Source organism: Hemitrygon akajei, chromosome 12 (assembly GCF_048418815.1).
Source record: "Hemitrygon akajei chromosome 12, sHemAka1.3, whole genome shotgun sequence".
Classification (NCBI taxonomy): Eukaryota; Metazoa; Chordata; class Chondrichthyes; order Myliobatiformes; family Dasyatidae; genus Hemitrygon; species Hemitrygon akajei.
The window spans coordinates 26,541,934-26,686,112 of NC_133135.1; the positions used below are offsets into that span (position 1 = coordinate 26,541,934).

At 40.2% G+C, this 144,179-nt stretch overlaps 1 protein-coding gene across 4 annotated transcripts; it reads left to right on the forward strand.

The window, feature by feature from the left end:
• Positions 1-39,010: 39,010 nt before the first annotated feature.
• plppr4a (phospholipid phosphatase related 4a) lies at positions 39,011-119,344 on the forward strand. Of its 4 annotated transcripts, none has more exons than XM_073062746.1 (8): positions 39,011-39,027; positions 40,516-40,762; positions 80,136-80,321; positions 90,641-90,770; positions 98,007-98,202; positions 107,971-108,028; positions 111,625-111,798; positions 116,179-119,344. In XM_073062746.1, the coding sequence occupies exons 2-8, from the start codon at positions 40,685-40,687 to the stop codon at positions 117,517-117,519; spliced, it is 2,163 nt and encodes a 720-aa protein (XP_072918847.1). In that variant the 5' UTR covers positions 39,011-39,027; positions 40,516-40,684; the 3' UTR covers positions 117,520-119,344. The 4 variants fall into 4 exon arrangements, with proteins under 4 accessions (XP_072918847.1, XP_072918846.1, XP_072918845.1 ...); XM_073062745.1 differs by lacking the exon at positions 39,011-39,027 and adding an exon at positions 39,948-40,061; XM_073062744.1 differs by lacking the exon at positions 39,011-39,027 and adding an exon at positions 40,123-40,239.
• The last annotated feature ends 24,835 nt before the right edge of the window (positions 119,345-144,179 follow it).

The window sequence follows — 144,179 nt, forward strand, 5'->3', positions numbered from 1 at the left end:
GTTGAGCATCTAGTGATAATACTACTGTATCTTTAGTGTCAAATTTTGCATCAATTATGTTAAGAACTCTTCTAATATTATGGAATCCTTGGCGTTTTTGCACAAAACCATTCTGATCATTATGAACTAGATGTAGGATATAAGGATCTAACCTTCTTGCTAAGGCTTTACAAAGTATTTTTGTGTCTGATCCAATTAAGACTTATCGGTCTAAATGAGGAACGTTCTGTAGACGGTTTGCCTGGTTTCAAGATCAGCGTTATCATTGCCAGCCTTAAAGAGGGTGGGAGAGTTCCATTCCGATAAGATTTGTCATACATATTTAAGAGTGGGACTAGTAATTTTCTTTGAAATGTTTTGTAGAATTCAACTGGTAGGCTGTCAGGCCCTGGCGCTTTACCACTGTTAATATTTTGGATAGCCTGTGACATCTCTTCAATCGTTATACCTCTATCTAACTCCTTTTTTGCATCTTCTGTCTGTGTCTGGAATTGAAACTGATCAAGAAATGTGTCCTGTTCTTCTGAGGCTTCAGGACATTCTGATCTATATAAATGCTCATAAAATTCTCTAAAACTGTTATTAATTTCCAATGGGTCTACTGTTAGGCTTCCTGAAGAGGTTATTATACTGTTAATTGCTCCATCAGACTGTATTTTTTTAATTCTCCATGCCAAGAGTTTCCCAGCTTTTTCTCCTTGATTGTAATAAGATTGCTTCAGCCACTCTAAACTTTTTGCAGCTTTATCAGCAGATAATTTATTACATTTGGCTCTCAAAATTAGTAGATCTTTTTGTTTTGTTGGATGATCCCTTTCATTTAGTTCTATCTCTAAAGATTTAATTTATTTTTCCAAAGTTTCCATCTCTATTTTTTGCTGTTTGGCCTTGGAGCTTGTATAACTAATGATTTCTGCTCTAATATATGCCTTGTGCTGGCACTAGTTTGAGCTGTATTTAACTCAAAATAACTATCTATTTTAGTTTCCACAAGTTTAACAAAGTCTGGGTTTTGTTGCCATCTCACCTGAAATTGCCAGTTAGGGGGACTGTGAATAAATTTCTCTATATGAACACCGAATGAAATAGCAGCATGGTGGCTTATTACCATGCTATCATATCAGCAACTTTTAATCTTTGATAAGAGCTCCCTTGAGACAAGAAAACAATCAGTACGAGAACAAGAGTACTTGAATGAGAAGAGTATTCTATTTTGCCAGGTTTTGTTCTCTCCATACTTCAACCAAATTTATGTCCACAATGTATTGTTCTAGTAATTTTCTAGTTTGTGCCTTATAGGTATCACAGCCTGTACAGCGATCCATTGCTGGGTTTAAAGTGCAACTGAAGTCTCCTCCAATGATATAAAAGCCTCATAAAGTGAAGCTTCACTGCATCCAGCAGCGCCTATGCAATGGCACCGATAGCTTTAGTTGATGCATCACGAAAGATGCAGACTTCTCGCTTTTGAACTGAAGAAAGTGGAATTGCTATGTAGGCTCTTGGAATCTTCAAATATTTAAGATCCTGAAGGGTAGAACACCACTGCTCAAGGTTTTCTTTAGGGCGTGGGACATCTCAACTCTCTGAACATGAAGCATCCCTAGTTACTGACTGGAGCAGCACACACAGGAGTGTCAAATAGGCTGCTGGTAGTCAATAGCACACCATGACATGTAAAGGGTCTTTTGTTATCAGTGGCTTGGGAAGGTAAGGATGTCCGTAACAAGGCCCCATCCAAGGCCCAGACTGACCAGCGTTGAAGGGAGTTCCTGTCTAATATCAAGACTTCACCGGCCCCCAGCCAGATTTTCAGATGGGAAACATTACATGACCTCAGCACTGTTGGATGTGATCTTTTGCAATTTGACAACAGACTGTGCCAAATGCTTTCAGTTCACTGACTGCTTCTGCTGCGCTAGAAAATGATTTGAGACAATAAACAACACAGAATTGCCTTTCTGTGTACCTCTGCCCTTCAGTCCCAATTTCCTTCTCCCATAAGAACATAAGAAATAAGAGCAGAAGTAAGCCATCCAACCCATCGAGCCTGCCCCGTCATTCAGTAAGATCATGGCTGATCTGTCTGTAAACTCAGCTCCATCTGCCTGCCTTTTCCCCATAACCCTTAATTCCCTTACTATGTAAAAACCTATCTAACTGTTTCTTAAATATACTTAGTGAAAAAGCCTCAACTGCTTCCCTGGGCAGAGAATTTCACAGATTCACCACTCTCTGGGAAAAACAGTTTCTCCTTATCTCCATCCTAAATCTTCTTCCCTGAATCTTGAGGCAATGTCCCCTAGTTCTAGTCTCCCCTACCAATGGAAACAACTTTCCTACTTCTATCTTATCTACCCTTTTCAAAATTTTGTATGTTTCTATAAGATCCCCTCTCATTCTTCTGAATTCCAGAGAGTTTAGTCCCAGGCGACAATCTCTCCTCATATGTTAACCCCTTCATCCCTGGAATCAACCTGGTGAACCTCATCTGCACTGCCTCCAAAGCCAGTATATCCTTCCTCAAGTATGGAGACCAGAACTGCACACAGCACTCCAGGTGCAGCCTCACCGGTACCCTGTATAGTTTCAGCATGACCTCCCTGCTCTTGAATTCAATCCCCTAGCAATGAAGGCCAACATTCCATTTGCCTTAATAACCTGTTGTACCTGCAAGCCAACTTTTGCAATTTATGAACAAGCACTCCCAAGTCCCTCTGCACAACAGCATGCTGCAATCTTTCACCATTTAAATAATAATCTGCTCTTCTATTATTCCTTCCAAAGTAGATGATCTCGCATCTACCAATGTTGTATTCCATCTGCCAGACCTTGGCCCACTCACTTAACCTATCTATATTCCTCTGCAGGCTCTCCACATCCTCTGTACAGTTTGCTTTTCCACTTAGTTTAGTGTCATCAGAAAATTTTGCTACACTACACTCAGTCCCCTCTTCCAAATTGTCAATGTAAATGGTAAACAGCTGCGGGCCCAGCACCGACCCCTGTGGCACCCCACTCACCACTAACTGCCAACTGGAGAAACTCCCATTTATACCAACTCTCTGCCTTCTATCGGTTAATCAAACCACTATCCATGCCAATACACTTCCTCAGACACCATGCATCTGTATCTTATTTATAAGTCTCTTGTGTGGCACCTTATCGAACGCCTTCTGGAAATCCAAGTATACAACATTCACCTGTTCCCCTCTATCCACTGCACTCATTATGCCCTCATTAGATGAACTCTTAAGGCGATAGTTTGCTACAACTATTGAGGGATAGTTACCAAATACATGAACTATCATACAGTACTCCAGAATTTCATTGTCCATTTAGTGGTCATGAAACTACTAGAATCCTCTCTCACAAGCTGTGAAACATTTTTCCTTCTCTTTTTAAATCTGCTCCTAGGAAAGTAGAGATGTCAGGCAAGATAGTGCAATGCTCCTTGTGCAAGATCTGGGAAGGAAGGGAGACCTCCCATATCCCTGACGACTACAACTGTGAGAAGTGCATCCAACAGCAGCTCCTAACAAACCACGGTAAGGTGTTGGAGCTGGAACTGGATGAACTCCAGATCATTCGGGAGATTGAAGGGGTGATCAATAGGGTATATAGAGACGTCACAAAGTGCAGGACACAGGAAAGTGGGTAACAGTCAGGAAGGGGAAAGGAAGTAAAGAGCCAGTGCAGAGTAACCCCGTGTCCATTACACTCATCAAGAGGTATATCACTTTGGATACTGCCGGGGGGTGGGGTGGGGGGGGGGGGGGGATGACCTAATAGAGGATAGTCACAATGGTTGGGTCTCTGACGTTAAGTCTGCCTCTGTGATTCAGAAGCGAAAGGGGAAGAAGAGGCATACTATGGCAATTGGGGATTCAATACTTAGGGGAACAGACAGGAGGTTCTGTGGGTGAGAACAAGATTCCCGGGTGGTATGTTGCCTCCTGGGTGCCAGGGTCCAGGATATCTCGGATCGAGTCCTCAGCTTTCTTAATTGAGAGGGTGAACAGCCAGAGGTTGTGTTCCATGTAGATACTTCTGACATGGGTAGGATGAGTGAAGAGGTTCTGCACAGGGAGTTCAGGGAGTTAAGTGCTAAGTTACAGGGGAGGACCTCCAGGGGTATGATCTAAAGACCGCTACCTGTGCCATATGCTAGTGAGGCTAGAACTAGGCAGATCATACAGGTTAATATGTGACTAAGGAGTTAGTGTGGGAGGGAGGGCATAAGATTTTTCAATCATTGGGTTCTCTTCCAGGGACAGTGGGATCTGTAGAGAAAGGATAGTTTTCACCTGAACTGGTTGGGGACTAATATCCTAGTGGGAAGGTTTGTTAATGCTGCATAGTAGGGTTTAAACTAGAGTTGCAGGGGGATGGGAACCAGAGAGCCAGAACATTTAGTGGTGAGATTGTGGAAGCAGATGTTGGTAAGACCTCAGACAAAGTTAGCTATCAAAAGGTTGAGCTTGTTGCGACAAAATCGAAAAGGGTCAATACAGGACTGAAAGTTATGTATCTGAATGCATGCAGTATACAGAACAACATAGATGACTTAAGGTAGATGAACTTGCAGCACAGTTGCAGATTGCCAGGTATGATCTTGCAGGCATCACTGAATCACGACTGAAAAATTACAGCCGGGAGCTTAATGTCCAAGGATACACATTGTATTGAAAGGATAGGCAGGGAGGCAGAAGGGGCAGCGTTACTCGGTTGGTAAAAAGTGAAATCAAATAATTAGAAAGAGGTGACATAAGGTCGGAAGGTATTGAATCATTGGGGATAAAGCTGAAGGACTGCAAGGTTAAAAAGACCCTGATGGGAATTGTAAACAGAGCTCCAAACAGTAGTCAGGATGTAACCAAATACTTACAACAGGAGACAGAAAATGCATGCCAAAACGACAATGTTACAATAGTCACGGGGGACTTCAATATGCAGGTAGATCGAGAAAATCATGTTGGTGCTGGATTACAGGAAGGGAAATTTCTAGAGTACCTATTTGATGGCTTTTTTAGATCAGCTCATGACTGAGCCCATGAGAGGATCAACTATTCTGGATTAGGTATTGTGCAATTTAGCAGAATTGATTAGACAGTTTAAGGCAAAAGAACCTTTAGGGGTAAATAATCATAATATGATCAAATTCACCATGAAATTTGAGAAGGAGAAGCTAATGTCAGATGTATCAGTATTACAATAGAGTAAATGGAATTACAGAGACGTGGGAGAAGAGTTGGACAGAATTGATTGGAAAAGAACACTGGCAAGGATGATGGCAGGGCAGCAATGTCTGGAATTTCTGGTAGTAATTTGGAAGGCACAGGATATATACATCCCAAAGAGAAGGAAGTATTTAATGGAAAGATGGCACAACCGTGGCTAACAAGAGAAGTCAAAGCCAACATAAAAGCCAAAGAGAGGGCATATAATAGAGCAAAAATTAGTTTGAGTGGATTATACTGTTTTTAAAAACTAGCAGAAGGCTACTGAAAAGTCATTATAAAGTCATCCCTGGACTGTGTGAAAGGGCAATAAACAATTTTCACTAATTACGGGTTATAGAGAGATAGATGGATATGTTATTGATCCCAAAGGAAATTACAATGTCACAGTAGTATTACAAGAGCACAGATAAACAAACATACTAATAGTGAAGAGAGGTAAGAAAAAATAAAAAAATAAGTCAACTCAAACAGTCTAACAGTAGGGAGTCAGCTCACTTCCCTGGCTATAGGCTGTCTCATTGTAGAGCCTAATGGCCGAGGGTAAGAATGACCTCATATTGCATTTTTTGGAGCAGCACAGTTGTCTTAGTCTATTACTAAAAGTGCTCCTCTGTTCAGCCAAGGTGGCATGCAGAGGGTGAGAAACATTGTTCAGAATTGCCGGATTTTCCTTAGGGTCCTTTGTTCTACCACGGCCTCCAGTATGTCCATTTTGACTCCTATAACAGAATCTGTTTACAGTAATCTGTTAATTGAGCCTGTTGACATCACTCGTGGTGATTCCGTTGCTCCATCACACTACTACATAGAAGATTGTACTGGTAAAACATGTGAAGGAGAGGCCTGTATACTCAAAAGGCCTGTATACCTCCTCGGGAAGTAGAGGCAACTCTAGCATTCTTGTACACAGCCTCTCTCTCAGCGCTCCACTCAAGTCTGTCATCCAGGCACACCCTCAGGTACTTGTAGGTCCTCACCACATCCACGTCCTCACCATCAATAGTAACAGGGGACAATGCAGGCTTAACCTTCCTAAAGTCCATCACCATCTCCTTTGTCTTACTGATGTTGAGCCACAGATGATTCAGCTTGCGCCATTTGACAAAGTTCTCCACCAGGGCCCTGTGTTGATCCTCTTGATCTCCCTTTATACAGCCAACTATTGCTGAGTCATCAGAGAATTTCTGCAGATGACATGATGCAGTGTTGTATCTAAAGTCAGCGGTATACAGGGTAAACAGGAAGGGAGCCAATACAGTCCCTTGTGGGGCCCCAGTTCTGCTTATAGCCATGTCTGACACACAGCTCTGAAGCCACACAAACTGTTGTCTGCCAGTCAGGTAGTCCATTATTCAGGATACAACGGAAGTGCCAACTTGCATTGAATGGAGCTTTTCCACCAGCATTGAGTGCTGCATGGTACTGAAGGACACTTGAGAAATCAAAAAACGTGATCCTCACAGTGCTGCCCAGCTTATTCAAATGGGAGTAGGCTCTGTTCGGCAGGTAGATGACAACATCGTCGACTCCAATCTGCTCCTGTAGGCAAACTGCAGGGGATCAAGGGCTGATCTGACCAGGGGTCAGAGGTGAGACAGGACCAGCCTCCCTAGGGTCTTCATAACGTGTGAGGTCAGGGCCACTGGACGGCAGTCATTCGAGACTTTCGGCTGGCCCTTCTTGAGTACTGGGACTACACATGATGATTTCCACACTGTCGGGACCCTTTCCAGGCTGAGACTCAGATTGAAAATGCACTGGAGAACTCCACACAGCTCCTCAACACACTCCTTCAGGACCTTGGAGTTCAACCATCTGGTCCCAATGCTTTGCCATGTCTGAGTTTCCCCAGAGCCCTTCCCACCTGCTGAGTAAGTTATAACCAGCACAGTAGAGTACCAGTTAGCATAATGCTATTCTGGTGCCAGTGACCTGCGTTTAGTTCACACTGCTGTCTGTGAGGAGTTTGTACAGGTTTCTTGTGGCTTCCTCACACATTCCAAAGACAAACGGGTTACTAAGTTAATTGGTCACATGGGTGTAACTGGGTGGCACCAGCTCATGGGATAGAAGGGCCTGTTACCAAGCTGTACGTCTTCTGAATTGTCAAAGGCTAAAGATCTGCTGTGGAGAGAGTGGAGAGCACAAAGTTGCTTGGTGCGCACATAACCTGGACCCATCACACCTCCTCATTCGTCAAGAAGACACAGCAGCATCTATAGTTTTTGAGGAGATTGAGATGTAGAATTCTCTCTGCCCCTATTCTAACAACTTTCTACACGAGCACTATCGAGAGCAGCCTGTCTGGCTCCATCGTCATGCGGTATGGAAGCTGCAAGACACTGGACCACAAAACCCTACAGAGGATATGAAGAACCACCAAGAGGGTCCCAGGGCTCTCTCTCTCCCCTTATTTGTGGAACATGAACCTAAAAAAAAAGCAGTGGCAGGACAAGAGGGAGTGCAGGAAACAGTATCCACATCAGTAGCAAGAATGAAGGAAGGAGAAGTCTACGACAGGGTGGAAATCAGGAGAGATTAACCAATAAAAAGATATAATGGTGCAAAGTCAGAAGGGGTGATAATGGAAAGACAATTTAGAATTGGGCCCAGAGGAGAAGTGAATTCATCTGTGAGATTGTTCACCTTCATCGCTGGTCACTATGATCAAATTCGCAAGGCCAAGTGAGCGGCAAGATGGAGGAAATGGCATGGAGTGAGTTATTCTGGAATGAAAGGAAAGCAATAACCAGAGAGCTAGAAATCACAAAAGAAGTGAGAAGTACAGAGGTAAAACAGTTCAGGAAAGAAGTAATCCAGTCTGATCTCTGGAAGGCAATAGAAATTACTTTTTGCAAACTACTTCCTGCAAACTGACAGGCTGATCAACACCTCCACCATTCCCCCCACCATCTCTCCATTCACATCAGGCACTCCTCTCCACAGCCCTTCAGCACCCTTCATTCCCACTCCCCATGCACTGCAACTTTATGCATATACTCAACACCTTATATCTACACTGACACACTACTGTGTTTTCATATAGCCTGCTGCTACCAAGAAGAGTTCCTCTTGCCAAGAGTCATCTTGTCACTTCATCATTTCCTGTCAGAGTCACCTTATGCTCAGATATTCCTCCAGCTAGAGTCACTTCATGTGCATGCAATCAGTCTATGTATATAAGCTGGTCATATTCAACGGTAACTTGTACGTGTGTCATATAGGTTTGTTTTCATATCAATATTTATCGTGTTATATGATGCTATATTGGAACCAGGGTAACAAATATTTTGCTCTCCTTTACAGTTGTGTACTTAAGAATGGCAATAAACAATCTTGAATCTTGTATATAGCACCTTTGCTATTTTGGTTGACAGTAAAACTGAATTTTATTTGAGAGACTTGAGAGGCAGGACAAGATGATGCTTCAAAGAGGATATGTTGACAGAAGAGGAGTGCTCAACCAAGGTGTGATTCCCACGTGAGAGCTACACTTCCAGCCTGCAGTTTGATGAAGATAAATGGTAAAACAAGTAATGAGACCGGAGGATTGATTAAGGTATCTTCACTCATTGACCATGGGGGGGCTCTTTAATGGTCAGGGTCGACCATGGATGTTGTGTCCTAGCTGTCTACATGTGGTTACACAGGCCAGGGCAGTACAATATGGAGAACAAGCTGTTGCCCTTGCAGCAGGCTCCCCCTCTCCAAGCAGCTAACAAACCTAAAGGAACGGCAGAGACCAATACAATTTCACACTAGTGACATTGCAGGAATTGCTAGTCTGCATTGAACTCAATGAGGAACTGCCTTAGGGACTTTGGCTGTAGATTTTTTCTTGAGGTTTACTCCCAAAGCTTTCTCCGTGATTAGGTATAGCAGCATAACAGCGGAGGTTTGAGATCAGAGTTTTTTTTCTCCTAGATTAGCTGGCAACTATGGCTAACACTATGGCAACTACGGTTCCTAACTGCTCCCCAGGGCTGTGTGCTCAGTCCACTGCTGTTCACTCTGCTGACCCACGACGGGTGCTGCAACACACAGCTCGAGCCACGTCATCAAGTTCGCCGATGACACGACCGTGGTGGGTCTCATCAGCAAGAACGACGAGTCAGCATACAGAGAGAAGGTGCAGCAACTAACAGACTGGTGCAGAGCCAACAACCTGTCTCTGAATGAGAACAAAACAAAAGAGATGGTTGTTGACTTCAGGAGGGCACAGAGTGACCACTCTCCGCTGAACATCGATGGATCCTCGGTAGAGATCATTAAGAGCACCAAATTTCCTGGTGTTCACCTGGTGGAGAATCTCACCTAATCCCTCAACACCAGCTCCATAGCAAAGAAAGCCCAGCAGCGTCTCTATTTTCTGCGAAGGCTGAGCAAAGTCCATCTCCCACCCCCCATCCTCATCACATTCTACAGGGGTTGTATTGAGGGCATCCTGAGCAGCTGCATCACCGCCTGGTTCGGAAATTGCACCATCCATTGTAACAGTTTATTCCCCCAAGCCATCAGACTCCTCAATACCCTGAGTCTGAACGTACACCAACCTACTGCCCTCTACTGTGCCTGTTGTCTTGTTTATTATTTATTGTAATGCCTGCACTGTTTTGCGCACTTTAAGCAGTCCTGGGTAGGTCTGTAGTCTAGTGTAGTTGTTGTGTTGTTTTACATAGTTCAGTGTAGTTTTTGTATCGTTTCATGTAGCACCATGGTCCTGAAGAACGTTGTCTCATTTTTACCGTGTACTGTACCAGCAGTTATGGTCGAAATGACAATAAAAAGAGACTTGAATTGAGTTGACTTAACGTGAATTTCCAAACCTTTGTGCCGCCTGAATGCTGGTGCATCCTTTGTATTATTTAATGCCACAATTCTATTATCAACTTTGAGTTCAATCTAACTGTCCACCCTCCTGCGAACTTTCACTACCTCCTACTCAATTAAAGCAACTCACAGTCCAAATGAACGTGTCATTTGATGTAACAAACAACACACCTGTGGGTGTACTGGCAGGCAGTCCCAGCATAACCTTTGGTGTGTTGGTTGTTAATGCAAATTACGCATTTCATTGTGATAAATAAATCTACCTACAACCTGCACCTCTCCCCACTAAAGCCTCAATTTCCCACTCTAACACTGACTCACTCATGCAATGGCTGCTCTGCTTAACCCTAACTTGTTTTTATTCGATATTTCCAAGTGCCTAATCATATGCAATGTCTCCTCAAGATTGTGGAACGTAAAAAGTTCTGACTGTCCTTGCTTGCTTCTTTTAAACTCTGGCTTAAACTGATATGTCCTTGGGAGCTGTGGCATGCACAATGTAGCAACTATCATAGAAACATAGAAAACCTACAGCACAATACAAGCCCTTCGGCCCACAAAGTTGTGCCGAACATGTCCCTACCTTAGAAATTACCTAAGGTTACCCATAGCCCTCTGTTTTTTAAGCTCCATGTACCTATCCAAAAGTCTCTTAAAAGACCCTATCGTATCCGCCTCCACCACTGTTGCCAGTAGCCCATTCCACGCACTCACCACTCTCTGACCCCAATGGTCAGCTGAGAAGATCATCAGGGTCTCTCTTCCCACCATTACAGACATTTACACTCCATGCTGCATCCGCAAAGCAAACAGCTCTATGAAGGAACCCACGCACCCCTCATACAAACTCTTCTCCCTCCTGCCATCTGGGAATAGGCACCAAAGCATTCCAGCTCTTACGACCAGACTATGTAACAGTTTCTTCCCCCAAGCCATCAGATTCCCCAATACCCAGAGACTATGCCCTCTATTGCACCTATTGTCTTGTTTATTATTTATTGTAATCCCTGCACTGTTTTGTGCACTTTGTGAAGTCCTGGGTAGGTCTGTAGTCTAGCGTAGTTTTTTATGTGTTGTTTTTATGTAGTTCGATGTAGTTTTTGTACTGTTTCATGTAGCACCATGGTCCTGAAAAATGTCTAATTTTTACTGTGTACTGCACCAGCAGTTATGGTCGAAATGACAATAAAAATTGACTTGAGTTGACTTAACAAGCCCCGTCCGCCCAAAGCTCATAGTTTTAAGGCACCAGTAACCTGCCTTTGTCCCCTCTTTTGTCAGTAGAAATGGTTCCACCTGACTTAGTAGCTAAGCCACATGTGAAGGTCTGGAGCTGGACTTGGTTGCCGGAGCTTATTTGAAACATATGCCATTGGGAGCATTTAATATGTAGTGGGAGCTTGTCCCCATTACCCTCCTCCCTTGACCCATGATTATGACAACCTTAAGAAAACATGACTTCATCCAGAACAAGGGTAAAATCTGTCTCATCATCCATTACACCTTCTTGGAAAGATCTTTGTTGACAGGAAATTTATATTCTGAAGTGGGAGGGTGAGGAGCCAGAGGTTGTGGTACATATAGATACCAATGACATAGGTAGGAAAAGGGAAGAGGTCCTGAAAGGAGAATATAGGGAGTTAGGAAGGCAGTTGAGAAGAAGGACCGCAAAGGTAGTAATCTCAGGATTACTGCCTGTGCCACGTGACAGTGAGAGTAGGAATGGAAGGAGGTGGAGGATAAATGCGTGGCTGAAGGATTGGAGCAGGGGGCAGGGATTCAAGTTTCTGGATCATTGGGACCTCTTTTGGGGCAGGTGTGACCTGTACAAAAAGGATGGGTTACACTTGAATCCCAGGGGGACCAATATCCTGGTGGGAAGGTTTAATAGAGCTGTTAGGGAGGTTTTAAACTAATTTGGCAGGGGGAAGGGAACCGGAATGATGGAGCGGAGGAGAGGGAAAACAGAAATAGATCTAAGGTAGTGAGCAGTAAGGATGTAAGGAAGGACAGGCAGGTGATGGAGCAAATTTGCAGCCATTGAGATGAGTTGCAGTGCAATCAGTGCAAAAAGTACCAAATACTGGACTTAAGGTGTTATACTTAAATGCACACAGCATAAGGAATAAGGTGGATGATCTTGTTGTACAGTTACAGATTGGCAGGTATGTTATTGTGGCCATCACTGAGACGTGGCTAAAGGATCCATGTGTCTAGGAGCTGAATGTCCAAGGATACACAGTGTATTGGAAGGATAGGCAGGTAGGTAGAGGGAGTGGCATGGCTTTAATAGTAGGAAATGATATTAAATCATTAGAAAGAGTTGACATAGGATTGGAAGGTACAGAATCTTGATGGGTTGAGCTAAGAAATCGCAGGGGTAAAAGAACCCTGCTGGTAGTTATCTACAGGCCTCCAAACAGCTGCAGTGAGGTGGACTACAGACTACAACAGGAAATAGAAAAGGCTTGCCAGAAGGGCAGTGTTATGATAATTGTAGGGGATTTTAACATGCGAGTTGATTGGTAAGATCGGGTTGGCACTGGATCTCAAGAGACAGACTTCGTACAATGTCTATGAGGTGGCTTTTTAGAACAGCTTGTTGTTGAGCCCACTAGGGGATCGGCTGTACTGGATTGAATATTATGTAATGAACCAGAGGTGATTAGAGAGATGGAAGTGAAGGAACCCTTAGGAGGCAGTGATCATAACAAGATTGAGTTCACTGTGAAATTTGAGAAAGAGAAGCCGAAATCCGATGTGTCGGTATTTCAGTGGAGTAAAGGAAATTACAGTGGCATGAGAGAGGAACTGGCCAAGGTTGACTGGAAAGGGACACTAGCCGGAAAGATGGCAGAGCAGCAATGGCTGGAGTTTATGCGAGAAGTGAGGAAGGTACAAGACAGATATATTCCAAAGAAGAAGAAATTTTTGAATGGAAAAAGGATGCAACCGTGGCTGATAAGAGAAGTCAAAGCCAAAGTAAAAGCAAAGCAGAGGGCATACAAGGAAGCAAAAATTAGTGGGAAGACAGAGGATTGGGAAGTTTTTAAAAGCTTACAAAAGGACACTAGAAGGTCATTAAGAGGGAAAAGATTAACTATGAAAGGAAGCTAGCAAATAATATGAAAGAGGATACTAAAAGCTTTTTCAAGTATATAAAGAGTAAAAGACAGGTGAGAGTAGATATAGGACCAATAAAAAATGATGCTGGAGAAATTGTAATTGGAGATAAGGAGATGGCGAAGGAACTGAACAAGTATTTTGCATCAGTCTTCACTGAGGAAGACATCAGCAATATACCAGACATTCAAGGGTGTCAGGGAAGAGAAATATGCACAGTCACAATTACAACTGAGAAAGTACTCAGGAAGCTGAATAGTCTAAGGGTAGATAAATCTCCTGGACCAGATGGAATGCACCCTCGTGTTCTGAAGGAAGTAGCAGTGGAGGCTGCAGAGGCATTAGCAATGATCTTTCAAAAGTCGATAGATTCTGGCCTGGTTCCGGAGGACTGGAAGATCGCAAATGTCACTCCGCTATTTAAGACGGGGGCAAGGAAGCAAAAAGGAAATTATAGACCTGTTAGCTTGACATCGGTGGTTGGGAAGTTGTTGGAGTCGATTGTCAAGGATGAGGTTACGGAGTACCTGGAGGCATATGACAAGATAGGCAGAATTCAGCATGGTTTCCTTAAAGGAAAATCCTGCCTGACAAACCTAGTGCAATAGAGCATTGGCAGGAAACAGAGAGTGGGAATAAAGGGATCCCATTCTGGTTGGCTGCCGGTTACCAGTGGTGTTCCACAGGGTCCATGTTGGGGCTGCTTCTTTTTATGTTGTATATCAACGATTTGGATTATGGAATAGATAGCTTTGTGGCTAAGTTTGCTGATGATACAAAGATAGGTGGAGGGGCCGGTAGTGCTGAGGAAACAGAGAGTCTGCAGAGAGTCTTGGATAGATTGAGGGAATGGGCAAAGAAGTGGCAAATGAATTACAATGTCGGAAAGTGTACGGTCATGCACTTTGGTAGAAGAAATAAACGGGCATACTATTATTTAAATAGGGAGAGAATTCAAAGTTCTGCGATGCAATGGGACTTGGGAGTCCTCGTGCAGGATACCCTTAAGGTTAACCTCCAGGTTGAGTCGGTGGTGAAGGCGAATGCAATGTTGGCATTCATTTCTAGAGGAATAGAGTATAGGAGCAGAGATGTGATGTTGAGGCTCTGTAAGGCACTGGTAAGACCTCACTTGGAATACTGTGTGCCGTTTTGGGCTCCTTATTTAAGAAAGGATGCGCTGACGTTGGAGAGGGTTCAGAGAAGATTCACTAGAATGATTCTATGAATGAGAGGGTTAACATATGAGGAATGTTTGACTGCTCTTGGACTGTACTCCTTGGAGTTTAGAAGAATGAGGGGGACCTCATAGAAACGTTTCGAATGTTGAAAGGCATGGACAGAGTGGATGTGACAAAGTTGTTTCCCATGGTGGGGGAGTCTAGTACGAGAGGACATGACGTGAGGATTGCAGGGCGCCCATTCAGAGGAGAGATGCGAAAAGATTTTTTTAGCCAGAGGGTGGTGAATCTGTGGAATTTGTTGCCACAGGTGGCAGTGGAGGCCAAGTCATTGGGTGTATTTAAGGCAGAGATTGATAGGTATCTGAGTAGTCAGGGCATCAAAGGTTATAGTGAGAAGGTTGGGGAATGAACTAAAGGGTAGATTAGATCAGCTCATGATGAAATGGCAGAGCAGACTCGATGGGCCGAATGACCGACTTCTGCTCCTTTGTCTTATGGCTTTATTCTAGAGTCAGGCCAACTATAAAACCAAAACAATGAGTGAAACACTTTGTAAGATTTGGCCCTGGGAAGAATTAGTGAGGTAATGGGATAAGGGTCTGAGGTTATTTTGCACTAAAATGCAGTCATGAGTGCTGTGGGAGCTTTTAGGACCAAGCAAAGGAAACTACAAGATATGACAAAAGGGGGTTAATGCTGGCTTAACAGCAAAATGGAAGACACTGTGCTGTGTGCTGGATAATTTTGGCTTGTCATAGAACATAGAACATAGAAAATCTATAGCACATTACAGGTCCTTCAGCCCACAATGCTGTGCTGACCATGTAACCTACTCTAGAAGCTGCTTAGAATTTGCCTACCGCATAGCCCTCTATTTTCCTAAGCTCCATGTACCTATCTAAGAGTCTCTTAAAAGACCCTATTGTATCTGCCTCTACCACCTCTGCTGGCAGTGCATTCCACGTACCCACCACTCTCTGTGTGGAAAACCTACCTCTAACATCCCCCTAGTATTTGCATCCAAGCACCTTAAAACTATGCCCCCTCGTGTTAGCCATTTCAGCCTTGGGGAAAAGCCACACGATCAATGCCTCTCATCATCATGACACATCAACAGAGGGCAGGCGACAAAAAGCTGCAAGATTGTGAGGAAGAGGGTGAGGTAAAGAGATGAGAGAAAAGGGGGGAAATAAGGAGGAAAAAGCAGAAGTTATGGTCTCAGGTCTGGAACAGGAGCCAATATTTGCACAGGAATAGACACTGAGGCAAGTCTGATTATATGACAGAAATATAGATAGGCCATGAAGTGAACAGCCTGTATAGAGAAGGTTTAACTGCAGAATAAGATGAGATTGGAAGCAAAAGGTCAAAGTTGACACAGATCACTGATTCCATGGATTATCAGAGGCTAAGGAGCTTGAGCAGGTGAATATTTCTCTTCAATGCCTCAATAACTGATCATTAATCCTACTACCAAAGAGAGAGTCAAAAGTCATTTAAGTAGAACAAACCTGTTAGATAATTATAATAATTGATTATTTAATTGATAATGTGTGTAATGCAGAGCAAAGAGAATAACTAGAGTAACTTAGTTTTGTCAGCGAAATGAACATTCACATAATGACACTAATTAACAAATCTGTGGCCCTGCTCCAATTCTAATGGGTCATTTTACAATATTTACGCAGAATAATCTCTCCACATTTACTTTCTCCAAACCTTTGTGCTGCCTGAATGCTGGTGTGTCCTTTGTATTATTTAATGGCATGATTCTATTATCAACTTTGAGTTCAATCTAACTGTCCACCCTGCCTGCGAATTTACATTACCTCCTACTCAATTAAAGCAACTCACAGTCCAAATGAACGTGTCATTTGATGTAACAAACAACATGCCTGTGGGTGTACTGGCAGGCAGCCCTAGCATAACCTTTGGTGTGTTGGTTGTTAACGCAAATTACGCATTTCATTGTGATAAATAAACTTGAATCTTCAAAGTTCAAGGTTATCAAATTACATATATGTTATCATATACATCTTGAATTTTGAATCTTGAATGAATGAAAGCAATGCCAGTCCATATGAAGGGTTTCAACCTGAAATACTGACTGTCCATTATTCAACAGATAAATCTCCTGGACCTGATGGAATGAACCCTTGGGCTCTGAAGGAAGTATCTGGAGAGATTGCGGAGGCATTGACAATGATCTTTCAAGAATCGATAGATTCTGGCATTGTACCGCATGACTGGAAAATTGCAAATGTTACTCCGTTATTTAAGAAGGGTGGGAGGCAGCAGAAAGGAAACTATAGAACTGTTGGCCTGACATCAGCAGTTGGAAGTTGTGGGAATCGATCGCTAGCGATGAGATTATGGATACCTGGAGGCACATGACAAGATAGGCCAAAGCCAACATGGCTTCCTGAAAGGAAAATCCTGCCTGACTAACCTACTGCAGTTTTTTGAGGAAGTTACAAGCAGGGTAGACAAAGGAGATACAGTAGATGTGGTGTACTTGGACTTCCAGAAGGCCTTTGACAAGGTGCCACACATAAGGCTGTTTAGCAAGATAAGAGCCCATGGAATTACAGAGGAGTTACTAGCATGAGTGGAGCATTGGCTGGTAGGCAGAAAATAGAGAGTGGGAATAAAGAGATCCTATTCTGGCTGGTTGTCGGTTACCATCGGAGTTCCACAGGGGTCAGTGTTGGGACAGCTGCTTTTTACGGTGTATGTCATTGGTTTGGACAATGGGATTAATGGATTTGTGGCTAAATTTGTCAAATGTACAAAGATAGGTGGAGGAGCGGGTAGTGTTGAGGAAACAGACACCTTGCAGAGAGACTTAGATAGTTTAGGGAAATGGGCAAAAAAGTTGCAAATGAAATACATTGTTGGACTTTGGTGGAAGAAATAAATGGGCAAACTATTATTTAGATGAGGAGAGAATTCAAAATGCAAATATGCAAAGGGAGTTGTGCAGGATACCCTAAGGGTTAACCTCCAGGTTGAGTCGGTGGTGAAGAAGGCGAATCTGATGTTGGCATTCATTCTAGAGGTATAGAATATAAGAGCAGAGATGTGATGTTGAGGCTCTATAAGGTACTTGTGAGAACACACTTGGAGTATTGTGTGCAGTTTTGGGTTCCTTATTTTAGAAAGGATATACTCAGATTGAAGAGGGTTCAGAGAATATTCACAAGAATGATTCCAGGAATGAAAGGGTTACCATATGAGGAACATCGGGCAGCTCCTGGGCTGTATTCCCTGGAGTTCAGGCGAATGAGGGGGGATCTCATAGAAAGATTTCAAACGTTAAAAGGCCTGAATGGATTAGATATGGAAAATTTATTTCCCATGGTAGTGGAGTCTAGGACAAGAGGGCACAATTTCAGGATTGAAGGACGTCCATTTAGAAAAGAGATGTGGAGAAATGACTTTAGTCAGAGGGTGGTAAATCTGTGGAATTTGTTGCCATGAGCGACTGTGGAGACCAAGTCATTGGATGCATTTAAGGCAGAGATAGATAGGTTCATGATTAGCCAGGGCATCAAAGGGTATGGGGAGAAGGCAGGAGAGTGGAGATGACTGGAAGAATTGGATCAGCTCATGATTGAATGGCAGAGCAGACTCGATAAGCCAAATGATCTACTTCTGCTCCTATATCTTATGGTCTTATAGATGCTGCTTGACCAGCTGAGTTCCTCCAATATCTTGCTAATGGCTCCAGATTCCTGCATATGCAGTCTCATGTGTTTCCACAAGCATAATGGTCCAGTCATACTTACTTAATTATTGCCATTATGCCACTGCAGCTTAGGGCAGAAATAAAGCTCCCCCATCTCTGGTGATGTTCAGGGTTCCTTCATTGTTGTCAGTAGCTTCCTCTTGGTTTTCATCACAGTCAGCAATACAAGTCCCCGGTGGAGACTCAGGAATACAGTCACACGGACAAGGAATCTTCATTGCTGTTTTCATAACAATTTTGTTACTGGTCAGGGTTGTTAGCCCTGAGCTGAACCACTGAGGTCCGATGTACCACTCTTAGCCTGGCCTCCATCTTGGACCAGGGCATAAAACCCTGACTCCAGACAACATAGCTCTCTGGGTCATTGAGGCACGCAAGCCTCCAATCCCTACAAGGTTTCTCCAATCATGTAGTATTTAAAAATAAGGAGCCCAAAGCTGAAGTAATGATCCAGAGGAATAATTAAAATAGTGTTCAGGCTAGCAAATAACATGAATACATTTTTACTTAGTCCAGGTAATAGAATGCCCATTAATCAAGGATCTAAGTTGCCTGAACTTCTGCACTCAATCCATGCCCTCAACCACCCCCACTGTATCCTCTATGATGGAAAATGCATCCCCAAAAACAGTACCTTGAAAAAGTACAGTCTCGTTTTATAATTTAAAATACATTGAAGTTCAACTTAATCTACAAAACATTGTCCCTCATGTCAAATCAAAATAAAAATGTCAAAGCCTGTCAACAATTCACTTAAAATTAAAAACCAAAACGGTGAAAAAGTATTCACTCCCATTGGAATTACTGCACTAACTTTCCTCAGGTGCTATACCATAGTTACCTTTCCAACTTACTCAATTTGTTAGAAAATTAGAGGATTGCCTGTAAGGTCCAACAGCATGGTAGATTTTCAACAGACCAATCAAAGCTGAAGACAATCAAGCATTTAAGGTACAGTGGTATGCAAAGGTTTGGGCATCCCAGTCAAAATTTCTGTTACTGTGAATAGCTAAGTGAGTAGGAGATGAACAGATCTTCAAAAGTCATAATGTTAAAGATGAAACATTCTTTTCAACATGTTAAGCAAGATTAGTGTATTATTTTTGTTTTGTACAATTTTAGAGTCAAAAAAAGGAAAGGAGCACCATGCAAAAGATTGGGCACCCCAAGAGATTTGAGGTCTCAGATACTTTTCAGACCTTGATTAGCTTGTTAGGGTTATGGCTTGTTCACAGTCATTGTTAGGAAAAGCTAGGTGATGCAAATTTCAAATCTTTATAAACTCCTTAAACCTTGTCCCAACAATCAGCAGCCATGGGGTCCTCTAAGCAGCTGCCTAGCACTCTGAAAATTAAAATAAATGAGGCCCACAAAGTAGGAGAAGGCTATAAGAAGATAGCAAAGCATTTTCAGGTAGCCATTTTCTCAGTCCGTAATGTAATTAAGAAATGGCAGTTAACAGGAATGGTAGAGGTCAAGTTGAGGTCTGGAAGACCAAGAAAACTTTCCGAGAGAACTGAGAGAAAGGCAAATCAAACACCTGTTTGACTGCAAAAGATCTTCAGGGAGATTTAGCAGACTCTGGGGTGGTGGTGCATTGTTCTACTGTGCAGTGACACCTGCACAAATATGACCTTCATGGAAGAGTCGTCAGAAGAAAACCTTTCCTGTGTTCTCACAACAAAATTCAGTGTCAGAAGTTTGCAAAGGAACATCTAAACAAGGCTGATGCATTTTGGAAACAAGTCCTGTGGACTGATGAAGTTAAAATAGAACATTTTGGCCGCAATGAGGAAAGATATGTTTGGAGAAAAAAGGATGCAGAATTTCATGAAAAGAACACCTCTCCAACTGTTAAGCACGGGGGTGGATCAATCATGCTTTGGGCTTGTGTTGTAGACAATGGCACAGGAAACATTTCACTGGTAGAGGGAAGAATGAATTCAATTAAATACCAGCAAATTCTGGAAGCAAACATCACACCACCTGTAAAAAAAGCTGAAGATGAAAAGAGGATGGCTTCTACACCAGGATAATGATCCTAAACACACCTCAAAATCCCCAATGGACTATCTCAAGAGGCGCAAGCTGAAGGATTTGCCATAGCCCTCACAGTCCCCGACCTAAACATCATTGAAAATCTGCGGATAGACCTCAAAAGAGCAGTGCATGCAAGACGGCCCAAGAATCTCACAGAACTAGAAGCCTTTTGCAAGAACGAGTGGGCAAAAATCCCCCAAGCGAGTATTGAAAGACTCTTAGCTGGCTACAGAAAGCATTTACAAGCTATGATACTTGCCAAAAGGGGTTTTACTAAGTACAGACCATGCAGGGTACCCAAACTTTTGCTTCGGGCCCTTTTCCTTTTTTGTTATTCTGAAACTGTAAAAGATGGAAATAAAAAAGTAATATTGCTTAAAATATTAAAGAAATGTGTCATCTTTAACTTTATGCCTTTTGGAAATCAGGTCATCTTTTACTCGTTTAGCTATTCACAGTAACAGAAATTTTGACCGGGGTGCTCAAACTTTTGCATGCCACTGTAAATCAGGGAAATGATAATAGAGAAAGCACAGATCTGGGGAAGGGTACAAGACCATCTTAAAGGCACTGAACATACTTTGGAGCTCATGCAGTTGATAGAGAAAAAATGGAAAGAAAATCAAACTACAGCCACACTGCCTAGGTCAGGCAGTCCTTCTAAACTTATTTGCGGAGAGCAATGGCACAAACTATGCAAGTACAAAAAAGAAACAAAAAAGAACTAATACTAATAATAAATAAATAAGCAATAAATAAGGGGAAATGAGATGAAGAGTAACTGAAAGTGATTACATAGGTTGTGGGAACTGTTTAGTGATGGGGCGAGTGAAATTGAGTGAAATTATCCCATCAGGTTCAAGAGACTGACAGTTGAGGGGTAATAACTGTTCCTGAACCTGATGATGTGAATCCTGAGGCTCCTGTGCCTTCTTCCTGATGGCAACAGCAAGAGCAGGACCTGGGTGCTGGTGGTCCCTGATGATGGATGCTGCTTTCCTGTGACAATGCTCTGTGTAGATGTGCTCAGTGATGGGGAGGGCTTCACCAGTGAAGGACTGAGCCATATCAACTACTTTTTTGAACAATTTTCTGTTCAAGGATATTGGTGTTTCCATACAAAGCCATGATGCATCCAGTCATCATACTCTCCACAACACATCTACAGAAGCTTGTCAATGTTTTTAGATGTCATGCTGAATCTTCACAAACTCGTAAGGAAGTAGAGGTGCTGCTGTGGTTTCTTTATAATTGCATTCAAGTGCTGGGCCCAGGGCAAGTCTTCTGAAATAATAACACCATGAATTTAAATTTGCTGACCCTCTCCACCTCTGGCCCTCCAATGTGGACTGGTTCATGGACCTCTAGTTTCATTCTTCTGAAGTCAATAATTAGCTCTTTGGTCTTGCGGACATTGAGTAAGAGCTTGTTGTTGGGGCATCACTCAGCCAGATTTTCAAGCTCCTTCCTAAATGTTGATTTATTGCTGTCTTTTAATTCAGCCTATGACAGTGATGTCATCAGCAAACTCCTTCCTCTCCAACGGTGATGTCTTCAAAACTTCTGTTGGCATTTCTGTAGCTCTGTTTTTTTTTGATGTGATGGGGTTATTAGCCCCATGCCCAACCCTCCTCCTTTCACAGCTGGGCTTGGGACCATCCATGGTGGAGTAATGACAAACTTGAAGTCTCAATAAATCATAGTTTGACTCTGAAAAGAAAATCACCTTTACAAATGTGCATTTAATAAATGTGGAAAATACATTATAATAAATAAATTATACCTTGTCCTTTCAAGCCACTAACTAATATTACAAAGCTTCTCTTTATAGATAATGCAGAGGTTAGAGGCAGTACTGAAACATGAGGATAATTAAACTGAACAAAAAAGCAAGAAAGTATTGCACACCTCTGGCTGTTTATAGAAAAATGTACTATTTCAGTAACAAAAGACAACTTATACAGTCAGATTAATTGCTAATATAGTATAAAATCCTAAAATAATGCAGTGACATGTGTTAGATTATTTAATAATCTTGCATATAGCAAATTATTTTAAGTCTCAAGGGAGCTCAAGAATGATGATTCACATGAGTTATGGAATCTTTAAATTTTAGAATAACAAAAGCTGTCTGAGGACATACCTTTCATAGCAATTGCTTCCTTCTGAGGGATCTTGCTTTCTTAGACTTCAGCAGGAAGGAGAAATTAAACCAAGGGTGTTTGCAATTCCCAGATGTCAAGTTTAAGTTCAAGCTTATTGTCATTTAACCAAATGCATGTATACTGCCAAATGAAACAATGTTTCCCAGACCAGGATGCAAAATACAGGACAAATAAATCACACACACACACACAACTCATAAAGTAATACCACAAATGAACTCACGAATAATAAAATATATTCCAAAAGACTGACATTTAACATAAGGTGCATTTACAACACAAGTTAAAAAGTAAACAATATAACACAACTGGCGCTTCCCACTTGATGAGACCTGGGTGGTGGTGGTGGCAGGGAGTTCAGTACTCGCTCGGGTTGGGGAAGAAGCCGTTTCCCATCCTAACAGTCCTTGTCCTGTTGCTATTGTACTTCCTGCCTGATGGCAGGGGGTCAAAGAGATCGTTGGATGGATGGGAAGGATTGATGACAATGCTAAGAACTCTGTTCATGATAATTATTTTGGATGATCCTTTTAGCAGTCCTTGCAGTCAGATGCCTGTACCAGATGGTGATGCTGCTGGTCAAGACATCCTCAAAGGTGCTTCTACAAAAATTGGTTAGAATGAGGGAATGGAGCCTCGCTTGTTGCCTCAATCTCTTCAGGAAGTAGAGGCGATGCTGTACTTTCTTGGCTAAAGAGGAGAGATCGTCTGTTATGTGCTCTCCCAGAGACGTTGGACTCTCTCTATGGAGGAGCCGCTTATGTGCAGAATGGAGAGGTCAGCCTGCACCTTTCTAAAGTCCACAATCATCCCTTTAGTCTTGGTTACATTGAGACTCAAGTTGTTGTCTTGCACCATTATATCAGCTGCATTACATCCTCTATATGTGCCATCTTTCCGTTGTAGCTGATGAGACCAACCACTGTTGTGTCATCAGCAAACTTGATGATTCAGTTGCATTGGAAATAGCAGTCAAGCGTCAACAGTGGGCTGAGCACACACCCCTGGGGGGCACCAGTGCTCAGCATGATGGAGCTAGAGATATTGCTGCCAACAAGAACTGTTTAGTCATTTGGTCAAGAAATCCAAGATCAAGTTACAGAGAGAAGTGTTGAGACCCGACGAGGACAATTTTCTCACCAGGTTCTGAGGAATGATCATACTAAACACTGAGCTGAGTTGATAAATGGCAGCATGGTTTATGAGGCACCGTTTTCCAGATGGGACAGGACGGAGTGGAGGGCAGAAGCTATGGCATCGCCAGTGAGCACTAAGTTGCATTGATTCACCAAATGGAGAGGCAACATGGTGTTGGGAGGCAGTACTGAGGACAAATGACAAGCTTAACCTAGATTTTTTACACTTGCACAACTTTATTTCGATCAGAGATGAGATTTTTTTTAACTTTATTGAACAAACACATATCTACAAATAAACATCGGCTATCAGTCCACAGTCCACTGCATAATTGTAAATACTTGTATTAACAATACCAGGGGTGGAAGAGAGTAGGAGCAAGAGAAAGAAGAAACAAAGAGCACATACATACAATTACACACAAACATACACATGATCCACATACTTTACATCACCCCTCAATGTAGATTTACATCTATTTTAAATAAAATCACAGTCCTCAGTAAATCAACTCAAGTCCCACATTTTACCAGGCCCCTGTATGGGCCTCTCACTGTGCGAGGTACATTATAACAGAGTTCTGTCTTTCCAAGTAAGAGTCCATTTTCAGTTGTAAACTTGCAGTGATATTTTCCATACAGTTCACTTCTTTCAGTCACTGTATCCATTGTTCCAAAGTGAGTGGATGAGATTTAAGCCAGTTGACAGTTATCAATTTATGAGCAATCAGAATCAAGACTCTTAATGTGTACAGTTTATTCTTCTCTAATGCAGATTGCAGGAGACTGCCTAAAACTAAATGACTAGGTTCAAAGGGTACACTTATATCTAAAATCCTTCTTATTTCCTCAGTGACCTTGTACCAAAATTCTCTTAATTTGGGACAGTCACAGAACATATGTGCAAAATCTACCACTAAGCCACAGCAGCAAAGTCTGCTGTTTTTTTCTACGTATAATGATATTACTCAAGTCAAGTCAAGTCATTTTTATTGTCATTTCGACTGTAACTGCTGGTACAGTACATAGTAAAGATGAGACAATGTTTTTCAGGACCATGGTGTTACATGACACAGTACAAAAACTAGACTGAACTACGTAAAAAACAACACAGAGAAAAAAACAACTACATTAGACTACAGACCTACCCAGGACTGCACAAAGTGCACAAAACAGTGCAGGCACTACAATAAATAATAAACAGGAAATAGGGCAGTAAGGTGTCAGTCCAGGCTCTAGGTATTGAGCAGTCTGATAGCTTGGGGGAAGAAACTGTTACATAGTCTGGTCGTGAGAGGCCGAATGCTTCAGTGCCTTTTCCCAGATGGCAGGAGGGAGAAGAGTTTGTATGAGGGGCGCGTGGGGTCCTTCATAATGCTGTTTGCTTTGTGGATGCAGCGTGTAATGTAAATGCCTGTGATGGCAGGAAGAGAGACCCTGATGATCTTCTCGGCTGACCTCACTATCACTAATGGGGTTTTAAAGTACCTCATCCTTATTTTCCAAGCAAATTCCCTCCAATTGGGACTATTCAAGTGTTTATGCCATGACTCCCAAGACCTGTCCTACTCTTCCTCTTCTATTATGGTATTTACCTCCAATTTCCACTTATCTTTAACATCTAACATGTTATCCATTTTATCCAGGTGTATTTTTTTATATTATATTATATATATGAGATACAATTTTCTGGGTTTGCGTCCTACCCATGATAATCACTATTCAAATTTTTTCCAAGTTTTTTGGCTGTATTTTAAGATTGTTCCATTCTTTGTGTGATGTAAGGTAATGTCTAATTTGGAGGAATCTATAAAAGTCATTTGATACAAGGTCAAATTCAGTTTGGAGTTGAGAGAAAGATTTGAGCGCCTCACCATCAATCATTTGGTCCACAAGAACCAGGACTCTTTGCGCCCACCTGTTAAAACCAGAATCCAGTCTTGCTGGAGTAAAATCTGGAATGAATGCAATTCTGGTTGCCCTTGATATAGTCCTTGGAAGATCTAATTTTTTCCTAATTCTATCCCATACTTTCAATCTATAGTTAACCCATTCATTCTGAGTCTCAACATTCTTCCACACGTTTGGATTTAAAAAGGGAAGACTGCTAAAAATAATTGAATTTTGCTCTATGTGAACCCATCAGAGATGGTTTACTTCTGGATGCGTACTTCGAACTTGATCCATTTCCTTTTGTGAGTTTACCAAATACCCAGGAGACTTTACCTAGACTTGCTACTTTAGCAGCCTGCTTTTGACCATAGACCTTTTGCTTCTTATCACACTCTGGTCACACTGATTACTTGGAATTCAAAGGTAACAATTCAGGTAGTCCATATCATTTTACATTTTTACACTACTCTCATAATAACAGTTTACTGCTCACTGCAACTCCATGCGGGCAGGAATACTGAGGTACCAGGGGTGTGCGCAGTAACAAGTGAGAGAAGACCAGAAAGTAAGAGTGCATAGAGTGTCAGAGCTGGATGCTGAGCAGGGAGATGACTTTACCTGGAGGAGCAAGCTTATAATGAGCAACTGGATGCAGAATAAGGGCAAGTTAGGGAGGATCACACAAAATGCTGGAGGAACTCAGCAGATCAGTCAGTGGAGAGGAATAGAGAGCTGATGCTTTGGGCAGAGATCCTTCATCAGGACTGAAAAGGAAGAGGAAAGAAGCCAGAATAAGTAGGAGGAGGTGGAAGGGGAAGGAATACAAGCTGGAAGGTGATTGGTGAAGCCAAATGAGGAGGAAGGTAGGTGGGTGGGGAGAGGGTTGAAGAAAGAAGCTGGGATGTGGCAGACAGAAGAAATAGAAGACTGAAAAGAAGGAATCTGTGCTAATGTTCGGAAGAACAGTGTCAAAGTGTTTACACTACTGGATTACTATTCTATAGCCTTACATTAAAAATCTGGAGCCATGAATTTGAATGCTATAATAATATTTGGGAATATGAATTTAAATTCTACTAGTTAAGTAACAGGCCATTTTTAAATGGCTTGAACCTGTAAAGCTGCTAATGATATTGCTGGATTACTGTAAACAATGCATCTGGTTCAACCAAAAACCCTGATTAAGAGGATTTCCAGGTTTATTTGGTCTAAATGTGACATTGAATACACAAGTATGTGGTTAATTATTTTCTTACTGCTGGTATGGACTAGCAAGCCTCTCACGTGAAGCTACTTTTACTTTGGACTACACTTTTAAGGATCAATTTTTATAGTCGGTGACTGAGAAATCATGTATTATTACTTCAGATCACAATCATGTAGAGAAGAGTCAGAGTGACAGAGTCAAACAGAATTGACACAAGCTCTTCAGCCCACTGACTCATGCTCATGACATCAAGCACCCATTCATATAAATTTTAAACTTGTCCTATTTTATTCTTTCTACATCCCATTAACTCTACTATTTGCCTATCAGAATCTGATTATTTTTCTTAACGCTGACATACGTTGTGAAATTTGATGTTTTGCAGCATCAAGACGGTGCAAGACAAAAAAATTGTAAGTTAGAAAAATAAATAAATAGTGCAAAAGACATATAATGAGGTAGTGTTCATGGGTTCATGGACTGTTCTGAAATTTGATGGCAGAGGGTAAGGAGTTCTTCTTAAAACATTCAGTGTGGGTTTATACACAAGAAGCAATTTAGTTTTAAAATTGAAAATTCAAGATTCCAGATAGTTTAATGTCATGTCTGGTACACAAATGTAAAGAGAAGTAAATAATTGTTACTTGGATCTGATGCACCATCAATAACTCACTCTGAGACGTAAAGGCGAGATATCGGCTTTTATTGACTGGAAGAAGGAACAAGCAGTGGTTGACCACCATACTACATCCTGGAGACAGAGGGCTCAGACCTCAATCGCCTTTATACAGGGGTCTGTTGGATTAGCCACAGGAGCAGTCAGCAGGGGGCGTGTCCAGACAGGTATATGTAGTTCACCACAGGATCCAATGCAGCACTAAAGAAATACAATGAGACAACAAACACAATAATTTAAAAATCTTATAAATACAGAAGATAATTTACTGTACATACATAGGTTGATCGATGTCCATAAAGTGACATTAGGCAAAGGAGTGTCTGTACATAAGGTGACTCTGACAGGAAATGATAAAACAGTGGTGTTGGGGGTGTGGGGGGATGGGATAGTGAGTGGAGGTGTTAATCAACCTTACTACTTGGGAAAAATAACTGTTTTTGAGACCGGTGGTCCTGGCGTGGATACTTCGTAGCCTCCTCCCGGACAGGAGTGGAACAGATTAACCTAATAAATTTAGCTAACAGTAAATTTACTGAAAAACCTACATCTTTGGGATGCGAGAGGAAATCTGAGGAGCTGAGGAAGCCAGCGTGTTTACAGGGAGAATGCATAAAATTCTACCAGTCAGTATTGGAGGCTTCCTCTTACATTGTGAGAGTAACTTTGACTCAAAAGCAGCAACAGGTCAAGGACTAACCGAAAGGAAAGATAGTAAGAGATTTGAAAGTAGTTGTGGTGAACTACATATACCTGTCTGGACACGCCCCCTGCTGACTGCTCCTGTGGCTCCTCCCACAGACCCCTGTATAAAGGCGATTGGAGCCACAGACCATTCCTCAGTCTCCAGGATGTAGTATGGTGGTCAACCACTGCTTGTTCCTTCTTCCAGTCAATAAAAGCCGATATCTCGCCTTACGTCTCAGAGTGAGTTATTGATAGTGCATCAGTAGTGGGGGGAGGGGGAAATGCGAAATGATAGGAGAAGACCGGAGGGGGTGGGATGAAGTTAAGAGCTGGAAAGGTGATTGGTGAAAGTGATACAGAGCTGGAGAAGGGAAAGGATCATGGGACGGGAGGCCTCAGGAGAAAGAAAGGGGGGGGGGGAGCACCAGAGAGAGATGGAGAACAGACAAACAACTAAATATGTCAAGGATGGGGTAAGAAGGGGAGGAGGGGCATTAACGGAAGTTAGAGAAGTCAATGTTCATGCCATCAGGTTGGAGGCTACCCAGCCGGTATATAAGGTGTTGTTCCTCCAACCTGAGTTTGGATTCATTTTGACAATAGAGGAGGCCATGGATAGACATATCAGAATGGGAATGGGACGTGGAATTAAAATGTGTGGCCACTGGGAGATCCTGCTTTTTCTGGCGGACCGTGCGTAGGTGTTCAGCGAAACGGTCTCCCAGTCTGCATCGGGTCTCACCAATATATAAAAGGCCACACCGGGAGCACCGGACGCAGTATACCACACCAGCCGATTCACAGGTGAAGTGTCACCTCACCTGGAAGGACTGTCTGGGGCCCTGAATGGTGGTGAGGGAGAAAGTGTAAGGGCAGGTGTAGCACTTGTTTTGTTTACAAGGGTAAGTGCCAGGGGTGCTTCTCCCTATCGATGCTGCCTGGCCTGCTGTGTTCTACCAGCATTTTGTGGGTGTTGTTGTTTGAATTTCCAGCATCTGAAGATTTCCTCGTGTTTGCTCTTTAAACAGGTCAAGGGTAAGCTTTCTCCAAGAACAATCAGCAACGGGCAATACATACCTACTATTCTGGTGGTTCCTGTATTTGAAAATGAATAATGCAAAATAATTCTATACATTTTCTATTTGGAGTAAGTACCGTAGATTCCGGATTTTAAGCCGCTACTTTTTTCCCACATTTTGAACAGCTTTGAACTTTGTGGCCAATAATCCGAAGCGGCTAATGCATGATTTTTTTCATACCGCCTCGTAAACATTTTGCCTCGTAACAGTAGACCAATAAAATTGATGAGTAGTTCACAGAGGTCCAATGAAATTGTACGATAAATCAAGCGCACTTTCACAATTAAATTATTGTAAATCAGTCATTTATACTCACCCTCATCAACATGGAAAACACTCGAAGCATTGTGCTGCCTACTTAGTTTAAACTATATTTGTTTTCTGTACTACATCGCGGGATGCTATGACGTCACACCCGGTTTCGCGGTGTCTTGTGGGAAAATGCCGGTTTGCGATGAAACGGGACGGAGGGAGGGAGCGCATTACGCGAGCGGCTTTGGATCCGAGCGAACGCTGCTTTTAAATGCCGTTTGCGATAAACGGAAAGGAGGGGGGAGCGCATTACGCGAGCGGCTTTGGATCTGAGCGAACTCTGCTTTTAAATGCCGTTTGCGATGAAACGGAAAGGAGGGGGGGAGCGCATTACGCGAGCGGCTTTGGATCTGAGCGAACTCTGCTTTTAAATGCCGTTTGCGATGAAACGGAAAGGAGGGGGGGAGCGCATTACGCGAGCGGCTTTGGATCCGAGCGAACGCTGCTTTTAAGTTAAAGGTATCAATAACTTTTCCTGGTAGGCTGCAATATATATATTTTTTTACCAGTCGTTAGGAGATATTGGAATGTTGTTCAGTAAAGAAGTATACGCAACGTATATTTAAAAGTAGCCGCGTACGGGCACGGTTCGAAAAAAAGCATTTGCAATATGTATTTGTTTTTGTTACCATATGGATTTAATTAAAAGTTAAAAAAATCCTCACGTGTAATATCTTTCTGTGTAAATATCTCATATTACAACGTGGGACACCTGCGGCCGAAAATCCGGTGCGGCCTAAAATCCGATGCGGCCTGTACAATTAAAAAAATGATTTTATTTCTAAAATTAGAGCCAGCGGCTTAAAATCAGGTGCGCTCTGTAGTCCGGAATCTACGGTATTTATGTCTCTCAACTGAGATGAAGTATTTTGACTCTTGCATACTTTACACTCACCTAAAATAAAAGCAATAATAACAACATTAATGGCACAGTGTTTTGTGCAGAAGATGCATGGAGGTCAAGATAAATGTATTTTAAAGAAAATTTATTCTGATATTAGACTTCTGCATTAATTTCAGATCCAGACTGTAAAACCTGGTTGTTGTAGTTGGAAGGTGTGACGCATTAATGTGTGGGAAATATTTCCAAGTGTTGTACAAAGGAGCAGGATCTGAGCACTTATTTGTTGCCACAACGACCCTGGCTAATTCTGATGAGTCCTGAAGAAGACACAGTAATCTTTGATCTTTTCATTTGGAGAATGCTGTTAGTTCAGGGAATATTCCTGAGATGAGGATGAGGGTGGACAAGGGGGCTTAAGAAATGAAGTTATCTGAATCCAATGGTGAGCATTTTAAATTTTAGGCATTGGGGATGGCAATAGGATGGAGTAAAATAAGAGTTGGATATAGGTTGGTAGGGGAGAAAGAAAGAAGACAAGAATTTTGAGAAAAAATCCGTAAAATTCTATTAACTTGGCACACTGAGGACTTCGATAGTGCTGGAATGATCAGGTAAGCACCTCCAATATCCACACAACTAACAGGAATCACCTGCCACCCGTTTCTAACTCATTATTTGCAGCCTATTTAAACCCAGCTTTCATCCACAGCTCTCATTCACTCATTGAACCAACCAGCCACTCCCAGCCTTCAGTTATCTTGCTTGCTGTGGTGTTTCGTTTTCTCTTGTTTCATGGCCCTTCATGGCTTTTTATCTTGCTGTTTATTATTAAAGTTATCGCTTACAGCTACGTCGTTTCCACTGCTCTGCCTCCTCTAAATGTCCTGACAGGACTAGCAAATATTCTGGACTATTGGATGTTAAACATACTTTTGATTCATTTATTTTTATGTATAGCAATGTAGAATAATAAAAATTATGGGAAGTGCAGGAAGCAAGTCCCTGTGAAGTTTCAATGGGATGAGTTTCAAAGAAGTGCAGGAGCATAGTAACTGGGATGCTGTTATAATAAAGGGGGCACATAAATCAGCTCAAACAATAAGATTTTCAAATGGTTGGATGGAAGATCAGGATTATGTATGTAAGTTAGACATAGGGTTACTACAACTATGTTATTACTGTTCAAGTAATAATTTTAAATACCAATCTATAAATTAGACTAAACATTTTGAAAATGTGTATCATTAAATTTCATTTACTGTAATTTATTTATTTTCATCTTCTGTTGAAAGATCATTGAATTAATGTGTTAAATTTGTTTCTCACTTCATAGATGCTGACTGGCATAATGAGTATGTCTAATACTTTTGCCTTCTATTTTCTTGTCATTCTGGTTTATCAGCATCTATGATCATTGACTAATAGGAAAGCACATAAGTGGAGGCAATGTCAAATTGGTGCTAAATTGTGATTCCTTCCTGCTTATCTACGAAAACACCTTAATTTCTACCTTTGATGTCTGTCCATTTCCTTTTCAGGGTGGATGGGGTTCTGTTGAAGACCCTGACCTGAAGATACACTCAAACTTTGGTTCTTTGCGGTGATGGGACCCACTCCCGGGGGCACACATCTGGCCGCTTTTCGATATCCCAAGGACACAGCTTAGAAGATGAGCGTGCCTTCAGGGTTCCGAGGTTTTGCAGCCCTGTGGATGGGCTGATTCTAAGTCAGTGCTGCCAACTTGTCACATTAGTGTGTTCAATTCTGGTCACCTCATTATAGGAAGGATGTGGAAGCTATGGAGTGGGTGCAGAGGAGATTTACCAGGATGTTACCTGGATTGGAGAACAAGTCATATGAAGCAAGGTTAGCAGAGCTGGGACTTTTCTCTTTGGAGCGTAGAAGAATGAGAGAGGACTTGATAGAGGTCTACAAGATTATGAGAGGCATAGATAGGGTGGATAGCCACTACCTGTTTCCCAGGGCACCAATAGCAAACACCAGAGGGCATATGAACAAAATTAAGGGAGGGAAGTTTGGGGGAGACATCAGGGGTAGGTTTTTCACACAGAGGGTTGTGAGTGCCTGGAATGGCTTGCCAGGGATGGTGGTGGAGGCTAAAACATTAGGGGTATTTAAGAGCCTCTTGGATAGGCACATGGATGAAAGAACAATGGAGGGTTATCTCATGGAGAGAGAGAAACTGTGGCATGTCAAATTGTCGGGTGAATGAATACTTTTTATTGTACTGCAGATCATGGTCTTTTTGGGGGGCTTTGCTATTGCTTGCTTGGTGGGCGGAGGGTGCTGATTCACTTTCACAGAAGTGAGTGGGGGTGGGGGAGGGTCATACCTTACTGCTGCTTGTGAATGGGAGGTGTCAGTAGGGGGGCTCTGGGGGGTCTAAAGTTTTTACTATGACTCATTCTTTGGGGCACTCTTCTGTTTTCATGGATGTTTGCGAAGAAAAAAAGAATTTCAGGAGGTATATACATTTCTCTGATATTAAATGGAACTATTTAATTCCATTAATTGGATCCATCTAGACATATCTGCTAAGGATAGAAAACCAATCCTGAATTTTATGGACATTAGTTTGCATCAAAGCTACAACTTGAAATAGAGTTTAAGCTTGTGGTCAAATTCCACGGTCCATCTAGAGCATCCCACATGCAAGGAATTTGTTACAATAGGGCTACATGCTGAGTTTAATCCCACAATTAAACTAAAATTTTCAGTATGGCCTCTGAAATACAATCCAACGAAAGAAGTAGAAAAGTTGACCAAAGAAATAACAACTTTCAAAACTGGAAATTGAGATTTAATATGGGCATAGAGAAAATATTTAAAGATAAAAAGGTCAAGATTACTCTTGTGATTGTGGCAGAGAAATAATTTTTTGTAACATGATCTTTAACTACTTTGAAAGCTTTATTCCATGTAAATTGGTTAACATCTAATTTATAAAAGCAATTGTCCTACCAGGTGTAAAATATCTGAGTGCTTTTACTTCTGCAAGGCTAACTTGAATAAATACTTTGTCTTCATGGGATTGATTTCACCATTGAGAATGAATAAGTCTTAATAATATTTCTGTGTTATAAATTAATGCCCCATGCCCTTCTGCTCAGTCTATCTTCAGTGCATTTACCTTAAGAAGCCAACGAGGATTCTACTCCAAATCTGAGAAGTCCTTGACTGAGTCCCAAGTTGCTTATCCATAATAATTCTGGTATCAGAGAGTAAAGAAGACATAGAACCTCCAGTAATGGGACTTTGAATATGTTCAAATATCTCCAATAGTTGAGCTGCACCATATGCATGACCAACAACTAAGTCCCAATGCATGAGCTCTACTCCAAGCTCTAACAAGGAAAACATTTCCAGGAAGATTAAGAAAATATTTCAAGACCTCTTTGAAAAAAGTGTAGCATCTTCACTGGTACATGGGCATCCATAGCCTATGATCTTTCAACAGGTGAAGAAACACTTTCTCCAGAATCAAGCACAAACAGTGGAAGATAGTGTTTGACAAACCAAAAAACTCACTCCCATTTCTCCACCAAGATCCCTCTATTCCACCTGTGGCAGATTTTCCAGTTCACATATTAGTCTCAATAATTCCTTTAGGAACCATAGAACAACAATGAAAGTAAATCATCCTTAACCCCAAGGCACTGTTTAATAAAGAGAAGAATAAAGTTTATCACTAACAACGCACACTAAATACTGGAAAAACTCTGCAGGTCAGGCAGCATCTAGAAGTGAACAGACAGTTGACATTTTGGGCTGAGACCCTTCATCAGGACTGGAAAGGAAGGGGGATGATGCTCGAATAAGAAGATGGGGGTGTGGGGAAGGAAGATGAGCTAGAAGGTTATAGGAAAATCCAGGTGGATGGCGGAGGGGCGTGAAGTAAGAAGCTGGGAGGTGGTAGGTGGAAAAGGTAAAGAGATGGAGAAGAAGAAGTCTAATAGGAAAAGAAAATAGATGATGGGAGAACGGGAAGGAGGAGGGGTACCAGGGAGAGGTGACAGGCAAGTCAGGGGAAGAGGTAAGAGACCAGAGTGGAGAATTGAAGAAGAGGGAAGGGTAAGGGGGTAAAAATTATTGGAAGTTGGAGACTTCAGCCATCAGGTTGAAGGCTACCTAGACAGAATATGAGATGGTGCTCCTCCAACCTGAGTGTGGCCTCATTGTGTCGGAAAAGGAGATTACGGGAATGGGGATCAGAATTTACATAGTTGGCCACCAAGAAATCCTGCTTAATGCAAGTGGAGCAGAGGTGCTGGACAAACCAGTCCCCGACTTATGTTGGGTCTCACCAATGTAAAGAAGACTGCACTGGGAGCACCGGATATAGTGCGCAGCCCCAACAGAATCACAGGTGAAGTGTTGCCTCACGCAGAAGGACTGTTTGGGGCTCTGACTGGAGCAAGGAGATGAATAGGCAAGTGTATCACTTCTTGCCACTTACAGGGATAAGTGCCAGGAGGGAGATTATGGGACAAGTGGACAATGGAATCATGGAGAGGTTCCTGCTGAAAGCAGAGAAAGAGGGAGTGTAATAATGTGTTTGTTGGTAGGGTCCCATTGAAAATGGCAGAAGTTTGGGGGAAATTCCTCATTTGTTTACTGTGACATTTATCATTAAAGTTAAGCACTTATCATTTGTTGTATTGAATGTGTATGTATAAACATACTGCAGTTTGTTTTTTACAGATTTATGGAGAATATATTAAAAATTCAGTAGCCATTCTATGTAGAACTTTTCTGAACATATGCTTTGACCAAGCATCTAAAGAAAAGATAGATTACCTTGGTCCATGGTTCAGTGGAATATAGTTTCATTTGGCAGTATACAAGTAAACGGTTGGATGAAAGTAAACTTGAACTTCCGCTAATTTACACTTACCAATCAGCAACCATGATAGAAAACACAGTAGCTATCCAGAGCATTCTTACAGTAATACTACCAATATACCAAAGAAGCATGGGTTATTTTCTATTGTTTGTACAGCTTTGAAATATACAATATCAGAATGATAGGAAAAGAAAGCGAATTGTTTAGAATCACTTAAGAATAAGTTAATAATCAAGATCAATCAAATGAAAGTGGTGAATGTGGTAACTAGTACTATACTGCTGGGGAGCAGAAATCCTGCAAGGCGCTAAAGCAATATTAGTAGATGTACACATAAATGGAGCCTAGTAGGTGTCTTAGCTACTGCATCATTTTTTTGATTAATTGCATCTTTCAGAGGAACCTCATGCTTTATTCCAGTATCTGTGGGATACCACAGGTCCAGTCTTCTTAAAAGTTGGAAATTATTTTCAGACCTATTCATTTACTTTACTGGTGGAATTTGAGGATCCCAAATTAGACTGAAGTTTAGCTGCTTTCACAACTAAGCACCATCCTAGGAGTAAATGAATTATACCATTGGACTCTTCCTGATGCCCAACAAGAATGTTTCGATCACCTCAGATAACCCAATACAAAGAGTTAGTGAATCTTTATTTTTTCACATTCATTCTTTAGGATGGAGACAACATCACCAAAGCCAACATTTGTTCATCCTTCAGAAGAAGATGGTGAGCCTCTTTCATCAATTACCAGTGCCTTTGGTGGGAAGGGAGTTTCAGGATTTAAACTCAATAGCCCTGAGGTAATGCGGTTTAAATTTGGGTCAGAATGAGGTGCAATTTGGACAAGAAACTGCAGAGACTGATGTTCCTTTGTGTCGAGTCTCTTGTTCTTCCTGGTGGCAGAGATTGTGGCCTGTTGGAGTCACTGTGGTATATTTTGTAGATGGTGCATACTGCAGTCATGATGCATTATTAGTAGCAGGGATATTTAGGATGGTGGATAGGGTAATAATCATTGGGTTATCTTACATGGCATTGAACTTCTTCACAATTGTTGAAATTTCACCTATTCAGCGTAATGAATAGGTGCACCCCTGACTTAGAACATAGAACATGACAGTACATTACAGGCCCTTTAGCCTACAATGTTGAACTGACCTTTTAACCTACTCAAAGATCAATCTAATTCTTCTCTCCTACATAGCCCTCCATTTTTCTATTATCCATATGCTTCCCTAAGAGTTTCTTAAATGTCCCAAATGTATCTGCCTCTTGGTTTGACTTTTGGCTTGTAGATGATGGAAAGGTGTTAGGATGTGAGAAATAAATTGCTCACCATACGAGACTCAATCTCAAATCTTTTTTTTTACGGATCAGTATTTATAGTAATATTTATTGTCCCCAGATTCCCAACAAACCTTTCTAGATTCCATCAGTCACTCACACCCCGCAGGCAATTTACAATTGTCAATTACCCTACCAGCACATACATTGTTTACATGTGAAAGGAAAACACACCCAGTGGAAACTTGTGCAGTCATTATAATGCGCATTTGCTTCCTGGGTCATGGGGGCTTCATGTTTTTGCCAAGCTTTCTAAACAGGGCAGCTACCGTTTGTAAGATCAGTTGTAAGTAAACTTCCAACTAATATCATTTAGCTTCTGTGCTTTTTAATAACCTTTTTGCAGAGTTGCTTGGAGTATTCTTTTGTCTTTATGGTGCAATTTTACTAGTTATGACTTGGATGTATATTGCTGATCTTTCATTGTCACTGGCTTTAAACCTGGGAATTCCCTAACCCAATAGCACCATGGAAGTACAGAATCAGGTTTAATAGCACTGACATATGCTGTGAAATTTGTTGATCTGTTGCAGCAGTAAGGTGTAATACTTAAAAATACTGTAAATTACATATATGTATGACAAGTAGTACAAGAATAGTGAGGTAGTGTTCATGGGTTGATTCATTGTCCAGTTAGAAATCTGATGGTGGAGCTGTTCCAAAAATATTCAGTGGCTTCTGCACGAGGATAACTCGCCATCACCAATAGGGTCTTTTAGGTATACACTAGGGTCTTTTAAGAAACTCTTAGATAGGTACATGGAGCTTAGAAAAATAGAGGGCTATACACTAGGGAAACTCTAGGCAGTTTCTAGAGTAGATTAAATGGTCAGCACAACATTATGGGCTGAAGGGCCTGTAATGTGCCATAGATTTCTATGTTTCCATGTTTCTTAAGAGCAATCGGCAATGGATAATAATTGGGGCATGCTTAATAACAAAATGAATAAAGACACTAATGCCAATGACAGCACAGAAAATTTAAAAAAGCTGCAGAGGGTTGTAACCTCAGCCCTCTCCTCAAGGGAACTTGCCTCCCCATCATCCAGGATATCTTCAAAAGGCAATGCCTCAGGAAGGCAGCATCCATCATTAAGGATCCCATCACCCAGGACATGTCCTCTTTTCATTGCTGCCATTAGCGTGTATATACAGGTGCCTGAAGATAAACGCTGAGTGTTTTACGAATAGCTTCCTCTCCTCCATCAGATTTCTTAATGAGTTACCAACGCATGAACACTCCTCACTATTTTGCTTTTTTGCGTTACTTATTTTTATATATTTCTGATAGTAATATTTTATGTATTACTTCGTATCGCTGCTGCGACTTTCACCGCATATGTCAGTGATAAATAAAATCTGATTTTGATTCCGAATTAACACACTATGCTGGAGATGCTGCCTGGCCTGCTGAGTTCCTCCAGCATTTTGTATGTATTACTCCGGATTTCCAGCACCTGCAGGATCTCTGGTGTTTCTGAACTAACGGTATGGTTGGTAGCATTTAAGAAGTGGTAGAATGGAAAATGTAGAAGGACCATGTTGCAAGTTCTGAAATTGTGCTTTAATGCCGCCTGGATGCACCATTTCGAATGTATCGAAAAATAGATCACGACAGTAACAGATCAGGTCAGGTGCTCTGCAAATGTTTTTTTTCCCGGAGAACAAAACACAGCAGGCAACTTTCCCTTATAGATAGTGGAACGCAACGTTGATAGAAGATGCTGTACTTGGGAGTTTCGATTAGCTTCGTTTGGCATTGACAGAAGTAAATAAAGCGAGTGTGAAGTTAAGGGACATAAACACCAGCTGGTACTGTGGGTAGTATCAGCACGAATATGTAAGACGTTACAACAACGTCTTATCTGTTTCACAGCGAAGTGCACCGCCAGAAGGATTCACATACAGTATCACTGTAGAAACGCCAAATTAATCTACTTCAGTCATGTAGAGGTTCACACTGAGAAGGTAAAATCATGCTCCTGTTAAGGCGCCAAGACAAAATATTAAATCTTCCCGGACCCCATTAACCCTGCCGGAGGAGAGTGGAGCATGCTGGTACTTCAGATTTCGCGGTAATGTCAAAAAAAAATTCTTGAAAGTCTTCACAATGCTCACCCAATCAGAACTAGCCAAAAAAGGACAACGATAAGAGTTATTTTTATGACCATCTTTCCAATACTGACTTCCTTTTCGCAAGACCTTTTTAGTGCTTTGTATTTTATATTGTTACTTGTAATGATGATATCCAATGCCTCGAACTGCCCTGTGGCTATGAGTAGTTTAAAGACCAAACTAGAGGAAACGTTATTTAGTTATCAAATAGGTACGCTTACGTTTAATTCTGGAAAAAACATTAGCAACGCGCAAGTTGAAAACTCAAGAAAACTAACCTTTAATAATCTTTTAGGTCCCGCCAGCCGGAACCAATCGTACAACCTTATATCAGAAATGATTCAAAAAATAGTACAAGTTCTATTTGCAGACTCTGACACGTGAAAATGGGGGGCATGTGGTTTTCAAAGCACATTGGGACTTTAAAAAGACAATCTCCCGATACTAACTCGACTCATCCTATTTGAGAGTCGAATCTAAGAAGATTTATGATATACAGACGTAAAGAATGTTCTGCATTGTTCTAGCACATGTAAGTCATTTTTATCAATGAATTCCTATACAGTTTGACTTTCTTGTATTTTATTAAGTATTTTTGTTTTCGTTATTGTTAATGGGGCAACAAAGTTCGACGTGTCCTTCCAGATGCACAAATGAGGGCGGATTATTAGTTTCAGTAAGTCTATTCCTACTTTGGGTAAAGTAGGAACAAGCTTCCTGAACTTATGTTGTGGTCAGTTTGGTTAAGAATCCACTGGACATGCCAATGTAAAAAAAGAACAATCCTTTAATGTTTCATTGGAGAAACCTTAAAAAAGGATGATCATACACTCTTAACATTGCGTCCAGGAGACCTTATTCCTGGCTGTAACAATCTCTGATACCTTATCAGCAATAAATGTTTAGTTTGTCTTCAAAGCATCGAACCCTCAGACGGACGCAGCGCATTGCTGAAGTGAGGGATGTTTTAAACTTCTTGTCCAAACAGGTAAGTGTTAGCGACTGAGTTTCGAGTTTAAACAGTTCGACTCGCCACCAGTGAAATATCAAGAATGGAGTTCTGCTCTGTAGTTAGAATGGATGCAAACCGATATCAAATACGTTCTATGAATTCACATCCCTTGCCATTGTATAGGCGTCAGTTATGTTATATAGAAATAACTCCCGGAGCTAAGGGGAGGAGAGAGAATAGCGGCGAGCTGGATTGCTCCTACATACATCTAGTACAGACTGGACAGGCCAAACAAGAAGAAAAAAACATTTCTATGATTTCCCCTTATTCACTGAAATAATAAAATTTCTCGTTTTATCGGAGTCCGCGACCGTTAACGAATGTGATGGCAGTAAATGTACGATAAAATTACGTCGGCAGACCGAAAAACTTAATTTTGATTGGGTCACATCTACTCCAAAGTTGCTTTGGGAAAGGATTGAACACTTGGAGGTTAGAACATTGGAAGTGCGGATGTAAAGGCATAACACGCGGGAGCGAACTATTTGCAGGATTATGTCGCTCGCTTGCTGAAGCCGTGTGCCTTTACCTGAATCCATGTCGAAATGCAGAGGGCAAGTGAAAATGTTCACACCTTGTTTGAGAACGCTGGCGTGAAGCGTCTCGGGATACTGTAGCCGCAGATTTGTATTTCCTTGGCACTGAGAAGGCGGGCGATACAGCCCTGTCTCATTTATATCTATTGATTTCTGTGTGATGCGATGTTTCGTGCCTTTAAAATCTGTCACGGTGGTAATGAGCAATTATTATGGAACCGTTTAGTGACGCGTCGGTGGTGTGTGTGCCCAAACCTGCGATTTAATATGCACGTTTAAATTACTGGAGCAGATTAACGCTGCAGGGGAGAAACACGCGCGCACACACATACACACACACACACGCGCGCTCACACCTATTAGGCAGAAATGGGGCAAACCGGAGAAACGTAGCGTTGTGCGGAAAGCCTCATTTGATTGTGTGTGGCCACCTACAATTTATTGCTTTGTGTTTGCGCCTCTTTCCGCACAGCCTGAATATACGGGCACTTGGTTTACGGAGAAATAGCGAGGTTTGTTGAGCTACGGACGGCGCTGGGGATTGTAAGCAGCGAGCAGCCGTGTGGAGCGAAGATCGACAAGTCGGACCAATCGATTGCACTAATCGGCGGCGGCGTGTGACACAGATCTGAGGACCGGACATGTCTTCTAAAGAAAGGCAGAAAGCCAAGCTGACCAAGGAGAGCGTTACCCTGTTGCCTTGCTTCTATTTCGTGGAGGTAAGTCGGCAATGGCTAGGCAGCCGCAGGTAAGAGACGTTGGACCTAACGGTTCATGGATGCCAAAACTACGAACTTACAAGTAGTAGAATTCCCAGCTTCTCATTTCAGGGATACATGTTCTCAGCTTTCCTCGTCCCAAAATCCCCTGCACCGTTAGTAAAACAGGAGACGACCATTGGTACTTCACATGAGACCCATCGTGCATGGAACTCGCGTCCGCAGTGACAGCAATGTAATTATTCATCAAACGGGCATCGATCCAAAGTGGCCGAGCCTCCAGTGAAGATAACATCTGGTGCAATATTTCCAGCGCTCCCTTTCCAGTTGTTAACATTAAGTGATTTGATTAATGCATAAGAAAAATGGGAGCATTTGAATGTGGGCGCGGGATTTGGTCACTGAACGACTTGATTAATAAAAGCTGCAAGAGCGAGCTATTTCCCTTTATATAATTTACATAAATTGAAATAGCAGCATTTCGGGGTGGCTTTTATAAACATTTCACCCCGTGTGTCCTGCTGTAATACATAGTGTATATATATATATATATATATATAATATATTTTAAAAACCGGTTCTCGCAATCGTGCAATTAAGAACATACTGGAAGCCAACCTGAAGCCTTGTAGGGTGTGAAAGGACGCGTGGGCAAGGATGCTGTAGAATTGGCGAATTATTCTAATGTATAGAAAGAACATATCCTATACAAAAATTCCAAAAATAGTTAATAATGTAAGTCATTATTAGGTATAATCTTAACATTTTGTGGTGAAAATGAGCTCGAATTCATCATAAATTGTCGGATGTTTTTGGATCTTCATATGGTTAGTTTTACTAAAACCAAATAAAATGTTGCCTTCCCATCTCCATGTTCAGACATGGAATTGTTGGATTTTCCCCAGTAAAAGGACTGAATAAATACATGTTTTACGGCCCTGACATGCCATTGGACATTGGACCACTCAGAAAAGAAAGCATTGAAACTGTGAAGTGTCACTCCTGTCCATAGAAACTTGCTCCTAGTTATTTTGATAAAAGTTTCAGAATGAAAATAAATTATATGAAGATAGTGGAAATTGGAATGAAAACAGAAACTGCTGGAAATACTCAGAAGGTCAGGCAGCATCAGAGAAAAGAGTAAAAAGCGGTAATATTTCATCCATCAAAAATCCAAACCATTGCCAAAACAACCTTGAATTTAAACATCAAATCCCTCTGACTTTCCTTTGCACAGATACTACCTGACCTCTTGAGTGTTACCAGCAGATTCTATATGTATCTTTGGATGCTCTTTTTCCTATTTCTCTCTTTCTCAATGCATAAAAATGGTGGAGGAACTCAGGACGTCAGACAGCAACTGTGAAAGGGAGTGGACAGTCCATGTTTTGTTCCATAACTCTTCATTGAGACCCAATGAAGGGTCTTGGCCTGAAACATCGATTGTTTATTATTTTCCATTGATGCTGACTGACCTGTGGAGTTCCTCCAGTAAATAGTGTGTATTACTCTGGATTTCAAGCATCTGCAGAGTCTCTTGTGTCTATAATTTGCTCTCTCTTAATGTAGTTTATTTCTCCTCATTTCAATTTCAATAGCTCATTTGGTTATATTCACACACTTGTATCTGTTACTCTCTATGTTTTGAAATCTCATTGGTTATGGTGATGGATCATTGGACAGACTTGGACACATAATGCTTATTGATCTTGTAATTCATTTATCACTACCCATTTATGGTCATTTGAGATGCAAACATAAATTTTCATTAATGGCAGAAGAAAAGCAAAAATGTTATACCTTCTCCAAATCAATATCACAAGAGATGTTGGTCCAACAAATTGGTGGCTATTTTTGTACTCAGTGAGTGTGGATTTTACGCAAGAATTTAACAGGCATCAAGAGGAGTACTTACTGTAGTAATCTAATTCCAATTAGAAGAACGTGCTTATCTTTGTCATCTATTCAAATATAAATTTCTTCCCTCCCTCCTTACAATTGCACTGTAGATTAATACCTGATACAGGACAAAAAAAGCCAAATCTTGTTTGTAGGACATTGTTCCAAAAGGGTTGAACCAGCCATAGTGGTGCTGGTGTATAAAGATGCCAGCAGTAAATGATGTGTTCAATATTGTACATCAATATTCAATCTATGGTAACAGAAAAGTATCCTGGTATATAAAGGCCATCTCTCCTTATTCCGCCTACAGTTATAAATTATAAATTCAATAGATTTTATCTGTGGAATCCACCTAACACTTTCCATAAATGCAAAATTTTCCATTGCATATCGGGTGCAAAAACTTCTGTATGAACTTCAGTAACTCTCTCTGGGAATTACTAGTGCTTTGTACATGTAATGGATTTGACATCTTTGGAGACTTTTTAGTATGTTCCACAGCCTGGCTGAAATATACAGTACCTTGAATTGCTTGTACAATTGGTAGAGAATGATTACTGTAATGATTTTATTTGTAGTTGATAGAAGCAAAACTACCCATGTTTATTTATTTTTTATTTACTTATTGAGCTGCGCCCCCTCCCCAGTAATCCCCTAAATTAAACCTAGCCTAATCATGGGACAATTTACATGACCAATTAACCTACCAAACGGTACATCTTTGCACTGTGGAAGGAAACTGGAGCACTCGGAGGAAATCCATGTGGTCATGGGGAGAATGTACAAACTCCTTTTAGGCAGCGACGGGAATTGAATCTGGGTCACTGGTACCATAAAGCGTTATGCTAATCACTACGCTAATGTTCCCCTAATGTAAGTTATCACATTTAATTCTAAATAGAAATGCACAATGTTGAAGTCATCGGAAAAGCTTCAAACACTTCACCATCTACAACATACATACCTTATTTCCCGCTTAGGTAGCCTCCTTCCTGCCGGCATGAACATCCAACTCACTGACCTCTGTTGATACCCCTGCCCCCCACCCTTACCCCCATCCCTATCTATTATTTTAGTCTGGTTCTATTTCTCTCTCTTTTTTACCCCCTCACTATAATCTCTCCCCCCAGCCCTACCTTTCTTTCTTTTTTTCCCCATAATTCTCCACCTTCCCCCTAACCCATTTCCTTCCAGCCTATCACTTCCCAGCTCTCTACTTTATCCCTCCCCCCACTTCTTATCCCCCCTCGACCATCCCATGTTACTTCACTCCTGATGAAGGGTTTCGGCCCGAAACATCGTTATTACCTCCTCCCATAGATGCCGTCTGGCCTGCTGAGTTCTGCCAGCATTTTGTGTTTTTTATACATACCAGGTCAATTTAAATAATGTCCAACTTAGCTTCTGATATTTTGGCACACAGTGGAAACTTGTATGCTTATCACCTTAAGCTCCCTGTAAGGTATTTAGCAGTATAAGAAATAAGATTTTTGTTTTGATATCTGCACTTGCATTCACAATAAATCAGAAGCATCTACGATGTAACCAGGAGACTCCTTTGCTGGAGTTAATAGTCCCATTCTGAATTGAACTGATGCTGCAAACCTTATTTTGCTAAACAATCAATGGGCATCCTGGATCCACAACAGTCCCACACAGCTGTAATGTTTTGGAAGTTCTAACATCCTTTACATTGATAAATTCTTGCATTTATATGTGTAAAGGGATCTGGCCCTTTTTTGCACACAAGAAAATATGCAGTTATCTCCTAAATAAGACGATTACTATTCCTATGAAGTACTAAGACTTTGAGATAAATGTATTTCTGTCACGATGAACAGAAGTAACTGCAGCTTCAGGGAAGGGATACTATACTCCGCAACAGGTAGATTTTCCAGTGAACATACTTCAATTCAATAACAGGAAGTGCTCTGGTCCTAGTTCCACACAATTAAATGAAATGAATATGCACTGAGTTTTTTTTTAACTCAACCCCTGTTGGAGCAACAGAATTAGCATTTGCTTTCCATTTCCCTTTCCTTGTGCCCTTGTAGTCCTATAACTTTCTGAAGTACCTTCAACTCCCCTTTGAGTTTTTTTTTGCATTTACCTACAATAAGGGATAGTTAAAATTATGGGCTTTCTTTAAGATGTTGGAAATTAGGCACCCAAGTTGTCACAGGAAGAAAATGGATGCTCCTATTAGACAGCACCACTGTCCTTGTCCTTGCCACTCTTGCGTGAAGTAACTTGAGAGAGTAATTACCTGAAGTTCATTTGTGATTTGGGGACCTAGAATGTGAAGATCACCTGGAAATTGTCTTTAATAGGGATAGATTTTTCTGTGATGCATGTCCTTGAGGTTCTCAATACAACTGTGAATGCTTCTTCTCCAATTTGAGCAGTTGTGGGTTAGAGGTTATAATGGATGAATGGAGATGTTCCATTACTTTAGAGGACGTTCCGGGATCTTTACCTATCTCCTCCTACAGCAGAGCTCACAATAGATTTCAGTCTGGTGTCCACTATACAAATAGCATAGCCTGCCAAATGTAGCTACCTAAAAGTAACTGGGGCCTTAATACTGAGAAGATATTGGTTCACTTATTTATCCAGTGAAACAGCTGTGAGGTGTCTGTTGCAGCTAGAACAAGTCTCAGAAGAAAATAAGAGGACAGGTGTCACTGCTACCCTGTGGACCATTAGTTTCAAGAATACAAGAAGAGGAGCAGGAATAGGTCATCTGGACAATTAGATCATGTCTGATCTGACCGTGGACTCAACTCCTACCTGCCTTTAATCCATAACCCATAATTTCCCCTGCTGTACAAAAATCTACCTAACTCTGCCATAAATACATTTATTGAGGTGGTTTCCACTGCCTCTTTAGGCAGAGAATTCCGCAGTTTCACTACTCTCTATGAAAACGTTTTTCCTTATCTCTGTCCCAGATTTACTCCCCTAAATCTTGGGGCTAGGTCTCTAGCTCTAGTCTCACCTACCAGTGGAAAAAACTTTCCTGCCTTTATGTTATTATAAGATGTCTTCTCATTCTTCTGAATCCCAGTGACTATCATCCCAGGTGACTCAATCTTTCTTTGGAATGCTCTGCCACTGACTGTGATGGACTCCAAGTCCGTGGGTAAATTTAAGGTAGCAGTTGATAGTTTCCTGATCGGTCAGGGCATCAAAGAATATGGCAAGAAGGCAGGTGTATGGGGTTGAGTGGGATCTGGGATCAGTCATGATAGAATGGCGGTGGAGACTTGTTTGGATGTTGGCCTAATTCTTCTCCTATGTCTTAAGGTTTTACGGCCTAATCGTAACCTCATAGGCTAACCCCTCATCTCCAGAATCAAAGGTTTTGTGTCAAATCTGAATCTTCACCTTCAAATACACTTCTCCCTAATTGATTGCAGGCTATGGAAGCACATTTAAGGTGATCATCAATTTTATTAGTGATGTCTGCTTTCACTAAGAAAAACCTTGTGGGGTATGGTAAACATAAGAGATTCTTCAGAAACTAGAAGCTTGATCAACACAGACGAAATGCTGGAGGAACTCGGCAAGTCAGACAGTATGGATGTTTCAGGCAAAGACCCTTCAGCAGGACTGTAAAGGAAGGAGTCAGAATGCCAAGCTCAGGTTGTAGAAGTCTGGGTAACCTCCAACCTGATGGCATCAACATACAACTTACGATAATTTCTCCCCTTCCTTCCTTCTCTCTTTTTCCGTTCCTGAACTGGTTACCTACTCACCCCTCTCTTCTCCTCACCTATCCATCACCTCCCTCTGGTTCCCCTCCTCCTTTGTTTTTCTCCATGGTCCATTGTCCTCCCCTATCAGATTCCTCCTTCTTCTTGCAAATCCCCTCCCAGCTTCTTACTTCATATCGTCTTCCCCACTCACCCACCTACCCCCCTCACCTAGTCTCGGTATCGTCTGCACTCTTTCTCCACCTCCCCCCAGCTCTTATTGTTGCTTCTGCCCACTTCCTTTCCAATGTTGGTGAAGGGTCTTGGCTCGAAACCTCAAATGTTTATTCCTTTACATGGATGCTGCCTGACTTACTGAGGTCCGCCAGTATTTTGTATGTTGCTTATGAGGTATGAGAATTGTTTCATATTTTCCAAGTATTATCATGGACCTTTTTTGTCAGATAGCAGATTGGTAGATGATCTTAGCCTCGAGGATATGGAACAGTTTCTCATTTGTTCAGAAGATCAGCTCTACTCACAGGGAAGTAAGGAGGAAGTGAGCTGCAACGTCATGGTAAGAAAGATTAAGAACAGGGTTAGGGGCCAAGATGTGGCCTTGCTTGACACTGAGACTGGTTCTGCTTGCTGTAGGCCCATTTTCAGGATGATGGATTGCATACTGTCATGCAGCAAGATAAAGTGGAAGCAGCAGTTCAGTGGGTAGCTGAAGATGTGAGGGGCTATCCACAATTTCTCATGCTTTTTGTTGTGGTCGATGAAAGCTGGTGTCCCCTTCTAGGAGTTGCAAGCAGTAAACTCAAAAATATTGCACTTTGAAAACTGTACATCATATCAATAAATATTGCAGTGGTTTTACAATCATTCATTGGGATATAATTGCCACCACTGTCTGTACGGAATTTATGCATTTTCCCCCCTGACCGCGTGGGTTTCCTCCACGTGGTCCATTTTCTCCCACTTTCCACTGATGTACGGTTAGGATCAGTAAAAGTTGTGGGCATACAAATTTGGCTCTGGAAGCATGGCGGCACCTGTGGGCAGCCCTTGTTTGTTTGATCTGACATAGGTGACACATTTCACTCTACATCTAGCAGTCCCGATGTACATTTGACAAAAACTAAGCCAATCATAATCTTATCTTAAACATGACCTTTCAGCTCACTAACATTTTGCAAAACTTTAGCCCAATTTGAATATTATCAACAGCATCTAGGAATTCTAGTATTTTATGAGATTCAAAAGGAAAGATTTGTGTAAAATTATAAATACCTTAACATGCTCTAACCTTTCCTGTCCTATTTCTTGTTCTGCATGAAGTGTAGCTATGGCTTGGTATCATAGCAATAGGAGAAAGTGATTTATTTCCCTCTAATGTGGAACATGGATGTCACCAGCAAGTTGCTGCATTATTTTGGCTGAAGAATTTCCCTTGAGAAGTTATCAGTGAGCTCCCTTCCTCATCTGCTGTAGCCTGAATGTTCAGGGTATTCCTGTAGTAACATTCAGGAGGAAGTTCAAGGATTTTGCCCCAGCAGCAACAAATGACCAACCATGTATTTCTCAGTGGGTTTAATGTATTACATGAAAGGGAAAGTGTAGGTGCTGATCTTCTACCTTGTGCTGCCAGGTGGTGAAGTGACAGGTTTATGAAGTGGTGTTGAAAAAGCTTTACTGAAAGCTGCAGTGATTTTTACGGAGACCGCACATTGTATTGGTGTTGCACTGTTGGAGGGAGTAAATGTTTAAGTTGGTGGATGGGGTGTGAATTAAGGAGGCTGCTGTTGACCTGCCACGGTCCACTCTGATAGGCAATATTCCATCGCAATACTGATATGTGCTTTGCGAATAGTGGAAAGACACTGAGGGTTCATGAGGCAAGTCACTCCACCACCTAACATCGTGGCACTGACTTAAAACAGTTACTGATGTGCTCAGTTGGTGGCTGTCAGGTTGATGACGGGGCGACTTTCGCCATACAGGTACAACTACGCAGTTTGACCGCTTAATCAGATCTCAACAGACTTAAAGCCTTAGGATTTTTCTGCTTTTGCTTCAATTCTCTTGATATCTTTCCTCAATAAAAATCTATTAACCTCAATTCTTAAAATTTCAATTAATCTGCCATCCACAGGCTTGTGGGAAGGGAGTTCTAGATTTGCACCATACTTTGACGGAGAGCTGACATGATTTTTTTGCCTATGTAGCTCAGCTCTAATTTTAAGTGTATTCCCTCTTGTCCTCTCCTCACAGGAAATAGAATTTTTGGTATTGATGCCATCAAAAGATTTCAAATGCATCAGTGTGGACAGGCAGGGGAGGAGGGATACAGACCAGGCACAGGCAGATGTGATTAGTTTTAAATTGGTGTCATGGTCAGCATGGACATTATGGGCTGAAGGGCCTGCTCTCATGCTGTACCATCTATGTTCTCTCTCTCTCTCTCTCTCTATATATATATATATATATATATATATATATATTAGTGCTGTACACCTGACAAATCTCAGGATGTCAGAACAGGACAGGCTTATGAGCCCTGTGTGATATACATAAAATACCCCGACTCTTACACTAGACATCCCTTTCCTCTCCAAAGCCTCTGAAATAGTTATAACCATAAACATCTATCTCCATCATTCACAGCTGCACTTGCTTGCAATTACCTAATGAACTAAGGCCCTTTGACACAGTAACAAAACAACTGTTAACAAAATTGCTAATATCCATGTTGTTGTGGCAAATGCAATGGCAATTCATCCATCCTTCAGGTTCTGATTTACACATCACATCTGTATCAAAATATACAGGGAATTGCATTAATAACTAATGATGTGCTGGGGGTAGTCCACAAGTGGCGCTACCCATACCAGTGCCAACATAACATGCCTACAATATTCAACACACCAACGCAACACGACACTCAACATAGAACATGTAAAGCAGCAATGACAGCTTAATGAAACAAGACAACAGCAGCAAAACAAGCCCCTTACCCACTCTCCCACCCCTTCACTCACACAGGCCTCTAAACGCAGGGCAAGCTGCCCCTGGGCCTCCAGTCCTTGGTCTCACACTGTCATGCTCATAGACAACTGGCTTCTAACCTCCAGTGTCTTGCCTGGACTCCCTCTCTACCTTTGGACTTGCCAGCTTTGGTCATTGACCTTTGGAGCTCTCTGCCTCTGGACTCATAGAGCTTTGAACTTTAATATTTGGCTTTGCCCTTTGGACCTCACCAACTTCTGGGTATCGACTTGTCGATCATGAGTTCGACCTTTGGGCTCTATATTTGCCGATATGGGTTTGATCTTATAGCCTTGACCGACCTGACCCCCAGGACCACAGTGCATTTCAGGCTTCATCGTCTGGACTCACATGGGGGGGTGGGGGGGGGGTGGTGGTGAGTGGCTCTCGTGATTTTGACTCAGGAGTTGGCAATGTGAAGATTGCTGGTCTCTTCAGCACCTGTAAACCTGACACAACCCTACTTTCCTTATCACTGACTATTGACTGTGGAACATTCCAAACTGGACACTGAACATAGGCTTATACCCTTGACTCTTCATTTTTCCTCATCTCTGTGCCTAGACCTTAACCTGACCCAACACTATCCCTAGCCCATCCCTATGAATCCTAAAATAAACACTATGACTGAACTGCAACATCGGACATTACAATTCAGTACCAATTTAGCTCGAACACTGTCTCCTACTCTTCACTCTTCATTTACTACACATAACCTTTAACTCTTCCTCATGCCTGTCCCTAAACCTTAATCCAATCCCTTGTTCCCCACAATGATCCTCAAACTATCACTACAAACCTAAAAAGCAACTGAGCCACAACATTGATGGGCATTACAGCTCTGTGCCATCTTTACAGGAAGACTTTTAATCCGCATCACTCTTAATCTTCCTCTACACATAGTTTGGTTAACCAGAGCATCATCACCCAATACATCTCTCTCCCCTTCCATAGGCCAGGATCACATTCCATAGGTGTTATTCTAATCTATCCAGTCATAGCTGGAGAGTCTGGTGACTTCCCTTGTCTTCTCTTCTCCTAACTGCACTATTCTTCCCCAAGAATCATTCTTGCTTGTCCCCATCTTCATACTATTCCATCAATCATTCAAAAATACAGCTTCAGTTACTAAATTTATGCTGAAAGTACCTGTTTCTACAGAGGCATTGCCTTTCTTAATTTGACCACTGACACTAGATTGTCATGCCACATGTCTTACATCAACTACTGAAGGAAATCTTGAGCAGATGAATGTTCAGAAAACTGAAGCCATTGCTTTTTGTCTCTATCAGAAATTACACTTTCTAGCCACCGACTCCATCCCACTTTTTGGCAACGCCATTGAAGTTGCTCTGAACTTTTCAGCTGGGATGGGATGATCTTCCTTTATGATGTGACAATCCTATGACAGCATTAAATTATCCATTGCTATCTCTGTAACATTTCCTTTCTCTATTTCTGTCTCAACTCATCTGGAAACTTTCATCCTCTACCGCTGCGATGAGACCATACTCAGATTGGAGGAGCAACATTTTGTTTTCCATCTGTGTAGTCCCCAACCTGATGGCTTGAAATTGATTTCTCAAACTTCTGGTAATTCCCCCCCCCCCCTTCACTATTCCTCATTCCCGTTTCCCCCTCTCACCCTATCTCCTTATCTGCCCATAACCTCCCCCTTCCCGTACTTACATGGTCTTCTGCCTCTCCTATCAGATTCCCCTTTTCTAGCCTTTCATCTCTTTTGCCAATTGATTTTCAGCTCTTTACTTTACCCCTCACTCTCTCCCAGCTTCACCTATCACCTACTACCTTGTACTTCTTCCTCCCCTCCTCCCCACCTTCTCACTCTGACTCTCATCTTTCTTTCTCCAGCTCTAATGAAGGGCCTTGGACCGAAACGTTAACTGTTTACTCTTTTCCATAGATGCTGCCTGGCCTGCTGAGTTCCTCCAGCATTGTGTGTGTGTAACTTTCATCTATACCTTTGTTCACTCTGGACTTCATTACCTATTCCAGTAAACTCTCATATCCAAAATTTGCTAGCATTATATGCAGTGAGTTCCACATCATAACTATAACCTGGTAACAGAGGACTTTTCTTCACATTGTTACCATTTTCATTATTTTAAGTCTTACCAATTATTTTTTCTAGTCAAACCTATGGAAGTAACTGTGTCCCTTTTATCGAAGGGCATGTTCACTAAGCCTTTCAAATATATTTGCTTTTATACATACCTTTTTATATTTCCCTTCCTCACCATCTCCAGATATGTGTGTATCAATAGACGGAGTCTGGCCTGCTGAGTTCCTCCAGCATTTTGTGTGCATCCACTGCCCTCCTCTCCAGTCCGCTTACACTGATGAATTCTGAATTTGGTATTTAGCAGGGGATGTGCTCTTTTACACTCTTGAAGAATAAATAACTTGTTGCAGGTCATAGTGTGCGAGCTATCGAAGGAAAAGGTTAATGTTGACTTAAATTAGAGAATTATATGTAATTGGCCGCAATAAATTGATCAGTTGGTCCAAGTCAGTGTTTATGCACCAAGTGAGCTACATAAAACCCAATCAAGCACAATCTTCTGTTCCAGTTGGTTCATTTATGTATAGATATAATGTATTGTTCTGTGGTGAAACATGGAATAAAAGAAATTACAGAATTTTTTATTGTGGATTCTTGTGTTGAACAGTATCAAGAAAATCACTGTGATATCAATTAAAATTAAATTATTTATATATTAAATTAATTTAATATCGTTAAGCACATCCCATTTATTTAGTTTTTTATGGACTTAGTTGGAACAGTCCAACTGAAACTGCTTAAAATATTAAATTTACACCCTCAGATTAAAAATAATCAATTGCATGATAGCAAATCGTCTTCAATCTTCAGAGTTAAAGGGGATTAATACCAGTTGGAATTTTGTAAATCATATTTGTGCATGAACAAATGAAAGGGTTAACACATGATGGCTCTGTGCCTGTACTCGCTGAAGTTTAGGAGATTGAGGAAGGATCTCATTAAAACCTATCAAATGTTGAAAGGCATAAATAGAGTGGAGGTGGAGAGGTTGTTTCTTATAGAAGGGTAGTCTAAGACCAGGTGCAGCCTTGGAATAGAAGGATGCTCATTTGGAACAGAGATGAAGAGGAATTTTTACAGCCAGTGTGTAGTGAATCTGTGGAATTCATTGCCACAGATTGCAGCGGAGGCTGAGCAGTGGGTATATTTAACATGGAAGATGATTAGCAAGAGCACCAAAGTTTACGGGGGAAGGAAGGAGAATAGGGTTCGGAGGAATGGTAAGTCAGCCATTATGCAGAGCAGACTCAATGGGCCAAATGACCTAATTCTGCTCCAATGTCTTATGGTTTTATGAGCTTTCGGAATGAAAAAATAACCCTGACAAAAAATGTGAGATACATATGTTTGTTGTTGTAAACAGTAACAAACCAATATGCATGTGCTATTTAGTGATGATAAGTGATATGCATGAGGAAATGTTCAGGTTTGATAAAGGTATCTTAAAATAGTTCTAATAACTTTGAACATGCAGTGCCAGTAATATATCACTTTAGTATATTCTAGGCTTGAAATGAGATTTCAGATACAAGCATATGGCACCAGTTTCCTCATTCCCCACTTTCCATTTTGTGAATACTATGGTGTTAATTGTACCATACGTTAATGAAGCACATGTGCTGTAATAAAATTTTGCTCATGGTGTTATCCAAATTGGAACCAAAATTATGATTATACTTATGTCCACATGAATCAGTGCAGCAAAGGCTATTGGATGACAGGTACCAAGCTGGGAATTCTTAAAAGCAATCAGAATATTAATCTGTGGCTTTACTTGTTTCTGGAGAAAACTACTATAATCCATAGCAGAAAACTATAGAATAAAGCTGCTTCCATCTGAGATGGTAAACAAAAGCATAAAATTACTCACAGATAAATATTAAACAATTGCATTTGTCAAGACATGCTCTGAAGACAATTATAGTAACTTAGATTATCCAAATATACCATGACCCATTTCAAAGAGGACACTAGGGAGAGTCATAAAGCACTGGTATATGGAACATTCATTAACTTATAATGGTAGGAGGCAATTTTACATTTAAAAGGTGATACTGCAGTTACCTATAATCTAAACGTTAAATTACAGTATCTCTACCATGAAAATGTAGAGAAATTAGGAACAATGAAACACTTCTTTAAAATGATTTTCAGAATCATAATTCAGTACTTGGTCATTCTGTCAGAAGCCTCAAAGCAGGATCATGGTATAACTTACAATTCCTTGAGAATACCAGATTGAGGAGGTGCTTGAGTGTAAGAAAACCAAATACCAGGAGCTGGTAGAGCAGTGCTAGAGGCATGTTGCGAGCCAATAAGAGGCAGGGGTAAAGAGGTTTTGCTAGCTGCTTACTGTGCAGAAACTACTCTCTCCCTGGCATTAGTGGGGCTGCAAATAGAAGAGCCATCAGGACCATCACAGAGGCTGCTGAGTGAGCCTCCAGGTGGGTATGGATCAAGAGGTGTGATCCGTGGACTAGTGCTCCTGGAACACAAGTCAGGGCCTGATCAACCTGGCTGGTCTGCCCGGGCGAGAGTGTCTGATGTTGAGAGGCCCATAACACCCGATGACCCAGGTTACATCACTGATGTGTCTCAGTGCGTCCTAGGATGTATCTCAGCATAGTAATTCAAGTTGTTGTATCAATATATTTCACAGACTTGCATCTATTTTTTCTGCTATTTTCTCACTGTGGCTGTCTCATATTTCAAATGCTATGCTGTTACTGAGTTTGATTGGTGCACATGAGGTCCCTTCTCTCTGTGTGTTTGTTAATTGAGTCAATCACTTTGGGACTAATTTTCATACTTGTGCCCTGTTGTATGAAAGGTAGACAGAGGATATGCAGTAGTCAACCATGAACTTGAATGACTTTCAGCTCAGTCTCTTCTTGTAATGTGGTGTGAGCCGATAATGGAAATTGCCATGCAGTCTGAAGGTTAAAGATCTGGAGGCAGGGGCTTGAGCTTTTGTGAAATTAAAGGGTCAGTGTATTAATATCAAGAATTACAAGAAACAAGTAGCTTAGCATGAAAATAGCATTTGCCCTTTAACTACATCATTTGGTTCTGATTTTTCAATCAGTGGTTACCAATCATAATTTTCATTTGGATTGCTTTGGAAATGTACAAACCTGGTCTGCTAAGGCAGCTATATAAAGGTTGTGGCAGAAGCGGGGAAAAGAGTGGTGGGGAGGAATCTGAGGGAATAACTGGATGGAGGTAGGAAAAGACTTGGTAGATTGCAGTTACTTGCAACAGGGACTGTGGGATCAGGTTGGAGTGGTGAACACCACAGACATATGGTTTGCTGACTGCAGGTAGAAAACTACTAATATATGCATATGTGGCTCCTGCTTGCTGTCACTTTGGAAATCAGTGCAGATGAGAATGGTGCAAGCAGTTGGCTTAAAGTAATATCTTTTTTAAAAAATGTCCCCACTTTCTCAAAATATTTTCCTTGGCTGATCAATTTTATCATTGGATCAATTTCAACAAGGCTTCCATGATTACATTGCTCCACAGTTATGTAATGGAACACCTGTCTAATTATAATGGATAAATTCTTCTGCTATTTTTAAATGAATTATACGTTATTCACTGTAAACGATAGATTCATTGAATAATTGTTGCATTTTCTTAAAGCTGTCTTTTAACTCCTATTCTGCACTTGCAATCCCTCCTGGTGTAGAGTTGGGATTGCTAAGGAATGCTGCTGAAACTCAGAGTTGAACTTTGATGCCACAGTAGGATAGTGGTTAGCACGACACTACTACAGCTCTGGGTGCTCTGAACTTTGAAGTTCAATTCCAGTGCCATCTGTAAAGAGTTTGCATGTTCCACCTGTGAGTGTGTTGTGTGTGTTTCCTCCCACAGTCCAAAGACATGCCAGTTAGTAGATTAATTGGTCATTGTAAATTGTCCTGTGATTAGGCTAGTGTTAAATAGGTGGGTTGCTGGGCGGTATGGCTCATTGGGCTGGAAGGGCCTGTTCCAAGCTGTATTTCTGAAAAAAATAATAAAACAAGTCTGCAAAAAAGATATGGGTTGTGTGGGGGCAGGGGGAATAAAGGAGTCGTGGATCATGTTGACATTTTAGAGAAAACAAAATACTGATGGTAAAACGTTTAGTTCAGGCAGCAGAAATCTTGAAAAAAATCAGTCTTTATTGGTCATCTTCAGACTACCTCATAAAGGAAGAGCAATTGACCAGAAAGAAAAATGCAAATAGATTAAAGAGGTGAAAAAAAGTGAGTAGTTATTCTTTAGGGGTGTCATAATTCTGTGGCTCAGTTACTAACTTTTTGCTCAAGGGCTTGAATTTTTGAGTCAGAGACTGGCGTTCAAGTCCCAGTACAGCACTGGGGGAATTCAGGCTAAATAGATTTGGAACTATACAGCATGTACAGTAATAAAGACCATGACAAATCTGGATTGTCATTAAAAACCCAGCTGGTTCACTTCAGAAGAGGAAATCTGCCAGTTTGGCCTTTCTGTGACTGTTAATTCCTTTTTGAAATCGCTATTCATTTCAGGAATCATTTGGGGATAGGCAACAAACTATTATTTTTACAATTATTGTCATGAGTAATTGTCTGTCACTAATTGACACATGAATGAATTAAAACAATACAAGAAGACTGAAAAAGGAGTATTCTCTGTTATATGTCAATGACTAAAGATCTAAACTGGACCAAAATTGGCAGTGGATGATCTGGGTCCCAGTGAGTACTCGTGATTTCTTCCACAATATCATTAGCAAGAGGATGGCAATTCCATGCATGATATTTACATAAGGTGAGTCACCCCAATGACGATGGGTACGGATCTGCTGGAAGTGCACAGCTCAACCTAAACTGAGATGCCAGCATTCAGTTCAAGTGGGGCATCCGGTCAGGTTCTGTAGTTTAGTCAGGCTCTACAGACAACACACTTAATGCAATACATAACCAGGATGACAAAGAAATCTTTGGATCTAATGATGAACTATTAAAGATGAAAGAAGTTAAAGCACAGAAACCTTAAAGCAACATTGACCATAATATAATAAAAGTGGAGAATAACTTTAAGGTACAGGAGCCTCAGGACCTATGCCACAGGTTCAGGAACAGTTATTACACCTTAACCATCAGGCTGTTGATTGTTACAGTTATTATTCTATAGATTTATTGAGTATGCCCTCAAGCAAATTAATCTTAGGGTTGGATATTGTGTCATATATGTACTTCGATAATAAACTTACTTTGATATTTAATGCTTGGAGGGAATGTATAAATATTGTTAGTGATGTAGCAACTTCTAAATAGTTGTTCTGCAGAATTCATGAGAAAAACACAGGACTGTGCAAAGATCTTGGGCACATATAGCTAGGGTGCCTACGACTTTTGCACATTACTGTATATTCTACTGAAGCAAAACGACTTAAATGTTGAATACTGTGGACAAATAAAATGGTGATATGGAACATAGGTTAAGGAAGTTAAGGAAAGAGGCAAACATTGAGTATGAGCAAAGGGAATCATACCAGATTTTTTTTAAATTAGGAAAATAAAGAGGAGTTATGAAATGTAATCATTGGTCAACAGTTAATATACTAAATAACTCTGCATTGAGTGTATGAGGACTCCATCGATCAGGGTCGATTATGGATGTTGTGTCCTAGCTTGCATATCTATTCTGCGGTAATGTAAATAAAAACAAGGAAATTCAAAATGAGAAAATGGTCTCCAAATGATGGACAGGATAAACTATATACAGAGCTATTAAATAGTTACTTTAGTCCAGTAATTATGAGAGGCTTGGAACAAACAGACATGGTGTGACATGGGATCTACCCACATATAAATAACAAAAGAATCAGTAAGACCTGTGATCTGGGGCAATTACTGCACATACGAGAAGAATCAAAGGCAAAGAATGGTAGATTGATGGTTGGCCTAGACGTAAGGGGATGAAGGAGAAGCATTATTGAATATATATGATAGGTATATGGATAGTAGGAATATGGAGGCCTATGGTCCCAATGCAGGTAGATGGGAGTAGGCAGGTCAACTGGATTTGGCATGGACTAGATGGGCCAAAGGGCCTGTTTCTGTGCTATACTTCTCTATGACTATGTAATTATGGTTTGGCATAAGTTGACACACTAAAGGACTGGCAGATAATTAACATAATAGTAATACAGGTATGCATCGCTTAACGTCCATGATACGTTCTGTGAAATCGGACGTTATGTGATTTGGACGTTGTGCAAACACTATATTATATACTTAGCAATTTCTCCATATCCGGTATAGGTCCCGCTCCCATTTTCGTGAGCCTTTTAGTTTTCAGTGAAACCGATCCTTTAACAGCTTTGAGAATTTTTTTCTTTGTTTTTCAGGATCGTCATGATTGTCGAGTGCGACATGCCTAAATCCTGAGCAATAGCATTCACTGGTTTTCCACCTTCATATTGTTTAATAACCTTTAGTTTCACTTCCAAATCACTTTTCCTTTGCCTCTTGCTGCTGTTATCACTAGGAGTCATTTTGCTGCGTTTGGAAGCCATGATGCACTTTACGGTAATACTTTCGAAAGAAGATTAGACAGAGAGATAACGCTACTACACTCAAGAGACATGCGATACAAGAGATTGGTTACGTCCGCTATGTCACGTTCTCTGATCGGGACTACGGACGTATATGTGATCGGACGTTGTCCGAATGGACATTAAGCGGCGCACCCCTGTACTTTGGAAGGGGAAATAGAAGATGTCCAGTGAGCTGCAAATCAGTGAGAGAAGCTGATTGCTTTCTTGTGCATTCCTTGCCTATTCTTCTTTGAATGTAGAAGTTACAGGATTGGGAAATGCTGGTTAAGATGACTTAATGAGTTTTTACAGTGGAATTTTATCCTGGTGGAGTGAGTAGGTCCTTAAGGTGATGGATGAAGTAGTAAGCAAGTGGACTGACCTACCTTGGATAGAGTACAATATCTTGATTGTTGCTAGGGGTGCTATCATAAATACAAATGAAGAATATTCCACCATTCTGCCTGAAGACCTACAGATGGTCAGAAAAGAAGTAATTCCCTGCAAAATACGTAGTCTATCGGTAACTCTTAAACTCATATTGTTGGCTAGTCCGGTTTTTAATCAGTGAAAACAATCAAAATGTTGATTGTAGATGATGGGGAAGAAAAGATTTCTGAATTCAAAAGCTCAAATCATTTCAAGTAGCCACATGGATAGTACATCCAGCCTGTGTGCTTCTTGTTTTTGGATGGATAGAACTGAATAATAGAGAAATTCTGCAAAACTTGTGTTGAACATATATAGTTGGATAAAAAGCGCACACTTGTCTTATCAGTTTGGGCACTGAGTTTAAAAGTCCAAATGCCACGTTGCAGCTTAGGCCATATGTGGAGCACTGTGTGCATTTCGGGTCACTATCTTACTGGAAGGGTATGAAGGCTTTGGAGAGGTTGCAGAAGTAGTTCTCTACTTAGCTTCCTGTACAAGAGAGTATTATCTGGGAGAAAAGGTTGGACATAACTTGGACTGTCTTCCCTGCAGCACTGGAGGCGAGGGGTGACCTGATGGGAGAGTAAAAAAGAATATAAAGATATAGATAGGATAGATAGTCAGAGATTTCAGCACACCCCCCCCCCCCCCACAACCTCAGAGTGGGTGGTTGAGGGTGTAGCTTTAAAGGGAGGGGGTTGGGGTGAAGTTTATGAAGATGTGTATGGTAAGTTTTCTTTTACAAAGAGAGTGGTAGGTGCTAGGAATGCACTGCCAAGGGAGGCAGTAGAATCAGATATAAGAGCAAAGTTTAGGAGGTTTTTAGACAAACACATGAGCAAGCAGTAAATGGAGGAATGCAGACTATGTACCAGCAAATTTGCAGTTCCTATTGACATCATGGGCTGAAGGGCCTATGCTGTTCTATATTCTATGTTTTTGTTCATATATAGAGGATATTGAGACAGAAAATAGACTGTAGAAGTATATGTTTATGCATATAGGGAAATGAGTTCAAGGTAGGTCACTTTTCCGAGCAACTTTAAAAATCTTTAAACTTACTGAAGGGTCCCAGTGTGATGGCAGGCCCGTCGCAGCAGGCGGAGGAGTGAGGGGCTCGGGAGAGCGCTGAGTGCTGGGAAGCAGCTGAGGAGCTGAGGTGAGTGTGCTTTAAAAGGAGCGTGGAGTGCAACTGAAGGGTTAAACAGACTGTTGATTAGTTGATTAGAGGAGTGAGTTCTTGAGATAATTGGCAGGGACAAATAAAAGGAGGGCTAACTGGAGAGGAGCAGCCAGTGTGTGAGTGGCTCAGGGTAGGAGTGGAGCTTTGAGGCTTTGGCTCAAGAGGGTTCGGCAAGCAGAGGCTGAGGACGAGCTTGCTCCCAGTGAGGTAAGGCCGGGTAAGTTCCTTAAATTAATTTAATTAACTTAAGAGTAGGTAATGGAGGCAGCAGTTAGGGCAGTCGAGTGCTCCGTATACAGTATGTGGGAAGTCAGGGCGAGGACCGTCCCTGATGACTACACCTGCAAAAGGTGCATCCGGCTGCAGCTCCTGACAAACCGAGTTAGGGAACTGGAGCTGGACCTGGATGAACTTCGGATCATTCATGAGGCAGAGGCAGAAATAGACAGGAGTTTCAGGGAGATAGTCACCCCTAAAAGTCAGGAGGCAGGTAGCTGGGTGACTGTCAGGAGAGGGAAAGGGAATAGACAGAAAGAGCAGAACACCCCTGTGGCCGTTCCCATCAACAACAAGTATACTGTTTTGGATACTGTTGGTGGGGGCTCCCTACCAGGGACAAGTTGCAGTGGTCGCGTCTCTGGCAATGAGATTGGACCCTCAGCTCAGAAAGGAAGGAGGGAAAAGAGGAAAGCAGTAGTGATAGGGGATTTGATAGTTAGGGGGACAGATAAGAGGTTCTGTGGGAGAGATCAAGAATCCCGGATGGTCTGTTGCCTCCCTGGTGCCAGGGTCCACGATATCTCAGATCGAGTTCTAGGTATTCTCAGGAGGTAGGGTGAGGAGCCAGATGTCGTGGTCCATGTAGGGACCAATGACGTGGATAGGAGGGAGGAGGAGATCCTGCAAAGAGAGTTTAGGGAGTTAGGTGCAAAGTTGAAGGACAGGACCTCCAGGGTTGCAATCTCAGGACTGCCACCAGTGCCACGTGCTAGTGAGGCTGGAAATAGGAAGATAATGCAGCTAAATATGTGGCTAAGGAGATGGTGCAGGAGGGAGGGCTTCATGTTTCTGGATAATTGGGCTTTGTTCCAGGGAAGGTGGGACCTGTTCTGATGGGACGGTTTGCACCTGAACTGGAGGGGGACTAACATCCTTGTGGGTAGATTTGCTAGTGCTGCCCTGTGAGGTTTAAACTAGATTTGCAGGGGGAGGGAAACCAGAGTGTTAGAGCAGATAGAGAGGTGGAGGAGGATAAAGGTCATGTGAGGACTGCATGTATAGACTGAAATCAAAGGTTTGCACGTGACAGAAATGTTCTCAGGTGCATCTATTTCAATGCAAGGAGTATTGTAGGTAAGGCAGATGAGCTTAGGGCGTGGATTGGTATGTGGGATTACAACATTCTTGCTATTAGTGAGACTTGGTTGCAGGAGGGGCAGGTCTGGCAGCTTAATGTTCCAGGGTTCCGTTGTTTCAGACGTGATAGGGGGGGAGGGATGAAAGGGATAGGAGTGGCATTAATAGTCAGGGAAAATATCACCGCTGTGCGTAGACAGGACAACCCAGAGGGCTTGTCTACAGAGGCCATATGGGTGGAGCTGAGGAACGGGAAAGGTGTGACCACACTAATAGGGGTGTGTTATAGACTGCCCAATAGTCAGAGAGAATTGGAGGAGCAAACCTGTAGAGCGATAGCAGACCGATGTAAGAAACAGAACGTTGTAATAGTAGGGGATTTTAACTTTCCACATATTGACCGGGACTCCCACACTTTAAAAGTGCTAGATGGCTTGGAGTTTGTCAAATGTATTCAGGAAAGTTTTTAAAATCAATATATAGAGGTACCTACGAGTGAGGATGCAGTACTTGATCTCCTATTAGGGAACCAGACAGGTCAGGGGACAGAAGTATGTGTAGGCGAACATTCTGGGTCCAGTGTCATTAGTTTCAAATTAATTGTGGATAAGGATAGGTCTGGTCCTCGAGTTGAGGTTCTAAATTGGAGAAGGGCCAATTTTGTGGAAATGAGAAAGGATCTAGGAAGAGTGGATTGGGATAAATTGTTTTCTGGCAAGGATGTGTTCAGTAAGTGGAAGGCCTTCAAAGGCGAAATTTTGAGAATGCAGAGTTTGCGTGTTCCTGCCAGGATTAAAGGCAAAGTTAACAGGCATAGGGAAACTTGGTTTTCAAGGGATAGTGGCGATCCGGTTAAGAAAAAGAAAGAGATGCATAGCAGGTATAGGTCTACAGGGAACAAATGAAGTACTTGAAGAGTATAGAAAATGTAAGAAAATACTAAAAAAGGAAATTAGGAAGGTAAAAAGAAGACAAGGTTGCTTTGGCACATAAGAAACCCGAAGAGTTTCTTGGTCCTCTAGAAAATCAGAGTGGTTGTCTATTTCTGGATCTTCACGAGATGGGGGAGATCTTAAACAGGTTTTTTGCATCAGTATTTACTCAGGAAACTGGCATAGCGTATATGGAAGGAAGGAAAACAAGCAGTAGTGTCATGGAACGTATCGAGATTAAAGAGGAGGAGGTGCTTGCTGCCTTACAGCAAATATAGGTAGATAAATCCCCTGGGCCATGATATTTGCTCAGACCTTGAGACAGACTAGTGTAGAAATTGCAAGGGCCTTAGCAGAAATATTTAAAATGCCCTTAGCTACGGGTGCGGTGCCAGAGGATTGGAGGGTAGCTCATGTTGTTCCGTTGTTTAAAAAAGGCTTCAAAAATAAACGAGGTAATTACAGGCCAGTCAGCCTGACATCAGTAGTAGCTAAATTATTGGAAGGTGTTTTGAAAGATGGGATATACAAGTATTTGGACAGCCAAGGGCTGATTAAGGATAGTCAGCATGGCTTTGTGCGTGGTAGATCGTGTTTAATGTATCTTGTAGAGTTTTTCGAGGAGGTTACCAAGAACCACATGGGAGGTTAGTTCAGAAGTTTCAGACACTAGATATCCATGGAGAGGTTGTAAACTGGATTCAAAATTGGCTGGGTGGAAGAAGACAGAGTGGTAGTGGATGATTGCTTCTCAGACTGGAGACCTAGTGGTGTGCCTCAGGGATCTGTGCTGGGACCATTGTTGTTTGTTGTCCATATCAATGATCTAGATGATAATGTGGTGAATTGGATCAGCAAATTCACTAATGACACTAAGATTGGAGGAGTTGTGGACAGCGAGGAAGGCTTTCAAGGCTTGCAGAGGGATCTGGAACAACTGGAAAAATGGGCCAGAAAATGGCAGATGGAATTTAATGCAGCCAAGTGTGAGGTGTTGCATTTTGGAAGGACAAATCAAGGTAGGCCATACACAGTAAATGGTAGGGCGCTGAGGAGAACGGAGGAACTAAGGGATCTGGGAGTTCAGATACATAATTCCCTGAAAGTGGCATCACAAGTAGACAGGGTTGTAAAGAAGGCTTTTGGCATCCTGGCATTCATAAATCAAATAACTGAGTATAGGAGTTGGGATGTTATGGAGACATTGTATAAGACATTGGTTAGGCCAAATTTGGAGTATCGTGTACAGTTCTGGTCACCTAACTAGGAAGGATATCAGTAAGATTGAAAGGGTGCAGAGAAGATTTACTAAGATGTTGCTGAATCTTCAGGAGTTGAGTTACAGGGAAAGATTGAAAAGGTTAGAACTTTATTCCTTGGAGCATAGAAGAATGGGGGGGGGGGCGGGATATGATAGAGGTTTACAAAATTGTGAGGGGTATAGACAGAGTAAATACGAGTTGACTCTTTCCACTTAGATTAGGAGAGAGAAATACGAGAATACATGGCTTTAGGGTGAAAGGGGAAAGGTTCAGGGGGAACATTAGGGGGAACTTCTTCACTCAGAGTGGTGGGAGTGTGGAACGAGTTGCCATCGGACATGGTAAATGCAGGCTCACTATTAAGTTTTAAGAATAAGTTGGAAAGATACATGGATGGGAGAGGTCTGGAGGGTTATGGACTGGGTGCAGGTCAATGGGACTAGTGGAATAAAGTTTTGGCACAGACTAGAAGGACCGAATGGCCTGTTTTCTGTGCTGTAGTGTTCTTTGGTTCTATGGTGGTGGGCTTAGACAGAGTAAACATGAATATCATCATATAAACTTCTCAGGCTTCCAGCCGGATCCAGGTATAGATTTTAATTGACATTTCAATGACAAATTCTGCCATTTTCCTCAGGAATGGTGCCTGGCCATGTCTAGTCTGGTGGTATTTATACCAGAGTTGTCCATCCCTCCTGACTGGTTAGTTATCATCCAATCAGGTTTCCGCTGTTCCACCTTGCTTACAATTGAATTCCAGTTCTTACTTGGAGCGAGACCTTTGTCTTTGTGAATTTTTTTTCCCTCTAGTTTTATTTCAATGGCTTCCTTCAGCAGGTGGTCCCAAAACCCAAAGGTGTGGTACATTAGTTCTTTGCCATCAAAGTTGATCCTATGGTCGTTCCGAATGCAGTGAATCTTGTGTTTCCAATTGTGGAGTAGAGCAAAAGTAGAAACTGTCAACTTAATGTAGTCAGCAATAAATTAGTATAGGATAGTCAGCCAGAAAACACTTTATTTAGAGATTAGATAGAATATGGAAATATTCTCATTCTGCTTCTCCATACCTCACCAAGTATTTGAAATGAATAGTGCAAATTAATTTCTTAAGAACAAGAAGGAAATGCATGTAGAATTATTCTAATCAAGTTGCATTAGGAAGTTCAAGTGAAACATTGGAGTGTGAGTAGACTGTGGACAGCAGAAACATAGGGTGAATTAAAAAAGGACAACAATTTCTGCACACAACCGTGTGGGGAATGAATACCAATATAGATTGGCTGGGCTAAGTGCCCTGTTTATGTGCAGTATATAATAGAAGAATGTAGAAAATAGAAGCAAGAAGAGACCACATTGCCTCTTGAGCTAGTTTGGCTATTTACTAAGATGATCCTTTTCTTTCAAATAGATTTTCTCGGTTGACCCTCTCCACTTGTGATTCTTTTGGTGTGCAGAAATCCACTTACCTCAACCTCGAGTGCACTCAATGACTGAGCACTCACTGCACTTTCAAGTAAAAAACCAAAAAAATATGGCTGCCTACTAAAGAAATGTCTTCTTAGTTTCAAATGGCTGTTTCCTAATCACGAGACTATGCTAATTGATATTATATCAAAATTAACTGTGGTACCTGATAAATAACCCTGCATTGAATTTGATCTCCGCTAATAGAAGGAATAATTCCCTCCCAGTCCCTGTCTCAATATTCCCACAAGTCATCAGCAGCAGTATGTTTAAGTTCCTAGGTCATCATACACGCAGCTTGACGACACCTTCCACAAAACATCATCTCCGCATACTAGGTTCCTTGAACTGTTGGACATCCATTGGTTTCCCTCTTAAACCAATCTAGCAATTTGGTAGCATGATTCACATGATTCATTTCCTAAAGTATGAAGAATATTTCATTGAATTTGCGCACAGCTTTTAGTTTTATCAATAGGAATACTGATGTGCCTGTTGTGTTTCTCAGTTCTTCTTTATTCTGATTTTTGCTTTCTGGCCTGTTGCCAGAATGTATCGGAACATTCCTTTCTAGAGTGTTGCATAAGAACCAAGGAAGTAGATGCACAAGTAGGCCATCCGACCCCACATTCCTGCTCTGCTATTCAATCACATCATAGCTGATCTTTTACCTCAGTATTACTTTCCTCCCATATCCAGGAATCAACCCCTTTCTTCAGTAAAGAATCTCAAACTGTCATGGCTGACCCCCTCAGCATGTCACTGAACCCCAGCTAAGCAAAACATTATTTTTGTACCTAGCAAGCCAAACACATAAAAATTACACATTTCAATATGTTCACCTCTCATTCTTCTCCTTATAGGGCAATCTTTGAAGGTACTCCACTGATCATAGCCTCCCAACGTGAAAATTATCTGATTCTCCATCTCTATTCCATCCGCAGACTATCCACATTTTTCACCTATTTATTTTCTTCCCCTTCTCCATCTTGGTTTAGCTCTATCTGCCTTTCATTCTCCTCTAATGGTTCCAATTTATTACCTTCATTAGTATTAGCCTTTGTGAGCTCACTATCTGCCTCCAAGTGCTGCTTCTCCTCTTTCCCTTCACCCTCTTGGCTCCATCTTTTTTTGTCTGCCTCTATGTTATCCACATGCCTCTGTCTCCCAACTCTATACATTCCTTCCCACCCCCCTGCCTTTACGTCCCACAATCTTGGGGTTACCCATTGTCCAAAACCCCTTGCCCTCATCAGTGTGCTAAGTGCCTCTGGCCTTTCTCTCACCACTCTCATAGTCTTTTTTTGTACTGATTATCTCCTCTCTTGACTCCAGAATGTCAACAATTCCTTCCCACAATGCAGTTCAATGCACTGAATTTCTCCAACAGATTGTTTGTTGCTCTCGGTTCCAACATCTGCAGGCTCTTGTGTCTCCAAAACAGATGTTTATTCCTACTCTCTGCTTGTCCTCAGCCCATGTCACTATAATTACACACAGCACCAAGTTTTCCTTAATGACATCTAAAGAACATGACACCTTATAAACACAGGAGAGTCTGCAAACTCCTGGAGCAAAACACACAATATGCTGGGGGAACTCAGCAGGCCAGGCAACATCTATGGAAGTGAACAAACAGTTAGTGTTTCTGGCTGAGACCCTTCATCAGGACTGGAAAGGAAGGTAGGAAAAGCCAGAATAGTAGGGATAGGAAGGAGTACGAGTTAGAAGGCGATAGGTGAAGCCAGATGGAAGGAGGGGGGGATAAGGTAAGAAGCTGGGGGGGGCGGATGATGGGTGGAAAAGGTAAAGGGCTGGGAAAGAAGGTATCAGACTGGATGGGAGAGTGGACCATGGGATAAATAGAAGGAGGCACACTAAAGGAGGTGATAGGCAGGTAGGGAGAAGAGAAGAGGTAAGAGGAGGGCCAGAGTGGGGAATTGATAAAGAAGAGGAGGATTCATTACTGGGAGTTGGAAAAATTGATGTTCATGCCATTAGGTTGGAGGCTACCCAAACTGAATTGAGATTTTGCTCCTCCGACCTAAGAGTGGCTTCGTCATGGCAGCAGAGGAAGCCATGGACTGGCACGAATGAATGGAAGTGAGGATTGGAATTAAGAAGGTTGTCCACCGGGAAGTCGTGCTCCTTCTGCTGATGTGGCAAAGATGCTCAACAAAGGTCTCACCAGCACGGAGAATGCCACATCAAGAGCAGTGGAAACAGTAAACAACTACAAAAGATTTGCAGGTGAAGTATTGCCTCACCTGGAAGGATTGTTTGGAGCCCTGGATGGAGGCGAGGGAGGAGATGAATAGGCCAGTGTAGCACTTTGGCCACTTGCAGGGATAAGTGTTGGAGAGTGATTAGTGGGGAGGGAAGAGAATTATGGGGGGAATGATACCTGCGGAAAGTGGAAGGTGGAGGTGATGTTAAAGACGTGTTTGGAGGTACAGTTCCATTGAAGATGGTGGAAGCTGCAGAATTAAAATGTGCTGGGTGCAGAGGCTCATAGGTAATAGGTGAGGACAAGAGGAACTCTATCACTGTTAAGGCAGTAGGAAGATGGGGTGAGCATGGATGTCCAGTAAAATGGATGCAGGTGAGGGCAGCATCGATGGTGGAGGTAGTGAACCCATATTCTTTAAAAAAGGAGGATGAGCTGGAAAGGAAAGCCTCACCCTGCAAACAGATGCGGCAGAGACAAAGGAACTGAGAAAAGGGAATGTCACTTTTACAGGTGACAGGGTAGAAAAGGGTAGAGTCAAGATAATCGTGAGAATCGGTAGGTTTATAAAAGCTATTGGTAGACAGCTTGTCTCCAAAGATGGAGACAAAGATGGAGGAAGGGGAGAGAGCTATCTGAGATGGACCAAGTGAATTTAAGGGCAGAGCAGAAACTGGAGGCAAAATTGATGAGCTCAGCATTGGTGGATGAAGCAGCACCAATGTAGATATCAGTGTAGTGCAGAATGTGCTACATTGTCCTAATATGACAATTTGTGTGATGCATAATCAGGTGTCTCATGTGGCACCATATCATTGACTTCTGAGAATTCAAGTACTCCACATTTGCTGGTTCATCTGTCTTGATACAACCTCCAGTTTGTTTTCCTCAGAGGAAATTTTGTGACTTTAGGGTAGGAAGGTTTTCAAGCCCTGTTATGCATTGTTGACATCAAAATATAGCATTGGATTTGTGCTCCTTCAGAAGTTATACCAAATTCATTAAATATGATGGAATCATGCTGATATTTCAAGAAGAACTATGGATTTATAGCAGGTTAGAATCATATTTTACCATGAAAACAGGCCCTTTGGCCAACAAGTTGATGTTAATGATTTACACTAATCCTATTAAATTTCCCCCTATTCCCATCAATTCTACACAGATTCTACTGCTCACTTACACACCTGCAGTTGTTTACAATGACTAACTAACCTGATACCCACATATCATTTATATTTATTTATCTAGTGAAAATGAGGAGTAGGTCTTCTGGCCCTTGGAGTCGTGCCACCCCAGAAAACCTCGACAAACCTGAACCTAATCATGGAACAACTTACAATGACCAATTAACCTACCCAGTAGGTCTTTGGACTATGGGAGGAAGCCAGAGCACCCAGGGAAAGCCCACACATTCCACAGGGAGGCTGTACAAACTCCATACAGAACAACACTGGAACTGAACTCTGACTCCAGAGCGTCCCAAGTTGTCATAAGGTGTGACTAGTGGTTATGCTAATGTGGCACTCGTATTAATTATTCAAGAATGGGAGGGAAACAGGGCACACAGAGAACACTTACATGGTCACAGGGAAAATGTGGAAACGCCTCTCGGATAGTGTTAGCATGCTGCTCAGAACCTTACCCAGTCCTTCAACCAATGTCCTAAAGTTGATAGATTATCCAGTCATTATCTCTTTGTTGCTGTTTCCATATTAGTTGTCAAGATTACAGTGCTTTTATTGAGTGTTCTGGGCTTCTGTACTCACAGCTTGGTTACCCAATTATTCCCCTCTTATCTTGAAAATATCAAAAGAAAAGAATTAATTGCTGGGTAACAGCCTCTTGGACTCAATAAGCAAGACAGTGCCCAGATATTGTAATTAGGTCACATGGGTGAGCAAGGTCAAACCTCCCAGCTCTCCTTCAACAGAACTGTTAAGAACATCTCAAATCTGGGACGTGGATTTGCCTTCTGCTGGTCATTCACAGCTGTGACGATTTTGCAATGTTTCTGAATGTCCCTGGTCTCCAGAAGTAATCAGAAGCAATGCAACTGCTGAAAAGTCACAAAAGAAACACTAACGCTTTAAAATGATTAAGTCAATTGCAATGCAATTAATTATTGAATATAAGCAAAACTAATCTTATTTTTCTGCCTTGTAGCCACAAAACCTTCATTTAACTGTATAGACTTGTATATCCAGGTATAGTGGCAGATTTACTGGAAGCAATTGGTCAGTAAGCTATGAACTGCTGTATTCAAATACCTATAAAGCACAATCCCAAACTTACTGGAGAAACAGATGGCTGTCAGTCGTTCATTGCCGAAATTGCTGGGGGATGGAAGCAAAATCTGAAGTATTAAAATAGTAACTAAGTAAAATCATGAATATGCCCCCAAGACTGGATAACAGTAAAGCATAGGAACAGGCACTCAGCCTATAACATCCCTTCTGCCAATACAGTGTCCAGCACTCCCCCAGGCAGCACATTCCAAGTGCTCATCACTTTCCGTGTAAAAAGACATTTGCCCCTCACATCTCCTTTGATTTATTCCCCACCACCTTAAACGCATGTTCTCTGGGATTTTCAACCATAGGAAAAATATACTAGCTGTCTTATCTACCTATGCATCTCAATCTTCTACCTATCATGTCTTCCCTCAGCCTCTGTTGCTCTGGAGAAAACAACCCAAGTTTGTTCAGCCTCCCTTTGTGGCATATGCTGTCTAATCCATGTGGCATCCTGGCTAATCTCTTCTGCATCTTCTTCAAAGCCTCAACATTGTTCCTGTAATGGGGCCAGAACAGAATGCACCATTCCAGAGCTTTATAAAGCTGCAACATTTCTTCCCAACTCCTGAACTCAGTTCCTTGGCTAATAATTGCAAGCATACCATATGCTTTCTTTCTCACCCTATCAACTCATGAGGTCACTTTCAGGGAGCTATGGACATGGATCCCCAAAATCCTTCTGACATCAACATTGCTACGTGCCTGGTTATTACAAATGTATTGCCTCTTTATATTTCATCTCTCTAAGGAATATACTTCATATATTGTTAGGTTACAGTCCATCTACCATTTCTCAGACCATATCTGCAACTGATCTATATACCCCTCTGTACTCTTTGCCAGTCTTCTATGCTATCCACAACACAGTGATTCTTCGTATCATCTGCAAACTGCATTTTCCTCCAGGTCATTTATATACATTGCAAACAACAGAGGTCCCAGTACATATCCCTACAGAACACCACTAATTGTGGATCACCAGCTGGAACAAATCACATAAACCACTATCCTGTGTCTGCTGCAGACAATTCTGAATCCAAATCGCCAATCCACCATGGATCCCAAGCATTTTTCTAAATGAGTCTCCATGTCAAACACCCTACTAAAATACGTGTAGATATCATTTAAACTATGTAGACATAGGGATAAGATGGTTAGGAACAATATAATTAGGAACAAGTGAATAGGGATAAAATTATTAGGAATAATGAAAAATGTGTCAAAATCCACACTATTCCCTCTTACATTTGGATGTTTCAGTGGGGAGAAAAAGGAACTGCCTGCTATAAAGGGAATACAGAGAAGGTTCTCTTCACTGATTCCTGGAATATTAGGGATGTTGTATGAGCACAGTTAGGGCAACTACTTCCATATTCTCTTGAGGTTCTCCTGGCTGAAGGGGTCTGGAACAAGGGACCTTCGTCTCAGGCCATGGGGTAAGATTTTAAGACCAAGATGAAAGGAAATGTCTTTGCAAGGAGAATCTGAAATCTGTTAATGTGCTTATCATATAAGGTTGTGAAGATGAAATCACTGAATATATTTAAGGAAATAACTTTCCAGAAACTAAGTTATCAAGGGAACTGGGGGAAGAGAGAGAGGGTAAATGCTTTGAGACATACGATTAACTACGATTGTATTGAATGGCAGAGCAGACTTGACGTAATGACCTCCCCTGCCCCTATTTCTCCACGTTCTTATGTTATGATTGGAGAAGAGTATTATAAAATCACAACAATCTCTTTGGCTAGTGCTGTGGGTCATCTATACTGAAAGAAGTGGTAGTAAGCCTTTTTTGTACCTTGCTTGAACACAATGCTGCTATATTACTGCATTGGAAGATTATTTTGTATCCAGACCTTCAGAGTAAGATTTGACTTCACCAACTTCACAATCAAAGGCAGAGATGTAGTGAAATAAATGACAATTCACAGCCAAAAGAAGCTCTGGAAGCAGGCATTCTTTTCCTTTCAACTTACAGTAGAGAAACTTACAATAGGGCAATGTAGAGAAGCCTGAACAATGCTAGTAAGAACACTTATTTATTTCTATCCTTCCATTAGTTTGCAAGAAATAATACATGGTGAATTTTGCTCTGTGGTCTTTTTATAACGAGACCTAGAGTTGAATCTAAATCTACAAAACCAAGTTATTCAATTAGCTTTACAAAATATAATTTCCTAGTTTACTTAATTCCTAGTGTGACCATTTAATTAAACATTACTAAACCATACACTAATTACGTCACAAGGGATTAAGAGTTTAATGCAAACACCATTACAGAGTTTTCATATTCATTTATCACAGCAATACAAGCTTGCTCAAATAGAATAAGAAGCTCAAAATTGGTTTTAAAACATTTTTTTGGCCTGGTGATTGGAACAGAGGGTAATGGACCAAGGGTGTTTCTCTGACTAGAAATCTGTGAAAACTGATCAGTGCTAGGACCATTGTTGTTTGTAATATATTTATAAATGGCTTGGAATGTCTGATTAGCAAGTTTTCAGATGACGTTAAAGTTGGTGGAGCCAACTTTAAAGAAGGTTGTCTAAGGGTATTATGGGACATAGGTCAGCTGTAAAGTTGGGCGGACTGGTGGCAGATGGAAGTTAATCGAGAAAAATGTGAGTTAATACATTTTGTGAAGTTATATTCAGGTAGTACCTATGGAATAAGTGGCATGGAGCTCAGGAATTTTTATGTACAGAGATACGTCTAGGAGTAAGTACATAGCTCTCTGAAAGTTGAACTACTTTTTAAAGAAAAGGGCCTTTGTATACTAGCCTACATAGACTGAGGCATTAAGCATGGGAATCAGAATCAGGTTTATTATCACCGACATGTGACGTCAAATTTATTAACTTAGCAGCAGCAGTTCAATGCCATACATAGTTTAACAGAGAGAGAAAAAAATAATAATAGATAAAATAAAACACAAGAATAAATAAACAAGTAAATCAATTACGTGTATTGAATAGATTTTTTAAAATGTGCAAAAATGGAAATACTGTATATTAAAAAAGTGAGGTAGAGGTCAAAGCTTCAATGTCATATTGCAATTGTTAAAAACATTGATTAGACAACACAAAGTATTATGTACAGTTCGAGTCACCACTCAACAGGAGAGACGTGGTGGAAACAAAATGCAGAAGAAGCTGGATTGGCTGGGTTGATCCTTACTGGCAGAAGGCTGAAGGATCACATTAAAAAAGTTTATAAAATTATGCTGGGGGATAAATTGGATGGAGAGTCAGAATCTTTATCCCAGGGCAGGAGAGTCTAGAACTGAGGACACAAGTTTAAGGTGAGCAGAAAAAATTTAAAGGAAAGCTGAGGGGTAGATTGCTCCACACTGAGAATATTGACTACTTGGAACAAACAGTCAGAGAAGGTGCGGGTGGCTTGTACAACCACAGCATTTGAAATTCATTTTGGACAGATGCTTGGGCAAGAGGATAGGCTTCATGATCAGCATGGATCAGGTGACCTGTTTATGAGCTGCATTTTTTATGATTACATATAAAATTTATCAGGGACTGAAACATTCTTACAGAGCTTACTAGTTTGTGCACTTTATTTCTCAACTCTTGAAAATGCCATTTTGCGTTGTAAGAATCAACCTAAATTAAGCAAGCAGAGCTTGAGAGATGCATACAACATTCTAGAAGAACTCATCAGGTCAGGCAGACTCTATGGAGGAGAATAAACAGTCAATGTTTCAGGCTGAAACCCTTCATCAGCACTGGAAAGGAAGTGGAAAGAAGCCAGAATAAGAAGATGTGTTGAAGGGAGGGATTACAGCTGGCAGGTGATAGGAGAAGCCAGGTTGGGGGGGGGGGGGGAAGATTAAGTAAGAGGTTGGGAGGGGATGGGTGGAAGAGGTGAAGAGCTGCAGATAAGAGAGGACAGTGAACCATGGATAAAAGGAAAGGGAGGTAGGGTACCAGGGGGAGGTGATGAGCAGGAAACAAGAAGAAAATGGATGAGAGAGAAACCAGAATGGGGAATGGAAAAGGAGAGGAGGAGGAGAGGGGAGAGATTACCAGAAGTTTGAGGAATAGATGCTCATCCCCTCAGGTTGGAGGCTAGTGGCTACCTGGACAGAATATGAGGTGTTGCTCTTCTACCCTGAGTGTAGCTCCTTTGTGGCAGTAGAGGAGGCTATGGACTGACATGTCAGAATGGGAAGTCGAATTGAAAGAGGAATCCCGTCTTTTGTGGCAGATGGAGTGAAGGTGCTTGACTAAACCATCCCCTAATCTATGTTGGGTCTCACCAAAGTAGAGGAAGCTCTGAGATTAGTCTTGACATTTTTGATACATATCTTGTCAGAATTTTTGCCTTCAGTTACTGTTAATGTGAATTTTCCAGCAGCTTCTGTGCTATTTTAATTTGAAATCAAAATTGATTTTAAAAAATCTGTCAGGAAAGAAAGAGTATAACTGAGGAATATTAGCAGAAGTATGTGTTTTGCAGCTTGTGTTAGGTGCTTGTGTTAAGTTGCACCATGGCAACTGTGGGCAATGGAAACAGCAGAAAGCCCTTGGCATGCATGGTTGCCAAGGGAACTGATCAGTCAATCAAAGTTCTTTCGAGGTGGGCTGAGGGATTTCATCCTCAGTTCAGCCGCCTTCAGGATGACAGTTTCTTTCCTCCCACAGATGCTGCAGATTCGTTATGTTCCTTAAGCACTCAGTTTGTTGCTCCAGTTTGCAAAAGTAATTAGACTGTAAAATAGTGTCAGACAACAGCATTGAAGCTTAGCATTTAGCATAATGTTATTACAGTGCCCGTGACCCAGGTTCAATTCTTCCACTGTCTCTAAGCTGTTTGTATGTTCTCCTCATGATCATGTGGGTTTCCTCCGGGTGTGCCATTTTCCTCCCACATTCCAACAACATACAATAGGGTCTTTTAAGAGACTTTTGGATAGGTACATGGAGCTCTGGAAAATAGAGGGCTATGGGTAAGCGTAGTACTTTCTAAGGTAGGGACATGTTCGGCACAACTTTGTGGGCTGAAGTGCCTGTATTGTGCTGTAGGTTTTCTATGTTTCTATGTTTCTGTATGGGTTAGTAGGTTAATGGGGACCATTTACACTAATCCAGTAATAATTCTATTTTATTCTCACATTCCCATCAACACAATGCTGGTCTCTTACAAAAACTGTTAAACTTTAAATCATAAAGATAAATGAAATGAGTAAACTAATGTATGTTTGTATTTGTACAAATGGCCTTATGAACAGCAATGAAATGCTGTAAAAGGATGTAGTGATTGAAAGGGAAAGTGAACTTGAGTCAGACATAGAACTTGATTCTGAAAAATGACATTGCATGCTCAGGAGAATGAATGGGCTATTCTGCTTTTCTTTCTTATATCCTTAAACAACTGGGATCTGAGTTAAGTTCCTACAAGCAGGCTTTGGCATTGCATTCTATGTTGTTTGCAGACCTGCAATTTGAGAATGACCCGTGCCTATTAACCAAAAGCACCAAATTGTGACACGCCAAAATTGCCAGCCCTTAGTTAAACCCCCAAGTCCTCCTCTCAAACATTTGAGAGCTGGTGCCTAAATTCATAAAGATGTCCTATAGGCTAGTCAGGCAGCAACCTGGCATATCCATACTTGTTGGATGGTACCTAATGGACAGAATGCTAGATTCCTTCATCAAAATCCTTGGTGACCTCTTGGGTCACTGGCAGAGCAGGCTGACCTGCGGTGGTAGCATTGTAGAATACATGGAGGACCAAATAAGAATGTCTACTCTTGATATCAGTGACAACTCTTGTCCACCCTTGACAACATTTAATCAAGTATTTTATCCAGAGTGAAACTGAAACCAATGGACATCAGCAGGAAAGCAGTCAAGTTGTTGAAGTTATAACTTGTAGGAAGGAAATGGTTGTGGTTGATGGAAGTCAATCATTCTGGCCCCAGGACATCCCTGTAAGAGTTCCTTAAGGTAGTGTCGTAAGCCCAAACCTCTTTAGTTGCTTTATCAACAACATTCCTTCCATCACAACGTGAGGAATGGGGATGTTGGCTGATGGTTGGTTACTCAATGTTCAATTCTATTTGCAATTCCTTGATAAATGATACATCTAACTTTAATGCTCATTGACATTGCCATTTCTTCATACACAACTATCAATCACCCTGGCAGAGGTTCTCAATCTTATGCTATGGATCAATATCATCAAGCAAAGGGTTTGTGGAGCCCAGGGTGGGAATGCATGGACCAGATGCTCAAATGAACCAACTGTATAAAAGGAAGTCCGAGCCTGGGCATTCTTTAGTGAGTAACTCACTTTTTGATGTCATAAGGCCTTTCCACATAATTTGGCAATGTGATGAATGATCTAGCTCCTTCAAACTCTCCACTTTTCATTCATGATTTATTCACCAACCACTTACAAGAAGCTTCACTCCATCATGGACAATGTAGTCTGCTTGAATGTCACCCAGTCAACCAGTTTACACTTCTATTCTCTCCACCGTTGGTCCACCAGTGCTGCAGTGTGTGATATTTACAAAATGCAGTGCAATTGCTTACCCGGGATGTCCTGCCAGCAGCTCACAAATCCAACCTCCATGACCAAAAAAGCCATAGGCAGAGGTAAATGGGAGCACCAGCACCTACAGGTTCCTCTCTGAGTCACATATTATAACAACTAGGAAATATATTGTTGAGCAAACACAAGGAAATCTGCAGATGCTGGAAATTCAAACAACAACACACACAAAATGCTGGTGGAACACAGCAGGCCAGGTAGCATCTATAGGGAGAAGCACTGTCGACATTTGTTGACCCTTCTTTATCGCTGGGCCTAAAGCCTGAAACTCCTTACCCAGCCGCATTGTGGGGAAACCACTAAATACAAGAATTGAAGTTGCTTAAGAAGGCCACTCACCACCCCTTTGTTACGGCTGATTTAGAAAATGTAATAAAGGCCAGGCTTGCTAATGATGCCCAAATTCCAAAAATGAATTAAAAATAGTTCTCCTCTTGAAAAAAACCTTAACCTTTTGGATTTCTCGCTACGACACTCCAGAACCTTTCCCCTGAACTCCAACATTGCTCCAGTCTACACCCCAGCACTATCTCTGAAGCGTTTCCATGCCATGAAGCATAGCAAGTAATGTGCTGTCTTCCACTTGTGGGCCATTGTTTCTGTGCTGATCTTAATTACCCCACACCAAAGCTCTCGCCTTCTCCTTTAACATAGTTCTTAAACCCACCATTCTTTCTGCCTGACTGAGGCCTCTTTCTGTCGCTCAGTTTTAAATATCATTTGTTAGCATGCCTTGTGTACGTTTAGTACATTTGAATCTAGCCTCCTGCAACAAACAGTCGGAGCTTGATTTTACTTATCTGCACTGCATACATTTTAATCACTTTTCATAATGCTGTTTACAACATGCTGGTATTTATTTATGTGCATTCTACTCTATATTTATCCTTTAACCTCTAACCTTATCAGCTTTTTAATTTATACTGTATATAAATCTTTTTATATATAATTCTTTATCATTATTGAATGTTGTTTTGTTGCATGTCGTGCCCTGACTAACATACCACAACAAAATCCTAACAGAGTGGATTCTAGGTAATTGGGACAGCTGCTTATATGGGACAAATAAAGAACAAAAATTAATTGACAAAATTGACGAGATTCCATTTGTTTAATTAGGCCACCATGTCACTGATAGTTGGCAATAAATAAGCAGTAAGAGAACTCAGAACTCTTTTGCTCACTGCGGTTTCAAGTATTCAAGCTTTAAGATGCCAGAAATGAATGGGAGGAAAAATGAAACAATTTCACTACTTCAATACATTAGGAACTATGAAGAATTTGAAATATGGATGATCATCTTGAGTTTTACAATGAACATGAAGATTTGGAGGATGGAATTGTTGATAGCATTGTATGAAGGCATTCATTATCTGCACTAGCTGTCTGTGCAATTTTGTTCTTTTACAGTCAATCAAAAGAAAATGGCAGCATATAATGTTTGTCGAGAACTGTTAGGAACCAATGCACAACTTAATAGTGCTGTAGTATTTTTGTAGTATTCTTATTTGTTCTGTATTTCATTTGAATACTGTACATATTTGAAAAATAATCTAGTGCTTTCCCAGCATGTATGATAAATAAATTCTTCTTGGCCTTCCAGCCGGGTACAAATATTGATTACATGGACGTTTCAATGACCAACTCTGCCATCTTCATCAGGGAGTGTGCATATTTTGTGCTCAGTTTGGTTTTTTTTTGTACCTTCTTAACTATTTCCAGGAAACTTTTGCTAATTTGGGCAGCCACCTAATTGGGCCAGAATGTACTGGTCCTGATGTGTCCCAGTTAACTGGAATCCACTGTACGTTTGAAGGTATATGCCGAATAAAGTTACCCTTGATCATTGATTTGATTTTTTTCCACTAAACCGACCTGCAATATTTTCTGATTGGATGAATTTTCTTTGCAGAACGCAAGTATTACTGATGTTGACAAATACATTCTAATTATATGATATACCCACACTTTTCAAGCTAAGTCAATCACTTCCTTGGACCTGTATAGCCAAATGCAATTACTCAGAGCTGCAAATCTATAACTGAAAATGCCTTTTACCCTTAAAGAATAAGCATGGGTGGTCAGCACTGTATTCAATCTTCTTTGACAGTATTATTGACTTGGTATCCTCACTGCAGAAGTAAATATGCCTTTCAATTGGCTACTGTCCTCAGTTTTGTCTTTATTATCTGCAGGCTATGGTTTGATTATCAGAGTGAACGATGTCCATTTTGCTGCTGGCTGAACAGGAGATAGAAAACTGAGACAGTTCTCTGATAGAATTATGCATAGCTGTTGTGCAAAGGAGCAAAATACATTTCTAAATTACTTGGTGATTCCCATCCTTTTGATTTTCTCACTGTATCTAGCATAACAGACTACATTGTCAACTATGTGAGGGAAAAATACATCATCATTATTCCCAAAATTCCTGTGGGTCTTTGCCTTAATTTCACTGTGGATAACAGGAGAGAAACCTCAATGTTGAACAACAAAGCTAACATACTCTGCATTGACTGATAGCTATTGAAGATAATTGGAGATTTGGTTGCCTTTTTTATGTCTCAAGTTCTGATAAATAAACGGAAAAGACAGAAATATTCAGGTTGGTATTTCAGGTCAATAACCTCCCTACAAAAGTGGTAAAAAATTAAAGACAGTGTATTCATAAGGGGTTGGGAAAGGAGAAACATTGGCCTTGTTTGATCTGTCTAGAAAAATGCAAAACTATGTACAGATTCATCCCATAGTATTTAGGATGTGTTCGTGTACTTCCCCCAGAGTCAGTAAGTTCCTGAATAACCCCCAGGTTTATGGTGGAGCAAGATTAAAAATGCAAAGATAATGGTGAAAAGGGGAAGAAATGTATTAAAAGGAAGTTTTAATGCCTGTGAAATCCCTGAACATTGTAATAACTGGAAGTATTTTGCCTTTGTTACTTGAAAAACCTGAGAGAGGGAAGAAAAAACTTGTCAGTGTGTTCCTCACTTAGGATTCATTAACATGTCTCCAAAATACAAGGAGTAAAACTGATAAGAACACATTCTTTGAAGGCTAATAATTTGCTTATAACACCTTGTCTGGGCATTGGCAATATGAAAAATATGTGACTCTCTTCCTCTGAGGGAAATTAAAATGACCAGATTGAATTTAGCTTCCCTGCTTATGGTGTTAATGAAATACGTAGGTGGTCATGATGTTGGCAAAGAAAAAGACTTCATTAAGGATGCAATTGTTCTGTTGTTCCATAAATGAGCTTAGTATTGCTGTTGGTGACTGATGTGGAGCTTCCCTGACAACTACTGTTGTTAGCTTGTTAGATTTGTTTTCAATGGAAAACTACTGAAAAACCTTGAAGCATTAACATTGCATATTTTATTCTTTTTTGCTGGACTTTGAAATTATCCTAGGATGCTTAAATTATCAAAAAAATTCTCAGATTAACTAATAAAAATATTTGGCATAGAATTTTCTAAATGTGCCTACAAAGCACTCTTTTAATGCTCGATCAGTAATTGTTTTTAGTTTCAGATTCACAGAATCAATGCACACAAGTTAGCCAATCAGCTCATCCTATCAATTATATACGAACTAACCTGACTTCTGATGCACTCTATGCTTTACTTTCAAATATTTCAGCAAATTAAGTGTGACAGTGACTCAACACGTGCCCTGTAAAATGTTCCACCTCCATAATCCTGAGAGTCGAAAAAAATTCTTCCGACTTCTCCATCAAAAAGGTCTCAACGTTTTAATAATTATGACCTCCCTCTGCTAGATTTATTTGAGAAAATCTATGCTACATCTTTTCCATAGTGTAATTATTTTACTGACAATGACATGGCTTGCTTAGCATGATCATTGCTGGTAAAACAAAAATCAAAAGGTCGACTCCTACAATGAATCCAATGGATCATGAAAGTTATTAGGAGTTTGACAAAAAAAAATCATACTAGTCTGTGGTTTTGAATTGCAGCACACTTATTTTTGATGCTTCCCCCATATATTCGATAATTATATTTATTAAAGTGTATCACAATCATTCAAATATATTAGTACATTTCAATATACAGAGTAGTCTATCATATTCTAAGATCATCTTAAGTTATTAATATAAAATACAACTTAGTACTTATACACTATGTCTTGGTACATTATAATATAGTTATTAAATCCTTTATCCCTGATGAGTCCTGATGATGGTAAGTAACTAAATACTTAATAATATACGTAACAAATGAAATGTGAAATATTTAGCTTGTAGTATTTCAATCGCTTTGTTTTGTTTTCCAGAGTAAGTTGCTTGCTTATATACTTGGTACCTCTTCTCATTTCCTTTTCTCAGCTGCCAATACTGGCCTCCTCAATTGTCAGTCTATATTTCCTGGAGCTCACAGATGTCTTCAAACCCGTTCGCTCAGGCTTCAACTGTCATGACAGGACACTCAGCATGCCGTATATTGAACCCTCTCAGGAAATCATCCCCTTTCTCATGTTGCTTAGCTTGGCGTTTGCTGGACCTGCAGCCATGGTTCGTATGATATGAGTTCTTAAGAAATACATTCTTCATTTTGAACATGCTATTTAATATAAGATAATTTTTTAGAGCTCTTTCCAATTCCCTTGCTATTTAATTGTTCATTAAGATAGTCTTTGAGATTGCTTTCAATTCCATGTTAATCTATAAGGTTGACCTTTGGTTTTGCTGTACGTGAGGCAGTGATTTCAGGCATGAGCATTTCAAAGGTTAATTTTTAATTAAAATAATGTTAAATGTTTGGTAGAAGCATTATTTTTCTATGCCTTCTTCAGATGCAGGTGTTAATGTGGGCTTGTACAAGATGTATACTGGTTACATAAATAGATCCTGTTGGTGGGCTGCTGGCAGAGCATTAATTTTTTTGTGGCATCGGATGTGCAATTACATCTGATTCTTCCAGTAACAGCTTTACATATCCACGTACAAGAATTCATTGTTGGCCTGGATACACTATGTTTTGTAACTCCAAAAGATAAAACTAATTGAAATAAAACGTGGAGCTGGGAGATGTGTGTGCTTAGATTTGTTTTTACTTTAAGTGAGGGGAGCACTTCTGATGTGCTGGCATGATAACATATGCCATTCACATACTTTTACATATAACCTGTAATGAATTATGTAAACAAACAAAGAATGCCTAATCAAACAATATATTTTATTTACAATATTACTCAAATATTATTGAAATATTAAATAACACAAAAACAATTCCTACAGTGTCTTTGTCATACCAGAATTACAGAGAACAGTGTTTTTCATAAAACCATAAGATTTAGGAACAGAATCAGGTCATTCGGCCCATTGTGCCTGCTCTACCATTGAACTATGGCTGATTTATTATCCCTCTCAATCCCATTCTCCTGCCTTCTCCCCATAACCATTGACGCCTTTACTAATCAAGAAGCTATCAACCTCCACTTTAAATATACCCATTGACTTGGCCTCCTCAGCCATCTGTGGTAATGAATTCAACAGATTCATCACACTTTGGCTAAAGAAATTCCTCCTCATCTCTGTTTAAAGCAGGGGTCCCTAACCTGGGATGCATGGATCCCTCAGTTAATGTTAGAGATCCATGGCATAAAAAGTATGGGAACTCTTGGTCTAAAGGGACATCCTTCTATACTGAGGCTGTGCCCTCTGGCTCTAGAATTCTCCATCTATAGGAGACATCCTCTCCATATCCACTCTATCTAGGGTCTTATATTCGGTAGGTTTCAATAAGATTCCTCCCTCATTCTTCTAAACTCCATAGAGTACAGGCCCAGGGTCATCTAATGCTCCTGATAGATAAACTCTTTACTTCCTGGGATTATTTTTGTGAACCTCCTCTGGAACCTCTCCAAGGCCAGCACATCCTTTCTTAAATAAAGGGCCCCAAACTGCTTACAGTACTCAAGTGTAGTCTGACCAGTGTCTTATAAAGCATCATCATTAAATCCTGAGATGTTCAGTTTTACCTCATTCTTCCAGAAATGGCTTTCCGTATCTTATATAACAATTCCTTAGTGTGCAAGATACACAATTCCATAAGGTGTCTCTGTCTTAGCAGAATTACTGATGACTAGGTTTTCCACATTCATTTCTTTGAGTCTAGAGCTTTGACTTCCTATACTGATCCATATTTTAAAATTTCTTTATTGGTGCAAAAGGCTATTGGGATCTACATTTGATTGTCCTTTTATCTTCATTGAAAAATTAATAACCACTGTTGAGATTTTCTCGTTTATGAGTCTGGCATGCTTCATTGTTGGTTTTATATTGGGTCCATTAGCTCAGCTGCTCCAGGTTAGCAGAGGCAGTTTTCCCAGCAACCAAACTGCATATTGAGGGAAGTAATGCATTCAATTCAGATCTAAATATCACCAGCAAACACCTGGTTGTCAGGTTTAGAAAAGTTACAAGAAGAGAAGAGCTCATTTTAGTCTGTTCCCACATTGTGCTTGAATCCACAACTTAAAAGAATGTCTGCCTTAGAAGAAGATGAAAATACTTGATAAATTGGGATTGTTCTTTTTTCATTTCACATATTAGCTAGGGAAAACATTACTCAATTAGAGAGACAATTGAAACCAAAGACTGTAGCAGTCTGATTTATGTCCAATTTCTCCCCCAAAAATCTCATCCACAAATCATGGAATAAAACTACACCTGCTCAGATTCCTGCAGCATCTGGTGATCTTGAGTTCTCTGTCTTGGAGACCAACATCAGTACATCTTTCAAGAGGGTGAGCCCTTGCAAACTGTCAGGCCCTGATGGTGGACCTGGTAGGGCATTGAAAATCTGAGTCGACCAGCTGGCTGGAATGTTCAACGACATCTTCAATCTCTCACTGCTGCAGTCAGAGATTCCCAAAAGGGCAAGAATTGTATCAGTACCCAAGAAATGCAGGTGAGTTGACTCAAAGACTATTTCCCAGTGGCACTCACACCTACTGTGGCAAAGTGATTTGAGAGGCTGGTCATGGCTAGAATCAAATCCTGCCCAAGCATGGTCCTAGACCCACTGCAACTTGCCTATTGCCTATTGCCACAGTGAGTCTACAGTGGATTCAATCTCACTGGCTGTCCACTCAGCCTTGAATCACTTGAACAATAGTAATACTTATGTCAGGCTGCCGTTATTGACTACTGCTCAGTGTTCCACACAATCATACACTTGAAGCTCCAAAAGTTGTATCTCTGTACCTCGCTCTGCAACTGATCCTTGACTTCCTCACTGGGAGACCACAGTCCATACAAATTGGAAATAACATCACCTCCTCACTGACAATCAAGGATGCATGCTTCACCCACTACTCTACTCTCTACACCCACCACTCTGTGGCTCGGCACAGCTCAAATGTCATCTATAAACGAAGATGAGACAATTATCGTTGGCAGAGTTTCAGGTGGTGATGCAGAGGTGTACAAGAGAGAGATAGCTGAGTGTTTATCACAACAACAACCTTGCACTCAATATCAGTAATACCAAGGAACTGATCATGGAAGGTGAAGTCAAAAGAATACACACCAGTCCTGATTGAGGGATCAGAAATGGAAAGAGTGAGCAGTTTCAAATTCCTGGGCGCCAACATCCCTGAGGATCTATCCAGGGTCCAAAATAATGATAGAATTACAAAGAAGGCAAAGAAGGTATACCAGCGGCTATATTTCATTAAGAGTTTGAGGAAATTTGGTATGTCACCAAAGACTTATGCAAATTTCTTGGGTGTACCATGGAGAAGTTGTATGGAGGGGCCACTGCACAGGATCAGAAAAGCAGCAGAAAGTTGTAAACTCAGCCAGCTCCATAATGGACTCTACCCTCCCCAGCGTTGAGGAGACCTTCAAAGCATGATGCCTCAAAAAAGCGGCATCTATCATTAAAGACCCCCATCACCCAGGACATGCTCCCTTCTCACTGCTACCATCAAGGAGGAGATACAAAAGCCTGAAGACACACACTCAATGTTTCAGGAACAGTTTCTTCCCCTCTGCCATCTGATTTCTGAATGGACACTGAACCTTTGGACACTACCTCAGTTTTCGCACAATTTACTTAATTTTCAAATATATTTCATATTGTAATTTATAGTTTTTTATTATTATGTATTGCAATACACTGGTGCTGCAAAATGACAAATTTCATGACAAACGCCAATGATATTAAACCTGATTCTAATTCAAGGAATTTTCTCCTGTCCATTGATAAAGTGGACCAGGAGAATTTACCAGTTTATAGCTTCTTGCCAATTCCAGAATTCCCAGAGACCTTGTAGAAAGTGGGATCTTAGCTTGGCTGTTTTAACTTGCACTGTAGGAAAGTTCCTTGGATGAGCTGAATTTGAACTACTTTATGTCATTATTTTGAAAACCCAGGGAATGAAGGACTATGGGGAACTGGCATAGGAGATGAAATATGAGGCAAATAGACCATGGTCATATTGAATGTCAGGGCAAACCTATGAATGGCCTGCTCCTGATCAAATTTTCTTATGTTCTTCTTATGTTCTTAAATAAGGTGAGGAGGTTAATATTAGGGACTGCAAGTTTGATATCAAAGATCCAGCTGAAAATATCCTTTTTGGAAATACATAGCTGGAAATTCTACCATGTATGTTTCGGGTATTGTTGATCATGTATGGAATATTTGTATCTGTAGTTGCTTTGATCAGAAAGTCAATAAAATGATCAGCAACCCAGTGTACGTTTGGGACACTTATGAAAATTGTACTTTGGGCTTCAGTATGCACAAGGAGACTTTTGGGTACATAGCAGTAACATTAGTTAGCCTGCAGTGTATAGCTGTGATATTGGCAGCGGTGTGGGTCCTGAACAGAGGAAAGATGAATTTCTAGAGCTATGGATCCAGATTTAGATTTATTTATCATATGTACGTTGATACATACAGTGAAATATGTCATTTGCATTAACAACCAACACACTCAAGGATGTGCTGCAGGAAGCCTGCAAGTAGCGCCACACATTCCTCTACTAACATAGCATGCCCACAAAGCTTGGCAGAACCATACAGAATACAACACAATAGAAAATACAAAGCAGCAAATCAACAATAGTGAAACAAGGCCCGTTCCTTCCTCCCTCCCTCTCACCCACCCACCCACGTACAGACCCCAGGACAGGCTCACTTCTTCAGCCTACAGCCTCCAAATGATTTGTGGACTCACTGACATTAGGTCCTGACTTCCCCCGCAGACTCAGAGGTTCACACACCCAGTCTCTGGCCGTCGAGTCTCGACCTCTGGATTTCCGATCGACCTTCAATCCAGACTTTGGATTGACCTTTGAGCTTTCATCTTCAGTATCAACACAGGACTTACAGACGATGATCAATGAGGATCAGAACTCCAGGCCTTGAATGCTAGACTCACCATTGATGGCACCCCGAAATTCAAGTATTGAACTCCCGTCTCACCAAAGATGGAACCTCAAATATTATCCTTGGTCTGCAGCCCAACACCCAGCCACTCCCTCACCACTTGCCTTTGAACATAGAACAGTGGCTTAGATTCCAAAATGTCCTCTAATTCCCTAACATTTCTGTTCCTAAACCCTAACCTGACCCCTAGCTCCCGTATCTGCCCTCAAAACCATCCATACAAACCTAATAAAAGTCTAAAGGTGAGAAGAGAATCCGTGAGACAAAGTGAGAAGAGAATCAGGGAGAGGTTGATGGGCATACAGAAGAGAACCAAGCAACCAACAGATACCTCCAGAAAGATACTACAAAGAAAGAAAGATTCTATCATAGATTTTTACAAATCCAAATCACAGAAGTTATGCTTATGGGCTGCGTCTTAATATATCAAGTGCCAAAGAGATCTGATTACAATGATGGATTTTGAGAAGTTAAAATTTTCCACGCTCTTTACATCAGATATACAACTGAGCACTTGAAGCAGTCCATTGAATTTAATTTAGTGGAAATTAGGGTTGTTTACATGGTCACAGACTGAATTATATTGGGTTGGAAAGGAAATTAAATTCACAGCTTGGAAGAGTAATATTTTACTTCCCAGCAAAATCACTGTAGACAAAGTTACTGCAGGCTGTTAGAACTAATTTAAAATGGTTGTTTCTTTACAAATGAAAATGAACTGAAGCCTTTTTGATACATTTGAATGCTAAGGATTTTGATAGCTTTAATGATTGCTAATGTAAGCAGAATTAATTTTTTATAATAACATAATAACAGAAATTGATTTGTCATTTTTCAATGGGCAATCAGAAGATATATGGTCTAAAAGCAGTATCACAAAGCACAACATTGTTGTTGCCACACTATTAATTTTATCAAAGAAAACACAAGCCTTTACAATAGCAAAGGAACAACAGCAGCACACTTCCTGACAACAAGATACGGTCCTCCAAGCCTGTGACATACGGAGGACGCCATGCAGGACAGCAACATGAAGCAGCACACAAGACATGTCACTCATTCTCTACACGATAGCCCACAAACAGAGAGCCTGAGGAGTCCATCATCTGTCAGCGACATCTCCCTGTAAGTGGCTGTCTCAGTGTTTGCAGTCACTCTTCTTGCTTTGCCTCCAGTTGCTGACAATCCTCTGTTGCCCTCCCTCCACAGCCTGTTCCATGAACTCATTATTTCCATCCGCCCCTCTGCTCAACCCCGCAGTTACCTTTTAGCCTCTCCAATGAATGATACAGTACCTAAATCACACCAACACCAACCATCCTTATCACATTTCTGTGCATTGTCCCACCAGATTCTCTCTGAATTATAGATAACTATGCCTCCATCACCCATTAAGCTTCTGTGCTCCTGCTCCCCTATTTTGTCACCAATCCCCAATTCACTTTCTTGCACCTGTGATATGCAATTCTCTACACTTGTTCCACATTGGCACCATCCAGTGATCCTCATACAAAAATGGTGCAGGCCTCCCAAATGAAAGCAAGCTTGAAGACTTTTCCTGCAGCTATACAATTTGAAACCTATTATTTCATAATTGTGATTTTCCTATGTTGAACCTCTGAAAATCTTACACAAGCACAAAAATTAAAGTATTATACACTAAAAATGCATGTCCGTTGCTGAGCTACATTCCTCTTTTATTAACTTTAGTTAAAACTCCCAATGCAAGAACTTCAGAAATATTAAATTGGCACTAAAAAAATCCAGCAAATGGCAGTTCTGTGGACAAAAATACTTTGTTAATGAGAGAGGTCAGAGGAGAATAACCAATTCAAATAACCACATGTTGCAACTCTGGGTGTGCGGAAGAGAGTCTCTGAACACAAAGCACATCGAACCTTGAGGCAACAGAAGACCATAAACATACACCCAGTGTTCACCTTTTTGGGTACGGGAGTGTATTATTTAAGACCCAAAAATGTGATGATTACATGGAGTTGATCATTACGAGCTAGCATTGTAAGTGACATCTATATCTCCTGTACTCATAACACTTTCACTTCTATTTGTTTTCTATTTCATTATCATTTCATCCTGTGATCTCTAGATTTTATTTAAGTCTATAGTTGAGTCTGTGAATCATTACATAAGTTATTTTATACCTCAGAATGTATGTCATTTGTGCCGAACATTTTGGACAGAATTTGCATCAATTCCTAACAAATTAAAACTAGTTTTGACCTTAAATAATTAATAAATAATTTTAAATATCCAGATATTATTAAAACTAGGATGGACTTTGAGTAATGTTGTAGAAAATACCAGTAATTTTAATAGCAAACAGAATCCATATATTTGCAGTGTAATTGATACTCCATTGGCTTCATGGAGAGAATATTCTAATGGCCCACACTTGGTGTAATTTTGACTGCACAAATGGTGCAGATCTAGGGGAAATTCCATATCATGGCAGAAATGATTATCCTCTGGGCTTTTCGCATTTCCTAGCCAGATTGCAGAGGGAAATGCAAAAGGATAGATGACAAGCTTCTTGCACAAATTAGTTGAAGGTTCTTACTTCCATTTCAATCAGACTCTTGCCGGATCTTAATTTATCTGCTCTGTCCATGCAATAAAATAATAATCCACAAATTCAAATTAACACAAACAGTGTTAATTATTCATTTCCCTGTATAATTGGGCTTCACTAATATGAAAATTCTTACCCTTTCTCCTGCTTTATTAATTCATCAATAATACAGTAAATTAATCTTTGCTCTGTCACAACAGTACACCTCTGTCCCTATATTTCATACATATACACATATATTTATAATCTCTTCCCAACCATTAGTGCTGTTTTATAGTTCCAAAACTTATTCCAAATTAGGCAACAGTTTTGCATTCATTAGGAGGGAGTAGTGGTGTGTGGGTATTTTGGCCTGATGACATCTGCAGAAGTGATCACCAGCGAAGTCGAAGCTATCTAGGTAGGCTCTGACCCTTTACAAAGTGCAGAGGCTGGCTTCATAACCCAGGTGCAACCTGTTCCTGTGTCTCAGCCCAGAGCACTCACTGGCTTTATCTGCTCAGTACAATTTTCACACAAACAACTTCAAAACCAGCCATTTGATGTCATAGCCAACAATTTCCTTGCATCTGCCTGATCAGCACTCAGATTTTTTTTATAATGCATTGTCATTAGCATTAGAATTCCTGCACCATTTTTCTTTATCTTTGTGAGCTACATTCCTCTTTTATTAACTTTAGTTAATACTCTCAATGCAAGAACATCAGAAATATTAAATTGGCACTAAGCCAACCAGAGTTAGGATCTAAAGCTAAAGCAGAGTTATTTCTGCAGTGCCTCAAATGTAAAACACAAATGATAAGTTTTAGATGATTTCTATTGAAAACTTAAGAGATGCCATTTACTTGAGTGAAGTTCCAATATATAAGTGTCATTGTCCTTATAAGTATTTAAGTTACATGGTGAGTAGATTCATGCATTGTAAGTCATAACATTTCTTACAAAGGCAGTCAGTCAACCCTGTGCAGTCAGCCACCTCAGGAATTTTAACTGTAAATAAGCTATCTAGGTCTCTTTTTTCATATGTTCCTCACATTACATTCTTCTATTGATAAGATTATAGTAACTATGATACTAAATTCTGCTGTTTGGTTCATACTAAGCACTAATTAGTCCATTTTATGCTGAAGTGCACTAATTCCATTTGAGTTTCTTCAAAGTTTGAGGAAGTGACCTCTGCATGAAGAGTTCAAAGGCAATGCATTCAGTGCTATCATCTGTCAGTCTGACTCCATGCAGCTAATGTCAAAATAAGCATGGGGAGCATATCAAGTAGTCAAAACTACCAGTGGTTTTAGGCTGTAAACATGTCCACACTTGTAGTATGAGAGGGGAACCTTGCATTGCTTTTTGAACTAAATACACTGACATATCTGCATCTGATCCTAGGAATAATAACCTAAAATGCTTGCATACTAGCACGGAGTTCGAGAACTTCAAATGGATTGACTTCTTCCTTGAGATATGAATGAGCTTAGTGGATATGGGGATCAAGTTAGGGGATACTGGAACTCTCTGCTATATCTTGAGACATGTCTTCTGATATTGTTGGGTGCTTTGAAAAGAAACGTTAAACAGCATTGTGTATGAAAATCTGCTGGTGACAGGGTATGTAACAGGCAAGGACAGCATTATAAAATCAATCTTAATGTTTATACCACACATGAATTATTTGTGTTGCCCCAAGGAGTGACTATGAAGGTACCTTTATCCATCAATCATAAATTATTTTTTTCTCTCCCCACTGCTCCTTCCTTCTACAACTCACATTATTTCCTCTATTATGATGTGCACCTTAATTAACCACTGGCAATTCTTACAACATAACATTCTGCAAAATTCTCCTGGATTTTCTAGAGATACGAATGTCCAATCAGGATCTTCAATGTAGAAACAGAGACCAGAAGCAATCAGCAAATGGTATCTCCGCCTGCTAAAACAGATTACTATGGTAGCTGACAACCTGAAATAAAAAATATAGAAAATGCTGGTGATAATACTAAACTTGAAAGCTTTGGATTTGTCTACACTATTTTGATGGAAAGAAGCCTAGTCAAAGTTAAATCAGAGGCCCAGATGCAACAGATGTTAATGATAAGTCATTTATACGTGTAGATTCTCCTCTTTTAAGAAAGGAATTGATTGTCTACTTTTCAGTTTTCATGCTTGCATATAATTGAAAAGACGTGTACTTTTAAGGTAACAGATAGCAAGCTGAATGATAAAACTGTAGACTGAAATTTCAATTAAAATCAAGTTTTAACCTTGTAGCAGTGCTGGGGAATTGGGAAGAAGAGTAGACCTTTCATCTCCTCAGCCCATTTTGTCATTCAGTAAGATCATGACTACTTTGTGGTCTAATTCTGTGCACTTGGCTTTTCTCTAAACATCTTTGGTAAAAAAATAACAAGGGAAAAGTCAGATGTACGATTAACCTGTCATGAATTCCCATTTCTTAGTGGTCAGTAAGTTTTCCCACAGAACAACTATATCCCAACTCAAGGAAGAAACCTTCTGAACTAAAGAGTGAACAATTAGATGTGGTATTCACATTGAATCAGAAACATCAGTGTAAATGCATACATCGGCAAGTTCATGAACAAGCACTTTCTGGAGTTGAGTGGTTGGTCAACACTGTCTGACATGGTTGCCTGATGAGATTTTCTAAGCTAACCAATTTTTTGAGAAGAACCAAGGAAAAGAAAAATGAAACTGAAGTTGAGTAAACTCTTGAAACATTGTTTTGAGAATTTATAGGGAACGTTTCTCAAGGATTTTCAATTGAAGTTTGCAATCTGATGACTTGCATAATACATCTAACGATCCTTGTCATTGCAGATTATGGTAGGTGAAGGTATTCTTTACTGTTGTCTGACAAAAAGAAGAAATGGAATAGTAACCGAGGCGAACATCAACGCTGGAGGCTGTAACTTCAACTCATTCCTCCGACGTGCCGTCAGATTTGTTGGTGGGTTCAAACACTGGTTATGGCATTTAGGTTCAAGTATCACTGAATAATCTAAAGATCATCTATGATATAGAGTTCTGTTTGCATTTCTTTTGCTGCCAACAAAAAAGGTTGATAGGCTTTGTGTTCACCAATTGATTCAATGCAGCGAAGGATCCTCTATATATTCAAACATATTTGGATTTGGCTAGCAATTAGATGCACTAGCTGAGAAATTAGATTCATCTGCACCTCTGTTTCATGTGTGAATTGTGCACAAACCAAATTATCAACTCTGGGTGAGATTATACATGAGTGGATTATGGTCTGAGCAAATATGCGTGTGATGCACTTTGCTGCACATGACATTTTCTGGTATCTATTTTAGTTCACTTTGATGCTATGAATTGTGCACTTACAGATTTACTGCATTCCTGTCAAGAGCATGCAGCTGATGTCTTCTGCTTGAATACTAGCAAAATATCTAGGGACAGGATCAATAGTTAAAGGTTTGTGTTTTGATATCAATGTCTTGCACACGGCATCTGCTGGCATCCATTTTCGTTGCTGAGGTAATGGAAGCATCACAAGTTGCCCCTTCATTTTTGGAGTTTTTTTCTACAAACGTTTGTACATTCTCATCAGAGCTACATGCCCTCTTAGTGATCCCACTTCAAGTGGTTTCAGATGGAAACTGTACAGGTCCCATCATAGAATACATTTCTGAGTGCAGACTACCTTTTCACAAGTCTAAACACAATAGGTTCTGCAGATGTGGGAATCCTAACATACTTTTAACAACCAGAATGCCAACATCAGCACAATTCTAACATACTTTTCTCCAACTTGTTGAATATTTGCATAGGATTTGACTAGGTTTTAGCAGTGCATATTTCATGCACATAGAGTGGGTGAAATCTAATTCTTGGCAGCTATATTTTCAAAGTAATCTACAACCACAGATTTATATGACATTAAGAGATAGCTGCTATCTCCTGATAAGTTAGTTTAATACAATTTGATTCATCTTTTACTTTTCAGTCTAAGCCAGATAGTCCATTGAGGAGCCACACAGAGGACTTTGCCAGCAGGCCGTTTGGTAGTGTGGCCCATTCTGAGGGCCAGCCTTCATTTACATAAATCCAGCAGGCAATAACCATCATTTGGTGACATGATGGCCCACTCACAAATTCTTAGGCTCCCTCCTTTGACCTATCCAACACAGTCACACTGTGCATGTCCCACATTCTGCAGGTTTCACCCCATATTCCTGTTGATGACTTTTCTTGCTCCATCATTTATACATTTGGTACACTTTTACTGTACCCCTCGGCAGATACTTTTGCAAGAATACAGTGCTTGCTGCCTAACTACAGCCTTGTGAATTCTTGTAGACCATGTGAAAAGTGTTCCAAGTTAAAAATCTTTTGGGCTGACTATTATGTATTTAAATCTGAAAAATGTGCAAAAATGCCCCTGTTCTGTCAAAATAGCAATATGCACATACAAACTCTAAATTATATACTACTATTACAATAAGAATACATTGAAAAGAATATTGATTAGATTTTATCAAAGGGCATGTGCCTATATCAGCATTATAAGAAAAGATTGGAAATGCGAATGAGAAATTTCTCCTTTGTCGCTCAGGTTATGTGTGCAGCAGAGTTAATGCCAGAATTTCTGGAGGGCTCTTTGGACAGGGGTTAGCACATTGGGCTAGATCTCTTGAAAGATCAATAAATGGTTATAGTTTCCATTGCCTTTAGTTGCCTTGCCAAAGACTCTTCAAGTATCTTGAATGCACTGTGCACCATGGAATGAATGTAACTAGTTTTCACTTATGCTTATCAAGTCCATGTGTGTGTGTGTGTATGTGCACTCACATTTTCAGATATAATGCTTAAATTTGCATAACGACGCTCTTAAAAGCAGAAATCAACATGGTTCTTCCATTAGCATTTATCATTACTGCGCTTCACTGGAAATTAGCATCCATTTCTCTGCTTCACTGGAATTGTCAACAAACGTTAACTCTATCCCAGTTACAGCAAACCTTGTAAGCCTCGTCTGCTTATTGGAAGCATTGAAAACAAATTTGCTTTTCACCCTTTTCTGGATTTTCAGTTTTAATCAATTCCCTTGATCAAATCTTAAGGGTTTGCAATACTATCCTTTCTCTTGATCGTCTTCCCCTTCAGGACATGCAGCTGAGGTATCATTTCCAATATTATTCAGCCTTTCGTACCTCAGTAGATTAGAGATTCTTTATGCATGAGAGTGAAGAGCAATAATGGATGACCTGAACTCAGTCCTTTCCTGTCCTCTCCAACAGCGATTTTTCTATGGGGGCTAGGAGAAAAAAAGATGAAAGATGCCTAATTATTTTATTCTTTGCAGCATAGCAGTACTGTGGGTAATAATGAAACAAATACAAACCTATTTATGGTGTGATAATCTGAATTTATATCAGTTAATTTTGATTATCTAATGAATGTGAATTTTTGAGCTAAGATTAAGTGATCACAGGAGTCCATTACCTATTAGGGCACATTACATTGGTGGCTTTAAATGCTGTTTACTACCTTTGTATTGTTCCCTACTGAAAGACTCCACCCCTTCCTGGGCTTTCACCAATCCAGAGGCCTCCCACTACTTTACACCCAAGTTGTGTGTTGCCATTGGAAGAGGCCACTAACTGATGCAAATCCAACTTGGATAATAAGTTCCAGAATGAGGAACCAGCAGCATTGTTGTCCAGTGATAGCTGAATTTCATTGTTTCAGTGGGGTGCACACTCCCACAGAGCCACAGCTTCCTGTCACAAAACGCCACTAAGTACTGGCAGTTACAGCTATGGCTACTGGCAGCATCTCAAACAATCCTGAATGTTAGTTTGGATACAGAATTAGTTCAGGGACGGAAAATATGGAGTAGAAATAAATGGGTTAGCTAGGCATGCTTTTGTACCTATAGTATTATAGGGAGCAACCCTGGCTTCTCATCATTCACATTAATGGCTTTGGTGAAATGATAAATTCCATGTTTCCACTTTCAATGTGGACAATTTACTGTGACCACTCGACTTACTAAGCAGCACTTATTTAGAATGTGGGAAGAAACCAAAACACCCAGAGGAAACCCACGTGTTGAACTTGAAAACTCTACATGTTCTGACCTACAGGCAACGTGGGGTTTGAACTCCAGCTTCCTGAGCTGTAATAGCATTACGCTACTGGGGTGGCCAGATAAAGCAATTCGGCAAGTTGGAAGCTGGAGTAAGTTGTAGGGAAATGAGAGGTTATTCATTTTTATATAAAATAAGAATTGTGTTTTGTAGTAGTGATTTATTGAGCAGACTTGATGGGCAAAATGGTCTAATTCTGCTCTTGTGTTATAAAACACTGCTGGTGTTTAGGCCAGCAGTGAAGGTCCTCCATCCCTGGTGGTGTTCAGGACTTCCTTCATTATGCCATTGGGTTCCTCTTGGTTTTTATCACTATGAGTCATGCAAGCTCTGAGTGGAGACTCTATTATACCATCGTGTTCAGGTGTAGAAGGAGACTTTGTTGCTGTTTCCATAACAATTTTGTTTTGTCAGTCAGGGTTGTTAGCCCTGAGGTGAACCCCCGAACCAGCAGGACCGGTGGTCCACTATTAGTCTGACCTCTACCCTTTGACCTGTTTGGCATGGGTGATCCTACCAAGAGCCAAAGCATAAAGCCCTGCTCCACCCACATAGCTCTCTGGGTCATTGAGGCACACAAGGTTCCAAACCCTACTACAAAGTTGTGGTCCTCTTGGAGGTTGTGTAACGGTGAGAAACTATTAATGTCAAAGTGTACAGAGATACCAGCGGGCTGCCTTATGAGATGTAGAAAATAAGCATACAGTATAGCAAAGAAATAAGAAGGGTTTGAAGTGTTGGGTGCAAGTTCCATCTCCATACATAAAGATGGATATATATCTATGTAGCTGGCTCAATCGGCTGAATGGCCTATGGTCCTGTCTTATGGTCCCATATTTGTCTTGAAGTTAGTGCATCACGACTTCAGCAGAATGATTCCAGTGATGAGGGAATTTCCCACATAGAGAGTTCAAGGATCTGTAGAATCTGTACTCATTGGAGTTTGGAAGATTGGGAGGTAAATTTAATACAGGTTAAATGATTGGAATTCTCCATTTCTGAGAGCTGTGAATGCGAAGGTGCGATCAATTAGTCTTTTGGATTCTAAGGTAGAAAACAAAATAGTCTTGAGCCCATAAGATAATTGGAGCAGAATTAGGCTATCTGGCCCTTCAAGTCTGCTCCACCATTTCATCATAGGTGATCCAATTTTCCTCTCAGCCCCAATCTCCAGACTCCTGCCTTCTCTCTGTATCCCTTTGTGTCCTGACCAATCAAGAATCTACCAACCTCTGCCATAAATATACATAAAGACTTCGCCTCCACAGCTGCCTGTGGCAAAGAATTCCACAGATTCACCACTCTCTGGCTAAAGAAATTCCTCCTCATCTGCATTCTGAAAGAGCAGCCCTCTATCTGAGGCTGTGTCCTCTGGTCTTAGACTGTCCTATCATATTTAACATCCTCTCCACATCGACTATCAAGGCCTTTCACTATTTGAGAGGTTCAATGAGGCCACACCTCATTCTTCTGAATTCCAGTGAATATAGGCTCACAGTCATCAAATGCTCTTCATATGACAAGCCATTCAATCCTGGAATCATTTTTGTAAACCTCCTTTGAACCCTCTCCAGTTTCAGCACATCCTTTCTAAGAGAAGGGGCCCAAACCTGCTCACAGTACTCCAAGTGAGGCCTTACGAATGTTTTATAAGGTTTCAACATTACATCCTTGCTATTATGTTCTAGTCCTGTTGAACTGAATGCTAACATTGTATTTGCCATCCTCACCACAGATTCAACATGCAAATTAACCTTTAGGGAATCCTTCACAAGGACTCCCAAGTCCCTTCGCCCCTCAGTTTTTTTTTTGTATTTTTCTCTCCACTTAGAAAGTAGTCTGCACTTTTATTTCTTCTACCAAAGTGCATGATCATACCCATTTCGCAACACTGTATTTCATCTGTAATTTCTTTGCCCACTCTCCTAATCAAAGTCCTTCTGTAGACTCTCTGCTTCTTCAAAACTACCTTCCCCTCCACCAATTTTCATATCGTCTGCAAACTTTACAAGAAAGCCATCAATTCCATCATCCAAATCATTGATATATAAAATAAAAAGTATTGGTCCCAACACAGACCCCCGTGCGACACTACTAGTCGCCAGCAACCAGTCAAAAAAGGCTCCCTTTATTCCCACTCTTTGCCTCCTGCCAATCAGCCACTGCTTTATCCATGCTAGAATCTTTCCTGTGATATAATGGGATGGTAGCTTGTTAAGCAGCTTAATGTGTGACACCATGTCAAAGGCCTTTAGAAAATCCAAGTGTACAACATCAACCAATTCTCCTTTTGCCTATCCTGCTTGAAGAATCTTCTTCAAAGATTCCAACAGATTTGTCAGGCAAGATTTTGCCTTGAAGAAACCATACTGACTACGGCCCATTTTATCATGTGTCTCTAAGTACCCTGAGATCTCATCCTTAATAATCGACTCCAACATCTTCCCACCTACTGAGGTCAGACAAATTGGCCTGTCGTTTCCCTTCTTCTGCCTCTCTCCCTTCTTGAACATTGGAGTGACATTTGTAGTTTTTCAGTCTTCCAGAACCATTCCAGAATCTAGTGATTCTTGAAAGATCATTACTAATGCTTCTATGATCTCTTCAGCCACCTCTTTCAGAACCCTGGGGTGTAGACCATGTGGTCCAGGTAACTTATCGACCTTCAGACGTTTTAGTTTCCCAAAAACCTTTGTCTCTGAGTCAGTTATCAGTTTAAGAATACTGGAGAAAGTGCACAGGATTCCATGGCCAAATCATGTTTAGTTTTATTATCGTAAATAGAATCAAATTTTGGAGGTAAATTACATAGCATAGCTATAATTATTTAATTCAAGTGACTGAAGACAAATTTCTACCCTAATTCAAAATTTTGGAAGCATTCTTCAGCATCAAGTAAAATAATTTTAATTGTTGTAGACTGATGGACCTATCTAGTCTGTTCCAATTTACAGAAAGTACATTTAGATCTATTTATTTCATACTTGGAAGCATTTCCTTTAACATACATCTAGATTTAAGAGCCCAATTCAAATATTCTAAAAACTTTTCATGAAAATGAAACTTATCATGCTATGAATAGTTATCCATGTTGTTTAAATCTGCTGCACTAAAGCATTATATTGTGTCCCAGGGTATGGTTTGAGTGTAACAACAACAGATACACAGAGATCACAATGTTTGCTGAATGTTCTTTGAAATTTTTCTCAGTGCAATGTAGATGATTGTAAACAACATCTGAAATGTATAAATTACTTACAACATCTTAAACAAACGAAGTAAGGAAATTGGCTATTTTCTTCTTGTGATTATCCTAGTATTAAATATTAATTAATGCAAATAATTAACACTATTCATTTGGGCTCAAATCCAATTGAGATTTTTTTTTAATAAAATGTTATTTGTCATACAATTGTGGTGTTCAAAATCTATTCCTATTTTACCAGGTATATTTAACAGTGGGCGACGTGACTCTAAGTATTGAGTTTTGTCTAGTGCTTAAGGAGGAAAATGAGAAATGGGGAAAATTATTTAATGGAGAAACTTTCTGCACCAAACTGATACATACAGATGTAAATAAGTAAAAGTAATTCTTTTCCAGTTCTTTAGTTGCGTTTCTTATTTTTGCTGGAATTCTTAATAAAAATAAACTATGTAAACATGTTGCTTTGATCACAGCATCTGCAATGCACTTTGTGTTTAAAACAGCATCCTTTGTGTGTAATATATTTTAAGTTTATAGCTGAGTTTACACAGAATGTCACAATTCCAATAATTACTATTAATAAGAAGGATTGTAGAAGAAAATATATCTGGCTTAACATAAAAATATTGCAGTAAAATTGTACAGAAGCAAGTATATGTCTACTTTGCACAATTTAATATCAACTCATAAATTCTCTCTATTTGGACGAATAATGTTCCCAAGTGGTATTTTGGTATCTTTGATATTATTGCCATTAAGGCACTGCTATTTTGGGTAAAGACAAATGTGCAAAATGATTTTGAATTAGCACCTGGAGATTAAAATGCTCATGCTAATTATTTTTGATTTCTCTTGAGTGTTCTAGGAGTTCATGTGTTTGGCCTTTGTGCCACTGCTCTCATCACTGACATTATTCAGCTGTCAACCGGGTACCATGCCCCATATTTTCTTACAGTGTGTAAGCCTAATTATACATCGCTAAATACCTCCTGTGAAGAAAATCCATACGTTGTGGAAGATATCTGCACAGGATCTGATCCTTCTATCATTAACGCTGGCAGGTTAGAATTCACATTTTATTTCATCTATCAAGAAGCTGCTTATTTTCTCTGTGCTTGATATAAGAATATTATACACCACTGGTTGCATCACTTCAAAAAATGATGCACAAGAACAAGGCATCTCTCACTCCATGGTTATTAAAGTATTAAAACACACTTAGATAGGTTCATTGCTGGGTTTTCTATAATAAAAAATTACCTTACCCTTCTCTCAGGAGAGCTCTCAAGTACATTGAGAAATTCTCCACTGTTCTTTTTCAATAGTTGTAACCCACTTAGGTAAATTCAAGTCAGAGGTATTTTGTATTTTAGGGAATGTGGTCTATAAAGGAATCATAATATTTTCTTTACTTTGGGCTACTTTGGCCAGGAAAATCTCTAAATGCCAGGCATCTAGATTTTCATTTTTGTGCATCTCCCTTGCCTTGAGAAATCAAAGTCAATGTAATTGTCAAGTTATTCTGAAAAATCCTTATTATATGTCAAATGTCCATGAAGAAAGTTTCTACTGTAAGTTGTTATCCTCACTGAGCTGAAAGGATAGATTGCCATTCCATCAAGTGTACAAAATGAACAATATCTCCAGAGAAAATGGTTAATACAACTTATTGGAAACCGTTGTCCATAAGGATAGATGTCAGTATTGGAAACAACCATGTTTCATTTCATTAAGGTGTGTGCCAGGCTGTTCCATTTACATAAACTAACTGGCATATGAGGAAAGAATCTGTAGAAAGATTATATCAACTTCTGACACCAAAGCTCAAAAAAAGTGGTGAAGAACTTTGTTCCTATTCATATGCAGAATGTGGAGTCTCCACAATCATTTCCAATGTCGTACTAAATTAGAAAATGCAGAGCGGCAACCACAGGTGGTCCTTATTCAGTATATGTTCAATGCAAACAAGACATGATAAACTTAGCTAGCAGTAGCTTGGAATGATTTGAATAGAGCCTGAATTTTGCCTTGATGCAAACAGTAAGAATGTAGCAATGACTCCATCACTGGCAAGTTTCCTTTTTCATTTGCAAAATTAGTCATAATTAGTGGCAGCAATGTAGTCATGAATTTAAGAAGAAATCTCCATGCCAAGTATTTGAATGCAGTTAAAATTTTAATTATTAAAACTGAAAAAAAAGAGAAAAAGGTTGACTTGGTGCTCATCTGTTGCTATTAAAGCTGGAACTGAGTAATGTTAACAATTCTATACACGATAATGACTGAAGAAAATTATGATTTAATTGCAACAGCATTTATTCATTTCTAAATGTGACACTTTGTCATTGTTAAAATGCAATCAACCCTTTTAGACAGTAATTAAGTGCTAGTAATATTATTTCTCTAAATAATGGGACTGTGACAGGATGAAGTTACAACTAGTAATATTGATAAAGGTTTGTTTCTGAGTGGCTGCCTGCTTCATTCATGATATCAAGTATGGAGGCAAAATGCATTCCTTTCAATCCTTCCTCCTGCAGAACTATTTTGTTACATTCTAGATGCAGGGATTCAACCTATGTTTGTAGAGCCCTCAGCATTGTTAAGGACCCCTCCCATCTGTCCCACAATCTCTTTGACCTCCTACCAGCAGGCAGAAAGTACCACAGTGGACAAGAGTAGGGACTGTTAGGCTGGGTAACAGCTTCTTCCCTCAGGGTGTGAGATTTGTGGTAGATCTTGCTACCACCCATTCACAAGTTATGACAGCACCATTAGCATTATACTGTTTTATTTAAATATTTGTTGTATATGCTCTTTATGGCAACATGTATGCCTACAGGGCACTTTTTAAATCTGTTAATATCAGTTTATGTGCTGTATGTGACTATGTTCTGTGTCTTCCATCTTGGTCCCAGAGGAACATTGTCTCGTTTAGCTGTATACATGTGTATGGTTGAATGACAATGAACCTGGATTTCCAGCATCTGCAGATTTTCTCTTGTTTGTGATCAAAATATCAGCAGATTGTTTTCCCTTCACAGATGCTGCTAGTCCCTCCGAGTTTCCCACCAGATTGTTTGTTGATTAACAGTGGTGTTTGACTGCTCAGTGTTCCTAATTCAACCCTGCATCAATGTCAGTGCAGTTAAAATTAACAAATGATGCTACTTAAGTATATTGGGAAGAATACCATGAAGCAGAGAGAATGCGTACATTCTTACTCCACTGGATGGGAACAACCTACACTGATCAAATGTTGTTCACTGTTTCTCTAATGTTATGAACCATGTTTCTCCTTAAGTGTTAAAGACCAGCAGTATTGATAATCATGTGACTTTAATCAATAATTGCCAAGTTATCTATATGAGTGTAATTCTTCATTCTATCTCTGTCTAACCAGTAGAGAGTTCACTTAGTTCAGTGAATGAGACATTTGCAAGTGTAACAGTGGGTCCTAATGTCTCCAGGGTAGAGAAATACGAGACAACAATTTAGCCCCTGCTGGCTGTCTGAAAGCTAATAATCTGTTCAGATATCCCAGAGGAGGAAGAACTTCTGGTTGACAGTATGTACACTGCTCTGTCTCAGCATCTCTCTTGGTATCTTAAGTGCAGTTTGTAAAATCCCCAAAATTCTGGAGACTTGGCACGACTAGATGTCAATGGCTTCTGAGCTGTGAAAGGGAACATTAATCAGAACCTGCAAGAATCTCAGTTTGATAATGAAGATGTACGACCTGACCTCACTAATCACAATTAAAATCCAGACAGCAACTACATTTTGTTTCCATTAAACATGAACAATATCAGGAATTACCCTTTGTTGATCATATTTTAACTCTGTTCCATCTCTACATATGCTTTTCTACTTTTAAAGAATTAAACCAGACACAGATTCTGCCTGATATAAAGGAGATGAGATCATATTGACATGCTAATCTAGGAAATGGAACATCATGCTGCTACATGAGAAGATGCTCTGTAATTAGCAATAGGACATAGTTATTGCTGTCTGGAGGGAGCTGCTCACCATATTTAACTAATTTGTTCCTGTCTGAGGCATGATTATTTCAAAATAGACACATTCCTGGTTTCCCATCATGCTTTTTCAGCAATAAGCTATACCTTTATTACAACCTAATACTCAATTCATCCCAAGACATGAGGGGAATAGTCATTTCACAAAAGAAGACACATTAGATGAGGCAAATGAGAATCTGGTAAAAAAAAATGTTTTATGTTTAATCGTTAAGAGGACATGTTAATAGGGAAAGATTATAAACAATGTAACAGAAAGAATATTGGCAGTTACAGGACTGCATAGGCTGTATAAATTGGAAAAGAACAGATTAGGACAGATTAACACAAAAAAATATATATTGAGAATGATACTCCGGAGAGGGAGAGAGAGAGAGTGTAGAATAAGTTCTAAAAGCTTATTAATCTTGACAATTTGTTAACGTAAGTTAGCTGGTGGAATGTATTTCATTTTTTAAGTAGAATGATAACTTTTACTCAAGAATTGTTGTAAAAATTTGAATAGCAGGGATTCAGAGAAACAGAGGATTATGAATAGAGAAGGATAAATAATGAAGAGCAGCTCTGTCATCTGTTCCCACTTCTATTTCTTGGGCCCTTAGCTCCCAGTCGAACATAGGCCATTGATGACCTCCTGTCTCCGTCATCCAAAGTTGATAGTATGGTTGGAGCTCATTGATGTTTCTGTAATCCATTGTATCTACTTTACAGGGGAATGGCTGATACAACTTCACCAGAGCCCTGTTGACCAGCCTTACCCATTTCTATCTCTCATGATGACTTTGGAAGCACCAACTCCCCAAAATTCACCTTAAATTCTTTGAGGGAAAAATTTGTCAGTGGTTCAAAATTGGCAAAGGTAATGGTTTGGCCAAAAGCTGTACTTGCATCTAATTAGAAAAGTGTAAAAGTGAATGCAAGCTATGACAGATGATCTCATGCACACGGTGCTGGTGAACAAAAATGTATTTTTCTCTCTCCATATAAGGATTTGTCTCTGATTTAGCTGTTGGCAGTTGTAACAAGAGATAATTTGGTATTTTAGTATACCGGCAGCAACCCTCATCTCAACAACATTTGTAATAACTTTGCACACTTTAATTCAATGACAGTGGAAATTATATTTAATGAACACTGCCATGCTCATTATGTCACTGAGAGTACATGAAAATGAAACTGGTAAAAGATCAACCAAGATAAATTGCAAAGAAGCTTGCAGGACCAAAGAGTTCTTAGCTGTTGTATTCTTTTATTCTTATGACTCAGTTATTTTATCAGTTTATCATTCAATTAATCTGATAAATGATTAAATATTGATAGTGAGCTGTCCAGTTTTGTTTTTCGTGCATTATCCCCTTATCTTTTGATTCCCTTGGTACCCAGAAATCTAACAATGTCCAATCTGAATGAGCACAATGGCTGGGCCTTACCAGCATTCAGATAGAGAATTCCAAAGATTCCCCACCCTCTGAGTGTCAGTCCTAAACAGTGCTAAACTAATTCTGAGACTGGGACCCCTATTGCCATATTCCATAGCAAGGGGAACATACCGCATCCGATTTGGCAAGCTGTGTGTGAATTTCATTTGTTTCCATGAGATCTCCTCTCATTGTCCTGAATGCTAGAGAATATGGACTTGGTCTACTGAATCTCTTCTCATCTGACAAACTTACCACGTCTATAAGACCATAATATATAGGAGCAGATTTAGGCCATTTGGCCCATCAAGTGTGCTTCGCCAATCTTCCTCTCGGCCCCAATCTCTTGCCTTCTCTCCATATCCCTTCATGTCAGGAAACAATCTGATCAATCTTCCCTCACTACTTCTGTGACATGTATATCCTTTTTGTTTTCTTAAAAGAATCAAAACTGTTCACAATATTCCAAGTATAGTTTCAACAAGACCTTTTTTAATAATTGTACCTAGATATCTTTATATCCTACATCAACCCTTCACGTAATAAAGCCTTACATGTCACTTGCAATCCTAAACAATTGTTACACCTGCACAGTGTCTGTCAGTGATTTGTAAGCAAGGTATTCATCTGTTCTAATCAACAGGTATCTTTGAACATCAACATCACCAAATTTCTCATCATTTAAAATTTCATTAATTTGGATAACTTCACAATTTGTTCATATTATATTGCACCTGGCATGTTCTTGCCCACTCCCACTCACTCAGTAGGTCTATATTCCCTGCAGGCTCTTTGCATCCTCCACTCTTTTCACAATACTACTGAGAGTCATAGAGGTAATGTTTTGTGCAGTCAACAAAACTGGAAGTATTAAATTTGGTCCCCATACTCAAATCATTAACATAAACTGTTAAATTTTTAATAATTGTAGGATGTCATATCCATATTCCTCCAATGGCAATTACACTACCATTGGCTCAGTATGCATACTCATACTGAATGCTGTGAGACCAAGCACATAGTCTGCAGAGATGGGAGTACAATCAGAGGTACTATATTGGTAAAGTGTAACATTGCTTTATTATTGTCTCATGTACTGAGGTACAGTGAGAAGCTTTGTTTTGCTTGCCACCCGTACAGATCATTTCATCACAGTACATCAGAGAACTTGTCAAGAGAAAAGCAATTATTGAATGCAGACTGGTGTTACCGTGCAGGCAGACAATAAGGTGCAAGGCCACGATGAGATAGATTGTGAGATAAAGAGTCCATTTTATTATGCAAGAGGTCTGTCAATAGTCTTATAACAGTGAGATGGAAACTGTCCTTGAGCCTGGTGGTACATTCCTTTTGGCTTTTGTATCTTCTACTCAATGAGAGGGCAGTGAAGAGAGAATGCCTGTGGTGGGAAGGGTCTTTGGTTACGTTAGCTGCTTTAAAGGCAGTGAGAGGGAACCTAGTCCTTTTGATGTGCTGGGCTGTGCCACGACTCTCTGCAGATTCTAGTGGTCTCAGGCAGGGCGGTTTCTATAGTGCATCTAACAGTATAAAAATCGGTGTGAGTACATATCAAATTTAATTGAATTTCCTAATGCAGGAGAAGCACTGGACACTTTCTTGGCCATTACCTGTTAACCAATTTACAAGAAAATACTGGTGAGCTACCTTATGCTGAAGCACTCCTGGTGATGGCTATCCCACACACCTAGTGGCCAAGGAGTTCCAGGATTTAGGCACCATAATGTTGATGGATCACAGATATATATTTCGTGTTCCTAATTTTCATGTTTGCAGTGGCCTTGACATGTTGGTGTGAATTGCTATCATTGATAGCACAGTGCCTCCATGGTAAAGATTAATTGGCTACTGCAAACTGTTACTGAAATTACTTATTCGTGCTCTAGATAGGTGGCAGGAAAATCAGGAGAATTACAGGCATATGAAAGAGAGCAGATTAGAGGGAAGTAGGTGGAGGAATGGGAATGATGCAATTATAATGAGAGCTGGCATAGACAAATGGCTGTATGGCCTCCTTCTGTGCTGTATGCAGAAAGAAGTGAATATTGTTGTGCATTATTCAAAAGCTGCAGTAATGGAAAATAGACCATCCTCACCACTGGTATCTCTTTCCTTGTTTAATACTCAATATTTGAAATTAAGGAAGACTGGCTTGATAAATAGGAATTTAACAGTTTCAAGAGCCGAGCAATTTTTCATTGATTCAAAATTTGAGGATAAATTTTAATTAACTGATGTACTAACTTGATGAATTGTTACATGTACATTTTTTTATAATGCATACATACATTTTTCATAACTTAACCAGTACTTCTAGCTAAAAAGGCACAGGCTATTTTCTTATAGAGTAAATTAATTAATTCTGAAGAATGTATGGAATAAATTAATTTTTTTTTTGTTAGCTGTAATTTACTGTGGGTGTATTTTATGGATGCCAAGCCACACCATCCCAAAAGTAATATCAGTTACTCTGCCTCTGAGTGAAATCTATAGTTTGATTAGATCAAGAATATTCAGATACCAACCAGAATTCTCTTGATGGGTTGGTGAAATGTTCTTTCTTGATTATGTAATTAAAGGCAAAATTTAGAGAATAGTTTAGAGGGAAGAATAACAGTTTATTTTAAAGTGACACAATTTACACAATTATTATGCCCATATATTCTTTCAACCGGATATTGCTGTGTCACAACTATTTTGCAGTCATGATATTTTTTAGCATTGACCTTTCATAATATTGTAGTTAAAGAAGTATTGCTCATTGTTCAAAATCCAATATTTAAAATAGACATACATAAGGTTCAGTAATGCTAACATGGTTATAACTAATAGAAATAACTGCTGTAAATCATGGAACCAGATACTATCTAAGATCTAGACTTTAGCTATTTCACATTGCTACTCCAAGTACAAGTAGAAGGAAGCCTGCAAATTCAACAAGAATGGTATGATTGAAGATATTTTAATCATTATTTTGTTTCTTGTTAGAGATTTTTTCACTGTCATATTAATTGCTAATGAAGATACACAGTGTGAGAAATGTGTATTATCTTTAAATTAATGATCAATAAAATCTACATGTTATGGTAAAATATTATCAGCATCTTTAGTAAATCATATTTTTCAAGTTGGAAAAAGTAATTAATTGTTACAGCAAATGATAAGTTTATTGTCATCAAAAAAAATATGCCCTACATAATTTATAACTAACCAAAGAGCCATTCATTTATTTCCTATGTTCTTTAGAATTTATAAAGTTACTGTTTAAGAAAATAATCTGTTTTTTAATCAGTAGTTAAATTTATGTAAAATATACACATATGTTACAAAAATGTGCATAATCCAATATATCAGGTTAATATTAGATAAATTAATTAAACTTTATTAAGTTTAGTGCTGGCATTTTATACAGCAATTAAGTAATTGTTTCTCCTTTGGCTACAGCACAGTTAAATGTTTGGACTACACTGGGCAAGCACAACATAGCTAAAAAAAGAACTTATCCCTGAAGAATAAATTATTTCAACCACTTTTAGCTTTCTAAATGGAACCATGATAACAGATAGCAGGAGTTTCCATTGATATTTTAAAAATAGAGTGCCAATCAATGTTCCATCAATTTTTTTTACAGCTGCTCAAGCCAACAATTGTTCTGAGCAGGACATTTTTACACGTCTTGAAAACTGTGCGGTGTTTTAAAAGATTTTTTTGTAATAGGCACACCAAACAAACATAAATCACAACTCAGATCATAGTAAATGATGTCAGGCAGCCAAAACAACTGACAGTCACAATGGAAAAAGTAAAATGTTTTTTACTAGATGGCATCGGCATTCAGTGAGCCAGCAGTTTATTAACAATGAGCTACCGACTTCCGTTCTGTGCTTATTATTACAATTTGTGATGGTGTCATAACTTGAAACACTGACAATGTAAAAATGCTGACGCTCTAAAATAAAGTAAAGGTTCTGGTAGATTTATTATTTAGAAAATGTATGGATTATATTCATTAACACAATTACAAGAAATTTCACAATTGAGATAGATTTCAAAATTATATTAACATAGATTTCAAAGTTCTATTAACATAATTTCAAAATTATGTTGACTATACAGAAGAAAATTCCAGCTGCAAATCAGCAAAGGATATGTGCGGGGGAACATTTTAGTTACTGAGCGGCTGCACACTTGCGCAGCTTAAAAGAAACTATGGTGTCAATCATATAGAAAGTGTGTCTGGGGAAATGAATGGAGCACAAGGAATTGGCCAATGAATTAAACAAGTATGTTGTATCAGTTTTGCTACTGTACAGAGGATGCAAGTAATATTCAGAAATAGTTGTTAATTGGGAAATGAAATTGAGAGAGTTGGAGGGTCAACTCGGGAAATCTTTAACCATCAGGGAAGTGGGGCTAAGTAAATTGTTGAGACTGATAAATCTCAGAAAATGGAGAGAAGATATATATTGTTTTTCTAGTTCTCAAGTTATAAATTACTTGAATAAAAGTAATGAAGGGGTGATTGCAATCCTGACTGCCTACACAAAGATTGGCAAGATAATAAGTTGTCAAGAGAATTTAAGGAAACTACAAGGGGATTAAGTGAGTCAGCAAAGAAGTGGCATTTGGAGCTGAAAATGAAATAGTCCATTTTGGTAGGAAAATAAAAAAAAGCAAGGCATGTTATTTAAATGGAGAGGTTCAAATGCTCTGAAATGCAGAGGAAGCTGCATGTCTTAATGTATGATTCTCAGAAGGTACAGTGCATAATTAGGTAAGTTATCATAATATTGTGGTTTTATTGCTTGGGGATGGATTACAATGATTCAGTGAGGACATTAATGCATGGGAAGCAATTCAGAAGTTTACTAGACTCATACCCTAGTATGTGTCAGTAATTTTATGAAGAATTCTTTTGTTTGTATCTGTTGGAGTTTAGAAAAAGAAGAGGAGACTCAACTGAAACATGTAAGAGCCAGATGGGTCTTGACAGGCTGAATGTGGAGAGGATGTTTCTTGTGGTAAAATCTAGAACTAGGGGGTCACTATTTAATTACTGGTCACCCATTTAATGCAGAGATGAGGGACAACATTTTCTCAAAGGTTCACAAGTTTTTTAAACTTTCTCAATGGTCATTGAAAGTAGATTCTACAAAGCAGATAGTTATGTGCTTGATAAGCAATTACGCAAATAAAAATGCAGAGCTGGGCATACATCAGCCCGCCATGGACTTATTAAATGGCACAGAAGGCTTGAAGGGGGATGTAGCGCATTCTTGTTCCTAAATCATAAACATGTTCATACATACATGAGTATGTAAGACGTCAGGAGTATTTTTTTTTCTCTCTGCAGGAAATCGTTTCCATCACAGCATGCCACACTTGCAGCCTTTGCAGCTGTATATGTTTCAGTAAGTAATCGATACTGCCTTGTTTGGTTTGAAATGAAAGAAACACGACATAATTGTAACTTGTGAATAAGATCTTAATTTGCTTGTGAACATCAGTTTCTTGCTTCATTTGTAGATTGCTGCGTAAATTGAAAGATTTACAACCTATGTTAAAAAAATTAATAGGCAGATATTGAATAAGTAGTTCACCTTCCTGTCACATGATATGAAGTTGGTATCATTATGCCTCTTCCATCTCCAGATTGATCACACCCATTCCCCACTATGAAAGGTTCAGTAAATTATCAGACTCAATAAAAATGCTCTGAAAAAAATCCTTTGAACTCTACAGTTGATAGAGACCAACAGGTCACATTGAATAAGTACTAGTTTGAAAGACACTTGCCTTCTGTGTATTGCCATCTCTTCCTCCTCAAGACTGACCCAGCTCCAAGCTTAGAGAATACAGAATTAACACTAGGCCAAGGGAAATAATTACTCATTGGCAAGCATATTCCCCTTATTACCTTATTGAAACTTGTGCCCCTTGATTCTCCACATCAGTACTACTGCTGTTTATTATAGATGATACAAGAAAGAAAGTGACCATTTGGCCAATTTTATGGCATTATGACAACATTCAGACAGAGGCAAATAAAAGCCATGTTCTGATCAAAGATATGCTGAAAGTCTTCCTTTGATATTCAAAGTTATTATCGACTCCAAGCTGCCCATCCTTCATATCCTAGGGTTAGCATTGACCAAACACCCAGCTAGACCAAGTACATAAATACTGTCGCCAGAAGAACAGGTCAGAGATTGGGTATCCTGTGGAGAATGAATCACCACTTTTTCACCATCTATAAGGCATGAGTCGGACTTGCCTGGATGGGTCCACCCACACGACATTCAAAAGGCTTGACACTACTGGGGACAAAGCAGCCTGGTTGGATGATACCTCAACCAGCACCATAAATATTTCCTTCCACTGCCACTAGAGTGTAAAATTGAACTTGTGTCCTCTACCCCTCCCTCAACCGCAAACCCACAACTTCCGTCATCAAGAACAGCATGAGCATTAGGTACATGGGAGTACCAGCACTTTCACGTTTCCCTCTAGGATGCACCATTTCTTCACTTAGACATGCATTGGCATTCCTTCATCTTTGTTGCAGCTGCTTATTTAGTAACAATGTGGGAGAATCTTTACCAGGATTAGAGTGGTTTAAGCAGATGGTTTACAAGAAAAATTAGAGATAGCAACAAATGCCAATGGTACCAATATTCTAAAAAACTTCTCACTGCCAATCAGTCTGCACCATATTCTATTCGGGTGCTAAACCCTTTTGATAATTAATGTGGAGAAGCTCCATGATTCATTAAGACAAATCCTCACCTCACTTCCAATTGCCCTTGGTAAGCAAGAGTTCTGCTAATGGAAATAATTTCACACTATCAAAATCTTAAATAGTTTGGAACTCCTCTATTAAACCTGCGCTTAACTTGCCTCCCCTATAATTATACCACTTGTGTTCGTGAGATTTATACAACATCTGAAGGTCAACTAGCAAGAAGCCACAGTAGTTAATGTTGACTTGAAGGTCCTTGTATCGTTTTCCTGAGTATATTTAATCATTCAACACCAATTTATACCAACATAAGTTTCTTTAACTTTCCGGAACTGTGCAATTGGCTCTGGAGACCTGAAGTATGGTTAGAGTACATAAACACATTCCCACTTTTGCTTCTGTCTGAAATTTCAGGGATGAAAGCAGTCTTAAAAAGAAAAAGGTGCTAAACTTTCATTGTGGAAAAATTGGGATAGTCAAATATTTATCCAATAGTAGCATTAATCGCTCAAAAAACTATCATGGACACTTGAATATGATTGCAAACAGTGGACAAGTAATCACATGTTTAACATCTGATTTTATGAAGGCACATGCCACTAGGTTCAAGAGCAGCTTCTAACACTCTGTTATTGATTGGTTCCTTAGTACACTAAGATGGACTCTTGATTTAACAATGTACCTCATCATGCTCTTGTACCTTATTGTTTACCTGCACTGCATTTTTACCATAGCTGTGACACTTTACACTGCATTCTGTTATTGTTTTAGCTTGTTCTACCTCAATGAGTAATAATTTGATTTGCTCGAACAGTGTGCAGGACAAGCTTTTCACTGTATCTCACTAAATGTGACAATAACAACCCAATAATAAAATAATACCAAATATGATTAAGTTTCCAGATGTCTAGATGTAGATTCGTGGGCAATTTACCAGGTAGTGCAGGGGAAGAAGATGGATGCTATTCATAGAACATAGAAAAGTACAGCACAGTATAGGCCTTTTGGCCCACAATGTTGTGCCAGCCCTTAAACCCTGCCTCCCATATATCCACCCACCTTAAATTCCTCTGTATACCTGTCTAGTAGTCTCTTAAATTTCACTAGTGTATCTGCCTCCACCACTGACTCAGGCAGTGCATTCCACGCACCAAACACTCTCTGAGTAAAAAACCTTCCTCTAATATCCCCCTTGAACTTCCCACCCCTTACCTTAATGTATTGAGCAGTAGTGCCCTGGGGAAGAGGTGCTGGCTGTCCACTCTATCTATTCCTCTTAATATCTTGTATACCTCTATCATGTCTCCCCTCATCCTCCTTCTCTCCAAAGAGTAAAGCCCTAGCTCCCTTAATCTCTAATCATAATGCACACTCTCTAAACCAGGCAGCGTCCTGGTAAATCTCCTCTTCACCCTTTCCAATGCTTCCACATCCTTCCTATACTGAGGCGACCAGAACTGGATCACGTATTATTATGATACAGTTTGAGTAACAGAAACAAACATTGAGTAACAGAAGAAACAGGAAGATCAAAGTGTCTAGATGTATTTTGTGTATGGGTATGGAAGTTGTTATGACAAAAAAGAAATCAAATTTGATTCTAAGTTTTTGCAAAGAAATGCTGAATAAACAACCAATAAAATTAAGTTGAATATATAGATGTTAATTACCCAGAGTTAGATTAGATTAGTTCTGCGCCTTCTATGCTAAGAAGAGAATAGATAATTAAAAAAGACACAAAGGTCACCGTTATGGTGAACGTTCCCAGAATGGGACTGCTAGGCTTAACAATATTATCTACAATTATTTATGAAATTATCAAAATCATGTAAATCTTTAAGAGGGTACATAATTAAAATCAGTTCTATTTAATTGTGAATTGATAATAAATGGTGCACATATATGATCATCATTAAAATAATTTTAGAAGACAATTTTTGACGTGAGCCATAGAATAAAATGTACTTTATCAAATATTTGCAAGACAGCCAGAAGCTATGTATGTAAACTCGTATCAGACATACATCTATATGAAACAAGAGCATAACAACAAATTGCAATGATAGAAAAGCAGCTGAAGATATCTAGATGAACTCATTCAGAGCTGTAAGTTCTGTTCCTCTTGTATGCAGTGTAATGAGATTGCTAAAATACTAACAATTTATATATTTAATTACATGGAATGCATAATTTTAGTTGAGAATAGAGGATGGTTTGTTCAGTAATTTCACAGCTGAATTAGTTTTTTTCTGTTTTCATATTGTTTAGATGTATTTTAATGCAACACTGACTGACTCTTCCAAACTCCTCAAGCCGCTCCTGGTTTTCACCTTTATCATATGTGCAGTCATCTCTGGTTTAACACGTATTATCCAGTACAAGAATCATCCAATAGATGTTTACTGTGGATTCATGATAGGAGGAGGAATCGCTGTCTACTTGGTAAGTGACTCATTGTAGAGGAAGTTATGAAGATGACACCATAATGCTCTCAACAAGTTTTTTTGACTCAGAAGACTGAGAATCTTCTCTTAGAACCATGAAGGCTGAAATAAAAATATAGAGAATGTTGGTAACATCTACAGAAAGGGAAATAGAGTTAATAACTCTGATTGTAAACACGTGGTCAGACCCATTATGAATTTGCTGTGTAAAGATATATGATGATTGACATAAATTGTACTGCTAATGATGATACAGTTCTGTTTGCACCAAACAGGGACATACCTGGATCAGTCAATCTGCATTTGCTGGATGAAACTGTTCCTGTGCTAGGTAGTAGATCCTTGTGAAGTATCGTCCTCAAAGTTCTGTCCATGGAATAGTCCCAAAAAAATTTTGCTTTTACAACACACCCTCATCTTTAGGCTGCACCAATTATCAAAATCCTAAATAAGTATTGAAAATTAATGAGAAACTACCAATTATTGCTTAATCAAACTTATAGTGTATAAATGTTGTGTCCAAATCTTATGTTATTAATGTTAGGGTGTTAGCTCCATGTCTAATACTACATTTAGTTGAATTAGTTGACTTAAATTTGTAGACATTTAGTCTTAACAAATTGAGCTAAGTGCACCATGTAGCTGAAACATCATGTTCTAGTCTGAAAATCAAAGCAAAAGCTCCAAATATTAGAAATCTGAAATTAAAACAGAAAATGTTAGGAAAACTTAGCAGGTCAGGCAGCATCTGTGGAAAGAGAAACTGCCAATGTCTTAACATTCTGACAAAAGGATCACATCCCTAAAATATTGACTGTTGCCAATCACGTTGCCTGGCCTATTGAATTTTTCCTGTATTTCCTGTATTTTCTGTTTTCATTTCGCACTGCAGTCTACCTCTTAGCTTTTCTAATCTGTGTCCTGAATTATTGAAGTTGTCCCTTCCTAGAGAGCACATTGAGCATTATGATTAAGGTTGAATTTCCACATATACTGTATGCTTTTAAAATGAGAAATAGGAGAAACTACATTAGCTAGAGAGTGGTGAATCTATGGAATTCGTTGCCACAGGTGGCTGTGGAGGCAGAAGTTGTTAAATCCTTGATTACTCAGGGCATGACGGGATACAGGGAGAAGGCAGGAGATTAGGGCTGAGAGGGAAAATGGGTCAGCCATGATGAAGTGGCAAAGCAGACTCAATGGGCCAAATGACCTAATTCTGCTCCTATATCTTATGGTCTTAAGTAGCATATTTGTTAAGATTTATATGGCAATATTCATATTTCTGACAATTATGGCCAACATTTTATTTATTAAATCAAAATTGATACCTGGAGTATTTGTTCCAACTCAGCACACAAACTCCTTAAAGGATTTGTAATTTATTGAGTGACTCATAAGTGCTTTGACACTTCGAAATGTTTTGATATTTGACACTTCAGCCAGGCAGTCTGCTGTGTGTTATAATATCCTGACTGATATTTTATGGGCTAGTTTGTCCAGCTCAATTTCGGAGAGATAGATCTGTCCTTTGATACAGGGTTATTGTTGGAAAAGCTGCTATAAAATCCATCATGCCTACTGGTGTATTCTGTAGCAGGAGATTCAAAGAGAAGTATAGAAAGTTAAGGCTTCACTAAAACCAATGTGTTTTCACATTCACTGGAATATTCACCAATTTCTACTTCATAATAAAGGATTAAAACTGTTTATATTGATTTTCCCTGTGCTTCAAATTAAAATGACATGCCTTCCAATAGGTTCTGATGTCTCTAAGTGATACTTGGTCAGACATGGAGAAAATCTCCTCAAGGCTATGAAGTTCACCATCATAAATTACTTATGCCACATAGCTAGATGAAGCTTTAATGCCCATTTCAATTGGAAATAAGGTGGGTTGAACGAACAGCAGCTCGGCAATTCCTGTTAACCTAGGGCTTGACCTACTTTCCGGGTGTCACGTGGTATGTGGAACAAAACAGGATCATTGCTATGTTTGCTGTTCATCTGGCTCAGGGGGAGCAGTACAGAGGCAGCACTGGCAGAGAGGCACCAGTCTCATTAAAATGTAAAACTGATTTGCTATCTACCAACAGGAAAACATGAGGCATAAAAATACATTTAAGTTGAAAACAAAATTCAGTTAAACCAGAACAAGCAAATAAAAAGCTAAAATTTGTTAAAAGAAACGTTGTGCAGTGAGTTGATGTTATCTAGAATGGATTGCCCGAGGAAAGGATAATGGAAGTAAGTTCTATGTAACTGTCGAATCAGCTGTTTAGACCATAAGCAAGAATCCATTGGGGTGTGAGAAGGAATTGTTTGCTCTCTCAAATGAATTGCACTTTAGAATTAAAAATTAACTTTCTTGATCTCAGGTTGCATCCAAGCACTTTGCAGCCAATGAAGTATTTAGAAATTATGATCACTGTGGTCCATCAGAGGTATAGTGGGCCATTGTTCACATTTGCTGCTTTTGTTACTTAAAGGTTTAACTATATTATTGCCTACTTCGTCAACTTTCAGCCTTTCTATCTCCATGGTTTAAATTCATCCAGTTACCTGCTCTCTGTATTCTAACTTGAACTAATTCCTACTCAGTCATTACAGTGATTCCATGATCAATATTTTTTTCATGTAACATAGAATAGTGCAGCACAGTACATGCTCTCTGACCCATGATGTGGTGCCCACCATTTAACCTACTCAAAGATAAACCTAACCTTTCTTCCCACATAATCCTCCACTTTCTTTCATATATGTGCCTATCTTAAAGTCTCTTAAATGACTCTAAAGTATTTGCCTTTAAGTGACATTCAAAAATGTGTTCCACACACCTACTACTCTCTGTTATAAAAAGAAGTGCCTCTGACAGGCCCGCTATATTTTCCTCACAATACCCAAATATAGATAGGGTGGTAGATAGGGTAGTAAAGAGAGCTTTTGGTACATTGGCCTTTATAAATCAAAGTATTGAGTGTAAGAGTTAGAATGTTATGGTGAGGTTGTATAAGGCATTGGTGAAGCCAAGTTTGGAGTATTGTGTGCAGCTTTGGTCACCGAATTACAGGAAGGATATTAATAAGGTTGAAAGAGTGCAGAAAAGGTTTACAAGGATGTTGCCGGGACTTGAGAAACTGAGTTACAGAGAAAGGTTGAATAGGTTAGGACTTTATTCCCTGGAGTGTAGAAGAATGAGGGGAGATTTGATAATGGTATATAAAATTATGATGGGTATAGATAGAGTGAATGCAAGCAGGCTTTTTCCACTGAGGCTAGGGGAGAAAAAAAAACAGAGGACATTGGTTAAGGGTGAAGGGGGAAAAGTTTAAAGGGAACATTAGGGAGGGGCTTCTTTACACAGAGAGTGGTGGGAGTATGGAATGAGCTGCCAGATGAAATGGTAGATGCCTACTTACTTTTAACATTTAAGAAAAACTTGGACAGGTACATGGATGAGAGGGGTTTGGAGGGATATGGCCCAGGTGCAGGTCAGTGGGACTAGGCAGAAAAATGGTTCGGCACAACCAAGAAGGGCCAGAAGGCCTGTTTCTGTGCTGTAATGTTCTGTGGTTCTACCTTAAAGTTATGCTCCTCTGTATTAGCCATTTCTGCCCAGGGAAAAGTTCTCTAACTGTCCACATGCCTCATATCATACTGTACACCTCTATAAAGTTACCTTGCGTCCTTCTTCTCTCCAAAGAAAAAATCCCTAGCTCGCTCAACCTTTCTGCATAAGGCATGAACTCTAATCCCAGGCAGCATCCTGGTAAATCTGCTCAGCACCCTCTCTAAAGCTTCCACATCCTTTAATGAAGTGAACAGAATTGAACACAGTAATCCAAGTGTGGTCTAATCAGAGATTTACAGAGCTGCAATGTTACGTGTGGCTCTTGAACTCAAAATTATGTCTCTTGATTCTACAGTTATCTCCTTTTTGCAATCCCCTCTGCTTTCTCACACCTTCCTATTGTTATCATCTTCGCTAGCACTCAAACGTTGAATTATGCTTGCACTTGACTTTACTTGCACATCACCATTTACTGTGAATTCACAAGAATATGGTCATGCTTCAGTTAATTTGACTTAAGGATCTATAATTCCTTTTCCATGTTTCTCTTTCTGCCTAATCACTTCCATTTTGATGCTCTTTAAAATCTCCTATCATTTTCTCTTAAACCCCCATGGGATGATTTTTCTATGGTAAAGCCACAATGTATTGTTACTTTTATTGAATGACATCATGAATTAAATAACCCTGAATTTCAGAAGCCGGATATGATGTATAGTTGCATCTATGAGGAGCATTTAGCACTATTGACAGGATTTAAATTTCTAGATGGTAAGTTTTAATGTGTATTTTTTGTTTTCCTTCTAGGGTCTTTATGCTGTAAGTAATTTCCAGCCTAGTGATGACGGTTTATCCCACCAAACCTATCACAGAGAACCCTTGAGATCACTGACAGACCTCAGCCAGGAAAGCAGCAGACAGCTCCAAGGAAAAACTCCCAGTAGCATTGACGGAATTTCCTCACACCATTCCGAAAGTATTCTTAATCGAAACCACAGGGAGTCCAGCTCCCTTACTAACCTGAAGAGAACAAGTGCTGACGTTGAGGTCATTACCCCTCGCAGTCCAATGGCAAAGGAGAACATGGTGACCTTCAGTAACACTCTGCCTCGTGTCCACACATCATCAATGGATGAGGCAGCAAGAAGGAATGCATCAATTCACGCATCCATGGACTCAGCCCGATCTAAACAACTCCTGTCACAGTGGAAATCCAAGAATGAAAGTCGGAAACTGTCCCTGCAGGTTATGGAGACAGAGACAGGTCACTCACCACCAAAGTCCATTGAGATGCGATCCAGCTCAGAGCCAGCAGGGGTGGGACTCAATGGAGACCAACAATCCCAACTCACTCAGTATCTGAAGATGCAAGCCGGTACTATTCCAGGAAGCAACAACACCAGTAACATCGGTGGCGGAGCACGAGTCTGCATGCAGTCACGGCCTGGTTCGTCGCAGCTCGTCCACATACCCGAGGAAACGCAAGAGAACATAAGTACTTCTCCAAAAGCCAGTTCGGCAAGATCAAAGTGGCTGAAGGTAGCTGAGAAGAGTGGGGTTGGCAGGGCAAGCACCCAGCCAAGAATTATGCAAGTTATTGCTATGTCCAAGCAGCAAGGAATGCTGCAGAGCAGTCCAAAGAGCACAGATAGTAGCACAGTCAGCTGCACAGGATCTATAAGGTACAAAGCTTTAACCGACCATGAGCCGACTAATATTGTAAGGGTGGAAGCTCACCCAGAGAACAACAGACCCCTGGTCCATGTACCTTCAGGCAGTGAGGAGAGCGGTTCATGGAAGTGGAAGGCCAGTGAAAAGAGTAGTCTCCGCCAAGCATTCGAGTTGAATGACCTTAATAGGGACTCTGAGAGCAGTGATTCACTGAAAGATAGCTTTGCCTCATCCGACAGAAAGAAAACCAATCCAGACATTGGTGAGCACCATCACCACGGAATCACCACCATTCGGGTGACACCAGTGGAAGGAAGTGAAGCTGCCTCGGAGACGCTCTCAGTGTCCTCCAGTCGGGACTCAACCCTCAGGCGGAAAGCTAACATCATTTTAATACCCGAAAGAGGAAACAGCCCAGAAAACACAAGGAACATCTTCTACAAGGGAACATCACCCACTAGAGCCTATAAAGAGTGAATGTTTACCCTGGAAGCCTGCTGAAAGACAATCCTTTCAAGAGAGATGAAGAATATCTCTACTTTCTGATAACAAATACAGCCATTTTAATGTGCCATTCAGCTGTAAAATGAATTAAAGTGTTGCCAATAGTTAAACATCTTTGCATGAATAAGTTATTTTTACATCCTAATCAAAAGCACATGGGCATAGCCTGAGCCTTGTGGATAAAAAGTACTTGCTATGTTGCTATTTCAATAAACTGTGAATGCATTTTCTCCCATATTGAACATCATTCATATATTGATCAAATGATAAATTTTCAGTTAGCTTTTGCTGTATAGCCATAGTCTGTAATGGACAATTTAGAATTTCTCTCCTGACTACTGCTCTAGATGGAAATTGCATATCTAACAGTTAATATGAATTTTGCCACTTTTTATGTGTTGAAATGTTACTGAGGTTACAATGATTACTTGGTTGACAGTAAATGACACTTTTAATTCCAGAAGTATCTTCAAAGGGATCACATAGATAATAAAACCATGTAGCCTTTATGGAAATTACACACAAAGTGTATTTGAATACATACAAATATACACCACATATAATACAAATAATAGATTTTTCTCACGGAATGTAAACTGGACAGTAATTGATAACTGACAATGATTTATATCATAGATTTTTTATACTTATTGTAGCCTTAGCATATTGATATATGCCTTTGAAGAAAATGTTTTTTAAGTGATTAAAGACTGCATCCTTTTTTGTAAGCTTACATAGCTAGTACTTCAAAACTATTAAAATATATATAAAATATGCCTTTAATCATGTGGTACAGGCTTTGTACCAATGTCTTTTTACATTAACTAATGAATGGAAGTGTCCAATACAACCGTGTTTTACAACCTTTTCTCCCTCAAGTGGTGTATAAACCTGTATAATCCTACTGATTTGCTACAGGAAAGTGTTTTGTTATTTATTATTAGATCCATATGGATAGAAAAATGTGCAGCTTTTATTAGGTATTTGTTGTTTTGAATACAGCTTAAATATAGGAAGTCAACAATCTTTCAAGCAGAAACTCAAGTATTATGATATCAACCTTGTTCTTTAGTATCTTTGTTAAACTTTTGTTAGAATAATGACTTTTAAGGAATCGTCATATTTCAAAGAGCCCTTGGCTTGAATGATTCCAGTGGATAAAGTAAAAACGTTCTTCTTATTGCATAATGATATAGTTATGTTTTATTACAGTTGTTATTTACAATGGAAGTGTACTGTTCCTGGTACTGTACAAGTGGCTGTAACACTTTGGATAATGGGGAAAATATCCAAGCAACTGCATGTATTTTTAAAGTATCACCTGTAAAAAAACGAAACTTTATTTTCACTGCAACCGGTACATTAAATATTTATTATGGAATTATTTAACAAATCATTGTATAGAATCACTAGTTGGTACAGACTGTGATACCTTGTTGAAGGTTGTTAATTGCCCAGTAAAATTATATTTAAGTGGTTTGTACGTTAAAAAGAAAACCATTTAACCGAGGTATGCACAGATGTATATATTTGCCTATGTGCTTAAAATGTCCTGTTAACTATTTTTTCATAAAGTGTTTTAAAAGTGGGCACTAGATCAGTAAGTGAACATAAGACATAACTTTGTGCAAGTTCCTAAGTTGTGCTATACAAGAGTCTTGTGGAAACAGACCAAGGTCGGGGCTGATTTCTCTTAAAGGTAGATCAGTGGCACTATTATCTTGTGTGAGATTTCAGCCACACTTAAGCAACATACTTCTTGTAAGTTAATTTACAGAATAAATGTTTCTTAATTGAACTGGAATCAGTTTTTCTTTTATTTGGAGTACAAAAATAGAAACTTAAATGTGATTAACGCTCTGGTCATTTTATTAGGTACCCTGGCTCGTTAATGCAAATATTTAATCAGCCAATCATGTGGCAGCAACTCAATTGATAAAATCATGTAGGCATGGTCAAGAGGTTCAGACCAAACATAAGAGTGTGGAAGAAATGTGATCTAAGTGACTTTGACTGTGGAATGATTGCTGATGACAGACAGTGTGGTTTGAGTATCTCATAAGCTGATGATCTCCTGGCATTTTCACACACAACAGCCTCAGAGTTTGCAGAAAATGGTGCGAAAAGCAAGAATCATCCAGTGCGTAGAAGTTCCGTGGGCGAAAATGCCTTGGTATTGAGAGAAAGTTGAGGAGAATGGCCAGATAGGTACAGGCTGACAGAAAAGCAATAGTAACTCAAATAACCATGTGTTACAACAGTGGTGTGCAGCAGAGCATCTCTGAAAGCACATCTTATCAAACCTTGAAGTGGATGGCCTACAGCAGCACAGATGATCATACGGGTTCCACTTCTGTGGTCATTTTAGTAGTCACTCCTGTCCCTAATGAAGTGGCCACAGAGTGTAATTTTTCTACTGAATGACACGCAAAAAAAAACCCAATTCCATCATAATGCAAAATGTCTCTGCATTGAATATAAATAATGTTTTGATATTTTAAAATTTCAAATGGTAATAAATTATTTTATCTCAAGAAAATAAAACAGAAGTGCTCGAACATTTATCCCTTAAGGCAGTTATCCCTTCATGAACATGGGTTGGTTTATGTCACAGGAGTCTAAAATTATCACTATTTATATCACCTCAAAAAATGTTTTATTTACACCATTCTCCGCATCAACAATCCTTGCAGCATAATATTCCATTGGTTTTTGCTGACTGCCATACTGTAGATCTTTCTACCAATATCTTCACAATTTTATATTTGAATTGAGACCCCTCAGTTACTCTGCTAAATGTCCAATCCTTGGTATATTTTCATTGTTTCCAATTTGTTCTTTCATTTTGTCATTGTGGTGAACTTGGCATTGGTCTTATGGCTTTATTAAAACAAATTTTCAGCAAACATAAATGACATCTTTCAGCTATTCAAGAACAAATATTTTTCTTTTTGGGATAGGTAGCAGCAGTCAATATAAGACCATAAAACATAGGAGCAGAATTAGGCTATTCTCTCATAGCTGACATATTAACTTTCTCAATCCCATTCTTCTGTCTTCTTCCTTTAACCTTTGAGGCCCTGACCAATCAGGAACATTGCAACCTCCGCTTTAAATACTTTCAATGACTTGGCATCCACAAACTTCTGTGGCAATCAAGTCCACAAATTCACTACCTTCTGGCTTAAATATTCTTTATCTGCTCAAAATGGATGCCACTCTATTCTAGTCTGTGCCCTCTGGTCCTAGACTCACCCACTGTCAGAAATATACTCTCCACATCCACTCGATCCAGACCTTTCAATATTTGATAGGTTTCAATGAGATCCCAACCCCCCCCCACCATTCTTCCAAACTCCAGAGAGTACAGTCCCAGGGACATCAAACGCTTCTCGTACAATAACCCACTAATTCTCATGAACCTCTTCTAGACCCTTTCAACGCTAGCATATCTTCTCTTAGATAAGGAGCCCAAAACTGCTCACAATACTCCAAGTACAGTCTGACCAATGCCTTATAAGCCTCAGCATTACATCCTTGTTCTTATATTCAAGTCCTCTTGAAATGAAGGCTAATACTCCATTTACATTCCTTGCCATCAACTCAACCTGCAAGTTAACTTTTAGGGAATCCTGCACAAGGATTCCCAAATCCCTTGGCACCTCTGATTGTTAAATTTTCTCTCTGTTTAGAAAATAGTCAATGCCTTTATTCCTTCTACCACAGTATAAGACCATACACTTCCCTACACTGTGGTCCATCTGCTATTTCTTCACCCATTCTCCCAGTCTGTTTGAGTTCTTTAGCAAACTGTCTGCTTCCTTAACACTAGCTGTCCCTCCAGCTACCTTCATGTCATCCGCAAATCTGACCACAAAGCCATCAATTCCATCATCCAATTCATTGACATTTAATGCGAAAAGAAGTCTCAGCACTGACTCCTGTGGAAAACAACTAGCTACCAGCAGCCAACCAGAAAAGGCCCCTTTAATCCCATAGTTTGCCTCCTATCAATCAGCCAATTCTCTATCCATGTTTCTATCTTTCCTGTAATACCATGGAACCTTGTTAAGCAGCCTCATGTGCAGCATCTAGTCAAAGGCTTTCTGAAAATCCAAGTAAACAACATTCACTGTTGGTGAGAAAAGGTAACATCCTTTATATATCCTGCATATTATTTCCTCAAAATATTCCAACAGATTTGGCAGGCAAGATTTTTCCTTAAGGAAACCATGCTGACTTCAGTATATTTTATCATGTGCCTCCAAAACCTCATCCTTAATAATGGACTCCAACATCTTCTCAATGACTGAAATCAGGCAAACTGATCTATAATTACTTCTCTCCCGCTTCCCTCTCTTCTCAAAAAATGGAGTGATATTTGCAATTTTCCAGTTCTTTGAAACCATTCCTAAATCTAGTGATTCTTGAAAGATCATTACTATATGCCTCCAAAATGTTCTTTTTCCTTTTGCTCCCTAATCAAAGCTGGTCATTACACAACATCCAATTTAGAATAGCCTTTCCCCTAGTGCTCTTAACCACACACAAGCTGGTTGTAGGTTTTCTACAAATTAACCTCTCTTGGGATTCAGTATGAATCTGATTTTCCCAATCAACCTGTAGATTGAAATCCCACTTGATCATTGTAACATTACCCTTTTCACATGCCTTTTCTATCTCCCATTGTAATTTGTATCCCACATCATGGCTACTGTTTGGAAGCTTCCATATAACTCCTGTCAGGGTCTTTGCAGTTTCTTAACGCTATCTACGAGGGCACCTGAACCGCTCTGCCTACCTACCTGTCCTTTTGATACAATGTGTGTCTTTGGATGTTGAGCTCCCAACTATGATCAGTGATGCACACAACATATCTGCCAAACTCAAACTGCGCTACCTTGTTCTGTACACTGTTCTGTCTCCTACCTTTTTCTGTACACTGCATCCATTCGAATATAACATCTTCAGTCGTTTCATTCATCACTCTTTCAATTTTGCCCCCGTGATACACTTCAACTCATCACACGGACTGCAATTTTGCCCTATCATGAGCCTGTCCTTCCTCACAGTCTCACTACATACTGCCTCTACCTGTATACCAACTGCCCCATTCTCAGCCTGTCACTCTTGCTCCCATCCCGCTGCCAAATTATTTTAAATTCTCCTCAACAGCTCTAGGATATTGATCCCACTTGGGTTCAGATGTAACCAATCTTTTTTTTACGGGTCATATCTTCCCAATGATGCAGAAATCTGAAAACTTGTTCCCTGCAGCAATTCTTCAGCCGTGCAGCCATCTGCCAAATCATCCTATTCTTACCCTCACTGGCACATGGCATGGGCAGTGATCCAGGAATCACTGCCCTGGACGTCCTGCTTTTCAGCTATCTACCTAATGCCCTATAGTCTCTCTTCAGGACCTCCTCCCCTTTCCTGCCTATGTTGTTGGTACCAATATGTACCATGACTCTGGCTGCTCACCCTCCCCTTTTAGAATGTTTGCAGCCGATCTGAGACATCCTAGTACCTGGCACCTGGGAGGCAAAATACCATCCGAATGTCTTTATCACATCCACAGAATCTCCACTCTGCTCCTCTAGCCATGGGATTCTCTATTTCTACCGCACTCCTCTTCTCTCCCTTCCCTTCTGAACCACAGAGACAGACTCAATGCCAGAACTTCTTGGTGTGGCTTTCCCCTGGTAGCTCCTCCCCCTCCTCCCCAATGCAGTATACTTACTGTTGAAGGGAACAGCAACAGGCGTGCCCTGCATTGGCTGCCTATTCCTTTTTCCCTCTCCTAACAGTCACCCAGGTACCTATCTCTTGTTACTGATGGTGACTACCTTCCTGTAGCCCTTATCTATCACCTCCTCATACTGTCTTATGAGCTGAAGGCTATCCGGATGTAGCTCCAGTTCCTTAACGTGATCTCTAAGGAGCTGCAGTTCAATGCACTTCACGCAGATGTAGCTATTTGGGAGACTGGAGGTATCCCAGAGTTCCCGCATCTCACACAAGAAATGTACCACTAACTCTGTGCCCATTCTCTGTGCACTATGTGCTAATGGGGCATTGAAAGACAAAAAAAACAAACCTTACCAGAAACTTACTTTGAACTTCCGGCTGTGCTTGCCCAAGCCTATTCTCATTGTAGCCTGTTGAGCCAAATCATCTGACTTTAACACTGGCCAATTCACAGAATGGCCACTCCAGCAATGTCAAAGTTGTCCGTGTATGATAGGAAATGTCAAAAAAAAATCAGTGATTTAGAAAATGTTTAGAATGCCTTTACTCACTTAATGGCATAATAATTACATTTGGGCAGATGTTGTTCCTGATCCCAGTAAAATGGATTTCCGTCAGTTGTCCTGTGATTATCTATCACTGCAAATTTGAAGAATAACACATAAGCATCAAGCTGCAAATGCAGTAAAACACTGCAGTTCATTTGGATGGAACCCACATCATACTTAACATGTTATTACAAGCAACTGTGTAAGGGTACCCACTTTTGGATCTTCTCCCATTTTAGAAGAGAGGACCTCAACTGAGAGACACGGATCACATATTGTCATTTGTGTGGGTTACAAAGTTTCAGATGGTGTTTGGTGTAAATTTATCTAATTATCTCACTAGAGATGATGTCAGTCCAGCTCAAGCCACTTCAGATCCAACCATGCAGCTTCGGTGAAGTACGGCGTGGATTCAGAGTGCCATGGTGGCGTAACACTATTACAGCGCCAGCAGTCGAGGTTCAATTCCTGCGACTGTCTGTAAGGAGTTTGTATGTCAGTTTCCTCTGGGTGCTCCAGTTTCCTCCTGTACGGGTTAGTAGGTTAATTGGCCACATCGGTGTAATTGGGTGGTGCAGACTTGTTGAACTTTAAAGGTCTGTTACCTTTCTGTATCTCTAAATAGAATGAAATAAATATAAATCAAAATTAATATTTAAAGACTTACAAAAACATTTTCACATGTTCAAGCCTAATAATGGAAGACAGAGCAAGGTCAACCTCAGAGCCCTGGGGAAATTGCATTTGCTATCTTAAATCCTCTCAGTGTAATGGAAACAAATTACTGTGAACAAAACATTGACTAATAGATTCTTTTCTTTACATAAGACACTCACTCAACACCAGAATCCTGAAATGATTGCTCATAACCCACACAAATGGCAATAATAACATGGTTGAGGGCAGGATCAGCAGCTCAGTGTTCCCAGTTACAGAAACCTCAAGTATGATGACTGGGTTTATGGGGATGTCAGTGTGGGTGAGAATCACATAAGAGAGGATGAGGCATTACCGAATTGATTAAGGAGACCATCGCTGCAGGAGACTGTCATAGAAGAGCCTAAAACCATGGAGGCATAGCAATTAGCAAGATGCTGTTATAGCTTGGTGTGTTCTGGAGTTCAGAGTTCAATTCCAGCACATCTGTAAAGAGTTGATTAGTTCTCCCCCTGACCTGTGGGTTTCCTCTGGATGCCCTAGTTTCCTCGCACAGTCCAGTTAGTAGGTTACTTGGTCACTGTAAATTGTCCTGTGATTAGGTTGGTATTAAGTAGGCAGGTTGCTGGGCAGTGTGGCTCATTGGGCTGGAAGGGCTTGTTTCGAACTGTATCTCTAAAAACAGATTCTTCAATAGAGGCCCTTGGCTAGATGGTAATCACTTTGCTGGGTTAATACAATATACTGTACTGTTGAAGTCAGAAGTTTACATACACTTAGGTTGAAGTCATTACAACTCATTGTTTAACTATTCCACAGATTTCATATTAGCAAACTATAGTTTTGGTAAGACGTTGACAACATCTACTTTGTGAATGACACGAGTAATTTTTCTAGCCATTGTTTACAGACTGATTATTTCACTTTTAATTGACTATATCACAATTCCAGTGGGTCAGAAGTTTACAAACAAAATCAAAGAGATCAGCCAAGACCTCAGAAGAAAAAATCGTGGACCTCCACAAGTCTGGTTCTTCCTTGGGAGCAATTTCCAAATGCCTGAAGGTACCACGTTCATCTGTACTAACAATAGTACGCAAGTATAAGCACCATGGGACCACACAGCCGTCATACCGCTCAGGAAGGAGATGCAGTCTGTCTCCTAGAGATGAATGTACTTTGGCGCGAAAAGTGCAAATCAATCCCAGAACAACAGCAAAGGACCTTGTGAAGATGCTGGAGGAAACAGGTAGACAAGTGTAACACTTACCCAACAGGCTGGTATATGTCTAGGGAAAAAGGAGATCCAGCCACTCACCAACCCCACCTCCCATACACGCAGGTGCTGTGAGAATCAAGTTTATGCCGCGCGTACCACACAATATCAAACTCACACCAGATACCGTTACAGAATACACTTTAAAGATTTTACTAAAATTAAAAGAGTACTATGCAATACAGTATATATGGAAAAGAAAATAAAGCAAAAGGCGCCAACTTATCAAAGTTCAGTCAGTTTAGTGCACATCGTTGGAGCTCAACCATCGAACCATTCGACCCCTCGTCACTTTCCTCCGACCTCCACGTCCTCGCACCTGGGACCACCCCGGTGGTCGACCGAGCAGTGCAGCGCACGTCCACCTTCCTCAGCGTCTCCTTCCCGCCTCCCCTCAAAAGACCGCGAAACCCCCCAAGCTCCCAGCCCCACAAGACAAAATAACATTCCCCATTGGTTAACAAATGAATACAATCCCCATATCAGCAAGTCTAAAGCTAAACAACTGCGAGAAAAAAACACTTAATAGACATAAAAGCATTCCTACTCTAGCAAACCAAAGAATCCATTTTGATTACATACACAGTACATTGTACACAAGTATCTATATGCAAAGTAAAACGAGTCCTATACCTACATAACCTGAAAGGTTGCTCAGACAGGAAGAAGCCACTGCTCCAAAGCTGCCATAAAAAATCCAGACTACAGTTTGCAAGTGCACATGGGGACAAAGACCTTACTTTTTGGAGAAATGTTCTCTGGTCTGATGAAACAAAAATTGAACTGTTTGGCCATAATGACCTTCGTTATGTTTGGAGGAAAAAGGGTGAGGCTTGCAAGCCAAAGAACACCAACCCAACCATGAAGCATGGGAGTGGCAGCATCATGTTGTGGGGTGCTTTGCTGCAGGAGGGACTGGTGCACTTCACAAAATAGATGGCATCATAAGAAAGGAAAATTATGTGGATATATTGAAGCAACATCTCAAGACATCAGCCAGGAAGTTAAAGCTCGGTTGCAAATGGGTCTTCCAAATGGACAATGACCCCAAGCATACTTGCAAAGTTGTGGCAAACTGCTTAAGGACAACAAAGTCGAGGTATTGGAGTGGCCGTCACAAAGCCCTGACCTGAATCCAATAGAAAATTTGTGGGCAGAACTGAAAAAGCGTGTGCGAGCAAGGAGGCCTACAAACCTGACTCAGTTACACCAGTTCTGTCTGGAGGATTGGAACAAAATTCCAGCAACTTATTCTGAGAAGCTTGTGGAAGGCTACCCAAAACATCTGACCCAAGTTAAACAATTTAAAGGCAATGCTACCAAATACTAACAAAGTGTATGTAAACTTCTAACCCACTGGGAATGTGATGAAGATAGATAGATAGATAGATAGATAGATACTTTATTCATCCCCATGGGGAAATTCAACTTTTTTTCCAATGTCCCATACACTTGTTGTAGCAAAACTAATTACATACAATACTTAACTCAGTAAAAAATATGATATGCATCTAAATCACTATCTCAAAAAGCATTAATAATAGCTTTCAAAAAAGTTCTTAAGTCCTGGCGGTAGAATTGTAAAGCCTGATGGCATTGGGGAGTATTGACCTCTTCATCCTGTCTGAGGAGCATTGCATCGATAGTAACCTGTCGCTGAAACTGCTTCTCTGTCTCTGGATGGTGCTATGTAGAGGATGTTCAGAGTTATCCATAATTGACCGTAGCCTACTCAGCGCCCTTCGCTCAGCTACTGATGTTAAACTCTCCAGTACTTTGAAATAAAAATAAAAAGAAATAAAAGCTGAAATAAATCATTCTCTCTACTATTATTCTGACATTTCACATTCTTAAAATAAAGTAGTGATCCTAACTGACCTAAGACGGAATGTTTTCTAGGATTAAATGTCAGGAATTGTGAAAAACTGAGTTTAAATGCATTTGGCTAAGGTGTATGTAAATTTCTGACTTCAACTGTATATCTCGATAGTAAGAGGAAGATAGAGGAAAGGAATGGATATTTAATCGATACACATTGAGGCCTATTCACACAGAGGTCTAAGAGGAATAGGGTTATAGTAGTAAGAGATTTTAATTTCCCATTACAAACCAGCACGGCCATAATGTGAATGGCACAGGGGGATGGTATATTTAAAATACTTCATGAAGAGCTTTATGAGCCTATAGATAAGGGATAGTTTTGGATCTAACCTTAGGGAATGCAACCAAGCATGTGATTGAAGTGCCTGTGGGTGAACATTTTGGAGACAGTAACCGTAACTCTGCAAGTTTCAAAGTAGTTATGGAAAAGAATAAATGTAGTTCATAAGTCAAGTTTCTGAACTGGAAGATAGTTGATTTAATATTAGAAGATGTACTGGTCAAAGGTTAGGATTAACTAAGTCCATTAAAAGTGAAATAGTGAAATTTTGGGCCAATGTGTGCATGTAAAAGTTAAAGGCAGGAAGGTATGTACAGGAAATCCTGAATATTAATGGCTGGTTGAGATGTTGAACATTTGATGAAGAGAAAAAGAAGCATGTGGCAATATAGAGTAATGAACGCGGGTAAGATCATTGGGAGAATAGGATGTGTATGGGGGGTATGTAGAAAAAGAAATTAACAGGGCAAAAAGAATGCACAAAACACCAATGAAACAGTTATAGTGTCGTAGAGAGTTTAAAAGTTGATGTATATGCCTTGAGAAGAAACAGACATTCAACATCAAGTCCATAATCTCCAGTAATGAACACATTGACTTTTCCCCTCTCTCAATTATTGTCACCCTCTAGATTAATAGCAGTAGTTGCAAACTGAGTACTAAATTGCCTTGATAAAGGACGCCCAAGAATTTCTAGGATTTTTACTCATACACTCTCATATTTTTTTTAAATGCATTAATTCATGCTCATGGTTAAGAAGACGTTCATGATTATGAAGACCTGGTGGCGGACTGCAGACGGCAAGGCTGGCAGACGTGGAACTTCCCTGTCGAAGTGGGGGCAAGAGGATTTCCCGCCATGTCATGCTGGAAGATAATGGCAGCTTTAGGGATAAAGGGAGAACCAGGAAGAGAGCCGTTAACACCGTGGCTCAAGCAGCAGAGAGAGCATCCAGTTGGCTTTGGCTACGAATGGACGATAGTAGCTGGAAGTCTGATCGTCGGGAGTAGAAGATTGATCACCTTCTGCTGTCCCACCATCCCAAGGATGTTCTGGTTTAGGGGATGAAACGTCTGGAGATGGATGGACCCGGATGATGACTCGATGGTCCAGCAGCAGAAACATTACAGCTGTTTAAGGTAATAGATTACGAAGTTTAAAGTTTTGGCAGAAATAGCTTGACAGATAAAGTACTAATAACAGCAACATTGATTGCATTCCAGCTCTTCAGTTTTTGCATCATCCCGAGAAGAACTTGCTTTGAATGCAGCATTACATCAGATGTAATTGTGTCCTTTCATCTCAACAACAATCCACAGTATTTGCCCGGGGCCTAGCTCTTGATATTACTGTTGTGAGTGCCTGCAACTGGAAATGATGTTCTATGACATTTTATCATTAATACAGTCATCACGCAACCTGACAGTGAAACTGACAATGGTAACTGGAACCCTTTTACTGACCTACTAAACATTACACACATAAGGTATAAACTAGAGAGGGCTCATTTGAACATTATGGATCCTGGCATGAAATATAAATAGTATTTGTGAAATTTATAACCATCTAAATGTATAACATTGCAGAAAAGCATAGCTAGGTAAAAACTAACCAGAATAATTTTTAGGCTGTTAAACTAAATTTTAACAAAGTGTGCACTTCTACATGTTATTAAATATACTTGGAAATATGAGTATGATGCTCACATTGCTAATATTTTTATGTTATTGTTTAAATCGATTTATGTAAGAGAAATAACAGCTACTTGGTCTACAACTCTGCCACAGAAGGCACAGCAGGTAGTACAGTTGCTTCACAGCTCGAAGCTGTCTTTAAACCTGACCTCCGTGCTGTCTGCGTGGAGTTTGCATGTTCTCCCTGTGAGAATGTGGGTTGTCCCCCTGCAGTCTGGTTTCATTCAGCACCTCAAAGGCATGCTTATCAGTCTGTCAATTGGCTACTGTGTAGGTGGCTGGAAGGAGATCCAGGAGTGGGTGATGTTAATAAACATGTTTGAGAGAATGGAAGTTAATGAGAGAGTAGATTTGCTCTGAGATCTGACACAGACTTGACTTACCAAATGGAAGTTTTGTAAAGAACAATGAGAAATAAATATGAAATTATCTGAATATTGAAAACTGATGTGTGATAGAATGTTTATAGCGGAAATGGCAAGTCAATCTTCATATACTGAACAAAATGCTAAGTGCCGGAGCTTGTGTTGGCTGTCACTAATCATTGGTGCCATTACATTCAGAATATTCAGAATACTATGCACAATTTTGTTAGTTGAAGTAAAAAAAAACATATGCATTATAGTGTAATGCCCTGGGTATGATTTCTACTGCTATGCTGTGAGGTATTTTTATTTTAGCAGTTTTCTGTAAAAGCGGTGTGTCCTCCCGGCAAGAGTGTTTTGGCTTTGGCTAAAGATAAGGAGCCATGTTGTCCAACTTAGGAATGTGGTGTCAGTCGTCTGGAGTTGTCTTAGTACGACTACGCCAGAAACGAGCTCCAACAACTGATGTTCATTAACCAGAGCATCCCAACTTTCCTGTTTGGTTCATTCCAACCCTAGACGTATATTGCTTATGAGTCTCGTGGCTGTTAGCAGAGTTAACTAATGAGCCAAGGTTGCATACAAACTCCAGTGAGAGGGTTACACTTGTGGGCTGTTCATCCGGGAATCAGAAGCTGTCTGAATGCTGTTTAAGGACTGATTAATCAGTTTATTTATAAGCCAGTGTTTAAGCTAGTGTTTGTGGAAAGTGAGGTACGTTGTAATTAAAGTACTTTTTATGGATGCCATGGAGATTATAGTTTGGTGTAATTTGAAGGGAATATCCATAGGTATTACGTGTTCTGAGTGGGGTGGATATTAGAATTACCATAAAACCATAAGACAAAGGAGCAGAAGTCAGCCATTCAGCCTATCGAGTCTGCTCCACCATTTCATCATGAGCTGATCCAATCTCCCCTTTAGTCCCATTCCCCCGCCTTCTCATCATAACCTTTGATGCCCTGACTACTCAGATACCTATCAATCTCTGCCTTAAATACACCCAATGACTTGGCCTCCACTGCCGCCCCGGCAACAAATACCACAGATTCACCACCCTCTGGCTAAAAAAATTTTTTGCATCTCTGTTCTGAATGGGTGCCCTGCAACCCTCAGGCCATGTCCGCTCGTACTAGACTCCCCCACCATGGGAAACAACTTTGCCACATCCACTCTGTCCATGCCTTTCAACATTCGAAATGTTTCTATGAGGTCCCCCCTCATTCTTCGAAACTCCAAGGAGTACAGTCCAAGAATGGTCAAACGTTCCTCATATGTTAACCCTCTCATTCCCGGAATCATTCTAGTGAATCTTCTCTGTACCCTATCCAATGTCAGCACATCCTTTCTTAAATAAGGAGCCCAAAACTGCACACAGTATTTCAAGTGAGGTCTTACCAGTGCCTTATAAAACCTCAACATCACATCCCTGCTCCTATACTCTATTCCTCTAGAAATGTATGCCAACATTGCATTCACCTTCTTCACCACTGACTCAACCTGGAGGTTAACCTTAAGGGTATCCTGCACGAGGACTCCCAAGTCCCGTCGCATCTCAGAACTTTGAATTCTTTCCCCATTTAAATAATAGTCTGCCCGTTTATTTCTTCTACCAAAGTGCATGACCATACACTTTCTGACATTGTAATTCATTTGCCACTTCTTTACCCATTCCCCCAATCTATCCAAGTCTCTCTGCAGACTCTCTGTTTCCTCAGCACTATCAGCCCCTCCACCTATCTTTGTATCATCAGCAAACTTAGCCACAAAGCCATCTATTCCATAATTACTGCTATTTAGAGTACTGAATTCTGTTAAAGTATTCAGGAAAATTAAGCTGATTGTACAGTGTTTTGACCATTCAGCTGTTAGTCATGGTAGACCCATGCTGTCAGTGACATGACTGAAATCACGCTGTCTGATAAGATAGGAGAGCCTGAAGAGGAATGGTCATGGGCAGTTGATATTTTTAGAGGAAGGAGGGAATGTGACTGAGGATGAAGACATTAAAGCCAAAGCTTAAAGTGAAGACTTGAAGGACAAGTTGTTCTCACTTCTGCAAAGTGAGGGAAAGGACTTGTTTGATGTGAGAAGTCTAGAAAGTCTTTCAGCTGTTGATTTAAGTTCTATGCTGGTTTTGGCTATTACGTCACTGGTTGATAAATGCCAAAGTGTACCTCAGAAAGCCAAAGTTATCGTAGGCTGAGAATGTTCTCTAGTGTTTAATCCCACACTTAATGGGGAGGAAGAATATGAAGTCTGGGCTGAGCAGACATCTCAGTTACGGGATTTATGGCAATGCTCAGATAACATGAAGAAACAGAAACTGGTAAAGAGTTTAAAGGGTTGGCCAGCTGATACAGTGAGGTTCCTAAAGGCAGAAACCCCATTAGCCACATCAGCTGATCACCTGCAAGCTCTGGAAGATCCACTGCTGAAAGTTCAGCTGATCTTAAGATGAAGCTTAGATACACATTCCAGGAGGAAAGAGAGAAGCTGTCTGCCTACCTTTTCAGATTGGAGAAACTGCTGTAGTATTTGTGCCACAAAGGGGGCATTCGACTGTCTGAGTGAAATTCCTTCAGGGTGCGGCAAGTTGTGAAGGGTGCACTCTCACATGACATGATTCCTCTAAGTATTCGAGTGGTCCACAAGATGCGCCTTCCTCCATCTTATACTGAGTTACTCAGAGAAGGTAGACAGGAGGAAAACATGATTGAGAAGCAGAACATTTTCGAAGCCGAGTAATGTCTTTAGTGGTAGCTTCTGTTGCTGAAACCCATGCCACAGAGATAGAGCTTTTGAGGAATGAGGTTAAAAGCCTTCGAGCTGAACTAACTTGATGGATGTCTGCTAACGTTTTAGCTAAACGTGACATATCCATTGGGATCCCAACCAACCCAAGGACTTACTAAGCAGAGGAATGCTGCGGAAAAGGGTCGGTTGACTAGAGAGGTGACTGGTATTTTCAATCACTATGGTGGAGAAAATGGACATTTCAAGCAAAACTGTGAGGGACATGGAAATCTGCAAACAATAAGTCAGTGATTAATCAAACAGAGAAGAAAAGAAGCAAGACGTCAGAGGGACCCAGTAAAGGAATGATCTGGCATCTTGGAGAGAACACATTCCAGTCAAGGTATCAAGGAAAATACTAAAGTGCAAAACCATATTCCTGAAGGTTCAGTGGAACCAAGCTCAGACTGAAGGCATTTATGCTTGAGCCATACTTGACGCAGGTTCTCAAGTTACTTTACTTCACAGATCCTTTTACAACCGGTATTTGGCACATTTACCATTGATGCCACTCAGCGCCCTAGAGATTTCAGGGTTTAGTTCTGATGATTACCTGTATGATGGTTACTTGTCATTGAAACAGGAGTTTTTGTAAGGTGCTGTTGGAGCAGCTGATCAGGAGCACTGGTTACTTTGCAATGTGTCATGGAGAAGACTGCTGGGGGCATGAACCAGCTTGAGGTACTGGTGTACTACGATGTTCGGGTCAACACTGGAGGAGCATGAAATAAGGTTGCTGAAGGTGCTAGACTGCCTGAAAGCTGAAGAGTTGAAACTGTCTCTGGAGAACTGCCATCTCTGTAAGACATTAGTAAATTATGTTGCTCACATAAGAAGGAGTGGCTATGGATCTGTCCCAGATAGAAGCGGTCACCACATGGCCAAGGCCCAAGAATGGGAGTGCCCTATGTTCACCCCTTGGATTCTGTGGGTACCACTGGAGATTTGTGAAAGACTACTCCAGAGTAAGTCACATTTTGAATCAACCTCCCTTGGGGAAGAAAGGGAAGAGAACGAAAGGAGAAGAAGGCAAGGTTTATCGTAGCCCTTTGGACCCTTTCAGGGAAAGATAGGATGCAAAGTGTGAAGAGGCATTTGAGCTGCTGAAAGAGTTGCTGAATAAAGCTCCTGTGCTGGCCTTTGCAAACTCCTAGTTCAGAATCAGAATCGGGTTTATTATCACCGGCTTCTGTACCTCCTACCTGACGGTAACAGTGAGAAAAGGGCATGCCCTGGGTGCAGGAGGTCCTTAATAATGGACGCTGCCTTTCAGAGACACCGCTCCCTGAAGATGTCCTGGGTACTTTGCAGGCTAGTGCCCAAGATGGAGCTGACTAGATTTACAACCTTCTGCAGCTTCTTTTGGTCCTGTGCAGTAGCCCCTCCATACCAGACAATGACTCAGCCTGTCAGAATGCTCTCCACGGTACAACTATAGAAGTTTTCAAGTGTATTTGTTGACATGCCAAACCTCTTCAAACTCCTAATAAAGTATAGCCGCTGTCTTTCCTTCTTTATAACTGTACATTGATATGTTGGGACCAGGTTAGATCCTCAGAGATCTTGACACCCAGGAACTTGAAACTGCTCATTCTCTCCACCTCTGATCTCTCCATGGGGATTGGTATGTGTTCCTTCATCTTACCCTTCCTGAAGTCCACAATCAGCTCTTCCTTCCTACTGACATTGAGTGCCAGGTTGTTGCTGCGGCACCATTCCACTAGTTGGCATATCACACTCCTGTACACCCTTGCGTCACCACCTGAAATTCAACCAACAATGGTTGTATTGTCAGTGAATTTATAGATGGTATTTGAGCTATGCCTAGCCACACAGTCATGTGTATATAGAGAGTAGAGCAGTGGGCTAAGCACACACCCTTGAGGTATGCCAATATTAACCGTCAGCAAGGAGGATCTGTTATTACCAATCTGCACAGATTGTGGTCTTCAGGTTTGGAAGTCAAGGATCCAATTGCACAGGGAGGTACAGAGGCCCAGGTTCTGCAACTTCTCAATCAGATTTGTGGGAATGATGGTGTTAAAATGCTGAGCTACAGTCAATGAACAGCATCCTGAGCTAGGTGATTGTGTTGTCCAGGTGGTCTAAAGCAGCGTGGAGAGCCATTAAGATTGCGTCTGCCATTGACCTATTTTGGTGATAGGCAAATTGCAGTGGGTCCAGGTCTTTGCGGAGACAGGAGTTCAGACAAGTCATAACCAACCCCTCAAAGCATTTCATCACTGTCGACGTGAGTGGTACCGGGTGATAGTCATTAAGGCAGCCCACATTATTCTTCTTAGGCACTGGTATAATTGTTGCCTTTTTGAAGCGAGTGGGAACTTCCGCTGTATGTACTGCATTCAGATGCCAGCCATAAGGGATTAGGCAGTGTTCTATATCAGGATCAGAGTAAAGGTTGAGACCTGTTGTCTTCATTAGCCAGAGTCTGTTACCATCTGAACGAAACTACCCTACACACTAACTAGAGTTTCTGGCATTGAAATGGCAGAGGTGGATAAGTTAAGTGACCATCTATATGATGCCAAGTTCAAGGTGAAGACTGACAACAATTCAATAACCTATATTCTGACCTCGGCAGAGTTAGTTTTCACAGGTCATAGCTGGTTGGTGGTGTTGTCTGCTTATGATTTCAGCCTTAAATATCAGCTGGGGAGTCAGAAAGTTGATGTGGACGCGTTGTCACGGCATTCACATGGGGTGCCAGAAATGGACGGAGAGTGGGAGGACATTCCTCTCTCTGGTGCTAAAGCAATGTGCCAGTTTTCTACAGTAGGGCAATCAAAGCAAATGCTATAGTCTGATAGAATAGTGGATCATTTTGGAGTTTCTAGCCATGCCATTCCACAAGCATATTGCCACTTGACAACTCTGAAAACAAGCAATTGCCCGCCTTGAGTCCTGCAGAATTGGCAGCAGCCCAGCAAGACAACCCTTATACAGATGCCATTTGGTCATCTGTTATCAAAGGGGATATGGCCCAAGCTGAGAAGACAAAACACCCTACTGATGAGGGAATGGGACAAACTGAAATCAAGGAACAAAATTTTATACAGACAGACCTCAATGTTCCCAATTAGATTTGCCTGAGAAGCATCGGAGGACTGTGTTGAAGTCACTTCATGATGGTTCAGGTCATCTGGGGTTTGACAAGACCTACGAGTTGGTCTGAGATTGGTTCTATTGGCCCCGAATGAAACCTGAGATTGAGGAGTACTCTAAGTCATGCATTCGATGTATTCAAAGGCAAAAACGCTGCCTACAAGTTGCTCCATTATCTCATTTACAAAGTATGTCCTGACGAAGGGTCTCGGCCCAAAACGTCGACAGCGTTTCTCCCTATAGATGCTGCCTGGCCTGCTGTGTTCTACCAGCATTTTGTGTGTGTTGTTTGAATTTCCAGCATCTGCAGATTTCCTCGTGTCTACTCGATTTACTGTGTATGGATTCCCTCTCCATAAAGCCTGATTACAGTAATGCTGCAAATGTCTTGGTCATCACAGACCACTACACCAGATATGCTCAAGCCTTCCGGATGAAGGATCAGAGAGCATCCATAGTTTCCAAAGTGTTGTGGGAGAAGTATCCCAAGAAGGAGATACAGTAATCAGAGAAGGGGTTTTGAGAGTCAACTCATACATGAGTTATTGGTCATGCTTGGAGACAGGAAGTCAAGGACCATGCCATATTGCCCTCAGGGTGTTCCCCAGCCTAAAAGGTTCAACCAGACATTGTTAGACATGCTCAGAACTCAGGATATCAGCAAAAAGAACAAGTGGAGTCAGCATATTGGGTATTTGGTATACATCGCTACAACTGTACACAGAATGAAGCTACTGGCTACTCTCCATACTATTTGATGTTCAGACGCGGAGTGAGATTACCTGTAGACCTCTGTTTTGGAACCAGCCGTGAAGACTTGCAGCAGAAGACGTGTCTCAAGTATGTGTCTAACCTGAGGGAAGAACTGCAAAAGGTTTATGAGCTAGCAGCAGTTTCTGCTACCAAGCAAAACCAAGGAAACAGGAGGGGATATGATCAAAAGATTAGGTTCTATCAACTGATTCCTGAAGACAGAGTTTTAATAAGAAATTTAGGGTTACAAGGAAAGCATAAGTTGGCCATTGCTGGGTTGCTATGCCTTATGTAGTGGAGAGCCAGATGCCAAATTTGCCAGTTTTCCAGGTGAAGCCAGAGGATGGAAATCAAAATTCTACATTGGAATCATCTTTTACTACCAGGACAGGATGTACGTCTTGACCCAGAGCCTGACATGTAGGAGAACTCTGCACAGAAGAAGAACAGAAAAGCAAACAGCTACAATAGTGTGACTTCAGTGGAAAAACTTGAAAAGGAACCAAGCACTGAACATTGTACAGACTCAGAGGATGAGGAAATGGGAGTATGGTATGCATTACCTTATTCAAACTCCTCAAGAATTGATGAAGCGAAGTCTGAATCTCCCTGTCCTGACTCAGATAAAGTGGGGAGAACAAAAAGTGAGCAGTCAAACGTGGTAATGAACAGTGAGGGGAAACTGGGCTCCAATATAATTGGGGATGAAGTTGATTTCTGTCAGATGTCAGGGGGACCTGAGCCACTGGAAGAACGAGTGAAGGACAGGGGGAGGCATCCCCTAGTCGAGAGCAATGGTTACAAAGAGTGATTGAAGAGGAAGAAGCTGAAGATGAGATAAGGAGATCTCAGAGAGTCAGGAAACCGCCAGGTAGGCTGGCGTATGATGCACCGTGGAAGCAGAGTATTGCATCATATATGAGATATGATACTTCCATTAAAAAATAGATTGGAGTCCTGAAATGATGAAATCCATTTGACTACTGTGTTATCAATATTGGTTTAAGAAGTCCCAAAGTCATGAGGGCTTGACAATTTTTGGTGGGGAAAAAATGTTATTCCCTGGGTAAGATTTCTACTGTTATGCTGTGAGGTATTTTTATTTTGGCAGTTTTCTGTAAAAGCAGTGTGTCCTGCTAGCAAGAGCGTTTTGGCTTCGGTTAAAGTTAAGGAGCCATGTTGTCCAACTTAGGAATGTGATGTTAGCTGATCAGAGTTTTCTTGGTATGTGTTGTAATTTTCTGCCCAGAAGAACATCAGAGAGTGCTGGGCAGGAGCAGATTTCTGAAGGATAGTATTCTAGTTTGGGGTCTTCTTTTTTTTGGTGGGAGCTGCAAAGCGGGGCACAAAGGAAGATGCCGCAGAATGCCGTTGGAAGGAGAATCCCCATTGTAAGAAGTGCTTTGTGCAGATGAATGGCTCCAACTAGGAAGGACCAATACTCCTGAGAGAGCCAGTTCAGTCGAGATGGCCTTAGAGGGAAGTTCAGGCTGTGGCAGATGCTTTCATGTAGGCTGTCGGCTCCAGGCGTGAGTAAATCGATACATCCCTGACTACTCCAGAAATGAGCTCCAATGCTTATGTACACATTGGACTGGTTTAACTGTAATGGGCCCTTTTAAATTTTGTTTCTTTTTTTCTGAACTGAAAATTTGGTAAATATATTTCTTTATAAGTTTATACCAGAGTACAATTTGTTAATTTTCTGGCGAATAATAACTTTGCATGGAGCAGTATTTACGCCACATTCACTACAATCAATGTTCCTTAAATGGAACATCCCAAATTTCCTGTTTGGTTAAACACCAAATCATACTGACCCTAGACATATATTGTTTATGTAAGGTGGCCTTCTCAACGCTGAGTCACGTGGCTGTTGGCTCATTAACTAACGAGCCAAGTTTGTATATAAGTCCCAGTGAGAGGGTTACAAGAGGAGCAAAGTAAAGGACATCTAAACGCATCACCTTATGATGAATAACTGTCTCAATTGGAAAGGAAACGTTTGGTTAGTGGACACTTATACAAGCTGTTTGTCCTACTTAGCACCAGAAGACAAAATGGTTGTTGAATTCAAACCTCATTTATGGAAACATCAATTCAACAAACGTAGAATGGACTCCAAAGGGAATGATGGAGGCAGATGGTGTTGATTATTTCAAATGCAAATGAGATTGATCCCCTTCGAAAAATAATAATCACTACCTGACTGCTTGACTAAATAGGGGATATCATGTGTATTTGCAGCACACATTTAAAAGTAAGAATATTGACTGCTTGTCTTTAAGAAGGTGTTGTGTGCTTATTTTCAAATCCCTCATGGAATTCCTCTTTTCTATCTTTGTAATATCTATGATATTACGACGCAGCATTTAATTTTGTCTGGTAATCTTCTTTCAAAATACAATAGAACATACTGTACTGCTACCTTACAGCCACAAATTAAAATTGTAGATGTTATTATCATAGTGACATGATTAAAAGTTTCGCACAAGATTTAGTAATCAAATGGACAGAAGATCTCCTTCCATTCCTGTCTTTATTTGTGCTTGTGAATCAATGGTTTCCAAGACCACTCAGCAATTTCTGTGCCACATACCTGCATTTCAGAAATGTGTGACTGCCATGAATATGAAGGAAAATCATAACAGACCAGCGCATTTTCTTTTCTCGGAATTCCAGCTACAGATTGCTCAGATATATGTATGGAAATGAAATGTAAAACACTGAACACAAGTTAAGGTTTGCACTTTCTAGTGCAATATTTTTTATCCATAGAAAACAATTAGGCCAGTAGAAGTTTTCCAGTTAAACTGATTTAAATCTTCAAAGTTTTGATTGGAAAACCTTGCCTATAAATTAGTAATCTAATTGCCCTTGTAAGGTAAATTACTGTGTTCCTTGAGGGTGATGGAAACATGCATTTGTATGTGGAAACAAAATTATAAGTAGATAGTCAAAGTAAAGTAAGTTCCATCTCTATTATTCTTCTCTCTTCCATAATTCACTTCCCCCCAAGGCCACTTGAGAGGAGTAACCTATGGTAACATAAAGGGACTATCTCAAGCTCTCAAATAATAATACCCCAAACACAGTTGTCAGTTAATACAACTGAAGTACAAAATTATGTTGCAGGTGTTTTCTAGCCCATTGGCTCACTGTCTTAAGAGATCTTCTTTGTCATTTTAAAATGATAATGATAATAACAAAAATGCACAAATGCACAAATATCACCTGGCATTACTTTATCCAGATATATTCCATAAGACCATAAGACATAGGAGTAGAATTAAGCTAACTGGCCCTTCGAGTCTGCTCCGCCAGTCAATCATGGCTAATTGTTTTTTTTTCTATCTCCTCCTCAACTCCAGTTCCCGGCCTTCTCCCCATAACCTTTGATCCCATGTCCAATCAAGAACCTATCAATCTCTGCCTTAAATACACCCAATGACTTGGCCTCCACAGCTGCATGTGGCAACAAATTCCACAAATTTGCCACCCTTTGGCTAAAGAAATTTCTCTGCATCTCGTTTTTGAAAGGATGCCCCTCTAGTCCTCGACTCTCCCACCATGGGAAACATCCTTTCCATATCTACTCTGTCTAGGCCTTTCAACATATGAAAAGTTTCAATGAGATCCCCCCTCATCCTTCTGAATTCCAGCGAGTACAGATGCAGAGCCATCAAACATTCCTTGTATGATAACCCTTTCATTCCTGGAATCATCCTTGTGAGCCTCCTCTGGATTCTCTCCAATGCCAGCACATCTCTTCTAAGATGAGGAGCCCAAAACTGTTTACAATACTCAAGGTGAGGCCTCACCAGTGCCTTATAAAGCCTCAGCATCACATCCCCGCTCTTGTATTCTAGACCTGGCATAACATGGCATTTGCCTTCCTCACCACTGACTCAACCTGTAAGTTAACCTTCAGGGTGTTCTGCACAAGGACTCACAAGTCCCTCTGCATCTGTCTGTCTATGTATATAACAGATACTTGTATTTTGTGTTTTATAGGATTGCTTCTATATGTATTTGTTGTGTTGTGTTTTTTTTTATTGTGGTTTTTATATTGATAGTGTTTTCTTATGCTGCATTTACCAGGAATAAAAATGAATTCACATTCAAAGTGTCACTGGTTCATCTGTTCTATACCTGGCAATACTTAACTTATGCATTTAATTTTGTTTATTTATGCATAATTCATCTGCAGATTTTATCCTTACCTTCCTAAGACATTATGTGTGTTATGAGTACTATTGTGCTTTACACCCTGGTTCAGAGAAATGTTGTCTCATTTGACAGTGTACATGTATATAGTTAAATGACAGTAAACTTGACTTGGTTTTATTCTTTAAACACATGTACTGAAGAATGACAATAAACTATATTAAATCTTGAATCTTGAAAAGTTTTAAGTTGCTCCTGACTTTGACTTAGTGAAATGCTCAGACATCTTTTGGAAGATTATCATCAAATAAATTTAAGATATTGGCATGAATACAGAATGCAAAGATTGTGAACAAAAGTTCATTTTTAATTACAGAAAGAAATTAGAAATTGTGTTGATGGAATAAAGTTGGTGCTGGTGGGAAATAAAGACAATGGCTTCACTCGGTTAGTGTCAATGGATTACTATTGTTCAGGTGCATTCAAGAACCTGATGGTAGTAGCTTGTAGAATTGTGTGGATTTTGAACCTGTATCAAAAGGCGGTGGAGGTTGAAAGCCTCATCATACTTAGGAAGTGCATTGTTGGGCAACTGAAGTACTGTAAACCACTGTAAAACATACCAAAATTGAGCAAGTAGATGAATGTCAACTGGTCATTTTCAGTGAGCTTGAAGGGGAGACTATGATTTTCTATGCCCTTATTCTGTGAAACTTTCAGAAGTGTGCACAAAGATGTCAAAAAACAGTTAAAGAAAGACCTGAAATAAGGGAACATGTTTGTCAGGATGATTAAATCAGTATTTTGTCTCTCATTTAACTGATTAGTTAAGTTTTCTGGGGAGAAGTTTATATTTGAATGGATGTACATTGTGAGTTAAGTTGAGGCCTTACTGTCAGAGATGACACATGGATATTGCATCGCATCTGTCTAGGTACACAAGCCCGGGCAGTATGATATGGAGAGCAAGCTGTTGCCCATTTACCAATCTCCCCCCTTCACACATCTGATGAACCCAAAGGAATGGCAGAGACTGATACAGTTTAGTAGCAGCAGTGTCGCAGGTGCTGCCAGTCAGCATTGAACTCAATGTAGGACTGCCTTAGGAACTCCAGCTCCAGACTTTTCCCTCGGGGTTTACTCCCAAAGCCTTCCCCATGAGTGGGTATAGCTGCAAGGCAGTGGAGGTTTGAAATCAGAGACTTCCCACTCCTAGATAAACTGCCCATCATGGCTGACGAGGCCCGTCTGCCCGAAGCGACTGGTTTAAAGCTGCCAGTAATCTGCTTTTGCCTCTTCTCCTGTCAGTAGAAATAGTTCTGCAGGCTTAGGAGCTAAGCCACACATGAAGGCTAGGATCTGGACTTGGTTGTCAGAGGCTATTTGAGGCTCCCACTACCTATTAAATGCTCCTACTCGTGTGTGCCTCAAATAGTCTCTGACATTGTACATTAATGTTGGCACTGAGCCTTGAAATAAATCGCTTAATGACTGGCAGAGATTTATTGCTAGTGGTGAACTTTTTGTTTTCTGTGGGGATTCTGCTCAAGTGTTTGGAGTTATAGATCAATGGCATATGGTAAAGGAATTTTCATAAAAGGGATATTTTATTTTAGTGCCTCATTTCTGCCAGACTGAAAGGAAAACAGCAATTTAGTAGATAATGGGGAGAATGAATACCAGGAATAGTGCCATTGGTTTCGCAGTGATCCTCCCAAGCTAAGTGTCTTGGCAAAGTCATTAGCTCACCTTGGGAGAATTAATGATAAATTTAATCTTCTCCATATCACAAATAAATGTAGTTATTCCCATATTATACAATTCAGTTATGTATATTTTACTTCTGTTTATTATAACCCTCTAACTGAACATATTGCCAGAATATATTATATTATTCCATTATATCCATCACGGTGTTACAAGTAAAGCTTAGAACACAAAGTGTTGACAATCATTTATGTAGAATTTTATCATATTCTCAGGATTTTCTAATGCAGTAAATCAATTATATCTGAAGTGCATTTTTTGTCATTTTGTAGATAGGGCCAGAATCTTTTTCAATTTATTTGATAAAAACCTAAAAGGCACTTCCAATTTGCACATATTTTCTTTAGACTGATGCGACTGTCATTGCAGTAAATGTTGAGCATAGAACATTTCTGTTTTTAATCATTTTCCTTTAAGAAGGTCTTGTGTGGGATTTATTTTCTATCCAAGCTGGACGTCTTAGCTTAATATCACAATGCAGAAGATGGATTTTATCGAGCATTTCTATTGTTTCCAGTTTCAAGAGCTATTCTCACATGTGAACCCTACAGCAGAAAGCCTGCCCAATATGACTAATTGATTTGATGATCACAAGATTAAGATCACATTTCTTAAAATCTTCTTTCGCCATTCCCACTTGAATCAGGAATTTTAACTTTGCTTCTGCAATGCCACTGCCCCAGCCCAAATTTAACGGCTTTAATTAGGACGTTCAAGGGATTGCAATTCTGGACACAGACAGCATTCCCCCCTGGGGAATTGTTCTGCCTTAGCTCCCGGGTAGGGGAGGGAAACCTTTGAAAATCCAGTTTATCAAGCTAAAGTCTGCAATTAATTATTAATTTTAAAAATATAGAGCTTTAAATGTCAGGTCTTATGATTCCCAGCTGGATGCTGTAAGGATTCATATGTTGAAAACCTTTCACCATTGAGTCACAGTATGCTTACAGAATACTTGTGCATGAGTGCATGAGAGTTAAGTTGAAACAGTGGATAAAGGTGCCAGTTGCCATATGGAGCTTAGTTTGGCAGGGTGATTTTACTTGTCGTGCTTCTAACCAGAAAAAGAATTCAAGTATTAAGTAGTATTTAGCTGCTCCTGCCAAGTTTTTAAATGTTATTAAATAATAATATCCAGAAGTTAAGTTCCTTATTAATTTTTGAGTTAATGAAGAGCTTTATACTGATGAACCTGAATGTGACACTTTCTGAAGCCTTCCGTTCACTGACCCGTATTTGATAATGCATCTATATTATATGCCTGAAACTCTCTATACTGAAGCGAACAGTCTTGTTTTGGAGGGGTTAACCAAGATAGAAGTTTTTGAACTCAGGTTGGATTAACACACTTAATTAACTTCACTAGCATTGTATTATGCCCTAACTATTTTTCATGTTTCAGTCCTAAATAGTTGGCATCACCAACATAGCTGTAATACCGTTTGACTTACATTAGCTTTAAAATCAGTTCAGATGTCTTTTCTTTCGATTTTAATGCTTAACGATACAATTGAATGAACTATGGCCTTATCTAAATACCTGTGACTCCTCTAAGCCCCCATCACAAGGCTAAT

What these genes read in the sequence shown, in the direction of transcription:
- plppr4a (XM_073062746.1), top strand. Translation starts at nt 40,685, where the DNA reads ATGTCTTCTAAAGAAAGGCAGAAAGCCAAGCTGACCAAGGAGAGCGTT. An exon ending in ACGTGCCGTCAGATTTGTTG is followed by an intron (nt 90,771 to 98,006) that starts GTGGGTTCAAAC and finishes TGAGTGTTCTAG; the next exon opens with GAGTTCATGTGTTTGGCCTT. An exon ending in TCTATCATTAACGCTGGCAG is followed by an intron (nt 98,203 to 107,970) that starts GTTAGAATTCAC and finishes TTCTCTCTGCAG; the next exon opens with GAAATCGTTTCCATCACAGC.